At 38.7% G+C, this 144,179-nt stretch overlaps 2 protein-coding genes across 2 annotated transcripts; one reads left to right on the top strand and one right to left on the bottom strand.

Moving 5' to 3' along the window:
- Positions 1–50,637: 50,637 nt before the first annotated feature.
- Positions 50,638–79,706, bottom strand: LOC139743423 (protein Wnt-2b-A-like). Its single transcript, XM_071653906.1, has 6 exons — positions 79,071–79,706; positions 63,905–64,134; positions 55,462–55,742; positions 54,661–54,759; positions 52,552–52,723; positions 50,638–51,413 (listed from the first exon to the last, which is right to left on the bottom strand). The coding sequence occupies exons 1-6, from the start codon at positions 79,157–79,159 to the stop codon at positions 50,914–50,916; spliced, it is 1,371 nt and encodes a 456-aa protein (XP_071510007.1). The 5' UTR covers positions 79,160–79,706; the 3' UTR covers positions 50,638–50,913.
- Positions 79,707–92,738: 13,032 nt separating this feature from the next.
- LOC139743422 (ankyrin repeat, SAM and basic leucine zipper domain-containing protein 1-like) lies at positions 92,739–119,989 on the top strand. The gene is made up of 4 exons (XM_071653905.1): positions 92,739–93,070; positions 100,964–101,129; positions 116,045–116,173; positions 119,714–119,989. Exons 1-4 carry the CDS (start codon positions 92,981–92,983, stop codon positions 119,827–119,829), a joined length of 501 nt encoding a protein of 166 aa, XP_071510006.1. The 5' UTR covers positions 92,739–92,980; the 3' UTR covers positions 119,830–119,989.
- Positions 119,990–144,179: the final 24,190 nt, after the last annotated feature.

The raw sequence follows: 144,179 nt of genomic DNA, 5'->3' as shown, positions 1-144,179 counted from the left end.
TTATTTTGAGGATTTTGTGTCAGCATACGGTGTCGAACCGAAGACAAAAGAAACATCTTCTGCAATATCACCCTATAGGTCTCTGATATTACTTTCACTTGAGGAAAAACGTTGTGGTCAGGGTAGCCATATATTTTGTTGCATCATAACAAAGCCCACAGCATACATAGGACAATTTTTGTATACATCACTGAGATTTTTCTTGTGGATTGTACTATAGCAACATTATTGTTTTATTATTTGGAATCATTTGGCATTTGTTTACACGACAATTTCTACTAAGGGAAATTATTCCACGTGGGCCCATCACCTTTCATATGTTATCCTTGATTAAAAAAAAAACAAATTACTTTTACTTGTCAGTAAACAACGATTTACCCATTTCTGTCGTCTGCTACCATACACTCCAATATAGAACTCGCAGTCACAAACTCTCCAAGCGTCGTCATAGTAACCAGAGATATTGAGTCGATAGTTTTCGTCCACCCGTTAAACAAGGAAAAGATGATACGATTCTTCTCAGACAAGGCAAGGTTGAAACTTCGCTTACCTGGCAGTTGTAAAGTATACAAACAGGGGAGGTTCCGACATATCCGACACGATTAAATTATAATGACGTATATAACATTACGCATTTATATCTACACGCACATGAGATTGAAAATATAGACGCTGAATGGAATATATATATATATATATATTCCAGTTCACTCCCTTTCATGGATAAAATGGCACAAAACTAAAAAAAAAATGCAAGATGGAATCTATCAAGGATTAGATAAAACGTGACAATATGTATGCAGTTGTAAACAAGAAAGACATTGTATAAGTAAGGCAATCTATAAGTAAACAACACCAGCACGTCCAATGTAAGGGATATAACTATCTAGTAGGTGCAGTCTGCAGGTTAATGTCTGTTAACATTAAGACATGATAATGTGGGGGGGGGGGGGATTTAGAGGGTACACGTAATTCAATAGAACTTACTAGTCTTATTTTGAAGAACTCAACCGAAAGTTTACATCTTTTATAGAATAGATCCTTCAGGAAATAGAGGAATGGTTGAGGGAAAGATGGAAACTTGGGAACAGGAAGTAATTACACATGTAGATGTATATATATATATATATATATATATATATATGTATATATATATATATGTATATATATATATATATATATATACATACATATTATATACATAAGTTTGTATGTGTGTATGTACATATGCGTGCATACTTAGGTATTGATTGTTTTAATCTGATGGACTATTATAGATTAAGCATGGCACTGATTCTCGGCGTTAAACTACATTGAAATTGCATTACACTGTACATATTCAGTTTTTTAAAAAGTGCCCTGGGCCCCGTTGCAAGAAAGTTGCAATCAATTGCAAATAATTGCTAATTTTGAAACAACCATTCTGATTGGTTCAGGGTCTACCCTATTAAGAAGACATGCATGCAACAATGATTTTGATTGGCCAGTGACAATCAGTTGCAAGTTGCGTTTAAACGCAAAGTTTCTAGCAACGGGGCCCTGAAGTTAGGAAGCTGGTTTTCCTTTACTGTCTTCATCAGTGCTAGAAGTGTATATCATACATTAGCTTCCGCCTTACGGTAAACAGTCTCGAAAACATCATCGAAAAGTCCAGCTCGAACAATCTCGTACTCCTCATTTGTATAGTACAACTTGCGCTCTGACCGGTCTACTGCTAGATCCCACACACGCGACGCTGAGGAAGAAAGGTTCCTGACGACGAGTCCGTCTGGTTTACTCACGAGAAGTCTATGTCTACCGGCCACAATCAACAAATCTGTTGATGCAGAATCTGTCACACCTGACAAGAGAGGGTCTTTGTAATCACATCATTCTTTCAACTTTCAACTTTCAACTTTATTTTCACATCCATCAAAATGAACAAAGAACTTTATGTACATTGCGTATACACGGGATATTTGTGATACAGAACAAAACTTGAAAAGGTACATAAGAAAATTATGAAAGTGAAAAGTAGATGTGATTACATCTTTGTTAAATACATAAAGCGTATAATACAAGTCAACTAAGGATGAGGATGGAAGTGGAGGGTCCCACTAAGAAGCAAAGCTTGTACGATATGGGACCCTCAGAAAAATACACAAAACATCAATATAAAACACAATAAACGAACCGATGTCAACTGACATCAAAATGATTGGGAAGAAGAAAAAGAGAGAAAAGGAAAGGAAAAAGAAGAGGAAAAAAAGAGAGGAAAAAAAGGGAGAAAAAAGAGGGAACTACAGCATGTGCCATCGTGGACGCAAGCAATCTGGATTTCATAATGTAAAATAAGTGATAAAATACAAGCTGGATTGAATGTAATGCAAAACATTTTTTTATACGTAGTTATGTTGGTAAGAATGCAGGAGAAAAAAAAACCACATCGTTATATTTAGAACACAGAGAGGGACATAGTTTAATAGGAGGACTTATGTAAAAAAAAAAATGATGACTTGACTGAGATGATAAAGGGAAACTAACTCTGTTGGATGTTGTAAAGTTTCAATAAAAATGGTTTTAATTTATTCTTAAAGGAATTCAGAGATTGAGCAGTAGTAATGTTACTGGGAAGTGAATTCCAGTACTTTGGCCCGTCGTAAATAAATGTGTTTTGAGCCAACAAAGTTCTCAGAAATGGCAAATGGAAATCATTTGATCGCCGTGTTGGATAATTATGAATGGATTGATTTCTTTGAAACATTGTTTCAAATATATTTGGGAGATTATTTTTATTATGATTATACATAAATTGTCCTAGATTAAACAAATACAAATCATTAATTTTCAATATTTTATGCTCATAAAATAGTGGGTCAGTATGGGACAAAAATGCAGTATGACATATAACACGGAGTGATTTCTTTTGCAATAAAAGTAATTTATCTAAGAATGTTTTATATGTATTTCCCCACGCGAGAATACCGTAACTTAAATGTGGCAATATTAAGGATGAATATAATACGAGCAGGGACGACAAAGGAAAACAAAACTTAAGCTTATTAATTATACCAATATTACGTGAAATAATTTTACATATACTGTCAATATGAAATTTCCAGGACAGCTTATTGTCAACTGTTACTCCAAGAAATTTTATATGGGAGACATTTTCGAGTGGAGTACCATCTAAAACAATATCAACAGGTAATGCCTCAGTAGAATTACTAAAGAGCATATATTTTGTTTTTTGAAGGTTAAGAGATAGCTTATTTGCTTTTATCCACTGGGCAACATTTTCTAATTCTAAATTTATTGTATTAACAAGGGTAAAAAGATTATTGTGTGAAAAAAATAGATTTGAGTCGTCTGCAAAAAGAATAGAAGAAAGAACATCTGATGATCTACAAAAATCATTTATGTAAACAGTAAACAACAGTGGACCTAATAAACTTCCCTGTGGCACCCCACATTTGATATTTAATATTTGTGAATTACAACCATTTAAAGAAACATATTGTTTCCTGTTCATGAGGTAGCTCCTGAACAACTCCAAGGCCTTCCCACGCACTCCATAATGGTGTAATTTGTTAAGTAAAATATCATGATTGATGGTGTCGAAGGCCTTGGAGAAGTCCAGGAACAAACCTATCAAATGAGAAGATTTATCGATAGCATGTGCCACTTTTTCTATAAAACTCAATAATGCATGTGTGGTGCTATGTTTCTCCCTAAATCCAAATTGAGAATTCGTAAATATATGATTAAATTTAAAGAAATTAATAGTTCTTTTATAAATAATTTTTTCAAGAATTTTTGACAATGCACTTAACAAAGAAATTGGTCGGTAATTATTTACATCTAATTTGTCACCTTTTTTAAACAAGGGGATGACTTTTGCTATTTTCATACTTTCGGGGAAGGTGCCATTAAAAAGGGATAGATTAAATATATGAGCTAAGGGATCCGCAATTGACGATATTACCCCCTTTAAAAGAAAATTGCTGATATCATCGTGTCCAGCACTTTTTTTGGAACTGAAATCAGAGACAATATTAATTATCTCCTGAGTGTATGTTGGATTAAAAAATATTGAACTAGAATTTGGGGGACCCAAAAATTCGGAAAAATGTTTTGTGGAGGGAGGAATATTACTTGCCAGGCTTTCCCCAATTGAAGAAAAATGGTTATTCAAAACATCACAAATTTGTTGAGAATCTTCAAGAATTTCACCATCAAATCTAATTTTTGTAACATTTGACTTAACATTTGATATATTCATGGCTTGCTTTAAAACTTTCCATGTATTTTGCATATCATGCCTGTAAAATTGTAACTGATTAGTATAATATTTTTTCTTTTCTATTCGTATAATTTTCGTCAAAGTATTTTTGTAACTAGTGTATTTCAACTTTGATTGCTCAGTACGTTTCATTTTAAATCTGTAATATAAATTATTCTTTCTATTATTGAACGCAGGAGCGATTTTGAAATCCATGGGAGCCTGGGTATTTTTTTGTAATTAGCTGATTTTTCTCTACGTTTTGGAATACAAATGTCCAAATGTTGGATAAAAATCTTCATAAAATATTCATAAGACAAATTAACATCATCTGTATCAAAGATACAGGACCAGTCTGCGGTGTCTAAGCTAGCACCTAGCCTGGCTATACTTTCATGAGTAATTCTTCGTTTAAATATATTGTTGTTTTTATTATTAACTGCTCCATTTAAAGAAAAACCAGTCGAGACGGGGAAATGATCGGTGATATCTGAGAGTACTACAAAAGAATCAGGAGGAGGAAGAATGTTACAAAAAATGTTATCAATTAAAGAAACAGATTCATTAACTATACGTGTGGGTTTGAATTCAATTCTACATGTATATGAAGCAGATTATTCCACATGGTTCTCCCTACCCTAAGTTTGTCACTTGTTTACAACAGCACCGTCATTATAGAGTTAGTTATTAGGTATTTCCTCCTGTTTGATACGAAACATATGAGATCAATCAGTTTGATATTGTACTGTAGACCCCTATGCGAAAAGGGGAAAACGCGGAAATGATAGCTCATACAGGCGATAAAAACAGAGTCCATGAAATGGAGTTTAATCCGATTGATTTATTATTTATAAATATTCAGGCATCTAAAATATCCATAATACATGTAGATGTTAATGTAGCCACCGAAGCCTGCTTAGCGAGTGTAAAGGCATGGAATGGTGCATGACCTAACACATATGATTGGTTGCAAGTAGTCCTACATGGACTTTCTAACCCACTATTTCAGATGGGCAAAACAAATTGTCATTTCGTAACGCATTCTCTGTAATTATGGCGGTCTGAAATATATTTTCTGTAATTTCATTCTAGTAATAAGGTACTTAATAAACTCTGGACTACATTTAGCGAGAAACTTGTCAAATTGCAGTTTATCACTCCAAGGGACATCGACTTCAAAGGTTATTATCATCATTATAAAAAGATATTGCAATCGTTAATTACGATAATAGTGAAATGATTTACGTATATGCCTCGACAATATAATACATGTACATGTATATTATGATCACGTAGTATGATCAGTGGGAATCATTTGGAATGCTGGGGGATGATTGTTTCAATTCTTGTGGTATTCATTTAAGAGTACATTATATATCTGTTGTTGTGTGAAAATTATTTGCTTCAGAATGGTCTCATATTCAAGTAATGTGCAGTTTAATGTTTCCAGGTTAGCATGCCTGTACATTGACGGGGCGTTAAACTGCATATTACTTGAATATGGGACCATTCTGAAGCAAATCATTTTCACACAAAAATAGATATATATTATAATGTACTCTTGAATGAATCACACAAGAATTGGAACAATCATCCCCCAGCATTCCCACTGATTCCCAGTGGTCAGTTACTAGCCATACACTTTAAATGGAAAAGATTTTGCTTTTGAGTTTGTTTACTTGTCTTTTTAGACATAACAAAATGTAAAGTGGCTGCGTCCAATATCGACAACTATGGGTAATCTCGTATGATATCATGATTAGAGAACACACTTCAGAGCCTATAAATACCTGTGAAACTCTGGGACTTTCTTTTCTCACAGTACACCAGAGAGCGACTACTGAAGCCAGGCATTGGCTTCTCAACGAGTTCGAAACCTTCATCGTCGTCACACAGCATTGCCTGACATGATCCAGCATCCTTGTTGGAATAACTGGCATCACCTGCTGTTGATTCTTCTCCACAGTTGAAATATAAAGCAAAGCCATGGGATAACATACAAGATCCTGATGTTTTCCTTCTTCAAGTTCTTCCTGGCTAACTATAGCACTAGATGATCATGATCATACATGACGTGCACGTCAGTAATCTACCAATTCAAATTTAACACCATCGTAACGGCTACTTGGATATAATGCACTCAGAGGTGCAGAATATTGGAAGTTAACTATACGGAACTGAATGTATATCTAAAGAGATTTTTGATTTGAAAAAGTGCAGCCTTTTAGGCAGGTTAACATCCTTACCTGTAAACATTTTCAACGAAAATGAATAGAACCCAACTTTTTTGTTTTTTTCTTTTTTCTTTATTCTTTGTCTGTTTCCTGTTTTTATCATTGAAACACAATATTTTTGAGGTATAGATTATGAATACTATTTCTCAATTCTAGTTCTGATATTTTATGAAGATTATTGAGACTTGTGCTGAATATTAGAAGTTGGACACTTGTCTTGTTGGACAATTAAATGTTTTTACACTCGACAGAACATACATCTATAACAATAAGGTCGAAATACATGTTATCTATATGCACATGGTATATATATATATATATATATATATATATATATATATATATATATTGAAACTATGTATAATATGTGTGCATGTGAGTTAAGTTTCAAGATTCAAAATTACCTGTTAGGAAAGCCATGATTACAAGTGTGACTATCGTCAAAGTCATCATTCTGGAAAAAATGGCTAGCTCTTTTGGGGAAGACGATCAAAATAAAAGCAAACGACATGTCAAGGAATTAATGATTCAGCAAACAAGTGAATGTATGCGAATTTCTTCATAAATCATCGTATGTTTTATTTTCTTTTTTTTTCTTAAAAAATCCATATCGTATGATAAATAAAACATTATTTCAGAAGACTAATAGAGACGCCGGTGTGAAACAAACAGATAGAAGAAGATAGTAGAATGTACACAGGTGATCAAGTAATGCCTCAAATCCCATTTAAATCAAAGCATCTAGAACATGTAAAACAACACCAAAAAGTTTTGAAATTGTCTTTATAGCATGTAACTTGACGGAACATGGAATGTGGACGATATAAAAAAATACTATGTCGGAGCTCTTCAAGCAAGTATGTTCGTGTGTGACACATGCTTCATATAGGATATATACCTTATGGGAAAGCTCGGAAATGAAGAATAAATGTTTTACATGGTATTATAATTATGCAGTGTAACAGACTTAGAAGACAGACTTTCAACGTCAGTAAATGAAGAAAAGTAGTAATAGGCGTTTCGAAGGAAATATAACGCAAAGGGTAAAGTGTGATTTTTTGTTTCTTTTTCACTGGAATAAGCAGAACGTTTGCAGATGTATTCTGGAAAATGTTATTACTTGAATCAATGAATGCTCGAACTTTAAATGCTAACATTTCTATTCAAAACTGGAACTGCATTTAGGCTTCCGAAAAACTTTTTGCATATAACGAACATGACAAAAGTCGCTTGACATTGACATTTATTTTTCAATCCCATCAAAGTTCCATGAAAATCACGTCTATCTACACATTTATCTGGTAAGGAATTTACTTTTACTTACCGATTGCACTGGCCGAAGCTTCAAATCTGCTCTCACTAAAACAAAGTAGCCAATGCCATGTACGCGTTGAAAATGGCTAAATGGCAAAGGTCAGTTTTGTGTACACGCGTACATGTCGTTGTCATGTAAACAACACTCAATAAAGATGGATACGGATTTTTTTTTTTAAATGAAGAAACACCACTCTCTTTGTATCTCTGATTCGTAGGAGATTCGTTTATTCTGGAAATTAAATTCACTGACTGATGCCATTACGCAGTTGGTCACAATAATATATAGGGCGATATTGACATATCAGAGCGTGAAGGTTAATAACGGTTTTATCTATCTTTTCGCACGTGTTTTATCGAGAGTGGTGATAAAGAGTATGCAAACTTCTTGCTTGTGGTTGATAAGGCAGAATTTATATAAAATGCTTTATGACATGAATTATGGTGCTCCTGTTCGAAACCTCCGCCAATGGTATTTCAAGTTGATATTTCAATTCAAGAAGATATTCAGTGAGAGACGAATCAGATTCCTTGCAGTCCAAGCAGGAGAGAGATGAGGGCAGCATAATTTGATTGTAATAAATAAATCTACAGATCAGACAAGTGATACGATATTACACCAATTCTGTTTCCATTGAGTACATTCAGACGATGATAAGTTGTTTTATGCAGCTGCTAAAGTGCAGAATATCGCAAGGATCAACATCTCGATGAGAAACTATGAAGTACATGTACATGTATGTACAAATGTCTTAGTGGCATGAAAAGATCTCAATTCGGTAGATTACAGCTAGCCAAATACTGATACTGTTGTATGTATGTCATGTAAATCTTGATCGCAGTGACAACTTTCACGTTATCACTATGATCTACAGAAGTACTCTGAGAGAACAGACCTCCGCTAAGCAGCATGATTAAGATATCGCCATTTTGTAGGCAGTATCTTCAACACAAACATAGAGGTTTAGAGACATCTACACAATATATTTGTTGAAAACCTGACCATGCGTTGTTGAGTTATTCGGATATTGAGTTCATTTCATATCCTTTATGACCCCAAATGACCTTCGCAATTTGATCCCATGACATTGCATGACCCCAAACTTAATTGCTTCTTTTTCTAATTAATAATGAACACACCCTGCAAGTTTGGTGAAAATTTGAACATTTGCTCTTGCGTTATTTGGAGATTTATTTTATGGCCTTTATGACCTACATGACGTTTGGCCACATGATTCCCAAATGTAATCATTATGAATCCGTTTTAACTTACCTTTTTCACAAACAGACAAACAGACAGACATATGGAGTCGAAAACATTAAGTTTCGTCTACCCGTAACACGTACGTTTGATTAGTGAAAGCTGCGGTTGATAGGCTATTCAGCTACAAATTTCCATTACACATACGTTTAAACAACAGGGTCTGTCGCTTGGATGGACATACGGTGAGTATCCAGAGGGTCAAGCCGCAAACGTGGAAAAAATGAAATTGGTAAATCTTGCGAAGAGCCGCATAAAACCTGGTGACGCGGTCTATTTCCCAAACTCTCTCAGAAACAGGATGGCAATATTGACCATTTCACTTTTCCTACGAAGGAACATCGAATGGTATATCACTCGTGAAAGAGCTCGGGGGTTGAAAGAAAAGGCGAGTGTAGATTTACTTTTGTAAGTTCAAATAATTAGATGTGTATACAAAGTGCAGATATAGACACGCACAGACGAAATACTCTTTCTCTCTCTCTCTCTCTCTCTCTCTCTCTCTCTCTCACTTTTGATTAGTATATATGTCTTCTTTTTATATGAAATTTTCACCGAATTTCGGGATCATGAGTGTATCATTTAAAATGAAAAACGATCTATATATATATATATGTATATAGGGCCTATATACATATTTATATTTCAAAGCTATTCAGTTCACATCAATGAAAATACTCAGGAAATAGGAAAACCTCTTAACCATATCTTTAAGAATCAACATAAAACTTGTGTATCTGACACAAAAAAAAAAAATGCATGATGAAATTGAAATCGGTAAACATTCTATCCCTCTGGCTTTATAACGGCACTGACTGTTTTCCGAAAGCAATATATCTAAACTTGAATATATTCATTCCTTTAAAATTGGGATGGTAGTATGTAGATTGAATAGAAGTGATTCATCATCAGCTAAAAAAAAGGTTAATTCAGGAAAAACAATAAATTACATGAGTGTTCCGCTGGACCAGCGAATCTGTTCCACCTTCCCAAAACGAAATTATGTATACTCCCAAACGTTTTTATCTATGATGACCAAAAGTTTTTCAAATCTCTGACTCCTGGCCTTAAAAATTCGTAAGGTTTTACTACATCTAGATGTAAAGCAAAGTTGTCATCATTATTTGAATACAACGACGACGATAAGAGTGAAGACTGAATAGAAAACTGAGGTGTGTTTTTTTATTTTTGGTTCATGCCCTGATTTTATAGCCGCAATCGATAAAACGATTGTTTATTTATAATCCATGGGACATAATGTTTTAGTGAGTCCGAGGTTTAATCTATATATATATATAGGTCTGAGGCAGACCGAAAATTTTGTAATAAAAATTTTTGTAATCGTTGGATCCATGGCGTACTTGAGACTCTTCCTTCTAATAATTACAACATTCGAAGTCCAACACGTGGAAAATTCCAAGATGTGTATATATATATACATAATGAAACTTGTAGTCCGCGTGTTGGTACCAGTATAGAAAAGATGAAGAAGTAGAGTGGTAAGGCATTTTGACAGTCCAACAGTGCCATTTATTCAGACCAAATTTTCGACGATACATTCGTCTTCCTCAGGGTCAACAATAATTCTAAAAGTAAACAAGGTGACTCTATTCTCTAATACACAAGTGGTAACCATAATTTATTATGGATGTTTATGGCAACACGCGTGTGGTATCTAAGAAGAGGCATAGTCCGGTGCGCGTCTTATCAGCATGTGCACTTGCAAGGGGTTTTTAATGCGTAAGCCTTTGGGCACCAAGTCGAGCTTCTTGGATTTGGATAGGAAATAGATGTCCGAAATGGATGGAAATAGATGTCTGAAATAGATGTCTGTCAAAATGCATTACCACTCTACTTCTTCATCTCTTCTATAGATATATATAGATAGATAGATAGATGTATACGGCCGCCATACGAAGAGAGGGTTTCGTACGAAGTTAAAAAAATTCTTGGACAAGACCATCGACAAGGCTACGAACTTACGAACGGTCTACGAACGGTCTACGAACGCTGGCTTCGTACGACCTTCTTAAAGCCCCTGTCGCACTTTGCCGGATAGGCCCACCGTAAAAGAAACGGGCGAGATTTTGCTCATCCGTTGTTCATATCGTCAATCCGGTGGACAAAGTGTAAATTTTCCGTTTTAGAGAAGCGTACATACACGGTCTCGCCGCCGAAAAAAAAAAAACGCACAGTACAGGACAGTGGAAAGCGCTCAAGCGCATGAGAAACGAATAAGAACCGAATGCCCACAGGACAGAACGCACGAAGAACAAATGGGTGACACATGAGACGTGCATCGAACGTCAGAGAACCGTGCATGTACGCGTTTTATGTGCTGTACATAGCCGTTCCATCCTTTCCATTTCTTGCAGCAACGGACTCTATATACATGAGGCCGAACGGATGGAAACGCGTGGAAAACGGCAAATACAGTATGGACACAGGAGAAAACGTATAACCATCGGACAAGGATCAGATCGCACTAGCCGTTTTTAGCGAGGAAAAACTTTGTGCATGCTCAAAGTTTTCTGGCTGCTCTGACGGAAATCCCCGGAAGATAAACGTCCAACCAAAGGACAAGAAGGACATGAAACGCATTTTAACGGATATCAACGGATGCCAAAATTCGACATTCCTTTTTAATGCGCTTGCCATATTCGGCAAAGTGTGACAGGGGCATAAGAAGATCTTACGAAATTGTCAAAAAAATCGTTCGTACGGCGTTCGTAGCAGTTCTTAATGGCATTTGTGACCGAGCCATAAGTGAGATATGAGAAAATACAGATGAGATGAATGATAAAAGTACAGTACATATGCGATGTCATGATAACGAAACATATTTCGAAGATATAATCAAAGTGGACATTGTGAACATTCATTTGTCAAATTACCCAGCTGTTCCTTTTTAAAGATATTTACACGTTTTATAATTCGATTTTTTTCATTGTTATGTTGTTGTTCTGCTCATGTAAACCAGGTATGAAAACACTACTCCCAGATATTCTGATGACAAACATCCACTGTTGTAACTTTAAAATCGCCGTCTGGTTGTGGCGCATACAAAGCAAGCAAGGCAGAATTATATCTTCTGTGTATTTTCTCACCTGCTTTGTATACTATTTGCACCACATACAGTGAAGGAATCAAAAGATCATTTAGATAAATAGGGTCAATGTGGCCATGATTAAATCGAACACAACACATGTGGATCAATATAGATATTTGCACATCAATAAGCATTAAACATGAGAATAAGTTTCGCGAGGCAATTAAATCTGTGTTTTGTGTGTTTATATATGGGAATCAGTGTGTGTTGTATATTATTTGTGAGATCACGTACACGTTGCATGCGCTCACGCTTCGTTGGATCTTTAGATTGTTCGTCGTTCGCTTATATCATGTAAATGACAATCGGCATAGTTATAATATTGAGTGTATAAGCAGGAAAGAAATTGCATTTGAAAGCATTGTTGCGTGTGGTTGAGAGTGGGAATAATTCGATGTATATAATCACTCTACTGGTGATAATAATGATGGCGCAACGATAGCACATAAGCACTTAAGGAATGTTGAAATATAAATCATATTACCGAAAAAATAGTGCATTGATTTACTTATCTCTACTCTAGTATAAGAGGGGCAAAATATCATCGGACTTACGGAGACATGCAAGCCGCATACAATGACATAGCATCAGAAATAAGGATGTAAACAGTGTTGTTGTTGTCTTTATTTTTTCTTTTGTGGCAAAATGCTACACAGCAAAGGCGATCCAACTGTGAAATGAATACTGCCATGAAAAATACATATCTTATATGTGCTATAAGACTACTCTGGAATCTCCACACAGAATACAACACACACGATTTGATTATGATTGAAATTTCATTTGATTGCTGTTATACACTTTGAAAAAAAAATTGAATAACTAAATGATCATGACTGAATCTTACGACATAATTACGTCATATTTACGTGTCAATGAATCAGGAAGGAACTGTTGAGAGTGGAGTCAAGAGACTCAGTAGATGAAACAGGTCTTTGGACACATTTCTGTTGATATATAATATTATTTATTATCATTGATTACTACGAAGGAAATCGTCAGAAAAATAATGCAGGGATCAATGCCTTTTTATCTAAAAGGTCAAATGCTAAAAAAAATGAAATATTACCAAGCTACTCAAAACAGCAGTGTGTTCGTTATATATCTTATTATGCTTCAAAATGCTTTAGATTTGATAATTTCATTTAGAAATATTAAAAAAAACAATGACAGCTTTAAATGTAATTATTATTTATATATGTCCTCAACCATATTAGTCGGGGTTCGAATGCTCAATCACTAAACCCTTTCAGTTAATGACGTAAAACATTCATGTACACGTTCCAACCTTAAGGGAGATAAATATGGGATTTTGCAGTCGATGGGTATAGGCCTACATCTAGCATATGTATGTCATTTGCTATTGCATATCTACTAGCATAAGATAAACCTGATATAATTTGTGACAAATGTATTTCATTATATTTGTCAAACATCATTCGGACGTTATTTTCTTCAAATGCATATATACAAAATAGCATCAGTAACAGGCATATTCATCGTAGAACGATTTAAATTAAGTTTTCAGTAGTGTGGAACATAAGACTTAAAACACCTCGCATATTATACAGTATTTACGGACATAACGGAGCTACTATCCTCTTGCGGATTATGACGTAGACTATAATCACAAAAGTGCAAGTCCCTTGTAATATTCAAATATATTTGATAATTTTTGCAGTCAGCATATATACAGATGTAATGCCCCTTAATTGCAAGGCCACGGCATGAGTGTACCGGGGAGAGACGGAACACAGAGACCGAACAGGATACATTTTGCATCTTAAGACTTGGAATTCAACGATCTGGGCCACATTTCATAGAAGATGTTAGCATAGGTAAGAACTCATCTTGCTGGAATGGCAACTTACCATAGTAACAGCCAATCAGGAAGCTGGACTTTTTCGTTTCATTTCAATGTTTATTGCATTTTTTGAACCAAAAAAAATACAAATCACTTAATTTGATAATAGAGAATAAGGTAGAATGAACATTGTAGAATGAAAAGACTATTTTCAGCAACTGAGGAACTTTATTGTAATAAAAAGAACAGAAATGGTCGAAATAAAGTATAACCTTGCGTAAAATGCGAAAAATGGAGGGACTGACTATAAAGGCAGAGCTTGTAGAATGCGGGCCCCTCTGGTAGAGAACGTCAGTGGAGAAAAGAAGAAGAAGAAGAAGAAGAAGAAGGAGAAGAAGTCTGGAAGCCCACTGAAATATGGTAACAGATAAATACACTTACATAGACGCGAATAAACATGAAACTAGACTAGACAACAATAAAATTTCTAAAGGTAAGGCTGTAAGAGACAAAACAGAATGGACAAGACTAACAAACAGAAAGACAAGGATAGCTTACAATAACGCACAACGGAAGCAGCGATCTTCTGCAGAAGCGTGTAGAGAGAAACAGATAATAATTGTGGAGAAAAAAAAATAATATAGTGACGCCTGAAAAAAGACAAGGAAATAGAGGGACAAATGAACAGGAACAGCATACAGAAATTCGACCCCTAGCCCTATTAGACTTGTAAGACGCTAGGTGCAATAGCGTAGGTGACGACAATTTACAATTAATTCTCCAAAGGGGAGACAAAGTGAGTAAGTATAGTGTGTACATAAGCAAGGAAGCCAACAGGCTTGTTCAGTACTGCACTATACGATTGCAATAAAAAGGACTTTAGTGGGATATCCATGAAATGATTGATTTTTTAAAAACATAGAATCGAAGTTGGACGGAGATGAATTATTGCTATTCATGTATATGAATTGCAACAAATTAAATACAAACATATTTTTGATTTATTAACAGCTTATTAGAAGCAAACAATATATTTGTATGAGCCCGTACAATGGAATAACAGATAACGCGGAGAGCTTTCTTTTGCAAAAAGAATATATAGTGAAATCTGATGTGCGTTGTCCCAAACTAAAACTCCATAATCAAGATAAGGCAGTATAAATAACGAATATAACATAAGTAATGATTTTCTGTGTAATAACGCCTATCTTACGCGAGAATGTTTTACAAACATTATCAATATGTGATTTCCAAGAAAGTTTATCATCTACAATGACAACCAAGAATTTAATATGTGATAGTTTTTGTAGATGAGAATCGGCTTAAACAGCATCTGTGCTTAAACTGTCAACAGTATTACTAAAAATCATATATTTCGTTCTTTGAGCATTCAGCGATAGCTTATTAGCTATGACCCAGTTTGTTTGTTTGTTTGTTTTTTCAGTTCAATTTCAATTTTGTGAACAAGCAATAATTACTGATCAAAAGTTTGTCTCCTTTCTTAAATATTGGGGTTACTTTAGAAAATTTCATTTTATCGGGGAACACACCAATAAAACTGACAAAGTAAATATATGAGCAAGTGTATTAGCAACCGAGGAAATAACACCCTTGACAATTTTTTGTCGAAGCCATGACAGCTACCATTCCACGAGAGTTACTATCATAATATCAACTTTTTTTATGAAATGGGGCCCTGGTGCGCATTTTTTTTTTGTGGAATATTTGAAACATTGTTCAATTCAATTCAAACTTAACTTTCATACTTCCCCATCAGGAAATACAAAGTAATACTAAAATGCTAGAAATTGCTGAACACGTTTTTGAATAATACACAAGAAGCAAGAGTAACAATAAGTTAATGTCTATGATGAATGAAAAAAAAAGAAACCACATATATACATACGTATATATATTCGGCTAAAAAAGAAAGAAAAAATATACATATATAACAATGTGCTAGTAATACATGGGTCCCCAGTAGGAAAGAAAGAACAAAGTGTAAAGCTTACAACTACAACTACAGACATTTGGAAAAGGACAATGGAAAGAATAGAAATGGAAAGAAAACAGAAGTGGAAAAACGGGAACAGAATAAAAGAAAGGGGGACATTCTTGTCGATTGTAAAACAAGATATACACATTATAGAAGACGATATCACAAAGCGCACAGTAACGACTAGCCATGGCAGGACAGTTAGGCCTTCAAAATAGCACAACTACAAAGTGGGACAAGGAACATCTGGCAACGGAAAATGACTACCCACTCCTTGAACCATTTATCCTAAGCACTAAAATAAATACTGTTACATAATAGGCGATTTTCATGCTGATCTACATAAGTTTCAGACCTCATAAATTGGGTTTTTTTTATACAAGATAAAAAGGTTGAAACACTAGGGCGTCATGAAAAAATATTACACATTCTGGTGATATCTGGGTATGATAGCTTATAGCCTGTCCTGTATTTAGTGATCGATTGTTACTAGCATTCGGGTAAAACACCTAACACAGAGTGTATTTTAAGATATACGGATACGACGGAGCTGCTAGCCTCGTGTGAACTGCATGTGATATTGAATAATAGATATGTTCAATGAGTGAATGAAATTATGTTTTCTGGTTGTCTGTCCTTTCGTTCATAATCCATTTTGTGGACAGTGTATCTTAAAGGACAAGTCCACCTTCATATACGTAAGGATTGAGAGAATGCAGCAACATTAGCAGAGCACATCAGTGAAAATTTGAGGAACGTTCAAAAGTTACGAATATTTTAAGTATCTGCGCAGTCACTGCTGGAAGAGAAGACTACTACAGTGTATGCTGTTACATGCGTACAACTATATAAGGAAAATAAAAAGAGAATTTCACAAAACTTTACTTTTTGAATAAAGTGCACATTTCTTCGACTTGCTACTGACGTATGTTAAGGGTAATACTATTCCCCCTGCCTTCTGACAGAGAGAAGTCGAGTGTTCTTTTGTTATGCGAGAAAATAGAAATATGTTGAATTTTCTTTATTCTTTCTCTATATCGTTGTACTCATGTGACATCACGAGCTATAGTAGTCTTTTCATCCAGCCTTGACTGAGCAGAAACTTCAAAAATTCATAACTTTTTAACGGATTGTCCGATTTTGCTCAAACTCTCACTGATGTGTTCTACTAATATTGCTGCATTCACTCAACCTACATGTCTATGAAGGTGAACTTGTCCTTTAAGGACCGTTTGAGGAATGCAAATGAAAACTGGGCATGTGTATAAATGAGTAGACGAAGTTGTGCCCATCAATGTCAAATTCTTAAAACTTCAGTATTTCCCCCATATCTATGCAATGTCTGTATTTTCTTGAAAGGTCTTAGTGTATACATGCATTACGAAATGAAAATTTCCAAGGAAAGTTTTGGGGCATGGCATCAAAGTTCAAATGTAAAAGCTCAAGTGAAATGTTAAGTTTTCATTTTTTCCTCCAAATCTCCAAAACGGTTCACGGGAGCTTCATGAGACTTAGAACAACTGTATGTATGTACTGCCTGACAAGGATTCTCTTATGAATTTTGTCAAGGGTCAAAGGTCAGCTGAAATATTCTAAAATTGTACTATATAATGTTGAAACACTATTCCTAAACCTAGGAGATTACACAATGGCTATACTACATCATACTACGAGCGTACATGCAGGACTGCACAATGATTCTGTGGTTGAAGATTTGGACCATAAGGTCAAAGGTCAACTGAAAATATTAGAAATATTTGAAGAAAGTTATAGCCCATGGGTTCAAAGAGCAAGGCTCAAAGGTCAAGTGAAAATTCTCATATTCCCAAATACTTCTTCTCTACAATAATTTAGCCATCCAAATGAAACTTTGTTCAATGAATCGACACATTTTGTCGTCGTGTCAAACTTCCAAACATGTTATGCAGAATTTAAATTTTATCTATCAGGTGAAACTGTCGTCTCACATTGTCAAAACGAATTCTAGACCTATTGGAGAACCATGCGATATGACGGAGGCAAACCAGTCGTCATGGCGACATTTCAAGGTGGACATATTATGGAATTCAACGATATGGTGCACATTTTTGTGGAATATTTGCAATATTGTCCTACTCAATTCGGACTTTGTTTCCATTTTTTTCATCAGGAAATACAAAGAAATACTAGAAATTGCTGGACATGCATTTGAATGATATACAAAAGAAGCAAAAAAACAAACAAACATACAAACAAACAGTAACGTCATGTTTATGGTGAAAGGAATAACACAGGCGTATAATATTTGGCGAAAACATGGAGGGACCTTCTCAGAAGATTGTGCTAGTAATAATATTACTAGCACAATCTTCTGAGAAGGCCCCATATTATGTGGATCCCTGAAAAGGAAAGGAAAAAAGTGAAAAGCTTAAACATTATTACAAACAACGCGAGAGGGAACAAGGGTAAAGAGGGGAGCAAAAAAAGATGGGAAAGAAATTAACTAAAAAGAGGAGGAACAAACATACAGTGGAGGACATTCATGCCCTAAATAAAAATACATGAAGGCCAAAATCAATAATCGTAATCCACAAACATGATCTGACGTAACAGCAGAGTACCACATAAAACAACTACAAAAGTGGGAAAGGGAACATCTGTCAATGGAAAATTACTACCCACTCCTCAAAGCATGTGGACTAAGTTGTAAACTAAATACCGTGAGATAATGGCACCTGGATAATGGATGATTTTGATATCTACTTAAGTTTAAGACCACAAATACGGCTCAGTCGTATTTTGATATCATGATTGGAAGATTAGAACATAACGACGTCACAACTTGATGATATCTGATTATGATAGCTTATAGACTGTCTTCTATAAAAGTGACCTATGGTTAGTTTATTACGTAAAACATCTATCCACGTTGTGCATTTCCCGACAAGACGGAGCCTGAAATCTCTTGTGGTTTGTTATGTTCAATAAATGCACGAGTGTCAATCCATGATTATAACAATCAAATGAGAGCATGAGCCCATAATGTTTATGGTATCTTTGCTAAATTGAGAAATAAGTATACAAAACATCCTTTCGAACATCGTGCAAGTGTAATTGTGCCTTTATATACACGAAAAAGATGGAGCGAAACGATCGAGCAGGGCAGATTTTTCATTTGCACACTGGCGCACACTTGTTATGGAATGTATGGAACATCATTCAATTCGATTTCATTTATCTTTTTATCAGGAAATACCAATAAATGCTAGAAATTGATGGGCGTGTATTTGAATGATGACAAAAACAAAACAATGTTCCACGCCCCCTTTGGGCTTTATAGGGTTAATCAGTTGATGCCCTATTGAACCTTCCGGAAGGCAACCCATGACAATAATGACCTATAGGGAATGGACCGGTCTGATGAGTTTAATACTGAGGATCCAGAGAAAGCTTATGATTTGCTACTGAGGACTTTGATTTCAGTTTTTGGTAATCATGCTCCTGTAGTTAGATTTTTTTTTTACTGGAATTACAAAAGTTCCTTTAGACACCCACGCGTATTCAATGTGCATATAAACTTTGAGGATCGAAATGAAGCTTTTGATTTGCGAATGAGAACTCTGATTTTGTTTTCGGATAAGCATGTTTTCTGTAGATAGAAGAAAACAAGACTAGAAATTATAAAAAGATGTTCTAAAGTCCCATACACCTAAAGTGTGATTGGTGTTATGTTTACGAAATGAAACGCACTTAGATATTACAATGTATAAGTATGCTTCATACAAAAATGTCCCTACGAAAGTATTACGCTGTGAAGGCATATTATACTTCACTAACCAGATTTTTTTCTGTAAAGATGATATTCAGAATACTTGAAAAAATATTTGTCCAGCATCACTATAATTAAAAATAAACATCAAATTACTGATTTGAGAAGTAATAAATCCGTAATTGATGACGTCACATCTATAGGAAAATCCCCTTTGCGGGTTAACACAGTTTTAGAAGACGTCCCTTCAATTTCACGGATTAATTACAGGTTAATTCCTGATAATACATAACTCCCCGTGGAAAGGACATAGTGTCCCATAATGTGAAGCATAATGTGAAACACAGTGTGAAATATCGGGTGCTGTTCGTTATTCCGAATGTTCGTTATTCCGAAGGTTCGTTAATAAGAAACACACAAATTCCCTATACGTAGAGGTTCGTTAATCCGAAAATGAAAAAGGTTTCGTTAATCCGAACATTTGTGGCATTATTCCGAAGGTTCGGTATTCCGAAGGATCGTCAATCCGAAGATGAAATAGGGTTCGCTATTCCGAAGGCTCATTTATCCGAAAATGAAATAGGGTTCGTTATTCCGAAGGTTCGTTAATCCGAAAATGAAATGGGGTTCATTATTCCGAAGGTTCGTTGATCCGAAATGAAATAGGGTCCGCAACGAACCTTCAGAATAACGAGATTTGTTTCATTTTCGCGTTAACGAACCTTCGGAATAACGAACCTTATTTCATTTTCGGATTAACGAACCTTCGGAATAACAAACCTTATCACATTTTCGGATTAACGAACCTTCTGAATAACGAATCTTCGGAATAACGAACCTTCGGAATAACGAACCTTCGGAATAACGAACTGTAACCGAAATATTTTCACACTGTCAAATTCGAGCGTTTTAACAGTGTGAATACATTGTGAATGAACAATTCACAGAGTGAAAAAAAAAATATTGCTTTGTTAATACCCTCTGAAAAAACGCACCACAATGTGAAATAATCTTCACACTGTTAAATTCTAGCGTGTTCACATAATCGACTATGTCAACACAAAGAGAACACACTGTTCGACCTGCGTTCCTTCCAACAGGGCTGACTTAAATTGATTCCATATATGTCGCAATATTACATAAAAGATGCACGTGTATATACAAATAAAGTCAAATTTTGTCTTTCAAAAAAATGTATATTCATGGTGATACTGTAGTTTATTAACCTTCCTTAAATGGCATACTAGTCTCGGAAAACATAATGTCATATTTCTCACAATTGCAAAAAGAATGTTGGAATTACCGAAAATAACTTCTTTGTATTATTTGTAACGGATCATCCAAATAATGCCCCTCTTGAATGGATCTGTTGAATCCGTGAAGTACTGGCGTGTAACTATCACTTCTAATTCAGATTGGTCCACAACACATCAATAATACTGTCAATAAGGCCACTAACGTCCATGCATTTCTAAGACGCAATATTTGCATTAAATCCTCTGATGTCAAAACCACAGTTTAAAATCCGTTGGTTCGACCAATGCAGAAGATGTTTCCTCTGTTTGGGACCCATCTTCTAAGAACCTCTTCCACAAAGTGGAAATGGTCCAGAGAAGAGCTGCGAAATTCACTCTGAATTGGTACCATAATTCCTCAAGTGTCACTAACATGCTGCAAGAACTTAATTGGACCACTCTGGAACAGCGCATAGAAAATGACAGGCTACCCATGACGTTCAAAATACATGATAATCTTGGTCATCTTTGACACAGGACTATAATATCAAACAGGTTACTCAGTTGATGAGAGCCACTCAACAACATATACCACACTAGAGAACCGTATCGCATCCCACACGTTCTTTTTGAGAAGCTGAAATTCATTCTCCTCGGAAATTGTTACAGCGCCATCTGTGGGAGTATTCCGAAACTGACTGACGGTTGATATCAGTGGTTAGATCTTGCTCTTCATATTTGTTATGTGCTTGTAAATATATGTAATTAAACTGTATTATAATGTAAATAACACAGTCTGCAAGAATCTTCAGATTATTGAAGGAGGCAGACTTGACCAAAAGAAGACGAAGAAGAGACCAGTGATTTCCACTCATTATACATGCATGCTGAAAATCGTCCAATTTCCCAATATAGAAGCCATTTTTACGTCATCAGCTTCCAGCTATACGCGGCGCCTCGCCCGAGCAGCGCAGAGACCGTGCTTTAGTGCGCTTATGTCAACTTCGAATACACGCGGCTTGAATGAACTCCCAAGTTCATTGACCCTATCTGCCAAAAGATTAAAAACGAAAAATCCTTTAAAAATCCAGACTGATTCTCGGATTGTTACCAAAATTGTTATTTTTTTCTGTTCATTGTGTCATTATCAACTTTTCCTACAAAGTTTCATTTAAATCCGTTCACAACTTTTTGAGTTATTTTGCACAGAGACAGGCAAACAAAGGGTCATTAGGGACTGAACATTTCTGACTAGATATTTTCAGTATCAATGATGCTCATAGCCACAAAAAAAAAAAAATGACTAACGGTAAGAACAACAAAGATTTCAGCGCCACGAAAACCTATCCGAGTACTCCAGAAAAAAGACAGATACAAAATGAATGCGAGCGAGCGGTGGTGAAAATCAACTTGCCAGACATCATGCGTAACTGTCTTTTCCTTCTTTCCTTTTCTTTCCTGTGGGGTCGGCATCAGTCGCCCGTTTTCTTGTGTGGATGGGTATAGGGGACCACTGTACCGGGTTGGCACCCCGCTCTTTGCGATGAATGAATAAAGTGGGATCTTTTACGTATATCGCTCGCCTATGCCCAATAATTCTGATAATCATTCGGTGATGAAGTTTATCACCGATAAATCGTGTTTATCGAGCGATAAACTAAGTTTATCATCTGAAAAACGTAGTTTGTCAAGCGAAAACAAAGTTTATTGTGATAAACTTAGTTTTTCGCTCGATAAACAGTGTTTCTCTCTCAAAAAAACTCAGTTTATATCGACTGATAAACCGAGTTTTTCGGCGATGTACTCTGTTTATCGTGATAAACTAGATTTTTCGATTGATAAACACAGTTTCTCTTGAAAAACTTAGTTAATCAATAATCACAGTTATTCAAGCCTTGTCAAGTAGTGGGCGCTTTGAGCTTTACGAAAGCCCCTGCTAGTTAACCGTATTGCCATCTCCACGCGTTATACGACACTTGCATTGCGGCAAGTTGTCAACTTACCATGCGCGTCGAATAACGCAACGGATGTGATCCAACGATCATTTTGCTCGCTGTTTTGCCATGGCCGATGAAGGTACAAGTGGGCAGCCAGAAGAGTTGCCAGATCCAGAACTTCGAGATTTTCACGTGGGATATTCGCGACTAATAGCTGTTGAGCTCCAAGTTCTAATCCTGTAGTCAATTACGTACAAGCATACTCTTTCGTCAAAGCTGAAATAACCATGATTATCGATAAACTTAGTTTTTCGCTTGATAAATAGAGTTTACCGTTAAACAGAGTTTTTCGATAAACTCTGTTTATCGACCGAAAAACTAAGTTCGTCAAGAAACTCTGTTAATCGATAAACTTTGTTTTTCATTTGATAAACAGATTTCCTCTCGAAAAACTGAGTTTATCGACTAATAAACAAAGTTTATCTGTCGAAAAACTAAGTTTGTGGGCGATAAACTCAGTTTATTGGGCAAATGGCGTGCCATATACGTGCGGGAGTGGGGGGGGGGGGGGTAACTCACACACGGGACATCCATTTAATGTAGGCTACTAGTACTATACGAGGGACAGAGTGTTTTGCCTCTCACTTGAGAGGACAGAATGATGAAACATTGGTCACAGAAACTCGGAATCGAACCTTTGGATCTGAAGGCAGACGCGCGACAGACGAGCCACATCACTAGCCCCTGCCTCCAAAGCAGCTGGATTACAGGCGCACTCCACAAAGCCCGCCCTCATGGGTGACTGTGAAGGGTATCTTCGTTTTTAGGGCTCACACCCATAAATATTTCCCCATAGGGATGTGTGTTAAAAATGAAATTTCAAAAAATTCTGTAAAACAGCTGGGAGAAATGAGGTGTTTCAGCTTCACTAACCTGGATAAGTTAGATATACCCTTTCATCCATCAAATTCTCAGGGTGGATAATTCAGTTCAAATTCTGTCCAGGGGTCCGCAAAGCCAGACTACGAGTTCTTATCACTCAAAAAATCACCCATTTTCCGTACACGTACCCAATGAAATATAGTCCCCTCAAATTCCACCAGAAAAGCTTTCATCTTCCAACCAAAATGCAACTTGTAGAGGAATTCATACTCAATATCTACAGCTATTCAGTTTTTTGCCAAACTACATCATTGATCTTTAATCAATTTTTTTCTTCATTTATTTTGGTATCTTTGGTACGAATTTGTGAAGGGGCCTGGGGCATTCCCTTGTATTTACGGGTGTGAGTCCTATAGTGGAGGTCTATTTCTCATTTGACTTTTAAACATCATAAATGTGTTTTTGATGAGATTTGCACCTACATCATATGGGAAATTACACATTCAAGGGTCATAAAGCTTCTCAAAGGGACATTTTTGAAACTCATGCCCTTTGAGGTTTTTAAAAAAAAATAAAAATGTAGTGTGGATCAGTTCTTCATAAGATGAATACCTAGAGGCAGGCAGTAATCTTTGATTATGGGGGTGTCATCATCACATTATTGCCTACAAAATACTTGAAAAGACTCTGTTTTGTCAAACAGACTAACTTTATGAAGTTTGACCTGTTTCAGTGGTAGCCAAACAAAGAAATACATTAAAATAACACAGTCATTCAAAGTTGTGTGATACTGATGCCTGCTATGTACAAAGATCTATCTATACAACAACAACATAATAAGAAAACAAATTGTAGCCAAACAGAGTTGGGGGGGGGGGGGGTAGAGGAGAGAGGTGGGGGGGGTAGGAAGGGGAAGGGGGAGGGAGGAAGAGATCTGACACAATAGATCAACATAAACCAGCAGAATTTGTATGGGATGAATACTTCCCATAGACTTGTGTGCATTGCATGCATCCTCTATAGGGCTCACACCCATAAATATTTCCCCATAGGGATGTGTGTTAAAAATGAAATTTCAAAAAATTCTGTAAAACAGCTGGGAGAAATGAGGTGTTTCAGCTTCACTAACCTGGATAAGTTAGATATACCCTTTCATCCATCAAATTCTCAGGGTGGATAATTCAGTTCAAATTCTGTCCAGGGGTCCGCAAAGCCAGACTACGAGTTCTTATCACTCAAAAAATCACCCATTTTCCGTACACGTACCCAATGAAATATAGTCCCCTCAAATTCCACCAGAAAAGCTTTCATCTTCCAACCAAAATGCAACTTGTAGAGGAATTCATACTCAATATCTACAGCTATTCAGTTTTTTGCCAAACTACATCATTGATTTTTAATCAATTTTTTTCTTCATTTATTTTGGTATCTTTGGTACGAATTTGTGAAGGGGCCTGGGGCATTCCCTTGTATTTACGGGTGTGAGCCCTATAGTGGAGGTCATATTTCTCATTTGACTTTTAAACATCATAAATGTGTTTTTGATGAGATTTGCACCTACATCATATGGGAAATTACACATTCAAGGGTCATAAAGCTTCTCAAAGGGACATTTTTGAAACTCATGCCCTTTGAGGTTTTTAAAAAAAAATAAAAATGTAGTGTGGATCAGTTCTTCATAAGATGAATACCTAGAGGCAGGCAGTAATCTTTGATTATGGGGGTGTCATCATCACATTATTGCCTACAAAATACTTGAAAAGACTCTGTTTTGTCAAACAGACTAACTTTATGAAGTTTGACCTGTTTCAGTGGTAGCCAAACAAAGAAATACATTAAAATAACACAGTCATTCAAAGTTGTGTGATACTGATGCCTGCTATGTACAAAGATCTATCTATATAACAACAACATAATAAGAAAACAAATTGTAGCCAAACAGAGTTGGGGGGGGGTAGAGGAGAGAGGTGGGGGAGGGTAGGAAGGGGAAGGGGGGAGGGAGGAAGAGATCTGACACAATAGATCAACATAAACCAGCAGAATTTGTATGGGATGAATACTTCCCATAGACTTGTGTGCATTGCATGCATCCTCTATAGGGCTCACACCCATAAATATTTCCCCATAGGGATGTGTGTTAAAAATGAAATTTCAAAAAATTCTGTAAAACAGCTGGGAGAAATGAAGTGTTTCAGCTTCACTAACCTGGATAAGTTAGATATACCCTTTCATCCATCAAATTCTCAGGGTGGATAATTCAGTTCAAATTCTGTCCAGGGGGGCGTTTCATCAACGAGTTCGTCGGAGGTTTTCACCGACGAATTTGCTATCAGCCAATCAGACGCAAGGATTTACACTGACAACTGTTAAAAGCTAATGAAATCCTTGGTCTGATTGGCTGATAGCAAATTTGTCGGTGAAAACTCCGACGAACTCATTGATGAAACGCCCCCCAGGGGTCCGCAAAGCCAGACTACGAGTTCTTATCACTCAAAAAATCACCCATTTTCCGTACACGTACCCAATGAAATATAGTCCCCTCAAATTCCACCAGAAAAGCTTTCATCTTCCAACCAAAATGCAACTTGTAGAGGAATTCATACTCAATATCTACAGCTATTCAGTTTTTTGCCAAACTACATCATTGATTTTTAATCAATTTTTATCTTCATTTATTTTGGTATCTTTGGTACGAATTTGTGAAGGGGCCTGGGGCATTCCCTTGTATTTACGGGTGTGAGCCCTTTAATGCATAAAACAGTATGCCTGTAAGCAGGCTTATTGGTTGCCAACTAGAGATTACAAGCAGATAGAATCAGAGGAAAGAATGAAATAAAATGAAGATTGAGTAGACAAGTTTCCAGCTGGTAGCTAATGTCTGTGCAGGGATATCGAATTTATGATTGCGCGTTACCAAAATATAAAGCGTGGAATGTCGACCAGAAGGGTTGCTAACATATAAAACAATATTATAATGAAAAGCTCCCTTTCAAAATAAACGTCAGTAGGATGTACATGTAATTGTGAAAGATATCATGATAACGCCATGTGTATTCCCCCCCCCCCAACAAAAAAGATAACCAAAAAAAAAAAGCTGTTATAAAAGAAAAAAGTAATCACTGCTTCATTTTATCAAAGCTGTGAGTAAATCTAATATCCTTGTCTAATGAAAAAAAAAAGAAGAAAATGAAGGGGAGTTGAAAAGTCCAATTTTCAATATGCATACAGCCGTTCTTGCGTGCGTATTTCCCCCAGTATTCATCATCCGTATTAAGAGAACGTTGGCTGTATAATGTGGTACACTGAATAGAAGCTTCATAAGGTCAGCTCATTCTGCCATCTCCTGTCACTGTTCAGCTGCCCCGAGATCACTATTTGAGGATTCATGAGCTGATATCCGTGTGCCTATAACACCTCTTTCAAAACAGCGATGGCGTGCAACTCTTCTGTACTCGGAAGGGTCACAGTGTAAAAGTCGTTAGATTTTGCGTAATTTGGCATAATTCGGAGAATCACGTTGCCATACTGGTAGCCAATTGCGTAGAGTGTTTCACGAGATACGGCAAAGTCCACCACCTTTGACGGGAACATGTCGGTCACCCTTTGGGCCTTTATTTGGTTAGAGTCGGAAGGCGTCAAGTTTGAAAGAGCCAAATAAAATATTTGATCCCAGAGAGTGCGGAAGAGAAGGTGATGTCCTGCAAGTTTGAGAGATCACACAACACCTGCTATATTCTGTGATTGGATCCCTTGAATGGCCAAATAGACCACAACGAGAATATTTTATCAAATCAAATCACATTTAAAGTATCCGCGCGTCGTAATATGAATAAATTCTTTCAAAAATTTGCATAGAGTAGCAAGTCTTTTTAGCTATCACCAAAGAAAGTATACTTTAATCCATCTCAAGACATACAACATTATACCATTCAAGCCCTACGAATATTATAACTATTTGTCCTCTTAATAGGGAAAAACACTGGAGACCTGACGTTTGTTGTTATTTCGCCAATCTGTGCTTTTATTCACCGCCAATGGAAACGTCCACATTCCTCGCTATAGAAAGCAAAATGCAATAGACACGTTCTATCTATACAGGTAGGAGAAACGAGAAATTCTTGAGATATGACCGCTTGACTCTGATCTAATTTGGGCATTTAAAGAAAAAGTTTATAAGCAATGAATATAACTTAGTCCTCAAATGAAAGAAGAAGTGAATACATTTCTTCAAATCCTTACCTGCACTTCCGATTTGAAGTCCCTTGATGTAATCATACGAATTGGGATATGTGTAGACTTTTTCTGGGCTACTTTGACCTCTCATATGCTTGCGATAGAGTTGTACTCTCTCAGACCAATAAAGGTACCTGCATTCGTAGAAGAATTGGAAGCACACGTTTATCATCAATAATTCGGGGCCCTCGCTAAATCCAAACACACACCAACATACACAACCCAATGTGCTGACATGGAGGTGGAAAAGTTAACAAGTTTATTGTTTTAGATGTTTACTGTAGTGACGATCCTTCAGGAAACCCCAGAGGGGTGTACAAGAATACAGCAAACAAGGGGAATCATTGATGACCAATGGGGGAGGTGTCCTTGATACGTACGGCGCTTAAGGCCTGTGCGTAGAATCGAAGGGTGTGTTCCTGTAACGGACAACCACAATCATGTCATAAAGGGCCGTGGATGTGTAGTGAGTGTAAGGGCCAAAGGTGATTCACAACAGATTGACAAGCAATAAATAATTCAGCAGAAAGATGTTTTGAAATCTACTAAATCTACGTATATAAAGATATATACATGTAATAATGACTAAAACTATATAAGACAAAGCAAAACAAACAAGGAGTAAGAAAGTTACTCATTTGAAGGGTTTTGAACGGAATTAGTCGTTTATATCCCGCTTCCTCGTCTCATAAATTCCCCGAAACAGCTGTTATAAACTCTATATCCCACCTTCTTAACACAGCTTTCCGAACCACAGTTGCCGCGAAAACTTCCGGAGAATGTTATATGTTGTCTTTTTCTGTCTTTTTTTTATCTTTTACCCAGCCTGTTCATACACTTCGCTCCGAACAATGTCGCGACGATGCCATGGTAACTTATGTCATATTCTATCCTAGGCCGCCTATCAAAGGTAGTTACCCCGACATCACCGCTATGACGTCCTAACAACCTTTCTTTAAGACGCTCTCATTGTCAAGGTAAGATTCGGCCGATACACTCATCCATACTCCAGGCTGATGTATGACACGCGAACAAGGGAAAGATTGTAAAACCGTTTAGAAACATGTTACCTAAATATGCCTAATTTAGACAGCATGAGCTGTTATTGAGTTTTCTGCTACAAATAATATGATGATTGCGTTGCATATTCTACTGAATTTTGTTTCACTAAACATTGACTAGAACTGGATGAAATGCTGATGAATGTGCCCCAAAAAATGCATGTGCGGCGAAAGGCTGTTTGATGAGTATTGATAATAAATTTGAAATAAATGTGTCACAAATCATTGGTCCAGTCGCGATCCAATTTCCCGTACTTGCGTTTGATCACGCCTGAACGGGTAAGTTGTTATGGAAACCTAAGCGAAGATGGTTATTTTATCTATTGTGTGTCTGCTCCATAGTATATATATCTGCAATCTTCCGGCGATTTGCCCTAACCTTTGTCAGGCAAGTTCTGTTAAGACGAGGTATGAGGTTAGAACATTCGGATTATATATTATCATCCATCATATGATCAAATGGGTTAAAGTTTTCTACTTTTTCTTCTGCTTTTCCATGGGAAAACACTACAATTTTCCCAGCATCACGTCGCAGGGACGTGTCTACCTGATACGTCATATCTAGCCATTATGAACATCACGATGTTATTTTTTTTTTTTTTTTTTTTTTGGGGGGGGGGGGGGCCCAACAGCAAGAAATATACCCGTCTTTATCGTCTGCTACCATGCTGTCCAATGTGGATCTCACAGTGACAAACACTCCAAGCGTCGTCATGTTGACCAGAGATATTGAGGTGATATCCATCGTCTCATCAGAAGAGAAGCGAAAGATGATACCATTCTTCTCAGACAAAGCAAGGTGGTGACTTCGCTTTGCTGGCAGAGAACAGAAAGGGGGAGATTTACTTTCGTATGTATCCAACACTTCCAGGTTATATAATGACGTTGGTCATATAACACGGCACACACACACACTCACTCACACACACACGCACACACACACGCATGCACTGTAATCAAGAGTTTGCACAATTGAACGATGTTCCTCTCATATACATTTTTTTAAAGTCACGGTACAAAATTTATATTACTAGAAATATGTTAACATTTAGTTGCAGTTTATAGAAAACATAAAGTGTATGCTAAATATTTCATAATCATGAAATTATAAATAGCAGGTAACAAAGATGATTATTTTTTAAACAAAAAATATTATTCATTTACCTATAAATTATGGATTGCATACAATTATTTTCTTCTGTACCTAATGTTCTTGTTCCAATTTTTCTCTTTTGTCTGAAGAAAAAATTGATATTAAAGCAAAAAAATACTGAAAAGAGTTGGATTCCAGAATATTTTCAGAAATTAAAAACAAACAAACGATCTAAATGCTTGATTTATCCAGATTATGGTAAATTAAGTAGAGAATCATCCGTATCTCCCCTTAATCAATGTAGAAATGGATCATTAATTTTCAGCTTAGTAAACCAAGAGACCTTACGTAAGCAAATAGGCTCTAAGTGTGTTTTCTTCGTGCGTGCAATGTGTTAATATACATCAACTTCTGCCTTACTGTTAACAGTTTGACGATATCATCGAAAACCCCAGCTCGAACAATTTTGAACTCCTCGTCAATCCAGTAGAGCTTGCGCTCTGTCTGGTCAACTGCGAGGTCCCATATAAAGGAGGTGGAGTGGGAGAGTTTTCTGAATCCGTCTTGTTTAAGAATGAGAAGATTAGATTTACCGCCCAGTATCACTTGGCCAGTCATTTCAGAGTTTGTCACACCTGTGTCACAAAAACAAAAACAAAAAACGTCCCGACAATTACAACATTCCATTATTTTTTCTTTCTTTCTGGGACACTGATAAAAGAGGAAGTAGTTTATGACCATAGGATTTTGCTTCAATCTTGAAACCACCTCATCAGGATGGTATCGTGATCAGCCAAATATGTGGCGCGTCACAAACGGGTTTAAGCAAGCTGCAACAAAATCCCGTATAGTTATTTACTATGCTTACGACATTTTCGATCATTTCTGCATTTTCAAAAAATATCAAGTCAGGATTTGAATTGTAACAGGTTATCGAATATTAAAACATAAGTGCCCATCCAGAAAAAAAATCCCTATTATTCATAATAACAGTTGGCGAAGTTTTATAGTTACGTTCATGTACCTTTCAGTCTGCAGGCCTATTTTTTTTCTACATAATTGATAGTGTCTTACATTTACATCTTACAGTCTTCCCATTTGTTTGCAATTGTGCCATCGTGCGTGAGTCATTCAGTTGCCTACCTGTTTAGTAAACCTGCTTCTGACTACCTATTGTCATAACTCTTGTACATGCGGAAATGAACCATGTGGAATAGGTAGGTGGTTATTAAGGCACATCTTCCTATAGGATTTTTAGCTATAGGTACAGGGGTGTACAATTACAATACATGGAACTTTTTAGTCCAACATTTCAGGCGTGCAAATGCTTGCCACTGATTTATAGCGTACACAACAGTCTGAAATCCCGTGACTGAAATATATTTTGAATATTTTCATTCTATTTAGAGGATGTGCACTCATCTCTAATACTGATAGCTTTCAGCTAAAAACTAATAAATCTGCATGCAGTTCAACCCTCTCAGCAGCACCATCGTAAAATGCAACTAAAATTTTACATTGACAATTTACTGACGGGACTAAGAGATAAAAGCATTAAAACTTAGTAAAGATTTGGGTAGCTCCTGGGCAAGTGGCTATTCAAGATGAGCACGTTCACGTGTCAAGTGGATTTGATTTTTATTAAAGTTTTATGTTAACATACAATCGAATGCGAAAATGCGACTGTGAGCAAAGTTCATTATACAAATAATGTTTATGAGTGCAATGGACAGATTATTTCACGAGGTGAAAGATGGAATGATCCATTCAACGAGGCGTAGCCGAGTCGAATGGATCAATAATAATCTTTCCCGAATGAAATATTCTTTCCATTGCACGAATGTTAAACATTTATTATTTGTTTTATATAACTCCTAAAATAGATCCTTGTCATTTGATGTTTTGTGAATTTAGAAATACGAGAATATGTGCGGGATCTAAGATTGAAAGAGTGCTCATCACTGAGCGCTTTACGCAAACGAGCGCTTGCAAACGTTTTACATGCGTAGTGTACTCTCGGAGTGCGTGCAATGGAGCACACCGTATGGATCCAAAAATTGCACGATAAATGGAGCCACAATTGCACGGATGATGACGTCATAGTGAAATGGGCCGAATGATCAATGTCTAACAACCAATCAAATGACAAGGATCCGCCTAGGCGTTATATAAAATCCAATAACACATAGGAAGTTGTCAATACCTGCTGAACCCTGGGACTTCCTTTGCTGACAATACACCAATGTCTGACCATTAAAGCTCGTCATTCGCTTCTCTTCGACATCAAAGCCTCTATTCTTGTTACAGAGCACTATCCGACATGATGTAGAATCCGCGCTGATATATTTGGCGTCACCTGCCGTTGAGTACTCTACGCAGTTAGGAAAGATATTAACTATAGTGGTACAGATCGTGATGACTTTCTTCTTCTATAAGCTCTCAATGCCTAAACACCAAAGATAACGATCATATTATATCATCTGCACACTGCGAATTCTAAACATAAGAACTTTATCAGAACGACTATACAGATATGAAAAGTAGGCCCTCAAAAAAAAAAAGTGTGACCACTGTTTTGCAAAAGACTTGATAAAAAGTAGACTTAAGAGCGGGGTTTTTTTTAAATACTCGCAAAGTACTTATCCACATCATATAAATAAACCAAGTGCCAGAGGACAACTTTGAGTAAAAATGAATACAGAGTTGATGAATATGGCGTCTGAGGAGGTTTTGGATTGAATGCACAGGACAGTTAAGATGAATAAGTGGTTTTACGTTGATAGACTCCCTATTGATATTGAAAAATGTAATTTATATGTTACTTAGTAATCGCCAACGATCTGCTTATCTAACGGAAATGAATTTATTGTTTTCAACGGTGTTAATGTTGAACGTGTTGATGTAACACAATTTATTGGAATGCATCTGTCTCTGTTTTTGCCCTTGCCTGGGTTTGGTATTTCCATTTATATGATAATCCCTCATATCATGGCGCATCATGTGCACAGTATATTTTTTGGGAGTAGTGATTTAAACAGTGTTCAAGATATCACATTTGATGCCTATGTGTAGCTATAGGTTGTATCACAAGACATACTACAACTAATAAATAAAATTTTGCAATAAAGCCTAAAACATAAGGAGATGTAACCTGTTTTCTCATGAAACCATAACTGTAGATGGTTCAGTCTGGAAACATTTTTATGATAAGTATTGTTCACATTTTGTGTATTTAACAATACTTACCATTGATAATGCGGATTCAAATTTTTACAGTGGTTGTTTCTATCCCTTACTCACATTTTAGAACCTTTTGAAAGCACTAATGAAAAGTTTTTGTTTCTTTTAAATGGTAAATTATGCCTTTAAGGGCACTCTCGTCACAAGTATTTTCCTCTTTCTTCTATTTGTACTTCTAAAGGTGAGCCCCTAGCATGTTCGCGATAATCGCATTATCATTTGTGATGTAGGGCCTATATCTATATTAGCTGAAAAAAGTCATTAAAATGTCATTGAGAAACGAAACTAGATAGCATCCTTATGTTTTGAATCCACAATTCTATCTGCCTTCTTTTTTCCCTCTCTCGCCTGGTTTTCTTTACGTACTTTAAGCGTAGAGATAGCTATTGGTCAAATGTCTTACATGTAGTTCTGATAAATATATCTCATTCTTTCACTTTATGCAACCATCGAATAAAAAAAAATTGAAATACCTCACACTTATACATATACAAATTTATTGTGTGTTTGAGTTTTTTGTGTGTATCTGTCTGTATGTAGCTGCAGCATGAATCTCGATATGATATCAGAATATGTTGGAATACTTAACACTTATGTATGTATGTATATATATATATATATATATATATATATATATATATATATATATTCATATACATATTTGTGTGTGTGATCTTTTTTTTTGTGTGTGTATAATAGCTGTGTGTTCAAATGTAGGTATAGCATGGATCTCGTTAAAATGATTTAAGATTACCTGTTAGGAATGCGATGATCACAAGTTTGGCTATCATCGACGCCATCATTCTACCAAAGACGGTGTGATCTTTCGGGGAAGACGACCAAAATTAGACAAGAAAAAATTAGACAAGAAAGGTTAAGAACAAAAAGCCACTCGTTCAAAGAGTTAACACGAATATTTGCGAACATCTGTAAGATAAGTTATTTTATGATACAGGTACGATTAGTTTGATTATGAAGAAAATTGATGATTGATTCACGGAACGAAAAACAAGACGGAAGACTCTATCATGCCTATAGTCACAGCTAAAAGAAATACATAAAGCAAGAGTACGAAAGGTTAAGAAATGGATATTCGATAAAATATATGTAAGGGAAATGCCTGAGTTGAACAATGGTTTCACAAAGTACCAGTAATTACTACCTCTGCAAATAGGTCATGATATTGATATTATATGAATAACACTTATTGACAAATTGGAGCACGTGACAGATGGCAGAAAGAAGCATAAAAGAGCATGAAATGGACATCTGAGAATTACTGCTATGTAATGAAGATAAAAGAGGTTGATATTACAAGTTTAACGGCCCTAATCATACAACCCATGAGTCACAGCCCATGAATTATACAGCCCGTGAGTCATACAGCCCACGAGTCATTTTGCCCATGCAAACAAGGCTCATGAGACCGACTTAAAGCGAGCTTAATGGCCTAATTTACCTTTATTGTCGAACTCATGTATGAGATTATGACTTGCGGACTCATTGACTTTCTGTAAATGTCGAACTTGTGGGTTGTATAACTCGTGGATGTGGGTCTCGTGGGATGACGCGTGATTTATAGTCTGGGTGCCAAAGCCACTTTTTGGACCTAACCTTGTTTTACCGTCCACCCAATGTTTTTTGATGGTTTTACCCTATATCGAGGGTGCTGAATCCGAATCTGGATGATGCAACTCTTGCATCCTTGAGGGTTTTGAGATATTCAAGATGGCCGCCAAAAGGGCCGCCCAAACCGGAAATCCCCATGTATTTCCTTCTAAATGGTGAGAAATTAAAAACAATAGATGGTTTTTATCCTATTTCGAGGGTGCTGAATCCAAATCTGGATGATGCAAGTCTTGCATCCTTGAGGATTTTGAGATATTCAAGATGGCCTCCAAAATATGGCCCCCAAAACCGGAAATTCTCACGTATTTCATTCCCAATGATGAGAAATTGAAAACAATGATGGTTTTACCCTATTTCGAGGGTGCTGAATTCAAATCTGGATGATGCAGGTCTTGCATCCTTGAGGATTTTGAGATATTCAAGATGGCCGCCAAAATGGCCGCCAAAACTGGAAATTAACATGTATTTCCTTTTAAATGGTGAGAAATTGAACACAATTGATGGTTATACCCTGTTTGGAGGGTGCTGAATCGGAATCTGGATGATGCAACTCCTGCATCCTTGAGGATTTTGAGATATCCAAGATGGCCGCCAAAATGGCTGCCAAAACCGGAAATTATCACGTATTTCATTCTCAATGGTTCAAAATTGAGAACAACAGGGGGGTGTTTCATCAACGTTTGTTAGCGCTGACAATCACCATGATAACAGTCAGTGACCAGAGTATCTCAGCCAATCAAAACCAAGGATTTTGCTGAAATTGTCAGCGCTGACAATCGTTGATGAAACACCCCCAGATGGTTATATCCTATTCCGTTTTCAAAATGGCCGCCAAAACCGGAAATTTCCACGTATCTTAATTTTAATGTTTCGCAATTGAGAACAATTTTATTGATGATTCTACCCTATTTCGATCACTGTGCTGAATGCGAATCTTGCAGCATTGAGAGTTTGGAGATATTCAAGATATTCCAGAATGGTGAGAAATTGGCAACAATTAATGGTTTTACCCTATTTCAGGTTTGCGTCAATGGCATAATCTAAACCCAACCATACTCTGCTGATAAACGAACGCATATTGTACATCCCAGTTTGAACTTGCTGTACAGTGAAACCAGCTTGACCGGATATCTTGGAGTTTGTAAGATACAGCAGCGCTGTGCCAGGAATGAATCTTGCAAGACTACAGATGTAATTGAGTATTTGAAAGATTACACTAAATTACATTTCAATATGATGTAATATTATATATATATATATATATATATATATATATATATATATATATATATAAAATAGCATACATACTTATGATACAGGCCGGCAGTGCATGACAAAAGTTATAGTGCACGTAAAATATAACGATTGCAGACGATAACCCACTATCGATTTGATATCGGTTTTTGCTCCCTCATTTTAATCATCGAGTACTTGAATCCCGCACCTTATCGACGCGATTGCGCCACAACCGCGATATGCTTTGCTCGATATTATCGTTATTCTCAATTCTCGCAGGCTGGCTATGCCAGCAACTTATCTGTGTAGTGGGACTAGACTTTCAGCGGTAGATTTAAACATGGAAGCTGAAATGAACAGGTTCGCTATTTTTAGAGAGACTGATCTATATAAACAGTATCTTAGACAATAAGGACACAAAGGATGCCATCAAATACGCCCTACGAATTTTGGACTCCTACTGTTCTGAAAAAGGAATCAATCCGACGGATTTTACTGAGCAAGTCAACCCAAGATTTGTGCCGCTTTCTCCGTACATTCTACGCGGAAGTGCGCCGTGGAAATGGGCAGCGTGTGGTGTGTACATACATCAACAGTATACGCTAAGCGCTCTTTGATCACGCTACGCTAGTATGAGCTTTACTACGACATTCACAACACACTCTCGGAATCCGCATGTGCAGCAATGGGGCCTGGCACGAGCCAGTAGATCCCTAATCCTACAAAACATCATCTAGTCCTGGTCCTGGACCCACAGTGCAGTAAGTAGGGCGTCTAACGTGTTACTGTTAGTGTTACTGTTAGATCCACGGTAGACCTATTGTAGGGTCAAAATAGTGTTAACTAGCTCTGTCGCTCGTATATAAAGTGACGTACAGTACAGTGTACAAATACGTAGATCTAGTATAAAAACGTTAGGCCAGGGCCCCTAGGGCCCTAGACCTAAACTATCGTAGGGCCTAGAAAACGTTAGATATAACCACGTAGACCCTAGACTCTATAGTTGAATTCGGATCTTCAGGATTTTGTCTACACAGGTTCAAAGAAACTGGTATCATTGCTTGTGTAGACACGTGTAACTGTTAGAAATGATCTAGGCTTATCTTGCCTGGGTATGTATGCTATTTTATATATCACATAGTGCATGACATCTTATTGCACTATAACAAGTACCAAGCACCTCCAAATTCTGAATTTGCCCTCAGGCAATTATATTCAATTCGGCCTGCGGCCTCATTGAATATAACTGGCCTTCGGGGCAAATTCAGAATTTGTCGGTGCTTATATTGTTATAGTGCATTCAGCCTCATGCACTATATATATAATATATATATATATATATATATATATATATACATGTATATGTAAATGTATATGTATATATATACATACATATATATATGGGGCAACAAACCTCGTATCTACAAAATGTCACTTGTTCAGGAGAGAAAAACAAAAACAAAAAAGCAAACAAACATGGAAGCCAAAGCACTATAACAAATGAGAGAACCTTTCCTTTGACATGCCATGGTAGCTTCATTTTTGGGGTAAGACAGCTAAGGTTTTGGACAGGACATCATTAACTGATTATCTGACTGTTTATTCAAAAAAGTCATTTTCACTAAAATTTCAGATACAGGGTCTTGTCGCCCAAGCGACGATGTCATATATACACACGAGGGGATGGAAAAATCACAGGTGACGCGCAGTAAAAAACAAACAAACAAACAAACAAAGAAACGAACGAACGACGACATGTAAGGTAATAGTTGATAGTCCAGTACTTACGAATATCATAATCATCCAGAGTGCTTTTGAAATTACCCTTATATTGATATCTACTATAGTGTTCATGGATGCAACCATTTCTAGTGACGTAATCAGAATGTGCCACAAGTTTCATAAGAGTACGCGGCGAGACTCATAAGAATACAAGACAAATTTCAACAAAAAATACCAACAGGCCATAAAATAATATTACTCTAAAAGGACTAGCTTCACATCAGTCTGCGGAGCCCTTATTGGCTACCACAGGCATTACTTTATAACAATTATTGTGTATAAAGAAATCTTTCAGTCTTATTTTGTGTTTATACATTTCAGTATGATGTCAAGATCATTTTTTCTTTCCATTACGTGATAAAGTTCCGTTTGAGACATATCGGAATATCTCAGTATATTACAATACCATTGTGACAGTCATTTTGGATGCCATTAATTGTTGGCTGATTTGACAAATTTGCTCTACCGAGTTGAATTCAAGAATACGGATTATTGCTTTTAATCCCTCGCTTCACGTTATAGCACAATATTTCACAATTCATCAGAAAATACCAAGGAATTTCCGTTTATACAGGACATTTGTAAATATCTCAAAAACTTCAGCACCTTCGAAATAGGGTGAGACCATCAATTTATTTTCAAACTTTCACTATCTAGAAAAAAAAATATTAACATTAGAATTTCAATTTCTGCCAATTATTTTGGCGGTTATCTTGGACATCTCAAAACCCTAATGCAAAAATGGCAACAACAAAATGTCGAGGGTGCTGAATAGGGTCTCAAAATTTTCAATATTGACAGTTATTGTGGCGGTCATCTTGGAATTCTCAGAACCCCCCAAAACACAAGAGTTGCATCAGCCAGGTTCGGATTCAGCACCCTCAAAATAGGGTAAAACCACAAATTGTTTTCAATTTTACACCATTTAGAACGAATTAGGGGGCCTACACGGTCATTCGGGGCCATTTTGGCGGCCATCTTTATCATCTCAAATCATTAAGGATGCAATAACTGTATCCTGCATCTTCAAATTCAGCAAACTCAAAATAGGGTAAAAACCATAAATTTGTTTTCAATTTTACACCATTTAGAAGTAAAGGGGGTCTACATGGGAGTTTCCATTTTTTTGTGGTCACTTTGGTGCCATCTTTATTATCCCAGAACCCTTTAGGAGACAAGAGTTTTATCAAGATTCTGATCCAGCACCCTCGAACTAGGGTAAAACCATCAATAGTTTTTCGATTTCTAACCATTTAGAAGGAAATACAGGGGAATTTCCGGTTTTGGCGGCCATTTTGGCGGCCATTTTGAATATCTCAGAACCCTTAACGATGCAAGAGTTGCATCATCCTGATTCGGATTCAGCATCGTCGAAATAGCTTCGAACTATCAATTGTTTTTAATTACTAACCATTAAGAAGGAAATACATAGGAATTTCCTATTTGGGCGGTCATTTTGGCGGCCACCTTAAATATCTCAAAATCTTCAAGGATGCAAGAGTCACATCAGCCAGATTCGGATTCAGCACCCTCGAAATAGCTTACAACCATCAATTTTTTTTCAAATTTCTCACCATTAGAAGGAAATACATGGGAATTTCCGGTTTGGGCGGCCATCTTGGCGGCCATCTTGAATATCTCAAAATCCTGTAGGATGCAAGAGTTGCATCATCAAGATTTGGATTCAGCACCCTCGAAATAGTGTAAAAAACCATCAATTGTTTTCAATTTCTCATCATTTAGAAGGAAATATACGGGAATTTTCGGTTTGGGCGGCCATTTTGGCGACCATCTTGAATATCTCAAAACCCTCAAGGATGCAAGAGTTGCATCATGCAGATTTGGATTCAGCACCCCCGAAATAGGGTAAAACCATCAAAAAACATTGGGTGGACGGTAAAACAAGGTTCTACCTTTGGCACCCAGACTATTATTAACGAATGAAACTAGAAAAAATTAAAATAAAAGGCAGTAGACAAGATCTAAGTCAGTATTCATGCCGTTGTCATGGAAAGAGGACTTTTTGTCAGAGCGTTTCACGTGTTTATTCCTTTGTCTATGGATCTTTTCATTTACAAAGTCTGGAAACAAGTTGAAATAGCAGTAGCACTACCAATAAAATGGGTAACAACATCATTGTTTTATACAATCTTCTCGTGCTAAATAATCATCTATCAAACGCACTTCGATCATTTACTCTAGTAAATTTGAAGGGAAATTCGATGCTTTATTGTTGGAGAACTGTTTAGATAAAAATATATCATTTTTCTAAAAGGTGGAAAGTTTATCCAGATTTAGAGCAACCGATCAGCTGCTATTGTCTGTAACAATGTTGATGTGTTGATATATTTCATGATATCTCTCTGCTTTAAACTTGTTTTATGAGATCTTCCCTTTTCCCCATACTGGCATACCAATTGAGACTACAAACTATCTGTTGTGAATACACACGAAGAATCTACTAATCTATCAATAAAATTATATCACAGACAAATCAAAGAACCGAATAGCCACTGTTTATCGATTATCCATTTGTGTTACAAGATAAGCTAAAAACTTTGAAGAAAAGTTGAATATTCATGCAGTATACACCTAGACAACAATTTAATGGGAAAGACGTGACATTAAAAGTTTCATTTCTCGGGAGACTAATAATACTTAAATCTCAGCTACATCACATTTGTTACAAGTTTATTTATTCTACGTTTAAAATTTACGCTATGATCCTCTCCCCTTCCTCAGTGCAGTCTTTCCTTAATTTCCGTCCTTAATTTATCCTTAACTAGAGAGGGGCCGTCAAAGGCGGCAGACCCACGCCTAAGTACAAAGTCGGGGTAAACATAATGTGCATTCGGTCATCTACCAGAATTCGGCCACTTAATTGCCAGTGTGCTTTATCACCAGCCAGTGAGTTCTACCAAAGATCGTACACTGAAGTGTACGATCTTTGGTTCTACAGTCACATCACACGCAAATCACATCATTACACATACGGTATTAACACTCATTCACGTACAGGAAAGTCCTTAAGTCTCCTCCAAAAATCCATCGAAAATCCCAAATTCCACCGTCAAAAGTGCAGAATCGGAACTTTTCCAAGCGCGCGCGAATTAAGTCCAGTTTTAAGAGTATTGTCTACACGACGGGTCGCGGAAAAAGCGCTAAAAATCGAGAAATACGCCGTTTTCTTACGGGATATTTTGATTATAGCAAGCCGAGAGTGTGATGATATCAAAGGTCGTATGAGTGTACGATCTTTGATGGTATCCACAAAAGCAAAAAAGAAAAACAAAATTTACGTACCCCCTAGGCAATTACCCCTATGATTAGTGTCTACGGGAATTATTCAATGCAAGGGTTGAATGCAAATGTCTACTGCACCAGTATTCGGCCACCAACGAGCGCCGCAACGTCCCCGGTGCAATTTTGCACCAACAGTGTAGAGCGCGATGCATTTTCAGCGGCCTTGCACACGCATTGACATTGAGCACGCATATCGTGCAGTGTGACTGCGACCGAGCAAAATGCTCCTCTAACGAAAAAAACAATCAATGTTAATTTGAAAAATCATCAAATATCAAAGGTCGTATGAGTGTACGATCTTTGATGGTATCCACAAAAGCAAAAAAGAAAAACAAAATTTACGTACCCCCTAGGCAATTACCCCTATGAAATAGTGTCTACGGGAATTATTCAATGCAAGGGTTGAATGCAAATGTCTACTGCACCAGTATTCGGCCACCAACGAGCGCCGCAACGTCCCCGGTGCAATTTTGCACCAACAGTGTAGAGCGCGATGCATTTTCAGCGGCCTTGCACACGCATTGACATTGAGCACGCATATCGTGCAGTGTGACTGCGACCGAGCAAAATGCTCCTCCAACGAAAAAAACAATCAATGTTAATTTGAAAAATCATCAAATATCAAAGGTCGTATGAGTGTACGATCTTTGATGGTATCCACAAATGCAAAAAAGAAAAACAAAATTTACGTACCCCCTAGGCAATTACCCCTATGATTAGTGTCTACGGGAATTATTCAATGCAAGGGTTGAATGCAAATGTCTACTGCACCAGTATTCGGCTACCAACGAGCGCCGCAACGTCCCCGGTGCAATTTTGCACCAACAGTGTAGAGCGCGATGCATTTTCAGCGGCCTTGCACACGCATTGACATTGAGCACGCATATCGTGCAGTGTGACTGCGACCGAGCAAAATGCTCCTCTAACGAAAAAAACAATCAATGTTAATTTGAAAAATCATCAAAATACGGGCCAGTTTGTGATGACGGAGAACGAACTTTCATAAATCTAGAAGGACATAGTCCCTCAAATAGGCCTAAACGTAAATTTCGGAATTCTTACGAACATTTGAGCAGCGAAGTCGGATCGTTGGGGAGTTTATGTGTTCGTATGGTAGCGGAAAATCGCAAAGTGAGAAACGGGAAATTTTCGGAATGGTCACTATACCATGGGGTCAAAACTTCAAGGTCACACAGAATTTGCAAGGGTCAACCGATTATCACCAAAATCTAATCGATTCTTTCCTGTCATTATCCAAACATTCCCTGAACATTTCGTGCAAATCCGTTTACCCGTTCTCTTGTTATCTTGTACACAAACAAACAAACAAACAAACAAACAAACAAACATACAAACAAACAAACAAACAAACAAACAAACAAACAAACAAAAAAACAAACAAACAAACAAACAAACAAACAAACAAACATACGGAACCCTTTACATAACCCCCTGCCGATTTTCATCGGCGTGGGTAACAATTCAGCTCAAGTGGGTTTCATGTGGCTGGCAACATTTGCAGCCAGGCTGGTGTAATTCTGCATTTCAATTAGGTAGCAGTAACAGCTATCCCCACAACTTTTGAAGAGGTGGTGGGTGTGGCTGCAGTTAGCTGTTTTTTTTTTTTCATGAGGGGACTGTGAATTACAAGTCAAGCTTTTCTGCAGTCCCCTCCAGTTTAAAAAAAAAATCCATATATTATCAAGTTACATTATGATCTGATTGTAAACACACTTTTAAGTTATTATGATAAATGATCTTAATTGATTTTGTGTATAGCTCTGAATACATAGTCAGTAAGTCATTATACTGTATTGCTATATTATACATGAACATTGATAACAATCCTTTCAGCTCGACAAACCCCTCTTCCCGCCTCCCAAACGAAATCTGTCATGAGATGTATGATTTAGAATGGTTAGATATTATCATGTCGAATAAACTTGTACTCACATGCAACCAGTAAAAGTGCAAATGTTTTCCATGGTTTATATGTGCAGTGTATCAGACTGGAGAGGCATTTTTAACGTTGGAGGAGGAAGAAGCAATAGCGGAAAGGGTATTATGTGATTTTATTATTTTTTATCAGAAAAAGCAAAAACATTTGATGATGTATTCTTAAATGACACTACTCTGTTCAATAAATCGTCTAACTTCAAAATTTCAGGTTTTACTTCAAATCTAGACGATATCCATCCTACCGACAGACTCTATCCACACTAGCCGCTGCCCACTGGAATTTAAAAAAAAAAAAAGTTTCTCAATTCATTGCGAGTTCCTTGAAAAAAAAACTGTTCATGTCTACGAATTTTTCTAATATTTAGAAATTTATTCAGCCTTACAAAGTCTTACTCACCGGTCGTACCTGCTGCGTGAAGACAAGGTAGTCAATGTCATAATAGTGTACGTTTGAAGTGGGTAGATCATTCCGCTTGCAATATCTGTTCACGCGTACATGTCGTTTCCATGAAAACGAAACTCAATTAAAAAAAAAGAAAGATAGGGATTCGCAGAACGAAATGTCAGTCCCTGTGTATTTTTGGTAGATATGTGTTTCAATTGTTTCCATTTGAGTTAATCCTGTGAAGTATTAGACGGGGAGGGGAAAGGGTTTAGGTTTGAGTTGAGTTTGAGTTTATTTTATTTCACCAAGGGTCAGTCACTTCAGCAAATGGCTGTTCTTCGGTGATTCCGCGTAAGTTAAAAACCATACAGATACAAAGTACAATGTCAATAAAAGCTTTCATCCATCTTTTCCCCCTCATCTTCACTTGGTTCTCAGAGAGGTTGAAGCATGCGGCTCCGAGCAGATGAAAATAATGCATAACTATCTTTAATGAAAGGCAACTTATTTTTTGCTTTTCTTTTAGAGATCATCTGATTCTTTTCTTTTGTAATTTTGTTTATTGTCTGATGATTTATGAATGAAACATTCATTTTTATCATTATCAAATATATTTCCAGGTTTGGCTTTTTTAATTATTACATCATCGTTATTCTTCTTTGTTTCTCATAATCTCAAAGCGTATCAGGACAACTCCCCCGGAGGACTACTCCCCCGGGGACTACTCCCACCTGACAACTCCTCCGGAGGACCGCTCCCCAGGAGGACGTCTCCCCCGGAAGACCATTCCTCCGGAGGACGTCTCCCCTGGAGGACGTCTCCCCCGGAGGACCACTCCCCCGGAGGCGTGTTTTTTTTAGACGGCACAGATTGGGGACCCTATCCCTAAACCTAACCCTAATCCTAATCCTAACCCTAACCATCAAACCCTAACCCTAACCCTAACCCTAACCCTGACCCCAACCCTAACCCTAACCCTAACCATAGCCATAACCATAAACCCTAACCCAACGTTTTTCCCATAGGTTTAACACGCGCCATGCCCCAATCTGTGCCGTCTTTAAAAAAAACGCCCCCCTGAGGACGTCTCCTCCGGAGGACGTCTCCCCCGGAGGACCACTCCCCAGAGGACTACTCCCACCTGACAACTGCCCCGGGGACGTCTCCCGGGGGAAAATCCTATACTGAACAGAGATTTTTTTGTCCTTGAAATTAAAATTCAATTCATCTGTGTACAAACATTATTCTATCAATATAAAAGCCTTCTTAAAATTGGCGTTACCTTTAAGACACGTCCGTCTTTATAGCAAAGTTTTTGAAATCTGAGCATGCGTGCGTCGTGCGTCGTCCGTCGTGCGTAATCTTTTTCATCTTCTTCTGCAGAATCGGTGGGTGGATTTCAACAAAACTTTGTGGGGATCATCCTGAGAGGGTATAGGGACCCAAAGTCGTTCATGTAGAGCATGTAGCCCCAGGGGGCCCAGGGGGAGGGCCCCTAAGGGGGAAAAGGGGGTAAACTTTAAAAAATCTTCTCCGGGCCCAAAAGAGGTAGGCCTGCAGTGAAGATATGTTTTGTGTAGATACCTTGAAGATTATAGTTTGTTCATGGCAAAAGAGCCAATATGGCCCCCTTGGGCCCCTATAGGGGATGAAAGTTATGGGATGGGGGCCAAGGGGGATAAGCACCTTGTCTTTTTCTTCTTCAGAACCAGTGGCCGGATTCCAATCAAACTTTCATGGGGATCATCCTTAGGAGATAGGGTACAAAGGTTGTTCATGTTGTGCATGTGCCCCCCCCCCCCCCGGAAAATAGGGAGAAATTTGTTCTGCAGACCCAAAAGCATTACAGTCAAGATATATTGTATGTGGATGTATTTATAGGTGAAGAATATAAGTCATGGCAATACCTTGGACAACCCCCACATATTTTTTTCTTCTCAGAACCAGTGGGCAGATTTCAACCAAACTTGCTGGGAACCATCCTTAGGAGATGGGGTCCCAAAGTTGTTTGTGTGTTTCATGTGGTCCCCAGGGGGCCGGGGGTAGCCACCTCCCCCCCCCCCCCCCCTTAAAAATGAGAAATCTTTTTCTCTAGACCAAAAAACATTACAGTTGTTCACGGCAATACCTAGGAGAACCCCCTTGGGGAACCGGGCAACTAAAGATGGGTGAAAGTGGGGGGGGGGGGGGGGGGGGGGGGGGGGAGGGGGTGAATTCCATTTTCCGACGGTTCGTTACCGACCCTATTTCATTTTCGGATCAACGAACCTTCGGAATAACGAACCCTGTTTCATTTTCGGATTAACGAACCTTCGGAATAACGAACCTTCATAACAACGCAGCAAATGTTCGGATTAACGAACCTTTTTTTTCATTTTCGGATTAAAGAACTTCTAGGTATTGGGGATTTGTGTGTTTCTGATTAACGAACCTTCGGAATAACGAACAGAACCCATTTTTTTTTTCAATTTAATTCAATTAATTTTCATATTTCTTATCACAGGCTTTCCATTGGAAATGATATGAGCACAAATTATTGTTCTATGTCAAGTAAACAGACATATTGGATGTACACAAGAGTTCAACAAATATTAGAGAAATATGACGGCCTACACAAAAACAACCTTGTGTCACTGTAAGCCCCCCCCCCCCCCCCCAACAAACGTAGTAGCTTAATGTGAGAATAATTAAAGGTAGAAGAGACGGAGAACCTGGTCTGTCGCTGTGTGTGCTTATTTCAATGTTTAGTGCTTCATTGTATACTTTTATTCCTTCTTGATGAAGAATATTTCTGATAATGAAGGGATATGGCATCCCCAGCGATGAGCGTAGCATGATTAGACTGAGGAAAAGGGTTGTTACTGTTTCCATTTTCTTGGATTTTCTTCTATGTTTCCATCCACACAAAGATCATTACATTTACCTTCGCATAATGAACATACGTAACACACTAACACACACACGTATATTTATATAAATAATCATGTATATATATATATATATTTATATATATATATATATATACGGCAGCAAAAATAAAAAGAAAGTAAACGCTTTTTATGTATTATATACCATATGAAAGGTAATTCAATTGGCTATCGACTTGGCAGGTCACACTTTTCATGAGTAAACACATTTGTTTTTCTCTTCCAAGGCAAAAAAGTAAAATTTGCAAAAATGAACAAGTTGTCATTCATGCGCAATTGCTCTTCCATATAACAATAAGAACAAAAGACATATTTAGCACAATCTAAACATGAATTTAGTTGCAGCATAAATGTATGATCTCTACAACGTCTTTGAAGTCCAAAAGATAAAAAAGGCTAAAAATCATGAAGAAAAATGAAGAATCTTCTGTTAAATCCAAATTCAAATGAAATGAAGGAAGAAGCAATATATCAACCAAAATTGTGGGAATTTGAATTGATTTTTCAAATTGGGAAAATTGTAAATAATATTTGAAACTTGAATTGGTCTAATGAATGCTTAAATTACTAAATAAAATAATGAAATAAAGATATTTTGTTCATTTAATGATCTTCGTGCCCTTACTCCCTAAGTCGTTTGAAGCTCGAAATGACTGAAAATTCTTATTTTCCCTCTCTAATTTCCCATTTTGATTTTGTTTGAGAGTATACAAAGATAAAGACAACAAAACCTTTTTTTTTCTATTTCAGTCATGTCTCTCATTGTGTTAAACTGGTCTTTTGTTATCATTGTTATCTTATGTTTTTTGTTGAAAAATGAAATAAACTTTGAACTTTGAACTTTGAACTTTGAACTTAGAGGGCATTTGCAAATGAAAGACAACTTGTTCATTATTGCAATTTTTACTTGTGTGCCTTGGAGGAAAAGGACGACTGTGTTCACTTATGCGTTAAGTTTCCATTTATATTGACCTACCAGGTTGATAGCCAATCAAATTTTCTTTAAAATGGTACATAATACATTGATTTTCATCAAAATCTGCTATGAAAAATATTAACTTGAAAAAGTGTGTTTTTTTTTTGCTGAGTGTATGTTTATATATATATATATATATATATATATATATACATATATATATATATATATATATATATATATATATATATATAGTATGTTCTCTCCCCCTCCCCCCCCCAAAAAAAAAAAAGAAAAAAAAAGAAAAATACAATCGGATTTTTGCATTTATAACAACCAATTTGATTAAACCATCCAAATGCTACTTCAGGGTCTTAAAATATAACATCGTTGCTCCATTTTGCAGAAAACCCCATTCAGTTTGGTTAAGCGGTCACAGAAAAATGTGGACTGTTGTGAAGCATGTCATGAGTTTGATTCTTCCAGGTTTAGCACTTGGATGCTCTTGGAACTGCATATTAATGTGTAAACACATTAGAGAGAATTTGGAGGGGAGGGATTCCTGACATGCTCTACAAAAATCCTCATTTCTCTTTGACCACTGAAGCAAATTGAATGGGATCTTCTGTAAGATGTGGGCAATGAGTTATAGTTTCATACCTGAAGCAAATTGAATGGGGTCTTCTGTAAGATGTGGGCAATGAGTTATAGTTTCATACCCTGAAATTGTGTTTGGATTGATTCACTATTGTTAAAGTTATCGTTGCGGAGGGAACCGTTGTATTTTTTTTTTTTTTTTTTTTTTGGGGGGGGGGGGCATATACATACATATATACATATATACATATATATATATATATATATATATATATATATATATATACATTGTGTTTATTTATGTACTTATATATTACTTATATATTTATAAGTCATAACCGTTCAAATAGATAGATGGGAAGATTATATCTTTATTTGAAGCTTTATAGTTTCATGAATATACATTAAATTGTGTGAAAAGAAAGTAATATTCAATTGAACCCCGTAGTTTTTTATTCACATTCAAGGCAGTAAACAGTATTGGTCAAAATAGATATCTGTGGAAAATAAGTAATTACGAATGATTTATTTGATTTGTTACATGTTTAACTTCTTAACCACTCTCTCAGGAATGATTAACTCCAGGAAGGAGCGTCACATACTTTACAACGAATAATTGTGACAGCTGAGATTATCTACTTTCGATCACATATCATGTGCTCAGCGCACAAGGCACTGATTAGGAAGAGGTAAAGATGTGATTTTGAACAGTTCGAAGAATGACAAAATATTTGAACTGTTTGATTTTGGAGAAATATGGCATTTATATATGGAGCCAACTCTCACGTTCTTAGAAGAACAATGCAAACTGCAATCCTGCACAAGTCGTTGATGTCTATACGGGGACAGTAATATGTCTGTTTACTTTCCTGCGCTGTTAAGGTCATGGCAAAAGTCATACATCATGCCTGTATCTGCCTATATGGTAATGTTTGGCAATGTGTTATGATACCCGCACAAGTTGTCATCCCTCGACGACAGTGATCATTAGAAGGGACAACATGAAAAAGTTTGTAACTGATTGACAAATTGCCCTACATCGACGTAAATAAACACTGAATTGATCAGTGTTTTAGTAGTAGCCTTGATAAAAATCATGGACGTACATACTCGAGCAGGATTCGAACCTGCGACCTCCTGATCTCCGGACAGGGCAATTTGTCAATCAGTTGCAATGAAAATATCTCGACGGAAGAATTTCATGAATTTGAATGAAAAGTTTGGTGATCAAGTGTGGAGATTAGCAGAGTGAAATCACTTAAAACATTGTTTGAATAAACTCGGGCCATTAAAGGGGATATCCAGTCCAAATATAAGTTAGTCTGATAAAAAATAGTAAAATCTTACTAAGTTTTGCTAATTTCTGCAAAACAGTTCTTGTACAGTGGATATGAATATGCAAATGAGTGAGCTAACCATGTCATGCCCTTACAATTTTTCATTGATCGTGTACACACAAAAAAAAAAGAATGACGAAAATTCAATGTTTCTGTCATTGAAGTCTGAAACATGATGTTATTCCTGGTTGAATAGCATCATGTTCAGAATAACATCATGTTCAGAACTTCAGAATAGTTAACAGTTAGCTACACGAGGATTTGTGACTCGGACATAATTGCGTTTGAATGAAAAAAATGGAAATGCCACAATTCTATGTACAAACTATATGGTTAGTTGTGAGGGGATGACATGCTCACTTTTCCATTTGCATATTGATATTGACTGTTCAAGAACTGTTTCCCCCAAAAATAGCTAAACTTCAAAATATCAAAACTTCAGTTATCTTCCGTTGTTATCCGGACGTCGACTGGCCGACATTTCTTTTTTTGAATGTTTTCATGTATTTTCAGTGCCAAATATCACTAAAGATAATTAGTACACGTTCAACCATTATCGTGCAAATACACGACGGGACATATTCCAATTATTCCAGCAGACTGTAACTTTTGAGTCAGTTCGTGAGACAATGTCAATGACTGGTGCCGCAGCAGTGTATACAGTACAGTGCAGCGGCAGTATTCGACGAGTCACAATAATTATCGATCTCATTGTTGATTTATATTTTGTTTTATTCCGGTGTCAATTTATGAAGTATGAAACATGTCAATGCCGTGCAGATAGTCATAATACTAGTGATTTGGTAATAACGTGTATATATACCCCTAAGTAGCATGATATGGTATAAAATGCTGCATTCGGGCATATATAGGTTATCCGGACGCCCGCCGGTCTCGACGTAGCCGGATAGGTCCTAATCGAGTCCTATATGCATCTAAGAACGATTAATTTCAGGCAGACACGTGCAAATAGTCTGGTGTTCGACAAACCAGTGTGTTTATGGCACTCAGCTGATCAACGGTTTGGTCAGGGGCGTCCAACCACGCAGCAGCAAATATTTGGGCTGCAGTGTCATTAGAGTTCACTTTTACATCGAATGATGGAGACTACGGACACACAGAAGTTCCATTCGCCCACCCTTACAATCCCCTCCCCGAATACATGAACACAGGCGAGGATTCTCTCCTCAAATACCAGCTTCATTTAGTCGTGATAGTTAACGTGTGATGAATCAACCCTCAATTCGGCTGCGCACAATGTGTCTAACATGAGTTTCATATCCTTTGTCTTGCGGATATAACTCAAACAACATTTAGGCTTTTAAATCGCTTTCCATTTGGCACTTCTTCAGATGTTCGGGGACTGCATTTTTCTTGTGACTATTCATTGTGTTCTCAGCGCTCATTTGGGCACTTGGAATGTGTCAAGCTCACTCAGAAAATAGCCGTCCCTCTGTTGTATTGCCTCTGTTTGCGTTCCCGCTTCTTTTTTGATTTTCTCCCCTTCGCCGGTGACCGGACCGTGTCCTCCTGCTCGACTACTTCTGGCGTATTCTCAGGATCACCCATCGTTGACCCCGTAGGCCTGACGTCAACTTCGTCGACGCTTGGATGGTTATTGTCGATCCCGTTTGCGACCTCGGTTTCTCTTTGAGCTGCTCTGTGACTGCTTCGCGCGGGAATGTCGTCATCGAGCGCGTCCACCTCGCCGTCTGGGGAAGTACGGTCGTTCCGCCACCCCTTACATGTGTTCACGTCCACAGTTTCCGTACACTCGCGACATTTCACAAAGCAGCACCAATGAAACTTGCACTCGCACTGCCGCGTCTGCTCGACGCGCTTTGTGTTGTAGCCACGCCCACAACACATGACGTCACAGCCATCCGGTCCGTCTGATGTTTTATTACATATTCGACCCGCTGTGCCAAGTGAACCTGCCAGAAAACAAAAAAGAAAAAGAAAACAAGGTGTATATAGGAATGCCGATAACTCAAAAAAAAACTTAAGTTCAGGTTGCGTTGCGCGATTTACAAAGCAAGTAAACCACAGTTAGATCACGCTGTCATAGTAGCCTCCATGTAATCTACAATCATATCATATTCTAAATACTTTCAACTCTCAATGACAGGCTAAGTTGTGTAGGATTCCAATGAGAAATTTTTGGACTGAACTTTTAAAAATAAGAAATAGAACATTCTCTTCGGAGATACCTCGGAAATCGTTTCGAGATACGGATAACTTTTACATCAACGCGGTAGTACAAATAATAAAGCATAAGTTTACTGTATTGTGTACTGTATGTGCTTGTGTTTATCATGTTCCAACAGGTCTGATACTAAACAAAGGTACGGGAATATAGTTCAACTTTAAAGGACAAGTCCGCCTTCATATACATGTGAATTGAGTATTACCAGACACCCCAGGAAGAACAGCAGAGCACACACAGCTGAGCAGTTCAGCCGTATTCAAGTTAATACTGTTTGATTATGGTTTGTGTATTTTCATGTTCATTCTATGTGGAAAATTAATACAACACAACACAATACAATACAGCTCGGGATGTACAATCAGAAGAGCAATAATAGATAATAATGATAATGATAATAATCATTGTTATTATTATTACTATTATTATTATTATTATTATTATCATTATTATTATAATATCATTATTATCATTTTTATTATCATTATTATTATTATGAAAAGAATTGTGTTTACATGAATCCAAGCACTTATCATTTGTCAAGGTAACAAAAAGAAACAAGTAATAAATGTAAACATTATTTATGTTAGTAACGATTGTACATTGTTGTATTGAACAGCCTTTTATGAGAACTGCGCATAAAAGTAAAAATAATCAAAATGAAAACAAAAAAGATGAAAGATAAGATGACAGATGTTGGTGATGCCAAGCGCTTGATGGTCGTTTTGTTAATAAGTAAATGTAGTTGCCGTTATCTACAGTTTTGTGTCATGTAAATGAATCAGACATTTTCGTGTTGGCGGAGAGTTCACATCTTTAGACGACGTTCCACGAGGCTGTAACATAATTTCTGTACTAAAACTCACCGGTGCGGGCGTCCTGCCGGCAATAATCGGGAGACCGCTCCAAGTACACGAGGTCAACTTTCGAAGGCTTTTTCGTCTTCGTCGACGGCGAGGCAAGGAAGAAGTCGGTTCCTTCCTGATTGATGTTGACTTTGCTGGCGTCATGGTACTGATTCTTCAGGTAGTCACCGACCTGGACGGTAAAGGCAACATGAAATTAAAATGTTATATGAAAGTCGGCGTGATGATAGTCCCGCCGAGTGTATATACATATACATTGTTTCTAGCCCTCTCAAGCAGGAAGCGCAAGTAAACTTTAAAAAAAAAGTGTCAATCGAATAAAAATACGAGTTTCATCTTACTTAGAAATCTAATATTTCACTGACATGAATTCCAAAAGAATTCAATTTCACTGACATGAATTCGAAAAGAATTTAATTCCACTGACAGGAATGCTTCACATTCCATTTCCAACCATTTTGTTTTTCTGTACTTGTCTTGAAATCATTATAATATTGTATCGTGTATGAGGGTTCATTGTTTGCTAGTACGACTTGGTAAAGATTAGGCGCTTGAATAGACCCTGTACTTCATAGCCTCTTTTCTCGGTTCACACATTTCCTGAGTGTGTGCTTTCTTTCCAATATTTAGGTAGGTTAGGAGAGTCCATTTGAAGTTATCACTATAAAGCTTAAAGTCTGCTCTTTCAGGATCTGCTCTGAACTAAAAATCCATGTCTGGTGACTATTCGTTGGTTTTGTGAAGCAGGGTCACATATGTCTAGCTGTTGGAAATGAAATAAACGAAACAAGAAAACAACAAGCTGTCCTACAAAGCAATAAGGACTCGTAAAACTGAGGAATAGTTACTTACTGACTTTGATAGTCTGTTATTTCTATGTATGAACTTGTGGGTGATACGTTACTATCGATAACGCTATTGCTGTCTTTCAATTGTGAGCATGTTAAATAGCATTTTCAAAAGTGCACATCTTCTAGATTCTTTTCCAAAATTGAAGGCTTTCTTGTTCTTTTCTCTCTTTTTTTACCTTACCGTCGTTGTTAATGGCATGGAGTGACTATGAAGTGCACAAGGGGTGGAATTTCCTTTTCTTGCTAATGATATTGAGTCTGTCTTTGTGTTTTGAGGCAAATGTCATATTTGGTTTACGCGTGTATTCCTTCATTGAGATAAATCTGTCCATAAATTCAACATCAGTATACTTTATTCACTTGTGGACTGCTTTTTGCAAATATTGAATGAACGATTACGCCAGGAAATAAAGAACTCTCTTCATTTCCAATGAGAATAAAGAAGGGGAAATGAAAAACACAGGATGACATAATCTTACATCTCTTTGACTTTCCCCGATGTCGTCAAATTCAACCTTGGTCTTCCTCATCCATAAAAACATCTCTACCCCCCCCCCCCCCCTTCACTAGCCAGTTACTTCAGTAACTCTTATCTGTTGGCATGTTATATGTAAAACGGGAGTGGAATTTTTCAAACAAAAATCCAGTGTTGCCTTGGAAACAAAGAGACGGCAACCTCTTTCTGACACATTTTGAAAAGAGGCCATCGAGTAGAGAATCCAGCGATGGGAGAGGAGGATTTGGATAAAATGTGGCACTCTGTGCTGTGTTGAGAATCTGCAGCTCGACCAGTGATGAAGGAAAAGGTATTTTGTGGCACCGACATGGAAATAGAGGAATAAACGTAGAATCGCGGATAGGTCTTTATTCACCAATACTATTCCCTTTTCTTTGTAAACCTTCAGTATGAGCAACCTACCAGCTGTCATGATAGCTAACATCACATCAATGCACAAACCACACGCCTTAACATAATGAGTCAAGCATACATATCAAAATATAATTATACAATACATATGTATCAATGTTTGTTTTTGTATATACATTATGTAGACGTGCATGTTGACATCTGTATAAGATATGCATATTGAAGTTGTATATTAAATGTTTAACGTCACTATGAAACGAGATCCTTTGATCATCAATTAACTAACCAAAGTTTGATGTTTTCATAATTATGGTTTGACGTCACGGGTGAATTCCTTGACCGTAATCACCTTTCGCTGTGACACACAAGGTTTGTGACCTTTGTACTAACCTTTCTGAATTCCATCATAGCCAGCCAACACGTCCTCAGCGAACACGAGCCACTGACCCCGTGACACTTGCACTCCAGCTTCATGATGCGCCGGACTGACTGCGTACGGTAAATAGCGATAAGATTATGATGATAATGATATGTCATGAATATGCATTGGTACACAAGTGGGTGTGGCCTGTTCGGCCCACGTTAGAAGTCAAGATGGCTCGAGGCTGGGACATGCCGTCTGAGGAGGCGAGGGAAGAATAACGTTTTCATTACTTTAAGTTTGATTAGTGGTGGTGACTTGTTTCGGTGTCAGAATATGTGACATGTTGTTGCCCCACCAGGATTTCCCTCATTCCGTAATAGATACAATATTGTACGTATAAAAACTGTAGGAGCTGGCGATTGAGAGATGATAAGGTTGTAGACGACCGGGGAAGGGGGAGCTCCGCGTTCAAATCGACTTCGACGAGCAGACGACATACAGACAGCAGTGAAAGATTCATGAGAATATTTCATAAGAGAAGAATTCTGTGGAACTTTCACATTATTTTCTTTTGTTTAAAAAAGGCAGTGGTGATCCGTATACGTAAATAATGATAATGACAACACGAATAATTAATTGAAAGTCAAAGGTAGACATACTTTGGGGGATGACATCACCCTCTCATCCAACCAGCTGACGTCCTTTTGGCCGACATTACTGTTTGACAAAAAGTGACACGTAGAAATGCAATAGTTTGTCCTTTGTTTTTGTATTTTGTACATTGAATGGCTGTTTAAAGATGAAATATGCCTATAATATACACTCACCCGTCTCCCCGCCTTGTTATTATGAAGGTTCATCATCGCTCGTGCGTCGAGCTCTTTCTTCTCACGGGCGTCGATGAACTTGCGGGCGAAGTCCATGGCGAACTTGACGTTGTCGCTGCAACCGCCCCAGTCAAAGACCCCTTGCTCGTCGGTGTCTTTGCCCCTCTTCGTGGGATCGCATGCGCAGTCGAGCAGTTCTCCGCGGCTGCACGACCTCGTGATGGCGTGGACAACGCCGGCAGAGGAAACGGCGTATGCAAAGGCGGCTTCTCTGCTGCCCTCTATCGATAGAGGTACGGAGAAGAAAATGAATAGAAACAATAAATCACAAGGCATTTAGTAAGATAAATACATACAAACACACATCGTGCATCTATAATATATAGACATATTTGCATGTGTATTATTATACAGATCTTTTACAGATATAGACCTAAATAGATAAACAGAGGCGCATCCACGAATTCCGAAAGGGTAGGCGCCTTTACAAAATTTTAAAAAGGGGGTGCCCCCCCCCCATTTTATTTCTATTTTCTTTTGTTTTAACAAAAAAAAAAAAAGAGAGAAGGCTCGCGCCTGGTACACCTGAAACCGCCACTGCATTTATATGGGTATATTTATGATAGAGGGGACGGGAAGAGAGAAGGACAGAGAGGACGGGTGTGTTTTATGGAGAAAGACCCTTACCCCTTCCCCTCCCCCTCCCCCCCCCCCCCCCCTTGAATATGCAAGGACGTAAGTAACTGTTTAATGAGCTGGTAATCGGATTGAAACTCTTTGGCGACTTTCATTGTCGCATCGATCGACTTAAATGGATGATTGCCACTTCAGAACTAGAGAGGGCGTTTGACGAAGGTCATTTGCGGTCGATTAATGTTCATTCATGAATGAAAACGCATTGGAACGAGGAGGCAAAACGAGAGTATAGCAGCAGGGATGGACTGAGGGAATAAAGATATCGAAATGGAAACGTACTTGCAAAAGAAGCTGGGCCTGTCCTTTCGAGATTGCGCAAAGACAATAGTGAAAGAGTATAATTATGGAATATCATAAAAATTATTACTAGCTTGTTATGCTTGTATAAGGGGGGGGGGGGGACGATGGAATAATTCCAGACAGGGTGAATGACATACTGTAAGGACAATGTTTGATACGAAACTAAGCATTTAGTGTCTTGGAGACATTAATGAAGGACTGTGAATGCAGGTTTTAGGGTTAATCTGTCGCACACTGTGATAATCATTTCATTCAGGTGTGGCAGTAAGAGAGACACAAAATCGATTTAAATAGTGTTGCCGATATTCACATAAATTGGGAACATGCACATGACACACACATTCAGAGAGAGAGGAGAGAGAGTGGAGGAGCTCTGTGTGTGTGTGTGTGCGTGTGTGTGTGTGTGTGTGTGTGTGTGTGTGTGTGTGTGTGTTGTTGCTGTTGTTGTCGTTGTTACTGTTCTTGTTCTTGTAGTTGTTTTTGTTGTGTGGGTGTGCGTGTGAGTGCGCACGCGCCCGTGTAAGTGCGTTACGTATATAACTCAAAGACACTCCATTAAAGGACAAGTTCACCTTCATTAACATAAGGATTGAGAGAATGTAGCAATATTAGTATAACACATCATTGAAAGTTTGAGGAAAATCGGACAATCTGTTCAAAAGTTATGAATTTTTGAAGTTTTTGTGCAGTCACCGCTGGATGAGAAGACTACTGCAGTGTATGATGTCACATGCGTACAACAGCTTAAAGGGTGTGTACAGTTCTGGTCGAGGTGAAAATTTAGCCTTCAACATTTTGCAAGATATTCAGAAATCACTCTATTAGATGTCAAAGAGCATGCAATTCTAAGGGGTATCAAAAGTTTATTTGATGAAAATCGGTTTTGAAATGGCTGAGATATCCAAAAACAAGGTGAACAAAGAGATCCTAATAAATGTGTGGCATGTCGCCTTTTATTATTATCACTTTTTTGGATATCTTGGCCATTTGAAAACCAATTTTCATCAAATAAACGTTGAATCCTTCTTAAAATTACATGTTTTTTTTATTTCATGTGAGGTTTCTCATTATCTCACTTAGGAATGTTCAAAACATGAATCCCCACCTCAACCAGTACTGTACAGTCCCTTTAAGGAAAATATAAAGAGAATTTCACAAAATTTCATCTTTTGAAAAAAGTACACATTCACTTGACTCGTAACTGACATATGTTATGGGTAATATTATTCCCATTGCCTTTAGAAGGAGGCAAGTCAAGTGCTCTTTTATTATGCGAAAAAAGTGAAAATATGTTGAATTTTCTTTACATTGTCTTTATACTGTTGTACTCATATGACATCACGAACCTTAGTAGTCTCCTGATCCAGAGGTTCTAACACAAAAATTTTAAAAATTCATAACTTTTACATCGATTGTCCCATTTTTCCTCAAACTTTCACTGATGTGTTCCACTAATATTGCGGCATTCTCTCAATCCTTATGTTTATGAAGGTGAACTTGTCCTTTAAAGTTTTTGTGAAGGTGAACTTTTCTGTTTGTTGGTGACTAATAGCAAAAGGGAAATAAAACTGATAATTACACAGCTTTCATAAATCTGGAAACTATGCAGGAAGTGCGTTCAAATTCTTTCCAATCGATCACCCCCAAGGCCGAAAGGGGTTCAAAGATCTCGGTTTTTTTTTTTCTCCTAAAGCGCACCCTAAACGCTGTTTGATACAGCAACATGAGGACGTCCTACCCTCTCTCGACTGAAAACCGCCCTCAAGTAAAAAGAAAAAAAAAAGAAGAGCAAAAACAATCTTTGCTTCAAGAAAAAAAGATCGCTTTGTTGTGTATGTACACCATTTCCCTTATAATCTCATCGCGATCTCTTCCATTTGTGAACTGTTTCCTTAAAATCTATCCCCCCTTGCAGCAAAATCGTTTCTCTCTTCATGTCTTTACATCTTCTTTTTTTTTTTCAAACAGGAATGCATCTTCCTGTATCGCTTTGACCTTTTGATGTGTCTCCGGACAAATCGCGTAGGTGAGAAAGACCACACGTTGCTCCGATGTCAGATCTACTTTCTACTTTTTGAAAATTTTCTCGTTCTCTCTAATCGCTTGACAATCCCATACTTTTGTTTCTTCTCCTCTTTTCCACTTCTACCATAATACCTTCACCCTCGCCGTGTTTTCATTACTCCGGAGAGTTTGCGGTAGTCATGGCAACCGATGGCTTCCATGGGTGGGCACTTTCATCCTCTCAGCCCTCGGAGTCGGTAGACTCAGAGAAAGGATCAACTTTTGTCCCCCTCAGGCGAAATGTTGCCCCGCTTTACTCTCGTCTTTTCCACCTTCGTCTTCCTTTCCTACAAATCAGTTAAGACAGTAATTGCCCACCTTTTGAAGTCTGACTCATGCATGAAAAAGAGTGTCCCGCGACTGGCATAAGCCAGTATCAACAGGGTGTGAAATTTTCGGTGGGAGCATGAAGAAAAGGAGAGAGAAAGAGGGAACGGGGAGTAAGAGTAGACGGTTTAAAGGAGGCGGGGGTGGGAGGGGGGATCATTGAGAGTCAAGAGATGTGTGTCCATGAGTTGAATGCGCCGACAGCACAAGGTTATTGATGTCAAAATGAAATGAAGACAGGAAATGCGGTAAAAATGTTTGACTCCCCGATAATATCATGGACTCGAGATGTTAGCCATGTTCGATTCTCTCATAGCAGAACTGATGGATAGCGCTCTTTGATCACTTACTGCTTTCGCGTTTCCTTACACGCACTGACAGGCCCAAGGCTGCATGTTTACAAGAACGCGTGTGTTAGGGTGTGTGTAATGATCTGTGTGCGTCTATCTGTCTTGTCTCCTCATTTTTTCTCTCTCCTCTCTCTTTCTCCTATTGTGATTTTGTACATATAATGTGTCTGTCTGTCTGTCTTTGTCGATTCCATTCGTTCCCTGCAGTCGGAACTGCCCATACAGTCATATGCAGAAATCAGTATGTAAGTACGCTGATGACAGGAGTATAGTGGACGTAAATAATCTGCCTTTTTTTTTAAAGAGTTCACAAGATATTGGATATTTGGAAAATCAATGCTCATAAATATGATGTTATAACAGATTCAAAACCTTAGATTATGTATACATCTTATTTACTATCTTGACAATATGAATGAGGAAAGTGTACTGAAAAAATGACTCTTCAAAGTATGCCTACGTTTTGAGCATATGCAGCATAAGTGTGTTGTATTTCTCGATATCACTGCAGAGCGTTCATAACCAATACTTTTTTGAAGCTACCCAAATCATATCAAACGTTGAATCCTAAACAAACGTATGCTTATTGATTTGTGTAAAAGCAGTGATGATACTGACACTGATAATGATGATAGATGGTTAATAATAAGATACATGAATCAGGCGAATAATGCTGAAAGGTGTAGTAATTACTATGCTGATCAATTGAAATGAGTCGAGGTTAATGAATATGAGATGGCTTAAAGGGATGTATAGTTTTGGTTGAGACCTAATTTCAGGTTTCTAACATATTTGGTGAGATAATGAGAAACCTCTTATGAAATATGAAAGAGCATGCAATTCTATGAGGAATTGAACGTTTATTTGATGAAAATTGGTTTTTGAAATTGATGAGATATCTAAAACAGAGCGATTCTAATAAAGTGTGGGACCCACACTTTATTACGATCACTTTGTTTTACTTTGTTTTTGGATGTTTCAGTCATTCCAAACCCGATTTTCATCAAATAAACTTTGAATTCCTCTTAAAATGGTATGCTCTGTACTATATCATAAGTGTTTTCTTGGTATCTCGCAAAAAGTTAAAAGCCCAATTCTCATCTCCACCAATACTGTACCACCCCTTTAATGATGGACAGCTTTCTCTGTAGAAACAAATAAATATTCAAACAACAGTCATTATCATTGATTCTATCACTATTTTGAACAGCGAAAATATCCCTTCTGGCTGGTTGTCAAAATATCTGAAATGTTTATTAATGGAGGAAACTACTGGGCAATAGCTTTGAGAGAAGTAAAACCTACAAGAGTTTCTGCAACGACATATCGACTTTTAAACCAGATCAAGCATTTAGATAACTGTAGACTTGTGTTGTTTGGATTGCTCCTCCCCAATCTCGCTCTTCCCACTCCGTCTAAACATTACACTAAACAAATCGTAATATAGCGAGGAGTATGAATCGAAAAGCGCCCGTTGTGGAATTGCCACCGTCGTGATAAATTCGGTTAGTCATGAATCTAGCAAAGCCGCTTTGCAGAAGCTGCTGTAATTACCCCTGTTAAAGTTGGCTACTTATTTATCGCCTTTTGAGTTCGTCAATCGGCCCGTGAAATTTGAGTTTGAGTAGGCGTGCTCTCATGAAAAGCGACACGTTATATGGACAACGACGAGTAACTGTGATGAAGACGAAAGGAGGGGGGAAAAGGAGCCAAACAGTGACCGAGGCGTGAATGATTTTAGAGGAAAGCCTCCGGTAGGTTGTGAAAGAGACCGATTCTTCTCCTGTCTCCAACCCCTCCCACTGTATTCAGCATTCGCTTTCTGGCAGGGCATTAGTGGATCAATACACCACCCCGGCGGGGAGAAGACACGTTTGTTCCAGAGGTTCTGGAAGAAAGGAACATGTGAGCTAAGGAGGGGGCCTCAAATATCGCATGGGATGTCATTACGAATCGTCGTGTCCTGCTTCCTATATACAGTCGGATGAAATTAAGGGCTATTATGTAAATAGCGTGAAAGCGTTTCGCTCCTGCACCCTTTGCTCTTCGTCAATGGATCGATCGGAATCAAGGAGTCACGAGGAGATGCGTCCGGGACCAAGCAAAGAGATGAAACGTAGTCAGATATTTCGCCAATAATATTGGGGCAATTTGGGAACGATGAAAACAAGTCATGCAGGCTACTAACCAACTTTTCAGTTTACGGCATGACATAAGTTTCTTAAAAATGTTAATATCTTAAATAATGCAAGTAAGAGATAGATATAGCAGAGGGGTGTGAAGATGTTCACTGACAGATTTTAATCAGTTATCTCCCTCCGTACAAATGCAAGCTGATTTGTAAGACTGCAACTGCAAATCTATATTTTTACTAGCATGACGAAAAAAAAAAAGAACCCGTGGGATTCGTAGTATATGGCAGGTTCGAGTCCCACTGTTTTCTTAAGTTTCAACATATTTGTTAAGATATATATGAGCAGTTAAACGATATATGCACATATGGAGACAACTGATGAAGATCTGTCATATCATAATGTTAATATTTTTTTCTGTTGTCATGTTGATGTTATCATACCTTTGTCATACTATCAGGTTTGTCAAAAAATCAACATGATTAATGTAAAAGTTCTCTCTAGAAGACTTTGAGACAAAATATTTCGTTTAACATTTATGGATTAATCGTTATCAAACTATGAATCAATCTGTATTGGATAGAGCAAGATGTTTGGTGATTGTGTATTTCCTTTGATTTCTTTACCTACAATTATTATGAGCTACCTTTCTTTGCCTTGGGAAGATGAATTATCAATTTGTACAATAATGTTGGTGTTATTTTTTTTTCATTGCGAGCAGAAGATCGGCACATTTGTTGGAGCGCGTTACCCCACCCCTTTTCTTTCTAACCTTTAATTCCAACGGATTGCAAATCGATAGTGAATGTACTCCAGGACATCTATTTCCTTTTCAGAGGGAGAAAGCAAGATAAAGAGAGAGAATAATTATTGTCACGTGAGTAGTATGGCGTTATCTAAGTCGACTTAGAAATCCCGTTTGACGTGTCATTGATGCGATGATAAAGGAGAACTTTTAGCCAATCGATGTCATTTAGATCACATGCTGAGATGTCCTTTATGTGTCATGTCTCGCCTTGGTACACTTCTCTCTTACTCTTAAAGGGAGGCGTGTCTTTAAGTCCATGGTTAATCACCCAATAAAATACCAATTTCCTAATATTAACATGTGAAACAAAGTATGTATTATTTCTCTCATTTTACATTCATATGTACATTGTGTGCATATATATATATATTTTTTTTATCTTATACATTGTGACATTTTCTTACGAACTGTTAAAACAATACAACGTGTGAAATGCATATTTTGATAACATATATATACCCTCTGTTGGATGGAAGTATAATTGGCATGAATTGAAAAACAACGAGAAACAAAATACTTCTTCATCATTCTTCCTAAAGATGAAGAAGTATGATGATAACTGTCGTAATTGTTTGCTTCGTGATGTTAGAAAGATTTAAGATTACATGTAGTTGTTCCTGTAGTGCTATGATAATCCAACTTTAATAAAATCTGTGCCGCAGATGTTTCGAAACTTGTCATTTCATGTACCATTTCATCTTTATTGCTAATTGCAAAAATTACAGCATATCCAAGGACCATGGTAGCTTCAACTCTTTAGTAATGCATACAACTATCATTACTCCGGTACGTCATGGCTACTTGGCATTTCAGTGTGTCCCTTTAAGGAAGACTGACCAACAAGAGAGTAAAGCCAGCGTTTTTGTTTTTTCGAGTGCCTTCTCGAGTGTTCTTATTGTCAATCCCCGTCAATGGAACATTCTCCGACACGAGAAGAAAAACCGAGCGGTTATTTTCGTCACCCTGGGTCAGCCGCCAAATCTTTGTGCGGCAAAGAGTCAAGTGTGCTTTAACACCATTTATTACAATGACACTTACATGGTCTCAGCCCCACCCCCTCCCCCAATCTCGTCTCCTCTCCTCCGAAATTTTGCTATGGCCTTCTTTCTCTCCCAGCTTCAATATACTCTAACAAACTGTGAACAAAATGAAGTGTGATGAGATGAGGATAGATAATTGAAATGTGTCAGCTTGTAGTCTAGAACCCACTCTGTTGTGTCTCGTCTGGCAAACAATAATGAAGTAATCTTGATGTCCTCAGTCGTTTCTGATGCATTTTTCTATCGAATTCGCGCGTGGGAGTCGATATTCAACCATTACCAGTTTTTTTTTCTTTAATTCTAGGGGAACATTTGCGCCAATTACTGCAGGAAATTGAAATAAAACTCGACAATTGAATGGCAGAAGGGCGTAACATCGCCAGAATTCGAACAGTATTCACAGTCGTTCAGCTTTTCAAATGACGAAAGTGATATTTAATATTATTGTGAATATGGGTGCCATGGAAGATAGTTGAGCCAGAATTGTGCTTTTTACATTGGATTAAGTGGTCAGTGAAGAGACACGTTACTTACATTTTTCTTCTGCTTATTTTCAATGTATTTCCACCTTGTTGTAATCATTGTGTCTACTATTACAGCCAATTTCATTATAACTATTGCAATAATATAGAAGAAGCATTTATAGAATTGGCAATATTTATTCCTGGCATTTGTAATCAACTTCTGTAGTAAATAGTAACCAAAACAAGCGGTCAGATCACTAACTTTTCAAAACGGATTTGCCATAAACGGATGTGTCACGATCGGGGGTGCTGCAGTTCCACCTGTTGTTCTTAAACTGGAACTGGCACTCATTCACGCCCTGCGTGGCGCCCACGGCAATGCTTAGCATGATGTCCGGGTAGTCCCGACACAATTCCCGCTGCTTGCTCACCAGTCCCGGAATGTTGCTGCACAGAATCTTGGTCCCAACGGAGCTGATATGACTGATGAACCTGAATGAAATGAACGAAATACAGTTTGACTCCGTCAAATTTGTTAGGTAGTGTAAGAACAACATTTTGCAGCAATTTTCCATTGCAGAAACGGAAAGTTATGTGCATTCTTATCATTTATCTCATGGGTTGTTTTTTTTTGTCTACTCATAAATGTATGTGACCATGCATCACAAACCTATCAAAGAGTCGCACGCCCTCATTTTATAGGAGGACTCAAAATACGTGAAAAGGGCCACCAGAGTCAATCTCGAGTTTTTATATTTTCTGAAGAAGCATGTGACTTATTCTACATTATTTTAAAGTGTGGGATCATAAAAGGAATGAAAATAGTGTTTTTAGCAGTTTTCCTAGACCACTGGTCTTTTTGTTAGAATAGAGTAACTATATGTATGTCTTGAATGCCTCTTTTAAATCCTTTACACACCCTTCACTTTCAACTCTCATTCTTTTGAAGAGATGGTGCTTAGACTGCTCTAAAAGTTGGTATTATTTAGTTAGCGGCAGAATGTGTCGATAGAGCATGCTCAGCTTAATCTGATAATCCCTTCAGTGTTTCTTGCTATGTGCTTTACATGCTGTTTTTTGTTGTTGTTGTTGTTTTTCGTCCCATTCATTGCAAAACTACAACTGTAGCACGGCTGGGTAAGATTAAGTGCTTGAATACACTCTATATTTTGGAGCCTCTTTTCCCAGTACACCCTTTTCCAGAGTATGTGCTTTCTTTCCAATATCTAGACAGGTTGAGAGAGTCCATCTAATTTGAGTTATATATCATTTTAAAGGTTAGAGTCTGCTCTTTCAGAATCTGCCCAAAACGACATTTGTCGAATTGTGATGCAGGGGCACAAATATAAATATATCAAGTACGAAATAATTTTGTTATAAACTTTTTAATATAAACATGTATGGTGTCGTAGCGTGTTAGAGATACAGTTGTATTGGGAAAGCAGATATCAGATACGAATAGTGTGTGTGTGTGTGTGTGTGTGTGTGTGTGTGTGTGTGCGTGTGTGCGTGTCTTTGTGTGTGTCTGTGTCTGTGTGTATTATTACTGCACGTTTATTCTATCTTGTAAGATGAAAAGATTGTCGGTACAGTAGCAACGCACAATACCATGCATATTTACGCCTGTATATAAATAAAGGAGTGAAGGTTTTTCATTTTGGGTCTCACGGTGCGTCGTTCCATGTCAACATGCCCGTCCATACCCAAAGGTTACATATTTTGGCGAGCCGAAATGAGCCGTGAAGAAAGCGTCGCCGGAGGGCCAATTCTCTCCCCCCTTCCCCCCACGAGAAAGTGGAGGAGGAGAGACAGAGGGATGTCTAAGGTGTGAAAGGGGCCTTCACAACGAACCTGCGTACATATGCATACTGCTGCGTACCAACTTCGCGCAAATAAAAGGTCGCGTAATCATGGGGGGGGGGGGGGATGACGGAAGCAAAAAAAAAGTGTTTAGGTAAGTCCTTAGATCCAGCCTCAAATGAGTTCTCATCGGACTGGTGCAGGGTAGCGTACATTTGCGTAGACATTGGCGTGCGGAAGCGTCGTGTTGCGTACTTCTGCGTAGGCATGGCGTATATACATGTACAATATTGTTGTGTCGCGAAGATAAACGGATAAGCGGATAAACTGCGTATTTTTACGTCCTTTACTCTACGAGGAAAGTACGCAAATTAAACAAAACAAAAAAAAAATACGCGTACCGCACGTACCGCTTCGCGTCGTATCGTTACGAAGGACAGCGTAGCCACAGCGTGTGTTGGCGAAAGCTCGGCGGAGTCGCTGCGCGACGCTAGGCAACTCCACGCAAGCCCGATGTGAAAGCCCCTTGATGGAGTCACTGCTACAGAATGACATGCTCTGCCACTCTGAGCTTTATTACAGTCGGTTCTCGTCTCTACTGTGTGCTTTAAGTGCCGATTTGCACAGAAAATCCCATAGCACTGCACACACTGTCCAAAGTCCCTGGCACGCAAACGCTTAATTCTTTTTTCCCCCTTTTCTCCCCTTTTTCTCCGTTTACACATTTTTCCTTTCCTACTCTTCCATATCTTCCCATAATCACTCCATAACTCCTAAGTATTACGCACAGTAAGCACTATCCTCTCCCCGAAGTTGTTCGTACGTGTCAAATCTCGAAGGAAAATAATCGCACATAGCCTATACTTGCACAGAGAAGACCATGGACTGTACTCAATCGTCTGAAGAAGAACCCATCAATGCTACACTCCCCTAGCCAGATCATAGCGGCTTCTCGTACAGTCTACTCGATGTAACAAATATTATTCCAAGATCCCCGATTGTTTATTTCCGCACGGATATACATGTACATCCCTCGCACAATGCTTATCTCTTGCCTGCACTTTATCAAAGAATCATCATCAAAGGCACACAGTCATCTCCGTCGTACTAAGTGGTGCATTGCGTCTATTTCATGACGGGGGGAGGATAGGGGAACAATATCATTCACGACACAAAGCATTATGGATCATTTTGTGTATCATTTTTGCTTACTCCGGCAAATAGTTCAAGGAAGACACATTTCCATCATGCACAATAATTTTCTACCAATTTCCATATTCCTCACTGGTGATATCCACAAGTAAACTGCACTATAATATAATATCTGATGCTCTACGTTTACTTTACTGCAATTCTCATTCAGTGCTATAGTAGGACAAATATAAAGTCAGCGAACCTGTTGTGTGTGTCTGTTTTGTTCATTCTGTCCTTTGTTTGAGTCATAACTCACTCCAATACTAATTGACAAAGGACAACAGAGACAGAATAAAAAAGGGCAACATCCTTGATTATAGCTCCAAGAGCTCCCTTTAAATTACATCGCTCGGGGGACGGGATAATGACCACAGATTGTGATAGATTTCCTGGACCAGACTGCATGTGGACAAGCTATTTGTTTTCCTTTCCCAAGGAGGCCCGCTATCGTCGCTCACACGTGCACGTAACATTTACACACTATCACTGTCACACACACACACACACACACACATACTCACACTTACCTACCCATGAGCATGTACAATGTATATCCATAATTTATATATATATGTCTTAATGAAGGTCCAAAATAGCCTGAATCATCCCAAAACTCGAACAATTTTAGGCTATAAAGAAAACTGTAGATCCTAATCGTTAGTTATTAATGCGGTCTAAATTTCCGTAATGCATCCACCTATGGAACTTATGAACAAATGGATTTATTGAAGAGATAAATTACCAATTCATATATTTTCATACATTTGATACGAACACACAAGAATACAGTCAAAGGACTACTTGCAAAGGGAACGTTCAAAAACATAGATTTAGTTAAAATGGTACACAGGTTTTATCGACATCGGGCATAACTAAGACAGTAAGTAATTTAAAGGGATAGTACAGTATTGGTGGAGATGAAAATTGGGCTTTTAAGTTTTTGCAAGATACCAAGAAAACACTTATGAAATAGTACAGAGCATACCATTTTATGAGGAATTCAAAGTTTATTTGATGAAAATTGGGTTTGGAATGGCTGAAACATCCAAAAACAAAGGAAAACAAAGTGATCGTAATAAAATGTGGGTCCCACACTTTTTTAGAATCGCTCTGTATTGGATATCTCAGCCATTTCAAAACCAATTTTCATCAAACTTTGAATTCCTCATGGATTTACATGCTCTTTCATATTTCATAAGAGGTTTCTCATTATCTCACCAAAAAATGTTAGATACCTCAAGTTAGGTCTCAACCAAAACTATACAATCCCTTTAACATCGAAGAAGTCTCCTATCTACCAATGCACAAACCTCCATGAAATGTTTGGCTTTTTGATTTTGTGATATGAACAATATAAAGATTCTTATCATTAGCCTCCATTTGTCGTTTTGTTGAGGTAGAAAAACGCTCGTCATTGCCAATAATACCCCCTCCCCGGTGTATTATTGTGTTAACATTTCGTCGACAAAATGACTAATTTCGTAACGAAATAGGCCATGCGACACTTGGTGCCCTATACAAAACTATACGGTATTTGTCCATGGTTTACACCATGGTTTCAATTGTATCACCTTCGTGAATTCGAGCCTATGTATTCCTACATACTGTATCATGTATGTACTATCCAAAAAAAGAAAGTGGGGGCCGAAGCCTTCCCCTCCCTCCTCCCGTTCCGCCGGCCCTGATATAGGTAATGCTCCTCATCATCAATGTCCAGTCATTTCGAGGGGACTTAGGCTCAAGCAATCCGCTTGATTTTTTTTTTCAATTCAAATTATAATAGTGTTTATCATTTTGTTCCCATAGTCAATGATAATATTTCATATAATCACATAAAATGAATCTTTACAGTAGTCATTTTGTTCTTGGATAATACTCACAATGCTACAGTACATGCTGGTATAGCTGTTATACATCATTCAGTTTTCTTTTGCGTGTGTGTGTGTGTGTGTGTGTGTGTGTGTGTGTGTATTTGTTAAAGCAGGAGCTCATTCGAACTGAACTAGACTGATCTGCTAGTACGCCGTGCTACCTTTAAACTTGCCGAGGAATGAGATAACTCGTTATTGTTTTTATTTTTTTATTTTTTTATGTGAGACATCGGATCGTTTGTGTACATAGGTGACACATCGGAGGTTCACCGCAATAGTAGGTTCGCCTACGGAGTATTCTCGGACGCTATCTATTCCACGCATCCTACATCTCCTATAGCTGGAAGACGCGATGTTGGGGAGAGCCTGACTGTGTGTTTGCGGGTTTGCGGGAGTAATGATATGCTAGGTTAATCATTGAAGGGAGATGAACCTTGGAATATTCACAAAACCCCCAAACTTCCGTGGACATTAGGCCTTTAGTCACCTGTAACAGCCGATCACACACACAGAAAAAATCCATTAACATCTAGGAGGGAAATCTAACTGAAGTAAGCAAAACGTTATCGCTTCAAGACCGAGGTAGTTTATTTTTCAGATCTTCTCCTCAATATGTTTGCTAGGCCGTGACATGAACGACCAGAACAGATATTTCAGTGGGTATCAGTGAGTGCATGGGTATCGTTTCCATGTTGTTGTTGCTGCTGTTGTTGACGTTAAACCTGAACGAGCGCGCCTTCATGTAACGCAGTGTGATCGAGATTGAAGGGACTTACAGAAATATTACTTGGCACTAAACTTCCCTTGGTCTTGGATCTCTCAAGAGGCTCTTGTTTACTTTTGACAAGAGATATACAGGCTTAGTCCCTCCCTGTATTCATGTCTCATGTTTTAATCAAGTACAGATTTATATCAGTGTTTCTCACTATGTACGAACCACCTGGAAACTTGCAAAGTTTGCGCAAGTCAATCGCAGGAGATCTTATTCTGCTCGTACTACAGTACTAGTGATCGCAACATCACACCGTACTGAAATAATGGGACAACTCTCGTCAGGGTACTCACATTTTCCAAACACTGATTTTACATACATTTTCTGAAAGTACTAATTAGCTTAATAAGGAGGCATCATGAATATGGCAATGGACATTTACGCTTTTGAACGGAGGCATGGAAAATATTAAGGAAAAATAGGGGTCTACAAAATAGTTTCTTAAGTCCAGCCTCTCAGACTGTCACTCAGATTTTTAGGGAAACAGAATGACAGAAACGTACTAGAAGATTACTACCGACATCGCGAATACAATGTACACAAAGAGAATGAATCACAATGACACAGAAAGAAAAATGAGAGATATAGAGAGAGAGAGCGGAAAGAAAGAGAGATAACTAGGATGCATCAAGAACGTTCAGGCTTTTCCCTGTTCTGAAGGGAAAAGATCATGACCAGTGCGATATATATATCCATCTCGGGGCGTTTAGTATCAGTAACGAACGTAAGTGACGTGTTACTGGCCTGGCCGTTTAGCGGGACGGTGGTGCGGAACAACGGGGAAATCTTCCGCTGGGGCGAACGTAATGCGTCAAAATCAATTCTATGCCGCCGGCGTCTACCCTCTTCTTTTCAGGTTCATCATAGTCAAACGATAACGGATCGATACACTGTGATCGTCATGCTGGACTAGGGAGAGGAAAGGGAGTGGTGGAGAGGGGCTGAAGTGTCAAAAAACAAACAAACAAATAAACAAAAACAATGTAATGTTTCCATGATAAGTCGTTCCCGAAAAGTTATACGTCAGACTGTGACATTGTGTGATATACCATCTTCAGCTACTCGTTCATAGAATATTTAACCCATTATAACACTCAACCTAACGTCATACAGGTTATACTGGTGTTAGATATGCAAATAAACAAACATATATTTTGCAAAGGCAAGAAGTTCAGGAAAAGTAAACGTAAACATAGGAGCAGGAAATTCAAATCCCAACCTGATATGTTAACAGCGTGGCTATGAAAAGGTGACAAAATATCGATATTTTTGTATCGTTTCTACAGGCTATTCTCAACACTGCCCAAAGCGATGACTTATTCACCGAGGGAATTCCAGAATTGTCTTTCCTATATCCGACTTTGTTGAAATGGTGTATTCGTCTAATATCACTCAATGTGATAGGGTCAGTTTGAACACAGTATAGAATTGTACACAAGTCCGGCAACAAATATGTGGAACAAACACTGCATTTACATGTACAGGTAAGCCTGTATTATGATAATACAGTACAGTCCGTCAGCATTTGCTCAAAATCCCATTATCTGTTTGGGTCATAGTTATTGCAATAACCCTCCAACATTTTAGTAGACTCAATATTTGAAATTGACCAACAAGAAAGTCATTTCTCCCTCAACTCTGTCCCGATACAATGCACCGTTCGTACCGGTTATTCCCAAATCAGTATCTCACTCGCCAAGAAGATATACACGTGTACGACTTGCACCTGATAGGCTGTACCGTCTTGCAAAATAGAATGTTTATACCTCTATCCAGATAATACATCCATCGTGAAGTGTGAAACGGAAAAAACAAATAGACATAAGAAAACCCCGAAAATCTGGAGGGGATTAGCTCTTCCGTGATGTTGTTTCGAGATGGTAAAGTTTATGATTTGTTTTTTAGGAAAAGTCGACGTAATGAAAACGAGGGAAGAGGTTAAAGGTTGTCATTACACTAGCAAACGAGACTGTGGCTTAAACCCCGTGAAGGATTATTGATATGCGGTTGTATATAATTATGGTCCACAGCTTCCCTATTCTTGCTGCTTTGTCGGGCGTGTAACAGTATGTGATAGGATGCTTCTCGAATGCGTCTCTTTAATAACGATATATATATATATATATATATATATATATATTCTTTTTTTTTTAAATCAGCAATTAAGATCTACAATTTTAGCTCTGTAATCTGCATGAGGTATTTTCTTTTCATAACTTCTAGGTGAAAATGTTATCTATACCACTTTCTGTTGGTCCTTAAAAAAACAAACAGCAGCGATGTATTGTTCTTCAAATGGCAGTATAACACACACACTGGTAGGATTTATTTTCAGTTTGTCTCAGATATTAGAATACTTCGAGCAATGAGAATAGGCAGAGTGCTTGTTTGAATGCTGGATATACAAGTATGTCGTATATCATATTTCAAATTGTAAATTTTGATGAATATGTTGTGATTTGTGATTATATTTTTGTTTACTGTGTTGTGTTTGTGTGTAAGACTTAAAACGAAATGAATTTCCAAATGTACAATAAACAAAGGATTGAAATTAAATTCGGTGTTGTCAAAGACAATGGGTAACTATTCCCCAAATGAGTTGCCTCGACTTCATGATCTCTTTTAAACTGACAATATCGTCTCAAGAGCTCCCACGTATGATATAAGATGACTAATTTTTAACTCGCAAGTATATCATATTCCTCGGAATAATGTATTTGCGTTTGATTATACGCATGTGCGTGTTCGTGTGTGCATGTGTGTTCTCTATGTTCTTCCCGTCGCTGTTGGAGGAAGGCACTATAATATAATATCTTGACTCCCCGCGCTCATTGCCAGTTGAAGACGTCAACACGCGATTTGACAAATTTCCTCCAAGTGCGGTGACGAGTGAGTGTATATGCCTCGCATTTGGCACGGACATCATAACATATCAATCGCCGGGCAGATCATCCTTTGATTACGTTCATTTTTGATTAACGAGTTACCATGTACATGTAGAGATACCCAGTTTGTTTGTGCTTATTGGATCAGCTAAGAAAACAAACGATAAAAGTGAGCGCCCGTTATGATTGGCCTAAAGGGAATACAGTCTGCATTGCTCTGGTAAAACAGATATAAGTCACGGAGTCTCCTTAAAGGGCATTCTGTTTTTTTAATCTTGATAGAACTTAATTCGAATTGATGTGGAATTGTCAATAATGAAGTTTCAGTCATTATGGTGATACAGGTATCATACTGAGTGATAACATAACGATATGGGGCACGTAATTTCACAGCATGTTTACGTATATCAACCAATGTAAGAAACCAGCCGCACACGTATGTAGTAAGTTCCGTTTGAGTAAAAATGAGGATCGCTGTTTAGGTAATGGTGACAACTCATATTGTATAGATTTAAAAGAAAAGATAATTCCAATGATGACGAAAGTTTCTTAAAATAAAGACAAACAAAACTAGAGATTGTAATTTGTCATCACTGACAAATTAAGGTGATCCGATTTTTTTTATCAATGATTCGAGTCCTTATTGCAATAGGCATGACCATACAAGTTCCATCTGTGTTTAGAGACATTGGCCGTGTGATGTTTGCATTCTCATTTAGCAAAGGGAGTCATATCTGCCATGTTTGGTACCAAATTCTGCATATACTATAACGAAGAAACAGCAACAAGTACATATGACCTTTGACCCACCTTTGCACTCCCAAGATTGCATCTGATGAAATAGTGGTTATTTTGTGAAATGATTCTCGCGACATCGTCTATACGTGTGAAAAATATGGGAAAGATAGGACAGGTATTCACCAAGATACAAGATGAAACATTTATGACCTTTGACCCTAATTTACATATCCAAGATGTTGTCCGATCTAGTAGTTGTTATTTCATAAAATAATGTACGTGACATGAACTAAACATGTGCAAAATATGGGGGTGATAGGGCGTGTTTTTCTTGAGTTATTGCAAAGAAAGTTGCAGAAAGAAAGAAATATCTCAATACATAGAAGATAAGCTTTAATTTCAACCAAGTTTTTTTATCGTGATGCCGACAACGTATGAAAAAACGAAGGGCACATCAGCGGTAGCGTAAAGTCTCAGCTACAACATATTAAAATCTGGGAGAAATTCACCAAAGGGTAAGTGAGCTAGTGTTCGATAAAGACAATCATGTCAATTTTCACATTTAAAAAAATTCCCTCCCATAGAGATAACACGTCATAACGAAGATACAAAAAGAAGTACATATGACCTTTGACCTCAATTTGCACAGACAAGATGGCATCTGAGTAAAAAGTGGTTATTTTGTGAAATGATCCTTGTAATATGGTCTTTGCGTGTGCAAAATATGGAAAAGATAGAACATGTATTCACTAAGATACAGGATGAAACACTTATGACCTTTGACCCTAATTTACATACCCAAGATGGTGTCAGATCAAGTAGTTGTTATTTTGTGAAATAATGTACGTGACATGAACTAAACATGTGCAAAATATAGAAGTGATAGGGCGTGTTTTTCTTGAGTTATTGCAAAGAAAGTTGCAGAAAGAAAGAAATATCTCAATACATCGAAGATAAGTCTGAATTTCAACCAAAATTTTTGACGTGATCCCGACATCGTATGAAAAAACGAAGGGCACACTTACGGTAGCGTAAGGTCTCAGCTACAACATATCAAAATCTGGGAGAAATTTACCGAAGGGTAAGTGAGCTAGTGCTCGATAAAGATAGTCATGTCAATTTTCATTTCCAGAAAAACTGCACTCCCATAGAGATAACACGTAAACTGGTCAAATTTGACAAGGTTACTTTCAATCCATTTTTACGAGGTGATACCGTTATCCAATCAAAATTTTGTAATTTTATGTTTGAAAGAACATTAAATAAGCTACAATATACTGAAATCTGGGTGAAAATTGACAAAGGACTAGTGAGATACGCTCGAATGAACTTGAAATTTGATGACGTCATTTTGAAAATTTACTTTTTTTACTTTATTAAGAAATTTGCTATCTTTTAATCATTTTGTCAGCATTGCCACCGCATGAAATGACATGAACAACTCATCAGCTTTCAGAATATGTAAAGAAAATGGGGGGTCACCGTCCATCCTGACGAGTAAAATCGAATTTAAAATTAGCAGTTTTTTGGCATAGTTGCACTGTATATCGCCATTGACGCGCGCACAGAATTTCAACTTTGACGGGCCCGTATGACGTCATATTGAGTCGCATTGATTTGAAACTTGGTATAAATATTCCTTAACATTTCAGACATCCGATCAAAGTGAAAAAACTGGAAATTTCAATTGCACATGACCTGTGCGTGCGTATATGCGCGCGCGCGTACGCGTCCGTCCGATTTTTTCAATTTTTCAAAAAATGCTCCAAATGGTCTGAAACGTGTGCAAAAAAATTTTGAGCTCGATTAAAGCATACAAATATTTCAACGCGCGCGTACGCGCACGTTTTAAGAGAAAATATGAATTTTGAGAACATGAGTAGAATGCGCATAATTTGAAATATATGTGACGTAAATTTCATTGAAAAATTTCATTCCATTAATGAGATATGATTGAGAATGTGTTTTCATATAATGACGTCATAGTGACGTCACGGTCGACTGATCACAATGATACATTAGATTTGTCGTCTTTGGGACATGATGCATACATGGTATAATTTTGAAATTGATAGGCAGCGGACTTTCTGAGCTAACCTCTGCACAACTTTTGCGGAGAAATAAAGAAACAAAGAAGAAGAAAGAATCCGTACAGATACAGAAGGTGATCCGAAGGATACTCGGATCACCTAACAAAACAGAACAGAGCAAACGAATACCACCCTATCATAAAGCCACCGTTAAACATGGAAGGGAGTGAGGTACTCATTCAGGTAGTTCTAAGAAAAAAGTAGATAAATTCAGTGCGAAATAGAATTTCGTGGGAATGACGAGAATGCCAAAAGACGGTTTCTTCCTTCCTTATGTCAATCACAATGATGAATAATAATCATCACCAACTGTCTTTCACTGCAAGTCTCTCACATTATTTTACCTGATTCATCTCGTAACAACATGCATCTTTGACAGCGGATGCCGATCTGATTTTACGTTTTGACATGAAATAGCAGAGAAGGATTGTGAAGCCACGGCAACGTTTTTAAATCTAAAATCTATTTCTTTTGTTTCTTATTTTCAGTTTTAGAGAATGGCGTGATGTGTCTTGACAGGCAGTACATGTATATCCTGCAAAATGTTACGGTTTTTCCTCTCTGGGTGGTGGCTCAATTGACAATGTCTGCAAATATTTGCCGAATTTAAGCAGACAGAAGGCTTTCGCAATCAGATATATCATAATAAACAGTCACGCCCATCTGATTGCAGTATGACAAACAATTCAATGTGATTGTAACACAACAACTTGAATTTAAACGACAACAAAATAAAAACGTCTTATTGAATATTGTCTTGAAAAATAAATCTGTCAGCGATTTTGTCGTCGGTTTCGGGAGAATGATCAATCATCCACACAAAGAAGTAAAAACATCTCAAATAGTGAGCTGCGATCCTGCCTTTCTACTTTCATGTGGGTCGACAGGCTGAAAGTGAAAAACTCAACGGATTTGCGTTGCGACAATTTCGGCAAAGACTACGAAAACATAACTAGAGAAAACAATGCGAGCTCCGACTTGTGCCTTCGCCAAAGCCGCTGGTCAAGAGATGCTACTGTCAAACACAAGACAAAGAGATGCAATTTTTGCAGCGCCCCTCCCCCCCCCCCCCACTCCCCCCCCCCCCCCAAAAAAAAAAGAGAAAGCAGACTCTCGGTAGGTAGATTTCGGTACTTGCAATAACTTGGGGGGGGATGATAAACACCCTACATACTATTTCTCTTATCCTCATGTTCTTCGAAAGATATTTTCACCGGAAAATTTTTTGGAAAGTTGCACCACAACTTCATGAGGAGAGATGACAACTTGTTGGATGACATTGATGAGAACCAGATGTGGAAGCGACCGAGATGCTGGAATGGGGGGATAAATAAACTTTGGATCGGAGTTGAGGATCATCATCCAAGCGTGTGGATTTGTCATGCCGTTAAGGTTTGACGTTCTCCCCGGCTTGTCCTATACTCTCAAGTTAAATTGAGAATGGATTATGATGCACTAACCCACTCAATCAAAAGAGCGAGGCATCGATGAGAGATGTTATTTCTCATCCATAACTATACATCGATAGATTTTTTATTATTTATTATCATTGTTATCATTATTTAGATTTTTACCACTATGTAGGCCGTACATAAAGCATCTTATCGATATCTTTACAACTTTTCTGTGGCACCGTTTCTCAAAATTCAGCACCTTTTCATGCCATCTTTTTTTTTCTAAAAGTGTTATCAGGGTTGTCATTAATTTGATGATGTCTCGAAGAATAGATAAACATAACACGAGGATGCCACATTGTTTTGGTGGTTGTGATACAAACAAGACAAAAATTTAGTTAGAACTTTGCAAGTGTGCTTGACTCAGTCTATTGTTTGGTTTGTATTTTTTTATTCTTTTATTAGTTCATTTCCGTATTCAAACATTAAAAGGAAGAGTAATGCAAAAAGCAGAATAAGAAAGAGCAAAACAATCTTAAGATAGAGTTCATACGTACACGATACATAAAAAGAGAACAAACATACGGCTGTACATGAATACGGACAAACTGACGGAGGGATTGCCCATTCAGTTGTATCAGCAAGAATACAATGCTGTTCTTCCATGGGATCCCGAGAGAAAAAAATAACTACACACAAAAAAAAAGATAATCACATGGATGATTAACTAAATAAAGATAATTACATCAAAAATAACTCATAAAAATCCAGTGTGAGCTATCTGAGATGAAAAATTACAAGAAATCAGGAGAAAATATATTCAAATTCTTTCTAAAAAGGAAAACAAAAGTATGTGGACCACATGCCCTTACAGTTTGTATCAAGCCACATGAACTTTTAATTGTCAGTGAGGAGACAAGGTAATTTCTCTCCTCCGCGACCTTTTCGGTTCCGAGTACGCGATATCAGAGATCTCCTCCGAGAAGGCAAGAAAGCGAGTTTTGTGAGATCTCGTTTTCTCGCCTACTCGGAGAAGGCGAGATATGACCATGATATCTTGTCTTTCCTGCCTTTCTTCTTTTTAACCCAGAGTTCGAGAACACAAGATCTTATGTCATGCCCTCCCGCCTTTTTAGGACCCGAGCAAATGAGAAGACGAGATCTCACATCTCTCTTTCTTGGACTAGAGGGTTCAAGAAGACAATGTCTTACATATCTCCTTCTTGCCTTCTCGAAAAAGAGAATTCAAAAAGACAGAATCTCGGATATCGTCTCTCGCCGAAAATGTCGAAAAGACGAGATCGATCTCCTTCTTGAATACCTTCTCGTACCCGAGAAACCACAAAGAGAAACCTCGGATATCGCCATAAGGCCGAAAAGACGAGATTTTATCTTCTTTTTGCCTCCTCGGACCCGCGAAGTCACGAAGACGATGTCTCTGTTACCGAAAATATTTCTGAAGGTGAATGCTAATCCATTTTCGAAATTGATATTGGCCTTTGAAAGAGTAAACTCAAACAAGCAGAAAGGTAGAAGTTAAAATCACATAAAACTAAAACATTTGTGGACGGAACAATGATATCATGGCATCAACCACATGAGCACAGTAGGTAAGGTAAAGTACAAAGTTAGGTGCAATCATCTGCTTAGGATACCCAAATCGGTTTTGTTCAATATTTTCAATATTATTTTGCCATCAATTCTATTGTAACAACTAGCTCTTTCTCGAAGAAACGCCTCTTGATATGTTCATGCAACTCTTAAATAATTTGACGTCAAGGATGTAAAGGAGGCATTACTCTTCGATTCATCTATGCTCTGATTAAATCTACTGAAAACGGCATTACCAGCTCATCGTAGTTACATAATGTGAAAGACCAATACATTGTTCCCTTAAAACAAACAAACAGACAGACAAATAGACAGACAAACAAACAAACAAACAAACAAACAAACAAAGAACAAACTGGGGAAGTTAAACGAGTTCCATACCATTTTCATTCCGTATCCGAATACGATTGGATTTATACATTTGTGTTTACTTGATTCAACATTCAGTGGAGTTTCCCCCAATATCCCTGCATCTTGATTGCGTGCTAGACCTTTACGTAACGGTTACAAGTTTTCAAGATGCACAGTAAGCTTAAATCTTCTATATAGACATGAATTTGAATAAGGCAATCTGGTTTCGTCTGTCCCTGTATAAAGAACACAATTCAAAAACTAGTGTTGTCATCACACTTCAATCTGAAAGGTTAGTTGGTCACCCCCCCCCCCCCCCCAAAAAAAAAAGACTGATAAGGATTATAGTAATATGCCTTTATCTTCGCATTAGACACTATTTTCTTAGGTAGCCAGGCTAATGTCATGACTCCAATATTTCAAATTTAGTGTTTATACTCTTTAAAAAGAGCGTAAGCTAAACATTACAAAGACGCATGTACGCGAAGGGCTTGATCAGAACTAGGAACATGTGATACAAGGTCTAAGCATTATACTCTGCCCATATCGCTCCCTGAGTAACGCCGAGGGTGTGGCTGATACCTTTATGATTACTAGTGGTATGCTGTTTAAACCAAACAAAACAACAAGGTGAGTTCACAAAGCAAAAATAGACTGACTGCTTTTCGGTGCAAGTTAGCAAGTTTGCAAAACAAGGCTTGTTCCGGACGATCGTCACTTACCACCATGTTGCTGCCACTTCAGTCGGTGTAATAAGAAGGATGAGGAGAAACAGGAGACAGATGAGCGACGTCCCGTGAAGTTTCTTCATGTTTTTATTTTGTGCCCGTCTGCCACCTTTTTCGACAGAAATTTGCCGCACAACACTTCGGAGTTATTCAAAACAAGAAAGGAATGATAGCTGCTGTTGATCAACTCAGATTCCTTCAGAGGTACCGAACACTGCCTCGTAGACGCAACACTCTCGAGGACTCTCGTGTTTCCTCCACAAGATGGGATGGAGATGCCGTGAAGACATCGAGTCGCCGTTATCGGAGGTTGCGACGCTGCCCGACTGTCTTCCTAGTGAACACGTCACACCCGCCTCAAATGTGCTTCACTGAGCCGCAACATTTGGGATGCCTATAGGCTCAAAAAATGGAACGCATCTTCATGGAGTGTCATCGCATGTCATGCAAAGATGGATGATGTGAACCCGATTTCAGGACTCATTCGGAGGAACACATTCGGGATGCAAGGACAGGAAACGCAGAATGATTCGTCTCAGTGCCAGAATGGGATATCTCCTATGACTGGAAACTGACATGCCCTGCTCTCACGAAGCTCTATCAAAAGACGTACGTCTGCTTATGATTCTATCGTCCCCCTCCTCCGGTATGGCATTATTCCCCTTCTCCTAAAGAGTCTCTTTGATCTCTCTTGTCACCCCTTTTTCTCATTTTGTCTTTTGACTGTAACTCCTGGTAAGTCGGCTCAGTCGGACAGCCCGCAATCTGATTGGACGCCCACAGGGATCAAAGTGAACCGAAACCGCCCCGTTGCTCAATATTCATGACTCCGTACAACAGGGTCTACGGGCCAACCGCGGATTCTTAACGCCAGCCTTTTCACAGTCGTGTTCAGTCCTTTTCAATTCTAAGACTCCAGCGACACCGTTCTTCTATAGAGGATTCACTTTGCGGTTGGCAAGTTCCTACACGAAGCGCAGAAAAGAAAGACCACCGTAACACCCATGCCATAGCCTCCCTTCATCTCAATTTTCCGCATAATGGAGCTGAGGTTCTTATACAGCCTTTTAAGTAACCGGCGGTGGCCTTTGCTATTTAAGTAGTAAATGTTTTTCCCCTTTGCGTTGATCCCAAAACAAATTATAGGATTGATAAATTCATTGTTCCCAACACGAAAACGAGGTGAAGAAACGGGGAAAGCGTTGTGCGGAAGAGAAGAAAGGTAACGAAAGCGTCAGACAGGCCCAGTCGTCTGCACTTTGTACAATTGTGACTCTAAAGAACTACGGCAAATGTACTTTTCAGTCCGCCTAAGTCCATTATCTAATTACTCAACTATTCAGTTCCCATTTTTAAGTATTAGGTAAATCTGTTGCTAAATAATGATATGTCGACACGTATGACACTGTAGCTTCTTTTTCTCTCTCAGCGCAGTTCGTCATCTAGCAATCCTAGATCTAGAAATCAGTGCTTTATTTTTCATGCTGCTCAAAGGATCTTGTCAAAACTGCAGCCAACTTAACAGGACAAATAAATAACTTGATATGTAATGTCAAATATAAAAATGAAAGAACAACTATAAAAACGAAAGGAAAAAAATTCACCACACGGAAACAGAAATGTCGATGAAGCAATGTTCTTCATTTGAAATGAAGATTTAAAAGAGAGAGAGAAAAAAAAGTGTTTTTTTCTTACCCCTTTCTGTGCCAGGGAAATTTAGACAGCATGTGCGACGCTATGGGGTTTCCCGTGCCAATCAGCATCCCAAGCACACAAAATGTATGAATTACCAAGATTGTTGTTATTGTAAAAAAAAAAAAAAAAAAAAAAAAAAAAACTAAAATGCTAGGCGTCACCATGAATTGAGAAATGCGGGGGCCGAGATCTTCAGTATATCTTGGCATCATATTCATATGCCGAGAATGTATAAGACATGGAATTAATCAACACTGTCAATTTTTCCCAAAACTTTATTTGACTTTTGACCAATCATTCTGATCTCAATCACACTCAGTTTTTTTTTTTCCAGTATCATGGGAAGGAGATATAATTGCACAGCATGTGCACAGGAAAAAAGAACTGAGACAAGAATGTCACCAAAATGAAATCATTTTCATTTTGTCCCACATACTGATATGATTGCCCTTTTTTTATAGATAAAGCAAAGGTCCTCGAGCGTGTAATATCGTTTTCTATTCTCCGCATATTGTGATCATAATCTCTGGCAAAAAAAGCCGACTTTGGAGTTGCTGTTTCTTTGATGTAAATAATTTGTCAAGATCCTGCCACCCCAAGCAATGCAGAATCATCTCGAGCGCTCGAACTATTGTGTCACTACAAACCAATCAACAACGCAAAGCCTGCATGACGAATACTAGGGCTGCGAGACACTCTCCTTATCTCAATCCCAACAAGCATGTGATGTACTTTGTTAACGTGTCTCTTTCAAGAGTAAATCAATTACCAACAGGTTATCTCCTTGTTGAGAACAGGGAAAACGAGAAAGACAGAAAAGAGAGAAAAAAAAGGCCCGAAGACCAGGTCTATTCAAATAGAGTCCATTGCCTTGTTGTTGACTAATAAGAAATGCAACCTCCAAGAGGCCGAACTCTACTCCATCAAGGACTGAATACTCTTTTAGTACTTCATGCGGTTGCGCCCTGAACTCGACAAAGGTGAAGACCTGTCGCCTTTGAAGTTTCACCGCCATGTACAAGAGCGACAAATTATTTTACGTACAGTGCAAGACAGTATAGTCTACATTACAGACATCTACGTCTTAAAGCTTCATCACAATTATTGATAACACATGGAACAACCTCGATTGGAATATAAGTTACCCCTGAAACCACCTGCCTCAGAGTATATAGTATAGAAGCCGTTTGCATGATGGGGCTGTGGATCCTGTTGTAACAAAGGGGATGTAGTGCACTTCAGTTATTGCTTTACTTGGTGGCGGTTGAGGTCTGGGATTAGATTACTAGTATATGGATTGCCTGGAAGTTAGACGTGCTGTTCAATTCAATTCAATTCAGTTCAATTCAATTCAATTCAATTCAATTCAATTCAATTCAATTCAATTTAATTTAATTCAGTTCAATTCAATTCAATTCAATTCAATTCAATTCAATTCAATTCAATTCAGTTCAATTCAATTCAATTCAATTCAATTCAATTCAATTCAATTCAATTCAATTCAATTCAGTTCAATTCAATTCTTATTTGATTTTCGACAAGACATATACATTTCACTACTTCGGCAACAGAGAGTACGTTTTCATAAGCGACACAATGCAAAATGAAAAGAGCACACAATAAATGAGGAATCTTACAGTAATTGCTGGGGGCACAGTGGGTGATTTCAAGTTCGGTGCTAGTGCTAGTGCTAGTGCTAGCCCCCGAATAACAGCGTTAAATCGAGCTCCAACACCGACGGTCAGATTAACGAGGCGATACCGATCAAAATTATCGATCACCAGCACTTGGTGTTGGAATCACAGCACCGCGAGCTCCGCGGGAATTGCGCGACGAAAAAAAGCGATTGCGCGTGATTACAGTCAAATATTAAAAGATGTAGCCAAAATTGCTTAGTTTTAGGGACATATAGTGGGGAAGAAATATTAAAATGCCACAAATTTCATCCACTCCTCAAAATACAACTGCTCCCAGACTCAGATTTATGAAGCCATGTCGAGAGTGTTCGTGTACGTTACGTGGGCGACCACTGCATTAGCATAGACTTTGCACGTAAAACGTGCATCTATTATGGACGTGAATATGAGTCTCGCACGGCAACGCTAACACCAGCACCGAACTTGAAATGACGAAAATGTTAATCCCTAGGGGCTAGTGTTAGTCAATGGCGAAAAAGCACGTAAATCGCTAACACAATCGGCGGAGCTCGGTTCAGCAGACGACATTCAACACCGAGCCCAGCACCAGCAACCGGAAATACGTCATAATTTTGAGGTCAACTCCCAACACCGACGTGATTTCAAGTTCGGTTTTATCGCCGGTGCTAGTGCTGAGATAGCACTAGCACTAGCACTAGCACCGAACTTGAAATCACCCAATGAGGAATCTTACAGTAATTGCTGGGGGCACTGTGGCATAGTGGATAAGACTCCCGAATCCCGATCGGAGGACCCGAGTTCGAATCCCGCCCAGTGCTTACGTCCTTGGACAAGATGTTTTTACCCACTGTGTCCCTCTCGACCCAGGTGTATAAATGGGTACCTGGCCACGCTAGGGTAATAATAATAGCAGGGCCCTCTGGTAGAGCAGTGGCAACACTGAAGAGGCTACCCTGGGTAAATAAGACATTATTATTATTATTATTAATTATAAATTGTCAAGAAAACTGAAATGATGGAAATGAAATAAACAATACGCAAAGTGGGAAAAATGTTCACTTTAAAGGAGTGGGGTGAGGCAAGGGGGCAATGGAGACAGAGAATGAATGGCCTCATCGAAATTAAACTTTATTCTGTACCCGAAGAAAGGGATCCTGAATTCATATGAATTGAACTGCATTGAATTGAATCTAATGTGGTGATGCAGAATTGCATGGTATTTGACCGAATACGGTTTTAGGGAACCCCTCCCAACACATTTATGGTTTATCACCTGTACATTAGATCAGTATTACGAGGGTCAGTATAATTTAATTTAGCAGACCCGGTATCAGTCTTGCTGGTGAGAATGTATCAAACATGAATGTACAGCATACCATGAGATCCATTCTTGTTTTGGTTGTTTTGTTCTGTTATGATTTCAGACTCTTTTCAGTTGGCTTTATCAAAGAGAGAGAGAAAAAAAAAGTTGCGATGAGGAATGGGGTTTGCCATGGCTTGCATTGGGTATTATGCCAATCAAGTAAAGGATGTGATGTGCGATCTTCATTAAAAGTATTTTGAACTTATTCATGATGGGTATTATACTCCCTCCCCCCCCCCCCACACACACACACACAAATCATTCCATGCAGACCTATACCAGGTTATGATGTTCACTGATGTTTGGCAAAAAGAGGGTTGGGGTAGGCCGTTCACTTTCCACGAAACTTATGAGTATAATATTTATTTGTTTATTAATATTATTTATTTATTTATCTATCTATCTACTTACTTATTTACATATTTATTCATTCATTCATTCATTTATTAATTCATTTATCTATTTATTTATTTATTTATTCATTCATTCATTAAATTACCAACATTCTTTAACAGGGACATTCCGTTCAGTTCTGCTGATATCCAGGAGATCTGCTTTTCAAGGAAGCCCTGTATATAGTTTACATAGACTTTCAGATCAAAACAAACAAATAAATAAATATGATATATATTATATATATATATATATATATATATATATATATATATAGAGAGAGAGAGAGAGAGAGAGAGAGAGAGAGAGATTATTCTCATTTTATGCAAGTACATTCACAAAGGATGCTAAATGGGTACAAGTGTATTGCATGTAGTACATAAATCAACTCAGTGCATAGATAAAAAAAGGCCGCAAAAGGGTTAAGTCTTTCCTCTAAGAGCATGAGCGCTGCAGTCAGCGACTCGAACCAGCGACTTCACAGAGGAGAGTTTGCGGTCTCTTCTGATGAACCACTACAGCTCCTTGTTTTTCGTGTAACACATTTTCAAACCAAAAAAAAATCAAATATATTTGATTTATTTTTTAAGCAATTGCCGAGTGTTGTCGAAGATAGATGTATTCATATCATTCATTCATTCATTCATTCTTATGGTAAAATGTATTCACTGTTTATGTGTTGTTGATCGCCACATTATGAATGAAAATTCTCATACTTCAAACAACTTTTGCCGCTCAATAACTTCATTTTTAAGGTTAATGAGACAAGGCCCCAAAAAGCATAATAGATCATCAGTAGCATGTACAGGTATGAGGTAGGGAAATGACGGAAATGATAAAACTCAATTTAAGAATCACTGGAAAATATGGATGGGAAAAAGATCTTGTGAATGAATCTTGTTAACGAAAAAATGAAGGTTTGGAAGTGTTAGCCCGAGTGACTGAATTGAAACGCCGACGTGGGGGGGGGGGGGGGGATGAGACATAATATCCGAGAGCTTCGTCCTTTGCATGGGAGTGCTACAGGCACTAAAAAGAGGTGAAAGGGATGAAAGAGGGTGAAAAGAAGAGAAAAGGGTCGAAAAGCTTGCTTCGTCGTCAAATACCAGTAATAGAATAACGAGCTCAATGGTCGGCGCTTAATTTTGACCGCCATGAACAACCAGGGTCGCGGTAGCGCCTTTTGAAGCATTCGCAAAGTTCCTGGTTCTTGTTCTCGTTAACTGTATTAACGGATTCATGTAAGCGTAGTTCTTAGATCCGGACGACTTACAGATTAAGCCCACTAATCCGCAGCGATACTAGACTCTCTTTTCTTGTCCGTCTTGACAATCGAGTAGCTACAAAGACAGAATGCTCAATAATGTTTCCACGTAGACGGCGCGGCATTGGATAAGCACGTATATTAAAGGGTGTGTACAGTTCTGGTCGAGGTGAAGATTTAGCTTTTAACGTTTTGCGAGATATTCAGAAACTACTCTATGAGATGTCAAAGAGCATGCAGTTCTAAGGGGTATCAAAAGATTATTCGATGAAAATCGGTTTTGAAATGGCTGAGATATCCAAAAACAAGGTGAAACAAAGATATCCTAATAAAGTTGGGGCATGTCGCCTTTTATTATTAGCACTTTTTGGGATATCTCAGCCATTTGAAAACCAATTTTCATCAAATAAACGTTGAATCCTTATCAAAATTACATGCTCTTTCATATTTCATATGAGGCTTTTCATAATTTTTCATAATGTTCAAAACATGAATCCCTACCTCAACCAGTACTGTACAGTCCCTTTAAACCTCCCTAGTCTAACCTACACTCATTTCTGTACATAAGCGAACAAGCACTGTCAGCCAGTCGGGTCATGTATATTTCACTTGATATGACTTGATTTATCTATTCTCTGTATGGGGGCATTCGCTTTGCAGTTCCATCAATAGATTATTGTGTAATTTTCTATTTTGTAACATAGCAGCACAGGGCAGCACAGGAGAAATAGATTTTCTTCAATTTATAAGAAGTAGCTTTTTTATTATTGTCATTTTTAATTTACAATTATAATGCCAGAGAAAAAGTTGTCTCCGATACATCAAGAGCAAGGGCAAAATGATAAAGAATATCTGTCCTTGAAAAAAAAGTGAAATCGGGGACATCTTCATATTCATTTATTTATTAGTTTGTTTGTTTTTTCATGATTATTATCATCTTACAGGGTTGGTCTATTCAGTCGGTTTTTTTCACTGCTTTTCAAAGCGCCCAAGTGCAGGATGACATATTGGCTGCATTGCCGTCAACTCAGTCCATTACCAATAGTACGGCTGCAGATAAGGTACAGTAATTAACCATAGATAAACAAGGTAAAACATTTACCTGTATACAGTACTTAAAATATCAATGTACAACGAGCCACGTGGCTCCATGCTAAATCATTCATGAGCATTGAGATGATCCACGTGAATATTCTTTTCCTGAAGATGATTCTTGTTAGGGACATGGTATAGTTTGGATTGAGATGGACATTCAAGTTTAAACTTTTTGCAAGATGATAAAAAAAATCACTTAAAAAAGAAATATTAAAGAGCATGCAATGCAAGAGGAATTTAAAGTTTATTTGATGAAAATCGGTTTTGAAATGGCTGAGATATTCTAGTACAGAGCAAAACAAAATGTTCTCAATAACAGGTGGGTCCCACCTTAATATTAGAACCACTTTGTTTAACTTTGTTTTGTGATATCTCAACCATTTCAAACCGATTTCCTCTAAGAATATTGTAAGCTCTTTGATATTTTCAAATACATTTGTAGGTGGGTTTTAATTATCTCGCAAAAAGTTATTTGAATTCCCATCTCAACCCAAACTGTGCTATCCCTTTAACTCTTCACAGGTACACTCTTCCTCGAGGTGTATTACTTCTAAAGAAGTACAGGTATTTATTCTTTAAGAGCACATTACGTAAGGGTCCGTAAAACTTCTCACATAGGCTATCTCACCAATTCTGCGACATTTGCCGTTTTTATCATCCAACATGTGACTTACCCTCTGCTCCGTTTTATCCCCCCCCCCCACAACCGTTATTACAATCTATCTACTGATAAGCAAATTCCTGCAGCATTTATGCAGCGTATTTCCTACTTTAAGCTTCTCTGCAAAAACACTATGGAATCTGCCCTTTCTCGAGCTTCTCTCGATCACAAAACAAAATGTTGCAGCGTGTGCGTCATTGAAGCTGGCAATACCAATTATAATGATACTCGAAGTGAATAAGAGCCATCGTTGATACAAAATAAGGACCATCGTCTCACTGAACACAACCAAAATATCTGATAACACAGCGTGAAAATCCTGCACGCTGATCTACGAGAGACAAAAAAAAAAGTTCGTTGTTTGATCGTAGAGGGCGCAAGCTTACATTGGTTTTTTGCCTTGACGGGAAAGATGTCTTTTGTTATTCATCATGATTACCTTTCTTGTATATCTTCTGTTAGTGTTTTGTCGTTGCAAATACCACCTGTCCCGTGTGCGATATTGAGTGAGAATTCATTCTATTGTTTAGTTTGGTTTATGTCTATGTGTTTGTTTGTTCCATCCCTTAGGATGGTGGTTAGGCGCTGTCGGTCGCAGTTTGTTATGATCATGCTATACCGGCCCTTCGGAGGCAATTAGGTCGGAGTTGGGGCCAGGATTGAGTGTCAAAAGGGTGAAGCGAAGAGCTATTAAAGTTCAATTCCTCTTCATTTTCATGTTGACTTTTAAAAGCAGAATAAAATTCAATGAAACGGCGTGCTAGAAGTTTAACCCAAATCTGATAGGACGTGTTATCAAATGTGTAATTTATTGTATATTCTATGCTAACAGGTCTTCCACGGGAGAGATATTTAGTGGGAGTCCTAATATTATGCAAATCGGATGTAGAGATGATGTCATGAAATCATAACTCTTCCACTGATTTGCACAATGAAATTTTATACAAATCTTTTTTTTTTATGACAGGCAAACGAGAAACGTGTGATATCACATCCATCAATGAAAATGCGTTCGTGACTGATAATGCTCTGTCATTAAGCTGAAGATATAATATGCAAATGCCATATCTCAAATCTGATTTGGACAAGCTGCGCACCATCCTGTTTTCTCGAGGTTAACTCTTATAAGGGCTTTTTACACTTGTAAATTTTTGCTTAGCCCCGGACCAACGGTGGGGCTAAGGGGGGGGGGGGGGGGGAGGGGGGGGGGCCTTAGCCCCACCGTTGGTACGGGACTATATCCTTAGCCCACTTTCTGTTTACACTCGTTTTTGCCAAAGTGGGCTAGCCCCACCGATAGTACGGTACTATCTGGCCCTGCAAAATAGCAGGGATTAGCACCGCAATTGCGGTGCCAAGCAAGTGAGTGTAAACAGAACGAAAAAACAATCCTGGGCTAAGCGACGGAGACGAAGTCCGACCCTCACCGACCAATCAGAAACGAGGTAATCAAGTGCTGCCGGTGCGTGCGTGTACGTGTACAGTACACAGCGTAATTATGAATATTCATGTGGTTTGGAAAGTCCGGGGCTAAGAAATACGAGTGTAAAAAGGTCAGTTTTCTCCTTAGCCCCGGACAAGAGATAGTACGGGACTAATTGGCGAGTGTAAAAAGCTGAAAAAATTGGTACGAGACTAACGATAGTCCTGGGTCAGAGAAAGTCCGGGGTTAAGAAACACAAGTGTAAAAAGCCCTTAATTAAATCAAAGCCAAACTGAACAAATACTGGGGTCACATTTGAAGCTCCTGCGTTTCTTCTGTGTAAAATGCAAACGTAGTCATGTCGATTTAATACAGATTAATCACCAAAAAAAAAATAATATCACAAATATAAATCAGTGAATTTAGTGCAGGAGTTCAGCATTTCCTTTTTGTTTGACATATTACCAGGACGACTGAAATTTCGAATCTCCTGTGCATGTTGTTAAAAACTACATTTACTTGAATAAACTGTACAATTTGAAAATAAAATCTTTCGAGTTGTTAAAAAAAACATTAAAAGAAAACTTGATTACAATCCTCTTGCATGATATTGCCACCCGATAGACTTCAGACTGGTAGATAATTGAACTTTTAGAAGCTTTCATCTGTTTATGAAATTGACAACAGAAATGAATTTAGCATGTGTGATAACGCGACCTGCCGCTCCCCAACCACTCCATAGACCGGCATTTTTTGACGCTGCGCGTCCTCTCTATGCCGATCGGAGTTTATTACATACGTACTAGTCTTGCGCCATCTATAGTTCATCCCATGTGCTGCAGTAGAATTCATGCGTCTCGTACTCGACATGCACCGCGAGTTCGCGGCTCTGGTATCGTATGAAATGACGTCGTATGAGAATCCGTGCAGTTACGAAATGAATTTCATACTTTGTGTGAAGTTATGATGAATGTAATCATTGCAGTTGTAAATCAAACACGTTGATATGGATATGCTTTTCACCCAAGGAATGTTTTGTACAAGTTGGGAGGTCACAGTACAACAATCCATCTCAGTAGAGGAATTATGGCACGCTAAATGATGGCTAATTAGTGCAAATTTTGTGTGAACCAGTTATCAGCTGACTATTAAAGTAAAAATCCCAGTTACGATTTGGATTAAAAATGATTAGCCAAGTAAAGTAATAAGTAAAAACCCTTGCATAAACTAAGTATCGCTCGTTCATTTGTATCCTTTTTTTGCGTCTCAAATCAAATCAAATAAAAATGAATAACATGGGTGTAACAATTTTAAACAAAACATAACCAAATGACAAAGTGGCAACACAAAAGTGCAGTTTATACTACATGCATAGCAAATATCTTTGTAAAACATTAATTTTATAGTTGCATAGTTATAATACAGAAGAGGCAGTACATATTATGATTCAATAAGGAAGCAAGAGACCGTCAGCATAAGCATGGCTTGACTGGGCTGATGGCCTTATTGGGAACATATTTCGGTTTGCCTCTTTCACGAAAAGTAGTTTTATTTGTCTTCTATTGTAATATTACGCTTTAGAGGGAAAAAGAAGATGTGAGTAAAGTGCTGTGCGTTTGCGTATCGAATAGAATACCGGCCCATGGCCCTGCTGCACAAAAGTTGAGATCAGACATAAGTCAGGATATCAAGCATAAGTTTCTAAATACTCAAATCTGATTGGCTGATACCCAACTTACATTTTATTTTCTGGCTTAGGCCTATGTCTTATTGCATCCTTGCATGGGGCCCTGGATAGCACCAGCTTTTTTTTTTTCTTTTTCTTTTTTTAGTCAAAGGGATGGTAAATAGTTTTGGTTCAGATGGGGATTTAGGTCTTAACTTTTGGCGAGATAATATAGAAAACCACTTATTTGAAATACTTAGTATTAAAGAGCATACACTTCTACGAGGAATTAAAGGTTTATTTGATGAAAATCAGTTTTTTGAATGGCTGAGATATCCAAAAGCAACGTCAAACAAAGTGGTCCCAATAAAAGGTGGGAACCACCTCTTTGTTTTTGGATATCTCAGCCATTTCAAAACCTATTTTCATCAAATAAACTAGAAATTCTTCTTAGAATTGCATGCTCTCGAATATTACAAATAAGTGGGTTCTAATTATCTCGCAAAAAAAAAATGGAAATCTGAATCCCTCATCTCAACCAAAACTATCCCTTTAATGACGCAAACTTTCCAAAGTTGTTCAGTTGTTTTTTTTTTGTTTATTTCTTTAAAATAGGCACTACAAAAGACATCTTTTCTCCCGCTGTCAATTTTGTTTCCAGTGATGTAAGTTACGCTCGTTCAATAGACATTTTAAGAGAGTTTGAATGGTAGAGGTTCCATTGGACATGATATAAATTGTTGAATGGAAGTCATGACATCCCAACTTTTCATATATTTCAAAGGTACAGTTTACCATTGGGAGCAGGGATTCTTAAAATGTTCGAGTTATCATAGTTGATGCATATGTGTAGGTCAGTTACATCACAAAACATCCTACATACACAAAAAATAGTGATAAAACCTAAAATATAAGGAGAGATCACTATTTTTCTCAATAAACTATAACTGTAGACGGTTTAGTCTGGAAGCAATTTTATCATAACTATTGTTCACATTTTGTGTATTTAACAATACTTAACATCGATTATATGGATTCACATTAACCACATAATCTTCCTGTTGATCGGCTCACAAATCTTCAATCAATCATAATTTGTTTTTACACAAAAATTTCCTTAATGAGGAAAAATGTTTGTGTTTGGCATCAAAATGATATAGCCTGCTAATCAGGCAATTATGTCTGATTGGGGGTAATTAGTTGATGCTGTCGATGAATTGCAGCTGAAAGCATGATTTATCAAAAAAAAAATATTAGTGTCGGGCCATGAAACATAATATGTACATGGTATCTTTCAGTGGCCAAATCATTCAGCTTAGATCATGGCCGGCGGAACCGGGGGGGGGGGGGGGGGGGGGGGGCTCGGCCCCCCTTCCCCACTTTTTGTGCACCACACAGAGGAATACATAAGGTGTCATCACTTTGCCCCCCCCCCCCCCCCCCCCACTTTTTTTTTTTAACCCGGAAGTACGTAAGTGGCACTAGAAAGAAATAGATAGAGATATTGAAATGTGAGCGCGGTAAGGTTATGTTTTTCCGAATAAACCCGGAAACTCGGAAGTGGGCCTCCCACTTTTGAAAACGCTCCGCCGACCCTGAAGATTCAAAATAGATTGCTACATTTTCATTTATTTACAGTCATTGCATTTCTCTTTGGGGTCACCAAAATATTTCAGATTCAAATATATATATATTTTTTTGGGTCTAGAGAAATTACCCCTGGGCAATAAAACCCGGACTCTTCCCCTGACCCTAATCCTAATCATGAACCTAATCTAACCCTAACCCCAACTCTAATGTTTGTTAACCCTAAATCTAACCCAAACCCAAACTCTGACGTTTGTTATCCCCAAAAACCTAACCCAAACCCAAGCCTCACACTAACCTTATCACCCGGGCTTATCACTAACCACCGGGGGTAATTGTCCTCGGGGGTAATTGCCATGAGACGATCTCGCAATCATACTGCAAGGGGCATTTCATGAAGCGTTTTGGTCAGATATTTTTCTTACAAACTGTTACAAGCTACGGAAATCCTTGCATCTGATTGGCTTAGAGAAATTGGTCCGACAACTTTGTCGGACAAAATGCTTCGAAATGCCCCACAATCAAAGTAAAGTGTCGACCTCTCGATGGCACGCTTACTGTATATTAATATTATAAGCGTGCCATACCTCCTCGTGGAGATCCATCCATCGATCCAGTCAATGTGGTCGCGCGCCAGCTTGCTCCCGGTATGTTGTTGCTCGTGCTCGAGGACTGCACAGGCTCTCGCCGCCCGCCCCACGAATCCCCGCGCCTCGCCTCGGCCTCTGCCTCTCGCTAGCTGCTGCAGCAAGCAGGCATGGACTGCGGGGCGTTTGGTAGTAGGTGGTAGGACAGTACTCCGTATTACACGCGATTAATCAAATACAAGGAGCGATAAAGAAGATCAAGAAGCTGAGTGTGTAAACGTGTCCCCACGTGCGAAAAGTGTGTTGTTGACGCAGTGAAGGAAAAAAAAAGAGGCTAACGCAGGCTGCTATTGTAATGTAGTACGTAAAACTGTACGTATTACCACCACCTCCTTGATGCCATTGGCATTGTGCACGTGCACAATACTAACCTACAGCTGCTACAGGAACTAAATTTACTACGTTAGTTTTGTCCCGAGCTACTGTAATAATAAGCGACTGTCCCTGGAAACATGGCGTACATTCCCGCAGGATATGAGGACGAATATGACAGTAGCGATTCCGAAATCTTTTTCATGGATGGCTTCTCGACCAAGTCACAGGTTGGTATTAACTTTCTAGTTTAATTCAAAAGAAGTTCAAGCTTGCCGATCTAGTAGTAGGACAGCGACAGGAGGGCGAGGGCTACATTCCACGGCAGATGTCCCATTATAATGGTTAGGCCTAGATCCTGGGGGCAACTCAGTCGACAGTCCGGGGATCAGAGTACTGTAGTACTACCGTGTCCGTAGACAGCCGCGTGCGGTGGGGCCTGGGGCCGTAATGGGCTGAGCTGAGCTGAAGCTGCTGCAACTATCTCAAGCCTAGGACAAGGGCTCCATGTTTACACCACAGAAAACATGATTTACTGATGGTGATGATATGCATTTCAGTTTGAATATGATTCTTGTTCGTCCTGTGGCATTTATATTTTTAAGTACCAGGTAATGCAGAAGCTGCAGCTAATCTCAAGGACAAGGACAATCTATCGGTAACATGATTGTGTAATGTCAATCAATGTCTGCACCAGTGGAAACGCAACAGTTATCAGTATACCGCAGTATGACCCGTACAACCGTATGATGTCGTTATTGCCAGGCAGTAGCATGGGGATCCATTGGTGGCTCACTGCCCACCAGGCTGCGTTCACATAGAAGTATACTATTCGGGTATTCGGGCTCGTTTTTCGAGGGCACGCGAATAGCTTGAATCGAACGATAAGATTTCCTCCAAACGGTTCACATAGGAGGGCACTATTCGAAAGTACCGAATAGCTGCGAAAAGTATAGCAAAGTGGGAATCAAGCTTGTTCGATTTTCTTGCAGCGTATACCGTCTCTCGTTTATGAAATAATGACACTTTTGGTCTGGATTTGCCCTTTAGCAAAAATAGGCATGTAGACTGACATTTTGATGCAGTTTAGAAATTGTTAATAAGATTTGCTGGGATGTAGGAGGAAGAAATCCTCACTGCATGGGATGGTGAGTTGACGGTGCGGATGATGGTGTATTCGGTGCCTGAATAGCGAATACTGAATACCGAATACTTCTATGTGAACGCAGCCCCAGGGTACATTTTGGGAATAGAGCCGGTCAGCGAATGTGTGCATCAAAGCATACACTCGTCGGTATCAGGGGTGTATCCAGGATTTTTTCTGGGGGGGTCGTAATCACGATTTTTGGACCTTTATCTTCGCGAGGGAGCGATGCGACCTAGGCCGAGGGAGCGGAGCGGCCAAGCGGGGGGAGGGTGTGGGAGGGGGGTGTCCGCCCTCCCACGGTAGGGAGTTTTTGAATTCTATATCTTAAAATGGGGCCATTTGGTGCATACAAAAGTGACTTTTTAGGCATACTTAAAAACCCCATTTATGTTAAAATTGGTGATAAAACCTGTGTTGGTCACTTACAAGTTTGTGAATCGGTAAGTTGAAAACTGCATTTAGGCCTTTAAAATGTTGCTGACTAGCTACACCTTCTTGAGTATATAGTAAATAGTTTTGCGGACCATTCAATACTAGTATTCCAGAGTTGACAATATTTTCAGAGATAGTCAATCCTGCCTAACTTTGCCTCTGTAGCAAGAAAGGATTCTAGAACCTCTTTGAATTGCAGTGTCCTACAACTAGAAGCAAGTAAGGAGCAGGCGAGCGCAAGCAACCGCGCGTTGCTGTGCCGCCCGGCTGTCAGGACGCGGCGGTTGTCATAGGGTAAGGTGCGTGTAATAGTAGGCCAGCTGTAAGTGTGTAGTCTAGTCAACCAATTCGATGAGTTGCTGATGGGAGACAGGAAAATCGGTAAACATGGCAGTGCGGCTTAGGCCTAAACCTTAGATATAAGGTATGGCAGATTAAAACTAAGTTACGGAATTTACGAGGTTTTTGACAATTTGCTGGAATACCACCTGGTCACTTTTTTTTTTCCTGTTGTATATAGATAGGGTAAAAAGCCCTTGAAAAACAAAAATGTCTTTTACAAAAAGTGGACCTTTTGAAAATTTGGGGGGGGTCGTACGACCCTTCCGACCCCCCCTTGCATACACCCATGGGTATTAAAGATAGACTCCAGCTCCAGTTGAAAGTTGAAATTCTTCGGCTCTGTGATTTTTACTTTAGGGCCTAGAGTTTATAGTCTACACGATACTATTACTAGAGATCAGTGGTGATAATTAATACAATGATTCTTCAATATACCTGAGCCGGACCAGCCTTCATAGTAATCATACATGCTATCGGGTCTTCAACATTCCAATGTCCTTTCCGGTGTTTTGTAATATCCACCTCTTCCCACAAAATGAAAAAAAGAAAAAGAAGATATTAATGGTCTATATTGTATAAATGCATGACTGGAAATAATATGCCCTGTTCAAACATGTAAAATATTTAGAAAGAGGTTTGCAGTAACAGTGAACACTATGTGTATGTAGTCCTTGTAGGGATCCATTTCTTCGGTTGTTCTTGGCAAAAGAAGAGTGTAGAAAGAAAGTGTAGGAAGGAAGCAACATGGAAATGCAAATAGTTTGCAATCGAGGGGCAGCGCTGAGACGGAAGTTGAAGTTACAGTGGTGGAGCTGGGAGATAGTGGACAGAGAGAGTTGTAAGGAAGAATAGAGTAAAAATCGGGTTAAGGGATCAGAAATCCTTAGGAGGAGAAAGATGAAACAGAAAGGAGGGAGAGGGAGAGGAAAAAGTTAAAGGTTAGTAAAGTCATGGAGCCAAGAGAGAGAAGACCAGTGTAAATTCCGAAAGATGTTTCATGACTCGAAGGGAGACAAATGAAGTCGGTGAGTGGTGTGGACAATGGAATGCAGAATCAAAAAGAGGGAAGGAGGAAATAAAAGGAGGAAGGAAGGAGAAAATTTGAGGAGAGATGGGACTAAAGTGTAAAAGAAAGAGAGGAAAACAATAACTAGAAAAGCACTCTGAGAGCGCAGACCTCTGCCAAGCAGTTACTTTCCACCGATGATCTTGCTCTTCCCAAAGAGATTTTTTCTCCTCTCTACCGCTGGGGAAAAGCTCTTTGGGCTCTTCCATAGAGATCAGTCATTTCCACCCATAGGTCTACATGCTGAAAAATTTGCCTGATTTCCCAATATAGAAGCCTTTGTTACGTCATAAACCCTCAGCTGCACGGCGCGCCTCGCCCTAGCAGAAACTAGAGCACGAACTTTAGTGCGCGCATGCAAACCTCAAATACACGCAGCCTGAAACATCTTTCTGAATCTACACTGGTCTTCTCTCTCTTGGCTCCATGACTTTACCAACCTTTAACTTTTTCCTCTCCCTCTCCCAAGTTCATTGACCCTACCTGCCAAAATATCAAAAATCCTTCATAAATTCCCCCAAAACTCTTGGATCACTACCAAAAGTTAATCGTTTGTTACTTGTGTCATTCTCAACCTTTCCTGCAAGTTTCATTCCAATCCGTTAACTACTTTTTTTAGTTATTTTGCACACGAACAAACTAACGAATGAACTAACTAACTAACTAACGAACAAACCAACGGTAACGAAAACATAACCTCCTCCCTTGGCAGAGGTAAAAAGTGAGAAAGACAAAGGGGTGGGGGCGGGGGTTGAGTGGATGCTGGGAAGGATTGCTATGGGAGAGAGCTGTTGGAGAGGGTAATAATGGAAAGGTAAGTCCTGACAACGGCTCTTGAGGAAGAAGAAAATGGGAGAGAATATAAAGTTGAAATGTAGTCCAGAAGGGGAATAATTGCTCATACAAATTGGCATGAGAAGGAATGGAAAAAATGGGGTCTTCGCTTGATTTTGGAGTCATCAGGGTCAGGGGTTGGATTAGGCCAAGAGAAAAAAAGAACAGAAAAAAAGCTATCTTCTCATCCCCGCAAGCATCCTTCCTATTTTGGCTCCACATCATTTGTTTATTTTTTCAAAATGCTGACAAAACTTAAAAAAAAAAAATGTGTTTAACCTTCCTGACAGCATCCTTTTTGCTGCTTTTTGAGGTGCCACATCAATTAAAAAAAAATATATATAATCTAGCATTTACTTCTTTTGGGCAGCTGCACAAATATCAGAATTGACCTACCAATTACGATGCCATGAACACATAGCATTAGACATTATTCACTAGCTATCTATCATACAACTAAAGGCAAGAATATAACCAGGCACAGTACTACCAGGAAGATGCTTCTTTCTACCCCCCTAGAAGGTACTGTCTGTGGGCCTTGTCGCCGCATGCTGTTGAGAACATCCGGCATGTACATCATGAATGGACGTTTTCTCTGTAATACACTGATTATATTAAGCCTGTTTTGGTTTCATAGGTTATACATGTACCAGCTTGTACTCGTACCCACTATTATTCGAGGAGGCTAGTGTACACTGTAGTTTTGCACCACCTTGTGAATGATTTTCAAACATGCACAATCTCACTCTCAATATTTCACAACCAAAAACACTCGCTTACGAGTCGCTAAAGTCTGGTAGAAGTCATTTTAAGATGCTCCAACACATTACAGCAAAATCTGTAACTTGATCACTTGAATCACTAAACCCCTGTGCTGTAAGTAGGGCTTACCTACTCAAGTTGTTGGCTGCACCCTTGGTACAATAATACACATGATACATTGTACGTGGTATACATTGTAGCACAGCTGTCGTTATACGTACAAGTGGTTTGTACGCAGCAGTGCTGTAAAGTTGTTCCGAAATGTGTAAAAGTGTCATCATTGATAGCAAATGTTCCAACTTTTACCCACCTTTTTTTTGTTTGTTTGTTACATACCTGGCTTTGGGTTTCTCATAATGTTCCCCCTATTAACACTATACCTCATTCTCACTCAACCACCATCTAAAGTGTTGCAATCTTGCATCATAGGTTAGAGCAAAAAACAAAAAGAAAAAACAAAATCAAAACAAAACACCCAAATCTAACAATGACAACAAAATGGGGGGGGGGGGGGAGGGGGGGAATAAGAAAAACTCTTTTTTACATTTGACATGTACTTTAGGGGTAATGGACATTGCTGAAAAAACAAAATGAGCAGTTTATTTTGTCGCAATAAGCCTGACAAAAATCTAGCCAATGCCACGCCCCAGCTGAACTAGGAATTCAAAATGTGCAGTCTTGTTCTAAAGTCAATTCAAATGAGAGAATTATCTAAATGGTAATACGTGTGTAGGGTGTGTCAAGCACAGTTGTGATTGTTGGATGAACCAACAATTTCATCCAACAAAAGACAACAAAAGAGTAAAACCTTTCCACACCAAATTGCATTCATTGTCACGTTCTATGGGGTTTGATTGATCAAACTTTACCCCCTTTTGTGTGGTTTAACACATTATTGTCTGGTTTGAGATTGAATGGAAACATTTCTACGCACCTGTTTGTTAACCCTTCTTTGAAATGGTTCTTTTTCATGCGGATGTATTTCACAATGGGCAAAGTCCAAGTGTTTGGCCTACCCTGTGAAGGAGACAGTTGCATCACCATTAGTGTAAGATTTTTTTTTTTTTTGGAGAATTTTTAAAGCTTTGTGCTAAATTTACAATGTATTTTTGAATACTCATAGGTAGCATTTTTATGTTTAAAGTTCCTGTTTTCTCTGAAATTAAAAACATTTTGTGCTAGTCATTCAGATATTGTACAGATTTGATAACATAACCAGTTCCACGTAAGCTTTCTCCAGTGTAAAGATACTCAAAATGAGAGAAAGATCAATGTGTTTACATGGCAGTTTTATTAATTCCCCTGAGAAATGCAAATACAGTTGTAGACTGTGATATTGTCCAATATTTTCCATATAATCCTGAATGTTCACATCACCTGAGCTATGAATAGTATCTATGGAACGTTCTTTTGTTTTACTACTTTCTTTACTTTTTTTACTGATCGTTTCCAGGGAAGAAGCTGGGAGTATTTTTGTCCTATATCCTGTTTTTAAACATCAGGTAGTCAGACTGTCCCATTGATTTCAGACCAGTGAACAACCAGCAGATTGCTAGCTCTGAATTATTCACTCAGATGAATCAAATATACCCGTTGTATTCACAAAACGAAAATGGAAAGAATGTGCCCTTCATGCATGATTTCATTTAAAGTTTGTGGATAATGGTCGTGTTTGCAGATAAATATGCACTCACTGTGCAGAACTTCGGTTAAGGTGGTGTAATATCTGTAGCAACTTTGGGGCAGCTGAGTTTCAAAATCAGAAATTTTGGTGGTCTTAACAAGTTATGTAGTGCTTCAAAATAAAAGCAAAAGTACAAATGTAACAGTCCATTTTGAATCTTAGTTGCCTTATCAGGCCACCTAAAGATTAGTTTAGTGGCCTGACACCAATTTCTAATGGCCCTGGGCCACTGCTGATAATGTTGAGCCCTGCAATGATAGTTGAACAGTGCTGATTGAGCTGTGTAGTGATGTTGAAACAAGGAAACATGATGTACACTGTATTTTAAAAAGTTTTAAAATTGTTCTGTTGCCATCAAGATGTCTTCTTCAGTTCAAATCAAATCAAATTTTCTTTCAAATGTCACATTTCCTGTTATATACAAACTAAAAAATCAGTGCTAAACAATTTATTTAAAACATTCATATATTAAACTCATGTGTCTTAAATCATCTATTATTGGAAAAGAGAGGCCCACATTAACAGAAAATTTTGTAGAGATGTGGGCTGTTCAATAAATTGAACTTCCAAACGAAAATTGTGGGCTGAATATATTGTCATGCAAGCAAACCCATTTCAGTAATGTTTTGTAGGGAACACTTCTGATCATGGGAAAGATTTGGTGGTACATTATTTATTTTTTTGAAAATCAGAAAGTATTCTAAATAGCAATCATTTATAAACTTTTTTTTTGTTGTTGCTTTATTTTGTATTCATTATTAGAAACACGGGTTACATGTAGAACGATGCAGCTCAGATTTATGAAGCTTGAATCATTGTCAGACAACACCTTTAATTGTTCATTGTGAAATCAAAAGAAAAAGGTCAGCAAGAGGTTACTACATTCAGGATCTACCAGACTGCACGTAATGTGTTGCGGATTGTTTATCTTTCTGTTCATGAACAGTCTTCTAAGTGGACTCCACAGCTGCATGCCAACTTCCTATTGTCACCTCAACAAGAGAGTTCACTCAGTAATCTCATGGTGTAAAGCGACTAACTGCCGTGTTTTGGCTTTTAGAATGGACAGATCCAGATAAGCCTATATTTCAAAAGTGCTCAAGAAATCAATTTCCCACAATCTGCATGCTCAGATTTTGACAATTTTGATAGTACAGTCATTGAATAGAAGAGTAGCTTTATTTATAAGCTTAAGTGCTGATGACAGCAAAAGTACATACTGCGTGAAAAAAATCAGAAATCTATCTCCCATGTTATCCGTAACTTCAGACAAACGAGTATTTTGGGTGATTAATGGAGAAGTTGTGAAATTGTTCTTTCAGGGAGCGCTGTGTCTCTCACAGGGTGTTCAGATGCAAAAAAAGAAAAAATAGAACGTTATAGCTATTTTAAAATAGTATAGCAATATGAGAAATTTACACGTCTGAATGCTAACTAACGAAACAACGTTTAACGAAACAATGTATAGCGAAACAACAGTCAGAGTATCGTTTAGAACTAAAACTTGATAACGAATCAGCATTCCATGATGTCCATTATGCATGATATGAATGTATGGCGACCATAGAACGGTATAACTGGGCAGGGCTTAATGGAATGTGCATGAAAAGTGACCCTATACCTGTCACTCATGACCATAACAGTATGCGCAGTGAGAAACTGCACATTATCTACAATGTATACAACGTTTTCCAGAACGGTCGAGATTAGCGTCTGAGCGGTCTGACGGCTATGTAATGAATATACGTTGTTTCTTCATGGAGTTTTGGTATTAACTGGCTTGTGTCTGAACAGGGGGATATACTCACTCGCACCCCTCATCCCTGCCTTCTTCCATTTCAATATTTTGGTTCCAGGGTAATGGTAACCATGCCCCCACAAATGGTAGCACTTGGGGCTCCGGCATGGCCACACCCTCCAAGCTGCAAAGAGACCAGCAAGGTTCGCCACTAGCCATGGATGACTTCAAGACAGCTGCCTCTCGAGGAAACCTCGAAGAAGTGCAGGATTTCATAGCGAAAGGTGAGCATGTCACAGTTGCTGTCTCATTTTTAACCCGAGTCATTTTGAATGATGGAAATTCTCATTTGCAGACTGCCATTTTTTTACGGTATCACATCTGAAGCTGGTTCGAAGTATAAGTAAAGTATAGCAGAAAATTATAGTTGCGGTTCACGGTCACTTCAGAGGTACCCTGGTTTTCTTGTAGGCATAGCGTCATTCAGTTCATAAAATACTTCTGTGGGTGCATACTTGTTGTTATTGGTAGTACATGTAGTTAGAAATGGCAATAGTGTGGATTTATTTTGTGTTTTGTGGAAGACCTAATAATTTGAAAGTTGAAGACAAATTTACAGAGTCACATGGGATAGTGATGAATCAAGGACCGAAAATTGCAAGGAATATGAAAGAAGAATCTAGTTCATTATCCGCTGAACATTGATGACGTTCGCGTAGCAAAAGAAAATCAGCTACATCAGCGTGAAATGATGAATATGCTGGATGCTGTGTTTGCGTTACCCCCCCCCCCCCCTTATGTCAAGAGCAGTGTTGGTGGTGGCGGCGGCTCTGATGACGCTGCATCTTGAAACATGTAGATCATAACTTCCAGACACAATAATCACCTGCTGCTGGAAAAAAAAAATCAGTTGATTTTCAAAAAGACCCAAAATGCCTTCTAAATGTGAATTAGACTTTTTAGGGATTGTGGTGTTCGATGTGACCATGTAAGATGTTTTCTAATTCCCTAATCCGTGACCTTGTAAGGTGTTTTCTAATTTCCGAATCCTAATAAGATGACCCGTAGAAAGTGAAATTACATTCAGTAAATGAGAGCGGTGATGTACATGTACCGTGCGTGTAAATTGTCATTTCTTGCTTCGATGATCCAATTTCTATTTGACATATTGGGAACAGAGAAATTTGCAAATCAAGCCTCGTGATTTTGCAGGAAAATTATCCAAAGCTCAAACTTTGTAAAGAAAAAAATGAAGAAAATTCAACATATTTTCACTTGTCAAGCATATTGAAAAAGTACTCAACGTTTTTACTTCTTTAAAAAAGTAGGAGGGATAATATTACCCGTAGCATGCCAGTTACACATCAATGCAATGTGTACTTTTCATTGGAAATTAGATTTTGTGAAATTCTCCTTGTATTTCTTAAAGATTGTTCTCCAAAATGATGACCCTAATTGTAGTAGGCTTCTTATACAGCATGGCAACACTGAAACCTTCAAAATTTTTAGTACTTTTGAATCAATTGCCCAATTTTCCTCAATCTTTCATTGATTTGAAGAAAAAAAAATGATATTGCTGCTTTCGCTCTATACACATTGGTTTTAAGGCTGTTATTTCTTTTCATGAGTGTAGTGAAGTGCATAGTCTGAGATTTGAACGGCTTTAAAAGGGTTTTTGGTCTGAATCTTATTTCATAACCATAACTAGTACTAAAAAGATTAGTGTCTACAAGTATGCGATAAGAGCACCAAAGTAATGAAGTACACTGGGTTGTAGAATCAATTCAAAAGTCATTTTTGCATCTTACATCCTCAAAGTTTGATACAGTTTGTAAATTCTCTCCATTCAACCAATGATATTCAACGGGAATATAATTGCAGTTCGTCTCAAGTGAATAGGAGCTATTAAAGGACAAGTCCACCTTCATATACATAAGGATTGAGAGAATGCAGCAATATTAGTAGAACACAAAGTTTGAGGAAAATTGGACAATCCGTTCAAAAGTTACGAATATTTTAAGTATCTGCACAGTCACTGCTGGAAGAGAAGACTACTACAGTGTATGATGTCACATGCATACAACTATATAAGGAAAATAAAAAGAGAATTCCACAAAACTTTACTTTTTGAATAAAGTGCACATTTCTTCGACTTGCTACTGACGTATGTTAAGGGTATTATTATTCCCCCTGCCTTCTGAAAGAGAGAAGTCGAGTGTTCTTTTGTTATGCGAGAAAAATGGAAATATGTTGAATTTTCTTTATTCTTTCTTTATATCGTTGTACTCATGTGACATCACAAGCTATAGTAGTCTTTTCACCCAGCCGTGACTGAGCAGAAACTTAAAAAATTCATAACTTTTTATCGGATTGTCCGATTTTCCTCAAACTCTCACTGATGCGTTCTACTAATATTGCTGCATTCACTCAACCCACATGTCTATGAAGGTGAACTTGTCCTTTCTCAGTGGCATCTAGTAGGCCTATACATCTCTGTGGTACACAAGCACCCATGAACTACATGGCAGAAGAGCGTGTGCTCTGAGATATTGTATGTGATGTGAAATTCTGGATCTTAATTTTATATGTATCATGAGGTTTTCTCGTATTTTTTAACAATCCCACAATTCTTGAATAGTAATGAATGTACATGTAGTTGTCAAGTAATCCTGAGGAAACCAAAAATGAGTTTATGACCATTTCTGACAATATCAGACTGTACAATATTTTGTTTTCCCTGTTCAAGGAAATCAACAAGTTATGAGTTCAGTTGCCCTATTTGGAAAAAGGCGAGTTGATTTTAGGGTTGGGATATAGTATTTATTCAAAAATGCCCCAGAGACTTGAAGTCAGGCTAGTTTGAACCCTCGAAATGAGGTTTAGGACCTTTACATAATTGAAACCAGGTCTTGATTTCACAACCGGAAAGAAATATTCACGATGCTAGAGCTGAGCTCTGTGAAGTGAACAACGTATTTGTCATTGTGATAATGTGAGTGTATGTTGTTGTTTGTTGATTTTGGTGACTTTTATATTCATTTCATGCATAATTAGAAGCTTGGAAGTTGCTGTGAGGTAGTAATCTGGTGCTATTGTACAATGTACCTCTACCCTTATGATGACCCCAAGATGAGAAAAAGATATTGGAATAAATTTTGAAAAATAGAATTTAAAAACCTACTGGTAAATTTGCATAATGCACCAACATGTAATACTCAACATTTCCTGCTTTTATCAAATATAGTACAGTAGTTTGTGCGTGCCAGTAAAGTAATTTTAGTCAGCAGGTGTAGCTTTTTAACGACAGAAGTTTTGAAGTTTATTTCAGCACTTTCTTCTCTTTTTTTTTTTGGTCTTTTTTTTCTTTGCTTGTTTGGTAACCTTAACTTGGCACTGCCCTTTCTCACTCCTTCCCTGTGATTTAAATTTGGTAGGTGTCAAATTTTTAGCTTCTCAGAGTCAATAAATAGTCACGATGCAATGATTGGAAGAGGGCCTGTTTCACAGTTGGGCACCAATTTCCATTCACTTCCCACCCCCTTCTGTGCCTCTTCAAACTTTCAAAGTGGACTCCAGTGCGTAAAACATTGACATGATACAGTCGCCACCATTAAATTGATGTGAGATTAAGGGGGTCGTCTGCAGTCTACATAAAGCACAGCACATGGACCAACATAAATTTGTATCACACCATTGCAACGTGAAGTTTTCTTTAATGTTCAAATCTGTCATTATCAGTGAATGGTCCTTGTCGTCTGTTTAAAATTCCTCAGGTTTAAAAAAAAGGCACTGTTTATTCAGTGGTATACCAAGAATGCATATTATCTAACTTTACTGAGCTATGTAATGAGTTTCAACAGGATAAAGTTGCTATTAAAGCAATTCAGCGTGCCGCAAGTATAAGCCAGTTCGTAATTAGCTCATGTACACATTGGTACAAATGACCTTCTTTTTTCTCAGTTGGTTAGGCATTTCACTCGTTTTCAAAGCGGCATAATGCATATGCTTGCCTGACGTAACAACAGTATTTATGGAATTCATGTTCTAACAAAGAATGAACTTGCATTTAGATCAGGGGGGTGTTTCATCAACGTTTGTCAGCGCTAAAAGTTGTCATCGCTGACAATCACCATAGTAACAGTCAGTGACCAGAGCATCTCATCCAATCAAAACCACGGATTTTGCTGAAATTGTCAGCGCTGACAATTTGTCAGCGCTGACAAACGTTGATGAAACACCCCCCAGGTGATCAGAATACCCCATCAGTTGACAATTTAGCAGGCATCCATTTCATTGTTTTGTATTGAATGCAGTTACAGCCTATTTCCTTTTATATTGCGAAATACATGTACCATTCTTGCTGTCAGGTGGATGCGGTGGCAAGCACCATTTAGATAAGGATCACATGAATAATCATCGCATCACAGATGCTTATCTCAGTGAATTTACAAACCAAAATGCTTGTTGGTACAAATGACCTTTTTCTGCTCATGCGCAAAGTGGAATTACGAACTGGTCTATTAGCGTGCCACAAGTATTGATGATTATTCTGTTACAATCAAGATTTCCATAAACTAAAGACCTCTGTTACATACGCACAAGAAAGTTGACCCAAGGCCAGCCTCAGCCGGCTCTTTTGTAATGGTCCACAAAGAAACCTCAGGCCAGACTCAAACCGGCCATGAAAAGCAGACCTTTTGAAAAAAAAATTGTGAGGTAATAGGCCCTACTTACAATTGTGCCATTCCAAATGTGTTTGAGACATTTTCTGGCTATATAAGAACAGTGATTTCATTCATGATCTGAAATGCCGATTTTGAAAGGCCCATACATGTACACGTAGATAAAGAAGGATGATTTGATGAGTAAACTGGAATACGTTCCTGTCTAGAAGTTACACCAGCAAAGCCTTTTTGGAACGTGTTTATAAATATTGCATGCCTTTAGTCAACTTCTACAGTACATCCTGGGTCAAAGGGCACAAAGCAGCTGCACAGTGACAACTACTTTCTAATTACATGTATGTACATGTATCATGATTGTTAGATTTAAATGCTGCATCCCAAGAAATATGTTTCAAGCTATGTTTACACATACCTTCCAAAACATGTATTGAAACGTGATTCCATACTTTGGGTATGAAATACAAAATAGTGGATGAATGCAGCCTTGAACACTGTGTTTTACAAGGAAGCTCCTTGAAGTACATGTAAGGCTGTGCTGTGATGTGTACTCTTGATTTAATACTTGATAGTACATGCGTGGATTATGAAACTGACTCAAGTGCTATAGTAGATGTTGATGTGGTAAGTTTCATATCAGACCACTTTTCCACATTGGGCTTGTTACCTGTGAATGCAGTACTCTTATGTACAATATGCCAACATTCGGATACGATTTCCAGAGCATGTTTGTTTAGCAATAAGATTGTTGACATTGTTTAACATTGGTTTTTAAATGTCTGTACATGTGTACATACAGCATTGTACTTGTACTTTATTGTTGATGACACTTTATGAGTCTTTTTTTTTAATGAAGATGATCAATGAAAGCAATTCACACAATTCAACCGGACCATTTTTTTTTTCGTGGGGGGGGGGGGGGGGGGGGGGGGGAGGAGGGGGTTAAATTCAGTCTACATTCTTTAGAACATACAAATGTGTATATGTTTAGCTATAATATTAGCTTCAGTGTGATCAGCCAGTTTATGTTTTGTTTTTTTGTTGCACCAGTTGAGTCCAAAGTAGCCCTTATGCATAAATCGCACCCTAGACTGTTACCACAAAGTGGCTTTTAATAGTAAAATCATTCCAATGACTCCAAAATATTTGGATATGCTTGATGGCAGATTGTGCTTTTTGTTATTCGGAAGAGAAAGATGATTATCAGCATGTTGGAGATCAGTGATTATGTGTAAAAACCTTGTAACTTGGAGCCACTCATGTGAGATGTCAAACCAAACATCAGTACTACAGTACTGCTTTAGCGCAAGACAAAGAAGCTGATGAATTTAGGTGAGCATTGTACAGTTTGGACTGATTAATCTCTGATCGTGCTTACAGATCGCACAATTTACACAAAACTAGTCCTGTTCACACACACACTTGTATGGATTTAACATTTTACATTTTATATGATGATAGCACTTTGCAGCAATACTGTATACGCCATATATTTTGCGAGTCTAAATTTTCGCGAATCGGGAATTCCCAATGATTTCGCGAGTGGTTAACCCGTTGAGGACGAGTCCAGAGAATACTCGGGCAGGTGTCTATGGGAAATGCGTGTTGTAGCAAAATCAGTCTGTTCTCAGCGAGTTAAATTCGCAATCGCGGAGTCCTGTACTGAACGGAGAGTGTACACGCATATGTCACATTCACATCGGAATCAGTGTCAATATTTTCGCATGTCTTTAATTTCGCGAATAGCACCTGGTTCGCGAAATTTACGAAAATAGAAACCTCGTGAAATATTCGGCGTATACAGTAACTCATCACAAACAAACAGGGAATTGAATACAATAAATGTGTTAGCAGAAAGATAATTCCATGTGATGTTCATTTATTTCTGCAGCATAGTTTGTATACTTAGCGATGAATGAGTCCACATCAAGGAGTGCCACAAATTTCAAACAGAATAGTTTTTTTTTTATGAAACTCGTTTCTGCAAGTACATAGGTTATACTTTGAAGTCATAGTACAGTAAAACTTGCTTTCCAGCAACAACAATTTTGGCAGAAATCAATTTGATTATGTCTCCTTTTTTTCGCTGAAAAACAAAGTGTACTGTTTCAGCACAAAGACTTGTGAAAAAATAAAGCTTCTGTTTTATGTTGGAACTGTCACCTGAGCAGTGCCTGAACACATTCTTCAAGATCTTTTTATTGCTTGTGAAAGAAAGTGAATTGCTACTGTGATACAAAGTGCATTTGCCTAGCAACTTCAGCGCACTTCTAGGACAGTTTTATCACGAAATAAGATATTGCATGGCAGTATGGCGATGAAGGAATAGTCCTGTTCCGACTATTAAACAGTTAAATTTCCACATCCAGATAACGAATGTGCCGTTACATAATGCATCCTGTTTTTAGGCTGCGATGGATGCTTGAAAGTTGTAAAGGGCTAATTTGTAGTGTCTGTTACATGCTGCAGGCCTCCGAGGTCAGTTGAAGACTGTTCGTACAGGTTGTACAGATAGTGACCAGTCCAAGATGAATCATAATTCCATTTATGGTAATGCTCTGATAAATACAAGATGCTCTCATGTGCATTTATTCTAAAGGGGCTCTCTTATGTGCATTTATTTTAAAGGGATGTTGTAGTTTAGGTTGAGATGGTGATTCAAGTTTTAGCTTTTTGCGAGATAATTAACCCGTTGAGCACGAGTCTCGAGTATACTCGAGCAGGCGTCGATGGGAAATGCATGTTGTAGCAAAATCAGTCTGTCCTTAATGGGTTGAAAACCACCCATTTGAAATATTAAAGAGCATACAATTCCAAGAGGAATTAAAAGTTTATTTGATGAAAATCGGTTTGAAATGGCTGAGATATCAAAAAACAAAGTAAAACAAAGTGGTTCTAAAGTACTGTAAAACACAATATTTTTGCGGCATTAAATTTTCGCAATTTTGAGCCAATGGCCTTTTTCGCGGCATGAAATTTTCACAAGTTACCTGTAACATTCAATGCATACAGTGTAGACAAGAACTTTCACATGCATTTTAATTTCGCGAATCTTGGCTCTCGCAAAATTCGCGAAATTAAAATGCACGCAACATTCCTTGTTGTACAGTATTAGGGTGGGACCCACCTTTTATTAGGACCATTTTGTTTTGCTCTGTATTAGAATATATCTCAACCATTGCAAAACTGATTTGCATCAAATAAACTTTATTTCCTCTTAGAATTGTATGCTCTGTAATATTTCATATGGGTTTTAATTATCTTGCATAAAGTTAAAACTTGAATCCCCATCTCAACCAAAACTTTACTATTCCTTTAAAGGGACTGTACAGTATTGGTTGAGGTAGGGATTCATGTTTTGAACATTCCTAAGTAAGATAATGAAAAGCCTTTTATGAAATATGAAAGAACATGTAATTTTAAGAAGGATTCAACGTTTATTTGATGAAAATTGGTTTTCAAATGGCTGAGATATCAAAAAAAAGTGCTAATAATTAAAGGCGACATGCCCCAACTTTATTAGGATCTCTTTGTTTCACCTTGTTTTTGGATATCTCAGCCATTTCAAAACCGATTTTCATCTAATAAACTTTTGATACCCATTAGAAGTGCATGCTCTTTGACATCTCATAGAGTGGTTTCTGAATATCTCGCAAAACGTTAAAAGCTAAATTTTCACCTCGACCAGAACTGTACACACCCTTTAATACCCCATCTAGCTCAAATACAGGTTGTCTCATTTGTAGATTATGGACCTTCAGAGACGTGCATTAACTTTTTCCTGTTTAACTCTTCCATACCTGAAGACATTACTGCCATCGCGGACTGCAGTTTAAAGATTTTTAGGCAGTTCAGTGCCGAAATACATGTATGATGAAATCACCATAGTTTGTAATAATAAGAAGAAATTTTGTGCAATTTAAGTTTCGTGCTCTGTCTAATATTGAAGACAAACTATACTTTATGCATGCCTTTGAATTTGCTGACTGTGAGTTACCGGGGGGGAATATTGTCACTCTGCAAGGTTACTCTTACAAACAATATTTGCAGGTTTGTACTTTTGTGCTGCTATTATTGTACCGGTGCGCAAAAGTTTCCAGATTTATGTAGCAGATTTTGTCAGCAGTTTTTAAAGTAGAGCTCTATATCAAAAGTGTGGGCCAACACTTAATGCTGGAAGGTCCTATGATAATCAGCATGAAGCCTTTGAAGGTCATCAGATATAATTGATGTAATTTTGCAATAGATGGAAATGATGTCATTTAAGCCCCGAGGGAAATGTATGAATTTTCAGAAATTGGAGCATCCTATCATATTGAAAGTAGGAAATTGTGGTGTAGGATATCATCAAGGTGATTAATTTGGAAAATTAAATAGAATGAGCCACGACTTCCATCATTCATGCATGTTATACATGTGTTCACATTGGTTTATGCTGTCTTTCTTTATACTTTTTTTTATGTTGTGAGTTGCATTGTGAGAGGGGAAAAAAAAAGGAAATCGCTTTTCTCCTTGCTTGCCATTCACACACACACACACACACACACACACACACACCATGGGCAAACTACTGGTATAGTGAAAGAAGAAAAAAATAAATCTGGATTGATTTTAGCATCTAGATGCTTATTGCAAAATTATAAACAAGTTTCTTGTGTTTGTCCACACACAACAATTTTAGTATGCCAGTGCAAAATTCTATTTTTAAAAACCATTCATTCTGGATGCGTGTAAATGCAGCCACAAAGGAAAGCCCTAACCATTATGCCATAGTCCCATACATCCACTTCTGTGCCTGAATTTTATTCACAGCCGTGGACAATGTTCAGCAAGTTTTTATAAATGGGCCCTCCCTTTTGCATTCCTTCCCAAATAGCACAGAAGATGATATACTCCACCAGAGTGACAAGACAATTGTATACAGTTGTAGCTTTAACATTTCTCTGATATTTGAAGGTTATTAGCCGTTAAAATTCAAATAATGCACCAAACGCTCACCGTAACGTATTCTGTGTACTAGGCACAGCTGCATACATTAATCCTCCTGTGGTTGTAATGATACAATGTACTTACTAAATACTTCGAACAAAAGATCCAAATGCATATTAAAGCTGTCAGAAAAGAAGAATTCACTAGCTTCTCTTACTTTGTAATTGATGGCAAATAACAACACACCACTTACATTATGAACTACATGTGCCACTAAGTGCATCACACAGGTCTGTAAAACTAGACTAGTAGTTTAGATTTGTAATTTTTTCGTAGTATGAAAAATTTATTCAAATCTTAATGGTCAATTTAGCTAAACAAATAAAGACCTTCTTGAGTTCAAAATTTACAACGTTTCCAAATAGTGTTTTCTTCAATACCTACAATTATGTAAGTGTTCTCACCAACTTTTCAAAAATTTGCATGCAAAAGGGATTGGCTGTCTTCAAGATTTTGTTTTGTTTCTCAAACACTCATTGATGAGGGGGTTTGTGCACTAGTAATCTTTCAACACAGCAGTGTGTTTCTCAAAAATACATCATGTACATAAACAAGACTATGCTGGTATTAAGCTGAAAAAAATACAGGCTATGCAGGGGATACAAGACACTACAGGTCAGCACACACAAATCTGTGAAGTGGCTGCTCTTGGCAAGTCAAGAATTACTACATTTATTACAATGATCACCAGAATAGAAACCTCTTTTAAGCCTCAAAAACATGAAGCTAAACAGTCGATATAAGCCATGTGTAGGAATACAGGAGTAAACAATTCCAGTACATGAATTCAGCGATGAACAAACTTTTAGACCTACTTTCTGTACATTTTTCCACCAAAAAAACACAATAAAATAAAGAATAAAAATAGAAATACAAGAAGAAGAAAGATGAAAAAACTAATCTTCGTCAAGTAACACTCTCCCCATGCAGATAGATAAATGTAAAACAAATCCTATCATGTTCAAAGCAGCTTTATACAGAACTCATTTATTTCACATTTCAGTCTTTCATTGCCCTTTCAGACAATAAATAAATTCTTTTCATCATGTCCTCCCTGAATTCCACAAGACTCATCCAAATAATGTGTTTCTAGTAGGATGTTATGTTGCTCCAAGTAGAGGATAAGCATCATATTGTGCAGTTAGTGTTGCCTTTCACTGGAGAAATTTTCAGTGCCATGCCCTCCTAGTGTCCCAATTTTTTTCTTGTTTAGGAAATAGGGGTTGACATTTTTGAAGCTGCCAAGAAGTGGTGGTTTAGAGGGTGCTTGGTACAAGACTCTCCGTATCTGATTAAATCAGTGCTGTGGCAATTGCGATGTCGCAGGTGGAGAATTTCAGGCAAAGGCACTGCAGCCATCGTTGGAGTCATGGCGCTTGCAACTGATACCACTGTTTTGTCCAAGGATGTCTAGCTTTAAAATGCAACAACTTCTTATTCTGTGTCATATCTAAATGAAACTTGTCCTGCTCTGAAGGTTTCAGTGTTCTTTGGATATGTTTTGTAAATAGCAGGAATATGGAGGGAAGTTTCTCTTTTATGTAGGGAAACAAGACAGAGCTGCCCAAACTTTGGTTCTCGTTCTCAAGTCTAACACATTGTAGGGATTTTAGAAAATAATTCTACAGCACTTGGTATGTCTTGCAAGCCAGAGTAAGAACCTCAGCTTTAACCCTTTGAGGACGGTTTGATTTTGCTACAACACGCATTTCCCATAGAAGCTTGCCCGGGTATACTTGGGACTCGTCCTCAGCGGGTTAAATGTGGGTGTGATCATGGCTACATACAACCATGTGTGCACAAAGCAATAAGTGATATCCACCTGTTGAGGGAACATCCTGGAATTCTCTCACAGCTTATTTTTCGTGGAAAACCCAATCTGTGAGTCATGATTATCCCTTGGCACTGGATGTCTCGTTAAAGGGAAACCAATCCATATTGAAGTTCACTTTAACTATTTAAATGACATTATTGGAGCATTTAACGCATAAACTGCTGAGGTGCATTCCGTACCTTTTTGATCATATCAGTTGTTGTTGGTGGTGGTTGTTTTTTTTTCACTTGAAATATGTCACGGGCAATTTTTGTAGTTATGTAGAAAAATGAGTTATATCATGAAAGTTAATTTTTACAGCTTCAAATAATGTATGGTAAGATATGCGTTTTTGCACAAAGTTCCAAAGCAAAATTATTATATGGGGGTGACACAGATATTGCAGATTTATATCTTAGCAGTGAAGAGAGATAAATACCTAGAAATTTCTGCAGTGGTTTTATAAAATAATAATCAACAAAAATAGGTAGACAATTTGGAAAACTTGACAGGTATTAACTAATTGGAAAAATCATATTTTTTTTTCTTCAAAATCATGGTATTTTTCAATATGAAATTTTATGTTTGGCAGGAAAATATTGTTAATATTTGAAATTCATCAAAAGGAAATATTGTTAGTATTTAAAATTCTCATTCTATCTTCTTCAATATGGCATAAAAACTACAAGTATGATTTACTGTATTTGAATAGTAATTTCCAAAAATTTGAGTGGCCCAAAACTAGAAATGTTTGAAATACCCTTAACGATTCATAGATTAAGCATCCAAGAATGTCTCAGAATTAGACAAAGAAGAAGTGTATACACGTAAGTATTAATGATTAAACATTAAATGAGGGCATGATGCCAGCAGGTTCTCAGTTGACCTGCACACAATTGAAATCAACATGAAGAAAAGTTATATACCCCCTGCTGAGTTGGTATTGAAAAAACAAACAAACAAAAAAGCTTGTTTTCATCTGGCATGTCCTCCTGGTGTCCTCCTGAGGTCCTCCTTAGACAGGGGGACTCTAAACAGGGTATAAGAGGTACCAGTCAAAATGTTAAGGTGCAAAGTTTGCCCAGGAATTTGCCATTGAATCTTATTTATATTAGCACTTCAAGGCATTATCTACCATTTGCAGGTGAAACAAAACCCAGCTTTAGTGCTATTGTTGAATATACGAAAAGTGAACAATACGTTATAAAATTGTTTCTGGATTAAACCATCTACAGTTATGGTTTAGCGAGAAGAATATTGATATCTCCTTATAAATGTTTTAGGTTTTATTGTTAATTGTTATTGTTTTTTTGTTGTTATTTTAAAATTTTTATATGGTAGGATGTTTTGTGCATCACTGACCTACACATACGCATCAAATATGATAACTCGAACATTTTCTAAAATCACTGCTCCCAATGGTAAACTGTACCTTTAATTCAACTCATATATTAAAAAGTGCCTGGGTTACTGTAAAACCAAAAACATGTGCAGCATGACACTTTCGCGAATTGGAGCCAGTGACCGTTTTTTTTTTTTTTTTTCGGGGGAGGGGGCGTGAAACTTTTGCGAATTGCCGACCATGGAAAAATTGCAAGTACATTGTACATGTGTAGACTAATGATATGGGGATTTGCTGAACACACACTTCTGGATGATATAAAAGACAACAAAACTGAATATGAACTGCTAAACATGCATCTATAGTAAAAACAGGTGTGTGTAGATAAAAGCTTTAATGAATTTTAGCTCCTTGCAAAGTCACCAGAGTTTTAAATGCACATGAAAATTTGTGGTTTTACAGTATGCAGCACAAGAGCTACTGTAATACCCATGCTTTTCTCCAGTTTGTATCTATCTAGTCTATCTTATTTTTGTAGCTCAAGTGGTAGGTTTTCCTTACACAGGATATATGCTCTCCCAGAAAAGTTGATAACATTATACAATACAAAGCATCTCCACTGACTAGATGAATTGAAATGAAAGTACCTCGCGGTTTTTTTTTTACGATTGTATTGAATAGAGAAAAGTGATTAGTAGCTCACCAGATTTCAGTTTGGATATAAACATGCTTCTCTGGTTACAAGTAGTTTCCCCATACTCTCTGATAGGTTTATGGGACATAACAACTGTCCACTTGCAGTTTTGCTCCAGAGTAGTGAGTTTTGTATAACTATAAACTTCCCTGTAGGTGTTTTTTTGTGTGTGTGTTTTGTAAGATTTTGACTTTGAACTGATTCAAAGTGATCGTGCTATACAAAAAGAGATGCATGCTGAAAATGTACAATTTTCACACTTTTTTCACATTGGTTTTTTTTCACATTGATGGGTAAAACTCTCTTCACTGTTTTCGCTTTCTCGCTTAATAGTAAAAGAGAACTTGACTTGCCTCTTTCAGAAGGCAAGAGAATGATATTACCCATAATCTACCTCAGCAACAAACCAAAGAATTTTGTTAGAATTATCTTTATATTTTCTTTATATCACTCTACGCATACATCACAAACTGTAGTACCCTTAGTCTTCTCCTTCAACAAAGGCAGCACTAAAGCTTCAAAAATTCCTAACTTTTAAATGGATTGTCCGATTTCCCTCAAACTTCTCTTGATTAATGTGATATGCTAGTATTGCTGCATTCACTTAATCCATGCATACAAGATGAAGTTATCCTTTGAAGGCTACAGATTAAAGTGACTTGATGCTACCTTTGTGCCACATTAAGATTACTAGTACTACCCAAACTTACTCAACTTAGATGGGAAATTCCAGGCATAAACATGTGTGTGCCTGTAAATAAACCTCAATGCTACAATTTTGAATATCAAACAGTCATTATAATGAAATTGATATGGTACTTATTTAAGTGCATCATCATAATGCTGTTTACCAAGGGGATCAGGGGATCGGAGGCTTGGCCTACCCCCCCCCCCCCCCAATTTTTGCATAATACCTAGGAATAAAAAGGGGCTTACCACTTAATAGGCCCCTCCACTTTCTTCACCGCAGAAGTGGTACCAGAAAAACATTGAAGATTGCGGTTAAGGCTTTTGCTTGCTTGCTTGCTTGCTTGTCAGCTTATGAAACCCAGAACTTGTGCCAGAAAAGTAAGTAAATTGAGCCTTATTTTTAAAATTATATTTTAGTTTATCTATTTTTCTTCTTCTTGGAAAGGCCCCCATGTTTGTTCGCTGTATAAACCCAGAATTGGCACTAGAAATATAAAGTGGGCCCCTCACTTGTAGAGTACAGAGTATACTGGTATCCCCCACCCCCTGATTAATCAGCATGGTTGGAGCATAGGGTCCATGGTTGGAGGTAGGGACTCGTACAACCAGTTATGTTTGATTAGAATTAATAGATTGACAAATGTATGTACACTTGTGTACTTATAGATTGGCAAGCCACCTATCGACATCGGCCAAACTGAGCATGCTTGCAAGAAAGCAGAAATCTGACCCGAATCAAGCAATTTGCAGTCTTGTCTTCAAGTGCGCAAGATGATAGTTGTGTGCTAAGTTCCAAAATGACAACGTCAAGCAAACTGAGAGCTCAAGCAAGTGTGATAGAGATGATTTACACAGCTATGGTCATCTCTACCATGCACAAAGGTTACCGTGATAGTTTTACGCCTCTCTCTCCCACGTCTGCATGTGGTCTCCGCAGTAATTAAAATAGCTCTAACCTTTTGTATTGCCTCTTATTTCCCTTTTCACAGGCATGGCAGTTGACTGCATGCTGAAGGCAGGATGGACAGCCCTCATGTATGCGGCTAGCTGCGGCCAGCCCGCAGTGGTACGCTACCTCCTGGAGAAAGGAGCTGACCCAAACTTCAACAGGGCATCCTGTGAGTATTATAATGATAATAATAATAATACATTTATGTAGCGCGTTTTCCATAAACATAATGTTCAAATGCGCTTTACCAGTGGACTATTGATATTAATGAAACAAGTGGGTTTTTAGATGTTTTTTGAAGGTGACAAGAGATTGCTGGCTGCGGAGAGTTTTGGGTAGTTGCTTCCACAGTTTGGGAGCAGCAGATGAAAATGCTTTATAACCAAGTGTGGCCAGCATCTTGGAAGTTGGGTGATTCAGTGTGATACCTTGTGAGGAGCGGAGGGTGTATCGGGATGGGTGATGGATGGTTATGAGATCAGATAAGTAAGGAGGGGCAAGACCATGGATACATTTGAAAGTGAGTAGAAGTATCTTGTAGTGGATCCTGGACCTGATGGGAAGCCAGTTCAGTTGACACAGTGCATATCCATGGGGTTGGGGTTTGAATGTTCCAGGAAGGAAATATTGAACAGATCTTAGTGCCATTTGCTGTATGTGTAAAACAATTTGTTTGTATTTTGGTGTTTTTTTTTGTTGTTGTTTTTTTTTTTTTGTTTTTTTTTTTTTTTTGGGGGGGGTGTTTTTTTTTTTAAGCTTAATATCAATGATTACATACACTGCCCCAAAAAGATTGAGAGGGATAATTGGTGTTATGTGTCCAAGGTAGAATATATGGTAGAGTTCAAAGAAAAAGAAGCAAAAGTAAGTGTTTTTTGTTTAGGTGGGGAAGTTGAGTATAACAAAGAGGATCTATCTGTGAGGTCCACCTGTTTTTACTGTGGGTGTCACATCCTTGTTTATGAGGCAGATAACATAATGTAAGCATCCAGTTTCCTAAAATAAAATAAAGCCGAGTATTCCCTTCCTGAACTAATGTCAGGTCTGAATGGCAAAGGATTACCTTAAAAACAGAAACCAATAAACATGACTACAAATATGTGTCTGCATACCCTGTGTATTTGATTCAAAATACTGAAATGCAAATTATATTAAACTCACTTTAATAGTCCTTCATACACAAGTGTTGAATTTGTATGCCCATACATTTATGTTCCCTGTATAATACTGTCGATGCCTTCCACCATACCCTATACAGTATACATACACATGTGTAAGTGCCACATTATTACGAAAGTGTTATGCATAGTTTGACAAATAACTTCACATAAGTTGCTTGGATTACAACCTAACTTGGGTCATAGATGCGCTGGGGGTACCTTCATGTTATGGTGCCGTTGGAGGTCACAGGATAAGGTCAAAGGTCATTTGAGGTCATACGTTAAAACTGAAAGTTTACTTCCAAGACTCTCTTATCACACGTAACTCGACACATGTTGCTACAATGGCAATCAAACTTGGGTGATGGATGCACTTGGGGTACCTTCATGTTATGGTGCCGTAAGGGGTCACATGATAAGGTCAAAGGTCATTTGAGGTCATACGTTAAAGTTTACTTGCAAGACTCTCTTATCACACAGCACATGTTGCTACAATGGCAATCAGCACATGTTGCTACATTGGCAATCAGACTTGGGTGATGGTAGATGTCTCTTGGGAAGTTGAAGGTTACCTCAAGGTCAAAGGTCACAGACTGGGGTCAACAAACTTTTAGGGCCCAATGTTAAGTTTTTAGGGTGCATTTCGTTTATGGCTCATAACTTTTGATCCCTTTGTCCGTTTGTGACCAAACTTGGATGGAAGATGTCCCTTGGGGAGGTGAAGATCGTCACAAGGTCAAAGGTCACAGACAGGGGTCAACAAACTCTTAGGGCCCAATGTTATGTTTTTAGGGCGCGTTTTGATTGTGGCTCATAACTTTTGATCCCTATGTCCGTTTGTGACGGTAGATGTCCCTTGGGGAGTTAAAGGTCATCACAAGGTCAGAGGTCACAGAAAGGGGTCAACAAATTTTTAGGGCCCAATGTTAAGTTTTTATGGCGCGTTTCAATTATGGCTCATTACTTTTGATCCCTTTGTCCGTTTGTGACCAAACTTGGATGGTAAATGTCTCTTGGGGTGTTGAAGGTCACCACAAGGTTAAAGGTCATAAGCAGGTCAATTAACTTCTGGTAGTTATAAAGAATATTAATTCCTTGTACGCGAATGGGCGAGACACAATTTGGCACTTGCCTTGTTTAAGTCATGCTGAGCCTGGTGCTTGGAAAAATGACTGTTAGAATTTCTAATTCTTCATGTAGTACTTAAAATTTCACTCAAACACAAGAGTTATTTTTTGTGTTATTTACATTTTTATACATGATGTCAGTCTGTATGCAAGTTGGGAAGACACTTTGTTGTTGTTGTTGATAGACCTTACGTATTATGTTCAAATACAACTGCTAAGCTGAAAACTTTAAAGTGGAAATTGTAGGGTGCAGTGTAGGTACAGGTACACATTTGACATCCCATGGTCTGCGGAGGAAAGGGGAATGAAATTTTTGCTAGAACTGTATTTCCTGTATTCACTTCCAACTTCAGGAGCTGTTCTGAATTAAACCTGCTATCAAAACTTGGAGGATCATACTGGTTAGGGTTGGGAAGTCTGTTTCTAGTTAACTCTTGATGTGCAGCGCTCATGCTCTTGACTCATTTGATTGTAGGCCAAGTTTTCATCGCCAGCTCTCCAGTCCATAATGGTTAACAGATTGATAGAAACTTATTTTGGCGAGCAGCTAACTGCAAGTGGGATTATATGCAAGACAATGTCATTTTCTACAGACTTTGAGATGTACAATCTGTGCGAAGTAGCACTTAATCCAAATTATGCATATCAACATTGATCCATTCATGTATCGTATGCTGGGCAGGACATTCCTAAAAGTATTTCCTCCTTTGCTCAATACAGTATGGGGCTAGGGGCCCTTAATTTTTGCAAGCAAGTGTCCACTCATTTTACTCGCCCAAAGGACAATTTTGGTTGCCCCAAGCAAGCAGGCAATTGAGTTTGTGACACCTGTTTTAAGGTCCTCTTCAACACACAGAGAATTGATCGTAGTGCACCAAAGAGACAGTAATTCTAGAGCACCAATGTGTTGCAACTTCTTGAGGTATTGGTTTTAAGTGCACTTCTACACCATGTTCAAGACGGCCTTTACGGAGTAAATTCAAACAAACTGACCAGAAATAATGTATGATAAGCATTAAAAAGGAAAGTGAATTTGTGGCACCGTAATTTGGGCAAATAGGTGTTAACCATTGAATCCTCCAAATTTTGTGGAGATTCGTTTAAGAACATCTCCTAAAATTAGAAGTGAAGTAGGAAATATGAAACTTCTACCACTTCATAATATGTTAGTCTGATTTTACTCTATTCTTTAAGGCAAATTTGACCTTGGTATAGAATGAATGATACATAACCCGCATGTTTTCATTATCAAAGTGCAAAATTTAGCCAATACGAGGAGGGAGGGTAGATCTCTTACAATTGGTATCATCTTTATCCTTCCACCTATAAAAGCTTTGTAAGAGTAGCACAAGAGAGATTATTGGTATACCCTACAGTGTCGTTCTCACAGGCCTTTGCCGTTATTGTTTTTGTGTCTTGCAGTCATGTATAGCCCCCTCATGGCCGTGTGCTCAAGCAATCTCTCGGAGAACGCCATACTAGAGTGCCTGACGCTGCTCACTGACCACGGCGCCGATGTTAATACCCACGAGAAGTAAGTTTATCACCGAAGAAGGTGTGTGTTTCTATTGCAGTGTATGCCCCTTACAGATCATGCAGTAATCAGTGGATTTTTAAAGCAGCATGCACTTGCTGAATTCTTCTGTCAGAATTACATGTCTCTTGACTCCACAGTATTCTGCATGAAACACTGATGAAACACCAAGAAGTAAAAGTTGTCATGAGACTATTGTTACGACCAAAATCACTCTGAGAATGATCGCACAAAAGAAACAATCAACTGATGTTCAGGCGGTTTATTAACAGTGATATTGTGGGTACAGACTGGTAATCGGTTTCACATCAGTACAATAATGATCAATAGAAACAAATATAGTCAGTAATGGAATCACTTACGTACGCATTACACGCAATATCCCTGGAAATGTCCAAATACGATGCTCGATGCACAAACGAATGATCCGCGATGCACCGATGAATGATTCCTCTGACATAACTCCAGAGGTACAGGTTACGATGGTCCACGGTATAGATCTGGGGTAAAATCCACGATATACGTCCACGGCAAAACGTGCAGAGTCCAAATGTTGTGATGACCACGTCCAGTTGATGCGTTGAATGATGATTCACTTAATATTGTCCAGCTAGGAATCCAGCCCGTCACAGCTTTTCCGTAGTAATGTCCATTGACACAAAAATGGTGTCTTTCCCCAATGAAGGCAAATCAATTATCTGCAGGCAAAATGTCTCCCAGGCCTTATTTCCACAAACATAACAGGTCAGCAGGTAACACAGGACTGACTATAACAAGTCGCTTCAGAGCCAGAAGTGACGTAACTCTCAGAGCAGAGGTGTTGGGTACTCTGCCTACTGCAGAATTTCTCTGGCTTATATACTATCCATTCACCCCCTTCTAGCACATTCTATAACTCTCTCCAACCTACTAGCCAGTCCAAGTTCCAGGAAACCTGGATGACTCACTGCCTATCTATGTACAAAACATCATTACCAAGAATAACTACCAATCACATTGGGCTACAGGGACAGTGCCTCACTCAGCCAAATATGTTAGCACTTCCCAGAACATTCTGGAATGGGTGAAATCAATCTAGATTGAGTGAGCTATAATGTATTTCCTGCTATATGCATGTACTGTATAGCTACATTGCATACCACCTAGAAAATTCTCCACTGATCTGGTCAGCCTGTATGTACTATATCTATACCACATAGAATGTTCTCCATTAATCTGGTCAACCTGTGTACATACACATTAAAACAACCATGCATACAGTACATCATACATGTACATAACTACTAGTGTGTACATTTGTGACACCATCCCCCATGGGAAAAAGAAAGCCTTGCCGTAGCAAGGGTTTCTTTTACCTTCACAATTTCTCATTATTATTTACAATGAATGTGAGGTAAAATCCAAGTCAAGCAACAATAATCACATACTATCATATGCCTTTTGGATAGCTGTATTAATTCCATGTTATCTTTTCATGGATACCATTTACAATAATATTGCTTGGATTCTCAGAGCTTATACAATCATATCAAACTGTTTTGCACACATTAATGAATATGCTAAACACATACACTGGAAATGATATACGGTGAAAACTTTTCACCTTTGATACTCTCTTCATGTTACACTCTTGACAGAGCGTCGGCAATTACATTGTTCTTGCCTGCCACATGTTTGATTTTGAGTGCATATGGCTGCGTCATCATGCTCCATCTGAACAACCTGTTGTTCTTCATTTTGAACCGGTCTAAAAAGACCAAGGGGTTGTGGTCAGTATAGACCGTGATCTCCCCTTTGCTATTTGTCAAGTACACTTCGTATTGCTGGAGGGCAAGGATGAGACTCAGAGCCTCCTTCTCAATTGTGGAGTACTTCTTCTGGTATGCATTCAGTTTTTTGGAGAAGTAGCTAACTGGCCGTTCAGTGCCTTCTTCATCTTCTTGGAGCAAAACTGCTCCCACTCCTACATCGCTAGCATCTATTGCCACTTTGAATGGCTTTGAGAAGTCAGGAGCTGCCAAAACAGGCTCATTAGCAAGGACTGCCTTTAGTTTCTCGAAGGCTCTTTGACACTCATCAGCCCAGGTGTACTTTGCCTTGCCCTTCAGCAGGTTTGTTAGGGGGGTGACTACAGTGCTGAAATTCGGTACAAATTTCCTGTAGAAACCAGCCATGCCCAGAAATCTGAGCAACTCCTTCTTGGATTGGGGGATGGGAAAGCCTAGTATAGCCTCTACCTTGGCTTCTCTTGGCAATACTTGTCCCTGACCGACTACATGCCCGAGATACACCACTTTGGCCTTTGCAAATTCACTCTTTGCCAGATTAATCACCAATCCGGCCTCCTTGAGTCGATCAAAAAGTTGCCGCAAGTGTGTAATGTGCTCCTCCCACGTGTCACTATACACTAGGATGTCATCAATGTATACTACACAATTGTCAAGTCCGGCAATGATTTGGTTTGTCAGCCGTTGGAAGGTGGCTGGAGCATTTTTCATGCCGAATGGCATTACTTTGCATTGGAACAAGCCATCTGGTGTAGCAAAGGCAGAAATCTCTCTGGCTTTGTCGGTCAAGGGCACTTGCCAGTATCCCTTTAGAAGGTCTATTTTACTGACATATGCAGAATTTCCGACCCTGTCAATGCAATCTTCTAGTCTGGGAATGGGGAAAGAGTCTGTTTTCGTCACGGCATTCACCTTTCTGTAATCTATACAGAATCTCTGAGACCCATCCGGTTTGGGCACCATGACGATTGGGGAGCTCCAACTGCTTTTACTCGGTTCTATTATGTCATTGTCTAGCATGTATTGAACCTCTTCCCTTACTTTTTGCAGTTTGCTCGGGTTTAGTCTGTAAGGGTTTTGCTTGATAGGGTCAGCATCTCCTACATCAACATCATGTACAGCCAGAGGGGTGCAGTCTGGTTTGTCTTTACACAGTTCTTTGTACTCATGTAACAGACTAGTCACATCTTTCCTCTGATTTTCAGGTAGGTAGTTCAGTGCCTCATCTATTTTCCCTAACATCTCTGAGTTAGACAACCTGGCACTAGAGGGCTCACTTCCATTCTCATCTTGAGCTTCTCCCTCTTCATCTACTTCTTCTACTACCACCTGAGCTACGCCTACCGGCTGACTAGCCTTTCTCTCATAGTACTCTTTCAGCATGTTTATGTGACACACCCTCTGATCTTTTCGTCTGTCTGGCGTACTGATCACATAGTTCACATCATTGAGTTTCTTTTTGACATAGTACGGGCCACTGAACTTGGCTTTCAGTGGTTCACCTTGTATGGGCAGCAGTACAAGAACTTTGTCACCTGGGTTGAAAGTTCGGGCTTTGGCATTTTTGTCTGCCTTTCTCTTCATAGAGTCTTGTGACACTTTCAAGTGTTCCTTAGCTACCTCACAAGCCTTTGAAAGCCTTTCACGAAACTTTGACACGTAGTCAAGTAGGTGGACCTCATCATCCTCCGTCATGAATTTCTCTTTGATGAGCTTCAGTGGGCCCCTGACTTCATGACCGTACACCAACTCAAATGGGCTGAAACCCGTCGACTCATTTGGGGAGTCCCTCGTTGCAAACAGCAGGAAAGGGATGCCCTTATCCCAATCCTCGGGATACTCCTCACAAAATGCCCTAATCATTGTCTTTAGGGTCTGGTGGTAGCGCTCCAACGCACCTTGGGATTGGGGATGATAAGCTGACGACTTCAGCTGCTTCACACCCAAACGATACATCACCTCTTGAAATATGCCTGACATGAAATTTGACCCTTGGTCAGACTGCACTTCCTTGGGCAACCCATACCTAGTGAAAAACTGCACTAGAGCATCTACCACAGTCTTAGCAGTGATATTTCTCAATGGGATAGCCTCTGGAAACCGTGTAGACATATCCATGATTGTCAAGAGGTACTTGTGACCCGACCTAGTCCTAGGCAAAGGTCCAACACAGTCAACTAGAACCCGACTGAATGGTTCTTCAAACGCAGGTATCGGAATCAATGGCGCCGGCTTCACCGAATGCTGTGGTTTACCAGCCACCTGACATGTGTGACAAGTCTTGCAAAACTCAGCCACATCCACATTCAACCCCGGCCAATAGAAATGCCTCATGATCCGATCCTTTGTCTTTCTGACGCCTAAATGGCCGCCAACTGGTAACTCGTGAGCAATCCTCAAGATCTCACCGCGGTAACTAGGAGGGACAACAACTTGACGGACCACCGTCCAATCCTCATCAGCTGGCCTATGGGGAGGTCTCCACTTCCTCATCAAAATGCCATCTTTGACATAATAGCACTCAGGGACCTTTTCAGCCTCAGCCTCAGAACACGCCGTCTGAGACAAGCCTTTCAACTCAGAGTCTGCCTGCTGTGCTTCAACCAAGGAAGACTTGCTAAACAGCCCATCACTGTTAGCCTTGGAGCCTAATACAGCAACCCCATCATTCAAATCCTTGAAAAAGGTTTCTGCCAACCAAACACCGGAATTCTCCTCCACATCAACAGAATCCGCATCATCTTGAACAGCTCTACGAGCCTGAGACCTAGTCACAACACAATCTGGGAAAATCCCAGGAAACTCCTCCTGCAACTGCTCAGTTTCAGCAACCACCACTGGTTTATCCGAAACAACTGGAGACGCAACCACCTTGTCCCCAGCCAAGTCATTCCCCAACAAAAAGTCAATGCCTGCCATGGGCAACTCAGGAACAACTCCAACAGTAACAGGACCAGAAACTAGGTCACACTTCAAATCCACTCTATACAGTGGCACTGACATATAACTGCCATCAACAGTCTGAATCAAGACTTTTGCATTCACTGCACTATCTGGTGGAAAAGTCATACCACCATCCACCATCAACGACTGAGAGGCCCCCGTATCCCTCAGGATGACCACTGGCTTACCTGCCTCACCAGAAGTACATGGGGTCACCTCACCATCAAACAAAAAGCTACGATAGCTCTCATCCACCTGCTTCATCCTATCTTTGAATTTGGGAGATTGACTTTCAATGGCCTGTGTTTCACTGAACGGGACACTGTTTTCGGGTAGGACACTTTTTGACATAACAAATCCCAAGTCCTTCTTTGTTTTGTTTTGCAACTTCCAACACTGTGACTTTACATGCCCTGTCTTGTTACAGTGAAAACATTTGATGACATTTGCACTTGTACTGGACCCTTTGTCAGATTGAGGCTTTGGTGCCGATGAAGTTTCAGAACTCGTGCCTTTTTCAGAACCAGCATTCTTTGGACTGCTCGACTGATTTTTGTCTCTCTTATTTCCAGAGAAATTCCTGAAAGGTGGTCTGTTGTCATTTCTGTGGGTCAGCTCATACTCATCAGCCATCAAGGCTGCTTTATGCAAACTTGTCACTTTGTGATCATCCAAATGTGACCTCACACTGAAAGCAACACTCTTTTTGAATTCTTCCAAGAGAACAACCTCACGTAGGTTATCAAAATCCTGATCCACTTTCAGGGACCTGTACCACCTATCAAACATCATTTCTTTTTCACGAGCAAACTCAACATGTGTCTGGCCTGGTCTGCGGTACGAATTTCTGAACTTGTGTCTGTACGCCTCTGGCACCAACTCATAAGCATTCAACACTGCTTTCTTGACTGTAGCATAGTCACGTGATTGCTCTTCAGAGAGAGATGAGTACACATCGGCTGCTTTGCCGACAAACACACTTTGCAGGAGCATGGGCCAAAATTCCTGTGGCCATTTCAAACTGTTAGCCACCTTCTCAAATGACACAAAGTATGCATCAACTCTGTTTTCTTCAAACTTTGGCACCAATCGAATGTTCTTGGCCAAATCAAATTCAGAGGGAGCCCTTTCACGATTTCCAACAGTCTGTGCATGAGTCAATTCCATCTCACGCAATTTCAGTTGTTGCTCCACTTCAAGTTTCTTCATTTCAATTTCTTTCTCCAATTCTAATTCCCTTGCCCTTTCTCTCTCCTTCATTTCCAGTTCTAGTCTCATCTTCTCTTTCTCCAGTTCTAATTCCCTTGCTCTTTCTCTCTCCTTTATTTCCAATTTAGCAAGCTCAAGCCGTGTCTGATCAGAAATTTGAGCTTGATCTGGAGTGTTAATTTCTTCTTTGAGCTCCATGTGACCAGCTACTAAGTCAAGAATCTCTGCCTTTCTTGCACCTTGTGGAACATCTACATTTAAATGCTGTGCAATAGCAGTCAAATCACATTTGCGTAACCTTTGCAAATCTTTGAGGGACAAATCTGTCCTCTGAACAAATGCCTGAACATCCATTGTACTGATTGACATTGTCACAATGTATTACACACAATATACAATTGAACAATCAACTCAACCGGTATTTTGTCTGTACCAATATTCTGGATTCCGGAACGTTCCAAATTCTAAATTTTGGCTTAAATTCACTTCTCGGACACAAGCCCCCAATTTTGTTACGACCAAAATCACTCTGAGAATGATCGCACAAAAGAAACAATCAACTGATGTTCAGGCGGTTTATTAACAGTGATATTGTGGGTACAGACTGGTAATCGGTTTCACATCAGTACAATAATGATCAATAGAAACAAATATAGTCAGTAATGGAATCACTTACGTACGCATTACACGCAATATCCCTGGAAATGTCCAAATACGATGCTCGATGCACAAACGAATGATCCGCGATGCACCGATGAATGATTCCTCTGACATAACTCCAGAGGTACAGGTTACGATGGTCCACGGTATAGATCTGGGGTAAAATCCACGATATACGTCCACGGCAAAACGTGCAGAGTCCAAATGTTGTGATGACCACGTCCAGTTGATGCGTTGAATGATGATTCACTTAATATTGTCCAGCTAGGAATCCAGCCCGTCACAGCTTTTCCGTAGTAATGTCCATTGACACAAAAATGGTGTCTTTCCCCAATGAAGGCAAATCAATTATCTGCAGGCAAAATGTCTCCCAGGCCTTATTTCCACAAACATAACAGGTCAGCAGGTAACACAGGACTGACTATAACAAGTCGCTTCAGAGCCAGAAGTGACGTAACTCTCAGAGCAGAGGTGTTGGGTACTCTGCCTACTGCAGAATTTCTCTGGCTTATATACTATCCATTCACCCCCTTCTAGCACATTCTATAACTCTCTCCAACCTACTAGCCAGTCCAAGTTCCAGGAAACCTGGATGACTCACTGCCTATCTATGTACAAAACATCATTACCAAGAATAACTACCAATCACATTGGGCTACAGGGACAGTGCCTCACTCAGCCAAATATGTTAGCACTTCCCAGAACATTCTGGAATGGGTGAAATCAATCTAGATTGAGTGAGCTATAATGTATTTCCTGCTATATGCATGTACTGTATAGCTACATTGCATACCACCTAGAAAATTCTCCACTGATCTGGTCAGCCTGTATGTACTATATCTATACCACATAGAATGTTCTCCATTAATCTGGTCAACCTGTGTACATACACATTAAAACAACCATGCATACAGTACATCATACATGTACATAACTACTAGTGTGTACATTTGTGACACTATGTTTGTAAGTTTCCATGTTTCAAGCACCGATGAATTTCTCTGTGCCATCTTATGGCAGGGCAAGCACCCTACCTTGCCAGTGATGAAGGAGAAGAATTTATACAACTACATATAGCTGTTTTTTTTTTGTTTTTTTTTTGTTTTTATTTGCATTCTGGTCTGAAGGGTAGAGAAGAAATGTGTCACCCATGTGATTTCACACTGAATTTAGTTCCCCCATTGAATCCTCAGGGGTGTACCAGGTATTGGTAACCATCAAAGTTGGTCTATCTGAAAGAGGCTAGTCTCTCATGGGACATGTGCACCAGGATCTTTGTGATGTGACATCTTTCTGATATGACTTGTACGAGTTGAAGACGAGGTTAGGAATCGATCACTCCAGTCTGGGTTCACACTGAATCCAAACCGCTGTGAGAAAAGGAATGGAAATCATTGTATGTCAGTGCATTGATGCGAGGCACGTCCCAACCATCTTTCCATTTGTGTAGGCCCTACATTATATTTATATGTGTGTGTGGCTATGGGCATGTGTGGATAAATGGATGGGTGTGAACACACCCTATACTTCAAAATTTGAAGTATCATACCTTACCTCCTATGGATAACCCCCCCACCACCACCACCACCACCACCACTTGATCTTGACCGAAAAATGGCTTTGATTTAATATACATGGCGTCACAGATTCAGAGGTGTGTTGAGAGACGTGTGAAGCACACCATGTCAAGTGATGGGATTGAACTAATGACCTTTTAACCTGAAGGCAAGGGCTCTACACACCTCCCTGACTACAACACCTGTTCAGAACAAGCTCTCCTGAACAAGTAAAGAAATGGGAGTCCTTGATATGTGTGGTTTTCCTTTTTAAACCCCCTTAAAAGCTGCCTATACGTGAAAAACAGAAAATTGATCTTAACCCGTTGAGGACTGTTTGATTTTTCTACAACACACATTTCTCATAGATGCTTGCCCAAGTATACTCGGGACTCGTCCTCAACGGATTAAGAGAAAAAAAAGGTGAAAATTTGCCAAGCTCTGCGCTTTTTAACCAGGAGGGACTGATGTCGTCTAAAAATATCTTAGCTATCGTGACACATGAAATTAAAAGGAAGTGCACCATCTTTCTTTGAATCACATCAAGACCAGAGTTTGTGGAAATGTGAGCATCAGTGACATGTTCTTTTATAACTTGCGGTGCGGTGGAAGTCGAGGGCACTTTCAATTTCCAGGCAGCTGGTCAGATTTCATGCCACATAGCGTTGGATCCTATTTCATCGTTTCTAATAACACACCATGCCCTTTGAAGTGAATGTGTTTGAATCCTGTTCTTTCCCTTTCTGTTTTCCTTTCTTTCTAACAAACCTGTAGGAATACACTTGTAGGCCCTATCTTATGGGGTGAATCCTCATACACTCATTTTTTACAGGGTCATGCCACCATATTTATGTTGCTTGTTTGTGTACAGTCTGTTTTCTGGAGTAGTGGTGTGCTATTTTCGTGTCATACATGTTTTGTTTTTCATTATAGGTCAATATGAAAGCTATCCATTCGTCTCTTCCTCTCTTTGTTTTTCTTTACATAATATGCTACACGTGCCCACACAATCTCAGACGACATACAATGTACATTGCACTTCCTCAGTTTTTGTTGTTACTTGTTGTGATCAAGGCTGTTTTCACACGTACCGAGAGTGCATAAATATGAATCACTATTTTGATATGGCATCTCTACAACCAAAATTCAAATGACGCACTTTAGCCGTGTGTATGCAAACTGGAATTGCAGAAGGTGATATGAATCCTAAACCCACTCTTAATTCAAATGATGGTCTAGAGGTGTTTTCCAATCACGATTCTCCTGATATACTTGAAATGAAAACATAGTTTTGGTAAGGGTTTGAGAACCCATCTGGCACCATTTCATATTTGCTTGCAATATATCGAGAGAGTCTACAAAGAAACTTACCTGGCTGACACGATTTGCCGGGATGATGAGTTGTTTTGGAGTATTTTGAGAAAAATAATAAAAGTCAGAAAACCGACTTTTATTCCAGAAGGATCCAGACTAACTCGGTCTCAGGGAAAACTCGACCCTATTTCAGACAATTTACACGCAGTTCGTGATCGCCATATTCTACTGTATAATACCAAACGAGGCCTAACTGAACAGACAGGAAAGTGCGTGCTAATCCTGTACAAAACAAATGGACAGCGTGCGGTCCTCATGCCTATACGCACATCACCTCAGTTGCTGAGACGCGCTGTCTTAGAAGTTTTTGTTGTTGTTTATCAAGCGTCTTTGATTGTTTTTAGAGGTGCTTGATAGGCGCACACTAATTTTGCGTGCGCGCCAAAGAGGTTTTTTGATGCGCGCGTTGTAACAACTCGGACCATTACTGCGAGTAGCCAGAACGCAAAGCACTAGTTTATACAGGCCGCTTCCATAGTACAACACTGTACAATCCAGAGGGACGACCTAACTCAGCCCGCCGTCAAAGCGAGGCCGAGTTATCCCCGAGTCCGAGTTTAGCCTGACCCCGTTCGGGTAAGTTCTGAGACTGAACCTTTTTGGTTAATATTTCGCATTTTCGTCGTCACCCATTGAATATCTTGTTATTACAGCGTTATTCCGCACATTTCCTAGGCATACGTTCACATTTGGGAGGGAAATTTGACAACTTTTGCAGGCGTACCAGAACTATGTTTTGGCTTTAATAAAGAAACAGTCATGTGTACGGATTGACCTCCATCTTGTGCTTTGGAGGGCAGAGCTTATAGTTACCTTTCAACCACTTCAGCAGAAAAAAGTGCGCTCCTGAAATGAATGCTCACGCTGCAGTCAAATTACACGCTAATTACTGCTCAACAGAGATTGATGGGAGCTCAAAAAGGAGCCACACCTTCTCAATCTCCTCGCTCTGAAAGTCAAAACAGCAGAATCCACAAAGCCTTCCTCGGCCATATGTATGGATGATAATTGTAATCGTTGTAAGTGTAATTGTAATTCAGGCCCTCAGCATTGCAATCATGTTTTTCGACCAGTGTGAAAATGGCCCATGAGTATATCACTTTCTATTCTTTGTACCACGCTTCAGAATCAGAATGACAGTTTTCTTCACTTTCCATTTGCTCTTGATATCAGTTCAGGCGGCATGTTCCTATTGCTTTCCTTTCTGGTCGTAAGTTCCAAATGAAGTCAATATGTGTCTTTCACTTTTGATCATGGTAATTTCATCTTGTACCTTAACTCTTTATGTGCCACGTTCGCACGTCCCACTCAGTGGGCGGCGTGCCAACTTCGCATATTCTGCTCAACAAACAAAGCCGCCAAAACCGATCGATAAATCGCTAATCTCGCGGTACAATCAAAGCATTTCTCGTGCTTTTGTTCCTCTCACATACGACTTGCACTCTATGAGGTGAATGACTATCAAGCGGTGTTCCCAACTAGATTTTGCATGTATACTTTAAGTTTCTGTCACTATTCTATGTGCAAAAGTCATTCCTTTACAGTAATGTAGCAGCTGGTAATTCAGAAGAAAAATTGAAAATAGAATTGTTATACATTGTATATGGAAGCAAAGTTTGGCATTCCTCTTTAACTTTGCTCACTATTATGTCCAGCTTAACAGAAATTTTGTATACAGATTGGAAAAACAGAATTCTTTCTCTAAGCATGACTATCTTCGTGTCTCAGAATAACGTGGCACACAGGGGGTTTCCACCATGGCACATGAAGAGTTAAGGGTAGAAGTTGAGGATAAAAGGGAAAAACAGATCAAACAAAAGTGTAATCCAATCTATAAAGGAAAAGTAGTAGCCATGAAAGTAGCAGTCATGATGGTAATGCAGTACTTTGCCCTGATCTTAATAGTACAGACAACGGCCATTATAATGGAGTCCTTAGGAATTGTTACATTGAAATTTCTTCATAGCAGAACAGTAAAGTATATACAAAGATGATGGTTTATGGACCCCAAGATTTCAATGAGCTGTAACAAGAACTTTGTTACAACCATGTCCATTATAACGTGAGTGCACTTGAGATGGAGTAGTACGAGTAGTTATAAAAGAATTATGATAGCAATAGTAGCAGTTGAAGTACAAATTTGTAGTAGTAGTAGTACAGTAGTAGTAGTAGTAGTAGTAGAAAAGGTACGTATGTGTTAGTATTACGTTTGTTGTAATGATAGTAGTATGTTGTAGCTGTCACGTTGTACAGTAGATAGTAGTAGTAGTACGTGGAAGCATTAACCCGTTGAGGATGGACTGATTTTGCTACAACGCACGTTTCCCATACACACTTGCACGGTACTCATCCTCAATTAATATAGAGAGGTCAAATATAACACGGTGATTATGCAGGTCCCTGTCTATTTTTTTTTCTTCGTTTGTGTATCCTGATGCAGGCCTCGAAATAGGATTTTGGAGGGGCAAGGCCATTTAGAAAAGGGCACTTTTTCCAAGAGGCCAGGGCACTTAAGTCAGTCAGAGGGGCACCAAAGCCACATTGGAAAGGGCATGTTTGGTGTTTATGAAGAAAGAAAGAAGAAAAACAAACCGAGAAAAACAAACAAACACACACACACACACACACACACAAAGTGCAACACACAACAAAAACCTCTTCCCTACAGCTGTAACACATTCCCGATCTCCGCGTTTCTATCAGGTGAAACGACATTTTTTAAAACGGGAATAAAACAACAGTACATATGTAGGTATTGATTGAAACTCGACACCCTTTCAGGCCAGCCAGGCCAGGCTGCCATGAAACTTCAAAGCACATTTCGACAGCTGGCTGGCAAAACCGCAAGGCAAAGGAATTTGCGCTCGCGTGTAGATTGCTATGATTAGTCTGTGACAGACAGTTCATGACCTCCAAGAATGCGCCAGTATGCGCGGTTTCTTCTGTTGATTGGTCTCTCTCTCTCTCCACCCCTCCCCATTCCCCAGTCTGGCACACCTTGGCATCGTGGGATTTTTCTTTTTTCTTGGTGAATTTGGAGTTCACTCTTTACTACTCTATCTGAATATGCGCTGCCTAGCTAGCTAGTACATGTACATACTCGCGGCCACTGCGCTGCGGAGGCAGTCGGGACGGTAAAAGCCGGTCGGGCGTACATGTACGTACACGTCGTCTCGTATCTCGGAAAGATACTTTTAGTTTGAATCAGATATATCGGGACGCGAGTGAACTGAAGGTATGATATTTGAGATCAGGAAAGTTGTTCAAGCTTATTAAAGAGACTTTGAGAAAGGGCATAGCAAAATGTGGAAGACGCAAAATGCGAGACTTGTCTCGGTACTCACTTGCTATTGTTTCGCCTTTCAATCGTCGTACATGTGTCATGCATATCGTACTCATGAGTGTACAGTACGATCTTTGCTGTCATACATAGCAGAGGGTGTCTCGTATATTGACGCATGTCAGACTGGAAGGTTCATTACGAAAAATAAGAAAAACATCAACAAGTGTAGCAGAGGGATCATACGGCAGGACGTACGGTGCGTACGGTAGTACACTCCTGCACTACCAGTAACGTGTGTCTCTTGTACCATGCTTGTATGCACAGTGCTAGCCTTTTGCAAAAGGCAGCTCGCTATAATTTCAGCACAAGCACACAGAGAACATTGGACTTGCACACACGACGCGCAACGGGCAAGCGCTCTCCGATCCGATCGCTGTGTGCACGCGAGTCCATTGCAAAAGCCTCTCTGCAGCTGCTGCCTCTAGCTAGCTAGCTAGCTAGCTACAGTGTAGCTATGCTATCCTAGCTGGCCTCGTGAAATGAAGAGCAAACGAACGACATGGATATGCATGCATGCTTCACACATTGTTCATATTTACGGTGACATAGTGTCGATCCTACTCCGTATTTTACAGCTTTTGTCTATGGCCATATTGATACTTGTACATTGATAAGTTTTACGGTATCGGTAATTTAGTAATGATACCTGTACATCGCGTATTCCAGCTACTAGGTTGGCTGTTGGTAGCTTGGTAGACTGACATCGGTAGCATACAGCAGTGTTGTTACAGGTGTTGTCTATGGCCAGATTGATACATCGTTACTGCACAAGGCCGATGTAAGTTTATCTCGTATTTGCAGCTTTTGTGTGTGTCCAGATTGAAAGATCGTTCATTTATCCGTAAGTTTTAGTGATTGCTTACCTTCCAAACGTCGATGGGCATACATGGTCCCAAGTTGGCCTTATAAAATTGGGTGTACATGACGGATTTTTTTTCCTTGATTCGACTGTACCTCATACGTCATAAATAATAACTTTCATTCTAAAAGGGCAGCACGGCCCCAAGAAAAAGGGCACATTTTTTTTGGCCGTAACTTTGATCAAAAAACAAAAGGCATTGCGGCCAACGAGAGGGGCACCGACGGCCATGGCCGTCGGTGGCCGTCGGTTAATTCGAGGCCTGCTGATGTAATGAGAAACCTGATACAAGGCACTTGTCATGGCTTTTAGGTCCTCATTATAACAAGGTTCCCCTGTACTTTAGCATTCATAGTACCAGTTGTGTTTAGAACTAGTAGTGGTAATAGTAGTGCTAATGGTATCTGTAGTATGAGAAGTAGAAATAGTGGTTGTGGTGGTGGTAGTGTTAGTGGTGGCTGTTGCAGAAACTGTAAAATGGCAGTGTGTTTCAGGCCTGTACACTACTGCCATGAGTGTTTTGCTGTTGTAAACATTTTTCATGCCATCAAGCTCTTCACTCTGTTCTCGTGCATTGCTGCTTCATTGCGTGTCACAGGAAGTATCCATTGCAGACTTCTGGCAGAAAGAGCCAAGCTCCGATTCTCACATTGTATCAGAAGAGTCACGTTGGCGGCTGTTTGGAAGGAACAACATTTGAAGGCATGGGGGGGGGGGGGTAGAAATGAGACTACAGTGAGGAGGGAAAGACCTGGGAATGAGCCTGTTAGTCACAAGCAATAATGGACCTTCAGTCTGTCATACTCAATTTTGACTTCCATTGCCTTGATTGATCGGGCCTTTCACACTTTCAGCAAAGTATAGTGATACTTTTCACAGTCTGTTGTAGCTCGGACATTTTAACGTTAATCCCCTTGGTATATAAATGACTGACTATATCTCTGTTACAGCCACAGTGTACAGTGCACTCCTGTTATAACGAACACGGTTATAACGAAATTCCGGTTTCAACGAAGTAAACATTAGGCCGCAAAATTATCCACTCTTTGTTCTGTATTGTTTGCTTGTTCAGTTATAACGAAATTTCGATACAGCGAAAGAAAATTGCGGGTCCGGAGGCTTTCGTTATAACAGGAGTCCACTGTAGTTGTATTTAAAGGGAATATGTGACCCGCTACAACAAAATGATCCTAAAGTCGGGCGAGGTCAATTATTTGAAAATTGCATGGCATAATTTCCTAATCTTTCTGCTTTAAATTGATATATAACACATCTCATAAAAATAATTGGCTGCGGAGATATCGATGTTTAAAAGAGAGCATGTCGAGACGTCTGGGAAATCACTGTTTCGAGAAAAGCACCGTAAAAGTTTTCCTTGCAACGCAATCACGATCAAGGGACACGCAAGTCAGTTTTCAACTCCGGACAATAGAAGGCAAGCCCTAGCAACTCCCGAAATGCTCATTCAAGCACAGCATCGGCGGTCTCCTCACCGACCAATCAGTGACCAGGATGCCAGGAGAAGCGGCTGGGCTTAGCGCACCCCGCCTGCACGCACCAGTCGACTGGGCAGTGTGTGAGCTTCACACTTTGGTTAGCGGCAAGCAGCAAACTGACCAATGAGATCACTCTGGTCGTTGTTAGGGGCGGAGCCTATCTGTAGCGCTCAATCCAAATTTTGGAACCAGTTTCTGCTTCGTTGAAACGCCAAAAAACATGGCCCAGAAAAATGCAATTTTTTGGTCTTTCCTTTCACCATTTTGCTTCAAAATTTCGACAGATGATAGAAGATATGTCAGACTACAATAATATGTCAAAATCAGAAAATCGTAAGTTTTGACCAATTTTGATGCTCTGACTTCAAACTCGATTTTCACGGCTTCGACCGTGCGCGACTTTAGGACCCTTTTGTTGTAGCGGGTCACATATTGTTCTTCCTGTTTGACTGAGGGGACTCCTTTTTCTTCTTTAATTGTGGAAATAGCAAATTTTATAAAGGAGTACATAATCCTACAGGTACATCTTAACCCACTGAGGATGGTTTGATTTTGCTACAACATGCATTTCCCATTGACGCTTGCCCTAGAATACTCGGGACTCGTCATCAGCGGGCCAAGATTATATGTTTTGCTCAGATCCACCATCATTTATCCCAATATGTAGGACCAAGGAAATCGCAACTTCAACTTTAGCCGTGGACACCAATTACTATAAAGCCAGGAATTATCTTGGGCATGAGATTGCGAATTTTGTGAGGAGCCTAGATTTGTGAAAGTAAAATGCATGCAATAGTGTGTATGCATTTCATTGAATGCCAGTGGTGAGTCGTGAAAGTTTCATGCCATAAATATTTCTGGTTTCACAGTCTGGTATATGTTGAATGTAGATGCTGTTCTTTTTTCCTCAACGATGCTTGATTATTTGTACAGTGAGGGTATCAATACTGAAATGCTTCATATACATGCCTCATGCTTCACAAGTATAATATTTTGTGAATTATGACCTGCATGACAATTTCACTTTAATTTAAATCACAATTGATGACCAAACTGAGAGAATAACTAGTAAGAAACCAAGTATTATCTCTTTTCAGGAGGAAAATTATAGGCCACATTGGATTACTATGTACCTACAGCTCATTCGTGTGATGGGAAACAATAATTTTGTTTATATGAAATATTGTTCAAGTCTTCAATATCAAGCCTGTAGTACTTGGTATCATGAAGAGTGATTGCCATTTGAGCTCTCTGAACACTGCGCGACATATTTTGCACCATTTTTAGTGTGATTTTGCCAGTTGTTGCAATCATGCTGAACGTAATCAGGCTTTCTCAGAAACATAATTTTCTGAAGGTCCTGCAGTAAATAGATGTGTACACCTTTCTAGGGGTGCACAATATCACTTCTGGCATAGAAATAAGTTTCCAAACAACTTTCAGAGAGATTTTGGCACTTGATATTAATAGATTCAAAGCTGTTTTGATTTACGTATGAGGTTAGAAGTGCCTTTCTGAAGTGCCGCAAAAAGTGTGATTGCAAATACGTTTTAGCCAGAAACATGTTTCTGTGGAGATGATAAACACAAACTCATTTTGAAATGCGTGTATAGCTCAAACGTGTCCATGCCAACCTCTGCCAACTACACATCTCTGCTCCTCAGGTCAAGGCTCCCCTCTTGTGTCACAAAAGAGATGATAAATGTAACAACTCAAGAAATGCAATCCCAAAGGCCTTTGCAAATGCATTTTATGGGTATCAAAACATGTTTCAAACGTGGGAAAGATGATAAGCGCAGCCTTAGGTACCGCTCAAGCTTCACTGTGCATACTTGTAGGGTTACTAAACAATGCGTCGCACTAATGACATAATTCCTGCTTTGAGCATGGAATGTTGTATGGGCATCACTCCAGTTTTGTTTTTTTTTTTTGCTTCATGCTTTGATCAAAGCATGAAAAATCCATGTTTGGTCTCAAAAGCTGTGAGGAGATGATATCTTCATCTATATTGGTTCAGTTTCACAGACTGTTTTGCTGTTTTTCATTTAAAAAGGGGGATATTTAGAAATGCTACCCCTAAACTCTTAAAATCAACAAAATATAAAAGCAGCATTTCAGTGTAGTGCTATATTTTCCTTTTCATTTTATGTAGTGGCTGAAAGTATGGTGGGAACAAAACATCAGAAAATGGATCAAAATTGCAAAAATGCCTTATTTGACACTTTTATTTGTGCCTCCCCGAATCTGTGGAAATTGGCCTCACACCATGTTGAATCTCCATCAGCGCTGAGTGACACAGGAAATTGTGCTTGAGACTCTCGCGGAAGTTGTTTAGGAGTCCCAGCTTGGTTCTTCTACAGAACCACGGATGGATGGTTTTCTTTGATATCTCTGCAGCTACATAGCCATATGTCAGAAGAACCAAAGAAATTTTAGATGAATTTGTTTGATATCTCTGTCTCTAGTCTACAGAATCATACCTCTGTAGAAGCAAAGGAATATGAGGAATGGACTTGATATCTCTGCAGGGATGTAGCCATATCTCAGTATGACATGTGGAAAGTTTTGCAAAAACTTTGATCAAAAAGTTTTGGCAGGAAGTTCTGTGGGAAGTTTGCAGTCACACTGGCAAAACTTCTCGATCTTAAACTTCTCGATCTTTTGCCAGTCTGACCGGGCCTTATATGTGCCTTTAAGAAATGGTGGGTGTGGAAAGGGATGGGGTTGGAGAACCTTTGAGCTAAAAATCCTCCTGTTAGGTGTTCAGCTGAGTTGAATTAAAGCATTTAGAGCTAGAATTCTGTGGTTTCCGCTAAATGGTACTCAAGGTCAGGATATTTCGGCACCTGACAGAGTGCTAGAATCTACCCATGTTCCAAGTTCAACTCCCCTACCACTTCCATTATTCACTTTGGATTGTGACAGAAGAGAATGAAGGTAAATAAGCTACAGGTGTATGAAATGATGCTGTGATATATAAAGCCCATCCACATTGGCAACACCCCAACAAAAAGAGGGAAAAATGGGGGGGGGGTAATTTACCAAATACAAGGAAATAAAAAACTTGTTTAGAGAATAAACTTGGGAGTTTCCCTCCCCTCAGAAACTTTCACTTTTTTTTTTTTGGGGGGGGGGGGGGGGGGGGGGAGTTGGCATGGTGTTTCATGTGTGCAACTTATTACTGCACTGTGTGGTATTAGGTACTACAATTGTATCTCCAGGCAGGTGAAGAATGTGAATTACGATGTAACTCATGTACTTGCATATATAATATGCAATAAGAACTGAGGAGAGTCATGTGACAAAACTTTTTGTTTGTTTGTTTGTTAATGAGTAGTGAGTATTATCTTGAAAGAGCAGCAAAAAGACTGTGAAACAGATGTAGGAATTCAAGAAGTTGCAGGTAAGATTCTTTTTTCATTTTTTTGGTTCAAAGTGAGAACTTTGAAGTGTGTAGATAGATGTATTCACCAAACCACTTTCAACAAAAGTCTTGAAAAATCCCTGGATGTTTCTCTGCTAATGTACACACCTAGACTGTTAATCACTTGAAGAGATGGTTCTTATTTGGCATGGTTATTGTAAAACGAGGAATGTCCATGTGCATTTTAATTTTGCTAATTTCGCAAGAGCCAAGATTCGCTAAAATTATAATGCACTTGAATTTCTTGTCTACACTATATGCAATGAATGTTAGAGGCAACTTCCGAAAATATCATGCTGTGAAAAAGGCTGTCGGCTCCAATTCGCAAAAATTTCATGCTGCGAAAAAATCGTGATTTACAGTATATAGTGCTGTAGAAGGAAACCATTTGTGACCCGCTACAACAAAAGGATCCTAAAGTCACTGACGGCCGAGCCGAGAAAATCGAGTTTGAAGTTGCATCGTCAAAATTGGTCAAAACTATCGGATTTCTGTTTTTGGCATAATTTTGTAGTCTATTGTTTTGTTTATCATCTGGCGAAATTTCGAAGCTAAATAACCAAAGGAAAGGCAAGAAATTAGCGTTTTTCTGGGCCATGATTTTCCGACTTTCAATGTAAGAGAAACGTGTCCGAAGATTTGGATTTAGCGCCGCAGCTAGACTCCGCCCCTAGCAACGAGGGAGTGATCTTATTGGTCAGTGCGTGGCATCCTGATTACCAATTGGTCTTGCGTAGACCGCTGGTGCTAAGCTTGACTGAACATGGCGGAGGTCGCTAGGAGCGTGCCTTCTATTGTCAAGCAGTGAAAACTGTCTCGCCTCCCCATAGTGTCGGAAGGACAACTTTGAAGGCGTTTTTCTCGAAACTCTGATTTCCTCAACCACTTGACATGCGCTAATAAAATCATCGATATCTCCGCAACCGAGTAGTTTTATGAGTTGTGCTATATAGGAAATTAAAGTAGAAGAGTACGGGAATAATATCATGCCATTTTCAGAAAATTGGCCTCCCCCGACTTTTGGATCCTTTTGTTGTAGCGGGTTACATTTGATTGGAAATGTATGACTGATAGACATTGAACAGAACATTGTTAGTCTGTGGATACTGGGAAGCAGGGAAAGACAGTGACAGAGAACAAATTCTTTCTTGTTCATCAGATGCAAGCAACAAAAGGGAAACATGAATGTGCCCCAGAGTACATGGAGATGACATGAAATTTTAAGAAGTATAGGGCCTTCTCATGATTTGTTTTTGTTTCTTTGTTTTTCTTCCTTTTTTTTTACCAAGCTTACCCTGTATTGCAATTCCTAGACCTAACAAGACTGTTCTTGATGCTGTCCCATGTTTTATGTTCTAGGTGACATCGGAAAAATCTTTTGTCTCATGTTATAAAAGAGACAATTGTACAATTAAAGTACAATTGTAAATAGGGCCTACGTGGTATATAGGCCTACTGTACATATCTCCAATTTCCACTGTAATACAATTGTAGGTAACCAGCCCAACTATATGACTAAGGTTAAAAGTTTGGGAATCCAATATGTTTTAAATTCCCATGATAGTGATAAAATCTTCTTTGGCAGATTTTGGCAGATTTTTTTTTTTTTTCGTTTCCTTCCTGTTTTTGTGTTAGTTATCACAAATCTATTCCTGGTTGCCTCGGAAATATGGGTCTGCATGGGTCATTGGAATATAAAGCTAAAATGTGGTTCAAAGTGGAGCTGTGCTTCTGACCTCACTCCTTTTTGATACTAGAGTGCTTTAAAGGTATTATTTACCATTTGCAGATGAATTAAAAACCCAGCTCTAGTGCTTCAAAATAGTTCTGACACGATAGTCAGTGGGGTGCGTTCGAGCGCTCTCAAAGCAAACTGTACCATACCGTACCTGCGCCAGAGGAGCGCTCGAACGCTCCTAAAGTGTACTGTACTGTACTGTACCAAGCCAAAAGTGGTCCACTTCCCGATGTGCTCCAAAAGCGTACCAAAGCGTTCCAAAAATTTGCTGTTAAGTATGAGCGTATCTTGCACATACGTCACAATGCAAAAACATGATTCTCTTTGTTTGGGACAGCTGTAAGTAGTTCAAGCAACAATTGAATGACATTCTTGCTACAAACAAGCATGACCTTTTCTTAAAATAACTTGTGAGGTACGCTTTCTCCACAGAGCGCTCGAACGCTCCAAAACTGGCACAGTTCGGTACGGTACACTCTGGTTCAGTTCGCTTTGTTTCGCTTTTGAGCACTCAAACGCAACCAGGGATAGAAACAACCAATGTAAAAATGTTAATCAGTGTAATCACTTTTAAGTATTGTTAAATATACAAAATGTGAACAATAGTTGATAAGATTGTTTCTGGAATAAACCATCAACAGTTATGATTTATTAAGAAGAATAGTGATATCTCCTTATATTTTTTACTTCATTGCAAACTTTTCATAAGGTTGGATGTTTTGTGATACGACTGACCTACACATATGAATCAGATGTGATAACTCAGTCATTTTTTTAAATCACTGCTCCCAATGGTAAACAGTACCTTTAAATCCCCTCATTTTTCTAATCCATCCAGCCCCCCCCCCTTCCAGACATCAAGGTCAGAGTTATAAGCTTGTATACAAATGGCAATCAAAGCTATGTGTAGTCTTGTTTGCGTCTTTTGAATAGATAGCGTGATATTATATTTCTCAATTCTGAATTTTCTTACATGTTGTGTTTGATGGTAGTATGGGCTCTTATCCACACAATTCTGTGATTTTGAGAATAGTGCCTTTGCAAATGCAATGTGATATCACCCTGCACATCAGCAAAATGTTCTATAAACAGACAATCATGAAATGTGTTGGTCTCTGAAACTGGGCCACCAAGTATTCATGTGATCATTATCTAGAGCAAATAAATTGATCCCACTAGTACAAGAAGGGTGTAAGCCTGTAATATGTGAGCTTTGGCTTGATGTGTTTCAATGATGGAACTCCATATTTAATGATGTTGTGAAGCCTCAAATCCCAGCTTGTTGATATTATGAACAAGACTTGCTCTGATCTGGCTGATCTTAGCAACAGTTTATGCATGCCACTTGAAACTGTGAAGAGTTTTTCCAAGTTTTTCACATCCATTTGAAAGATTTGGATGTGTTTGTGCAAAAATCTGCCCACAATATCATTCTTTCAGGAGGAGAACATTCCAAGGTTTGAACCTAAAGGGGAACCGGGTGTCCCCTCCTGAAGTAAACTTTTTTTTTTTCATTATTGTGTGTGATAGGTGAGAGGGGGTCAAGTTTGCCCCACTTCATCAAGTTTGGGGTGCAACCTCTGGCCTCATTCTGTCTGGCAAAATTCTTGCAGTTCCTCCGAGAAAACTGGCAAATGTTTCTGTTTTTCTCCTGTTATTACCTTAATCCCTCCCTGTTAAAGTCTACCCCCTCCCTTCTTCACCCTTTTGATTTTTCTTTTCAATGCAGTAAAGAACATGTTTATATTTGAAATGCCTCTTATCTTCTGAAGATCACCAAGTAGAAGATGAAAGCAAGGACTGGACAATATCTTTGTGTCCATTTCCTATGCCTACACTTCCCATATTTTATATTGAATTTTTCTCTGTAAATTATTGTGCATTGAACATCATTCTCAGTCATTTTCATCTGAAACTACGTGTCAGTAATGGTATTAAGGGAAACCAAAACCCAAAGAGAAATGTGGATTGAGTAAAAGCAGCAACATTAGTAGAACACATCAGTGATAGTTTGAGGAGACTATTAGAGGTTATGATGTCATGTGTGGACAACAATATCAAAAAAATATAAAGGAAATTCCACAAAAATTCACTTTTCTAGCATAATTAAAGAGCACTTGACTTACCACTTACCACCAAGCAGGAGGAATACTTGCTACCCTTAACATATGTCAGGATCGAGTTGATGGAATGTGTAATTTTCATGAAAAATGAATTTTTGGTGAATTCCCTTTATATTTTCATTATATTGCTGTCCACACATGACATCATAGCTTCTCATAATCTTCTTATCCAGCAGTTTCTACACTTAAACTTTGAAAATTGATAACTTTTGCCTCGATTTTGCGATTTTTCTCAAACTTTCACTGATGTATTCTACTAATGTTGCTGCTTTCACTCAATCCACATGTCTCTTTGGGTTTTAGCTTCCTTTAAACTTCAGAACTTTATTGACATCATCATGCCCCCCAACACGCCAGCACATGCACACACTGTGCCTAAGCACTTAAACCACCTGCCACTTTCTCACTCTTTCACAAATCTCCAGCCTTCTTTTCTTTCTACTTGTATTTTTAAAAAGATTTCTTTCTTTTTTAAGCACAATCCCTTGTGAAATGTATTGTCTGGAAAATAACTTGAAGTTGAAGAATCAAGTATATGGGGGTGGGGATGGATGGCCAATATTTATTGGAATCAACCCCAGACAATCGGAACCATGTGTGGAGTCAGCTCAAATGCCCCCCCCCCCTTCTTTCTTCTACAAGTTGAGCCAGCTATATACAAAATGACAGTAACCCCCCCCCCCCCCCCCCCCCCCCCCCGGAAAAAAAAAAAAGTGGTGAGGGTTAGCCTTTATCAAGGCCCTCTCTCAATATCAGATGCGAAAAGAAGCAAGCAATGGAGAAGCGTAAGTTGAAGTCAAGCTACTGGTGTGAAGCAAAGACCCAGAGAAAGGGGCTAAATAGAACTTAAAAATCTTTGAATTACCAAATTCTGCTGCAAGCGTTTGGTAGCGAAAATCAGAACCGAACAGCAGAATTCTGGTTAACGTAGCATGATCAATTTTGCACTAACAAACAATGGATGAATCTGGTACATGTATGTCCAATGTTGATGCAACATCTGAATCTTTCTGTTTTATAGGAGTCATGAAACATGAGAACACGAAATAACTGAAACAGGTTATGTATAACGTTCAGCTCATTTTGCATGTGGTTGTCGGATGCTAAGGCGCACCTGGTAAACTAGGGACTGCGAGCGACGGAGAGCGACACTCAGCGACGGAGACTTATTGCGAGAACAATGAAGTGCGTCGCAGTATGTTTTTACTCCGTCGCTAAGCGTCGGTCAAAGCAGTACGCGCCATCATTTTGATGATACCGCGACGCTTGCCGACGCTTGCTGACACTTGCCGACACCCTCAAAAGAAGCTGTTGATTATTTCTATGTTGCGTGACCTCCGCTCACGCAAGTGTTCGATTTTATAGTGCCGACGTTTCGGGACATGGCGCTTGAGATGTAGCGAGATTTCTGAATGGTCACGGCCAGTGCTCAAATTGAATAGCGAGCGACGTGTCCAGACGCACCTCTCCTGATTACAAATGATGCTCGTGATAGCCCGACGATGAGCGACGTGTCCCGACGCTTTCCTTTGTCTCTACATTGGTTATGAGTTGATTTGCGTTTCGTTTGGCTATAAGATGGTGAAAAGAAAACGTAATTATGGGGTGTGATCTCACTGAACGGGGAACACTTTGAAAGTAGCGATCGAAGAGGGTTTGTGAAAACACATGTAGGTCTACACTCATACGCGAATGTATGCCTTAATTAGGCAGCTCCATACATGTAAAATTTTGCATGCATGAGGTGAGATCTTTTTTTATCTGACAAGTGACTCAAGAACTGAATACAGTGTATTACGAAGTCGTCCTATTTCTCCCGTAGGAAAAAGTCAGATGTTTTGC

The sequence above is a fragment of the Diadema antillarum genome, unplaced genomic scaffold, assembly GCF_040938485.1.
Source record: "Diadema antillarum isolate AM-2024a unplaced genomic scaffold, OU_Dant_1.0 seq00001077_RagTag, whole genome shotgun sequence".
NCBI lineage: Eukaryota > Metazoa > Echinodermata > Echinoidea > Diadematoida > Diadematidae > Diadema > Diadema antillarum.
The sequence above is the reverse complement of the archived record's forward strand: the minus strand, read 5'-3'. Positions and strand labels throughout refer to the sequence as shown.

What these genes read in the sequence shown, in the direction of transcription:
- LOC139743423 (XM_071653906.1), bottom strand. Translation starts at nt 79,159, where the DNA reads ATGAAGAAACTTCACGGGACGTCGCTCATCTGTCTCCTGTTTCTCCTC. An exon ending in CTATGATGGAATTCAGAAAG is followed by an intron (nt 52,724 to 54,660) that starts GTTAGTACAAAG and finishes TTTACCGTCCAG; the next exon opens with GTCGGTGACTACCTGAAGAA. An exon ending in CCGGCAGGACGCCCGCACCG is followed by an intron (nt 51,414 to 52,551) that starts GTGAGTTTTAGT and finishes GTTTTCTGGCAG; the next exon opens with GTTCACTTGGCACAGCGGGT.
- LOC139743422 (XM_071653905.1), top strand. Translation starts at nt 92,981, where the DNA reads ATGGCGTACATTCCCGCAGGATATGAGGACGAATATGACAGTAGCGAT. An exon ending in GCAGGATTTCATAGCGAAAG is followed by an intron (nt 101,130 to 116,044) that starts GTGAGCATGTCA and finishes CCCTTTTCACAG; the next exon opens with GCATGGCAGTTGACTGCATG. An exon ending in AAACTTCAACAGGGCATCCT is followed by an intron (nt 116,174 to 119,713) that starts GTGAGTATTATA and finishes TGTGTCTTGCAG; the next exon opens with TCATGTATAGCCCCCTCATG.